Below are 123,205 nucleotides of genomic sequence, written 5' to 3' on the forward strand. Positions count from 1 at the left end.
GTTTTGAATTCCATACTTGGCCTGCAAAGTTATTTTGCAGGAGTTCAGTGGAAGTCATTTTTTTATAAAAATAAAGAAAAGTAATCTGGCTGTTTATAAAGAGAGAATGTTTGTGGGGCTATGTTCAGAAACATTGATGTTTCTGTTATGATTTGCATCTTAAGAAATGTGTTTCCTATTTGTCACCAATAGAAAACAAGTATTTTAGACAAATGTACTTTTGTGGGTTTTTTTTTTAGCCAGTTTTATAAGCAAAGTAAGGGAGAGCTTCAGTTATTACCAGAATAATTTTTTTTTTCCTCCTTTTATGTCAATTTGAGGAAAACATGCAAAGAAATAAAACCACCAAAAAGCTGTATTTCCTCCAGATAGAAATACTTATATTTAAAATGGTCACCATGAAAACAAAGTGCCTAATGCGAGTAGCAACTAAGTTGAAAAACCTAGAAGGTCCTGTAACACAGCCAGTCTCACTTAGAAATTTAACTTATTGTAATGGTATTGAAACTTGAGGCCATTATGTCAGAGAAGAGGCAGCACAAATGCTGTAAATTTTACTCATGACGAGGAAAGGCCAAGATGCTGCAGAAACCAGTCTTTTTTTTTTCTCTTGATATTTTTAACTTCAAGCAAGCAATAAATCTATTGTATCTTGCATGCCAAACTGAAGTCTTAATAAAAGAATTTGTTCTTGGTAAACATGACAGAATTAGGGCTATATTGAAAATGGAATCAGGATTAGTGGTATTGAAATGTGAGGAATTTAATTATTTTCCATTCTCCCCAAGGAACATGTTCTCAAATATTAGAAACAGCATTAGGGGACTAAGGAAGGACTTAAGTGCTGCAAGTTTGAATTCAAATTAGAGTTGTATTCTCTCCCATGGGACAACTAAGCTGAGAAAAGTTTTTGATTTTTGAGTATCCTACCTCAAAACACTGCTGACAAGCAATTCACGTGGTACCGTTGTCAAAAATGTAAGTTATTTTCATTTAATGACTCCTATATGTCAACTTTATTGCTTGCTCTGTTATGCTGAAAGGCTTCATGTGCAGGCGCGAGCCAGCTCCCTACATTCATTTAGTTGGTGATGATGACAGGAATTACCCTGACAGTGGAGACATTTTTTCACTATTCTCAAAGTCATCTGGAGTAACAGAGTTTGTTTTACCAACAGGAAATATCAGCCAAGACTTGAGGCATTTGCTTTCAGATGCTTACATCTGTACATGCATTGTAGCTTCAATTTCTGCTTCCTTTCTGTCCCTTTTGCACTGCTTTCCTTTAAGTTGTAGTAAGATCTTCACTTTCTCCTTGGGTAGCTACCAGGCATGAACAGCACTTCTCAGCTTTTCTTATCTGACATTCTGTTTGCCTGGGAATGGAGGCAGAAAGGAGATTGGGCTAACATTACAGTAGAAGGGATCATCAGAATGGGGGTCATCTTGTTCTCAGTATCTGCACTTTGTGTGAGGGAGCCTCCAGAGATGCCTGTAATACCATGGGGAAGCTGCATGGAAGGCTAGATTCTTGTATGTGCTTAATACAGCATACGTGGAACCTAAAGTGACAGTTCTTTCAGATGTGAATCTAACCCATGGATGCTTCAGTTCTGACTTCAAAGAACTGTTTGTCCAGACCAGTTCCTGCTTTCTAATTCTCTTCCTTTCTGTGACCCAAATTTTTATTGGGCTCTAGCACTTCAGTAAAGTTTTAGATAAGCTTCATTATATTTTTGTATTGTACTTCCAGAGGAAGTTCAGCGATTACTTTAAAAAGCATAGTTTGAAGTTTCAATATCAATACTCACTTTGATGAGACTTTTGGATCTGTATTTCATCCCTAGAGTGGTCTACACAATGAAGGAAGAAAAAGGATAAATGATAATACTCTTTAAGAACTCTAGTACTTCCCCAAACACTGTTTTTATTTTCCCCACTACGGGTAAGCAGTTTATGCATTGCCTCTTAATTCCGTCTTAAGAGGCAGTTACAGAACAAGAAACTTTAATTATAGTTCAGAATTACTCTGTTCAACTTCTTGTCCTTATTGCATTGTTTCTAGTGAGCTATGTACAATGCTGCATTGAAATATTTGTGACTCCTCAGAAAAAAATGCATACTTTTCCAAGAGCTGCATACACTTAGGACACCATCTTCCTCTCTGTCATCTGTCAACGCTGTGTTCATGTCCAAAAAAAGAGGAAAAAAAGTGGTGTTTCCAGCAAGCCAGAAACCCAAGTAACCAGAGTCTCCTGTCTCATCCTGCCTTTTTGACCACAAAATGTGGCTGTTTTGGAGAACGTGACCTCTGACACAGTGAGGAGAAATGCTTTGCTGGTTAACAAATGTCTCTGCTGAGATGCCACTCCACAGCTTTTCAATGTGGACAGGATGGGAGTGGTTTGGGTGTTTTTTGGAAGATTTTGTGCCCAGAAGAAACAGTCTCAGTCTTGGTTTTTTGGTGTTGGAAAAGGGAATTTTAAAGTGTCCAGGCTGTCCTTCCTTCCTGCTCTCTTTCCCAGTGGAAAGGCAGAGGAAGCCCAGGCCTGCTGCCCGTGTTTGTGTGCAACACCAACGTCCACTGTTTTGCATCATGCTAAAAATGTTTTCCTCCCCTTCCCTTTGCTTGCAGCGTTTCCTGCCAACCATCTCTTCTGTCTCCTCTTCACTGTTATCAGCCCTGGCACATACTGCTTTTCTTCTTTGGTTGATTCAGATATGGCTCTACTCTCTTAGCTTTTCTCTCCCCCCATTCCCCAGTTAGATGGAAAGTGCTGAGGCTGTGAAAATCTCCTCTCTGTGAGCAGAAAAGATACTAAATTAAAGAGCTTGTGATCAGACTCACTTATCAATTATGCCAGAGGTAACTTTTAAAGATATTTGTGTTGTATGAACATAACAGCCTTGTGGTGAGCTAATGAAAACAGTGGAGAGGAAGTATTGTTTTACGGCTAGTAAGTCGGTCAAAGTCTTTGGTCTAGCACTGAGGCAGTAGCAATGTGAGTTTATAGTGATTAATAAAACATAATCTGGCTGCTGTTCACTTAGCTCAATTGTCCAAAGTGGAACATTTCACTGACACTTTGCCCCTCCCCAAGAGACAAGAAAAGTATGTTGGCTTTTCTGTTACAAAAAATATCTTAGGCAGGTAAGTATTTATCCTTGATTTGACCTCTTTCTTTTTCAATGCGTCCTGTATATCAAGCTGTTAAGCTGCATAGTGGCATCTTGCGCTGTGCTGTTGCTATCTTCAGTTACACTTGTGTATAAAGCTGAAATGCAGACACAAATTGGCCTCTCCCAGGCTCAGTAGAGACATGGCAGTCCCTACCCTTCCCCTAGGAACTTCTGGATCTATTGGGCTGTTTTGGAGCGACCCAAAAACCCACTGTAGCTCTTGAGTTCCCGAAGTCGTGGCTGGGGAAGGTAATACTGGGCCCCAGTCGCATCTGTACAGGGATTGAGGAGGTGGCCAGGGTTCTTTCCATCACCATGCAATTGTTGGAGGGGTTTGCTCACAAATCATTGAGAATTTGAACCTGGAAAGGTACTGAATGTCCTGAACTCCTTTCGAGTCAATGGGAGTTCATAGCACTCTTGAAAAATTGGACCTTCTGGAAGTCGGGTGTATAAAATACTTGTGCTTTTACCTCACAAAGCCACAAAGCTCTTCAGAAAAGGGCATGGAGCATACTATAAATGAAGTATTCAGAGGGGAAAACAAAAATTTCCTGACTTATTCTTGGCACTAAATATTTAATCATGACATTTGGTCTAAGAAAATGTACAAACTCTCAATGTTGCCAATTTGTTTTACCCACAAACCGACAACAGACAAAGTTGTGCACACAAAGGTTATTTATTTTGAGCACAGCCAAGGAATGTTAGTATTCCAAATGCTTCCTTATATCTCCCCATGGGATCTCTTTAATAAGTTGCATAGTATTTTTCAGTATTAGAGGATAGATAATATAAGATAATGTAAGATAGACATGGTAGGTCTGTACTTAAATACACTAGGTATGTTTTCTTTTTTTCTTCTTTGAAGGAAGTGCAAGCAGAGAACAAATAGTTTGTGGACAGTGTTAAATTAAAAAGCAAAACCTTCAAAGGCCTTTCTAACAATTTATTCTAAAACTATCAGCCAAGAGATGGTGTTCCAAGCAAAATAACTAATTATGTGGGAGATTAGACAAGCATTGATTTAGTTTTGGGGGTTTTGGAGTGGTAGATAATTCTTTAATAGCAACAGAACCCATCTCTGGCCTTGAGTCCAGGTAGACCCTCTTCTGAGGACAAGTTTATACATAACCTGTAACAATATTCTTGGAAAATGTGAAAGCTATTTGCGTATTTTCTGTGGACCTTGGCTGACTCTAAAACGCTCCTCATTAGAGATTGAGAGCAAGGTTAAAGAAGGATAAGGGAGTGCCACAGTGAGAGTTCGTTAGTTCTTTCAAACTTACATTAATTTAAAATAGCATTGCTTTTAGAGAATGTAAGGGCATTTATCTGGAATATCAGGCAGTTTGACAGTGATCATGTTACTATGAAAAACCAGTGGGGCTTAGTGGGCCAAGCATCACTATTTTATATCATAGCACATGACAAAGTAAGACTCTAAACATAGAGCTTTAGCATTTAACATGTGGAGATGTGGAGATAAAAAATTCCTTTCTGCGCACTAAAGCACCAAACTCTTTCTCATTTTGGCAAGAGTGTTAGAAAAAGGGGAGTGCTCTTGTTACTTGTTTGCTGTTTCTTCAGTTCTGGTGTAACTTGTGATAATATTTCTCCTTAGACTGTTTTGTGTATTTGCTTGTGGCAAGTGATTGTGCCAATTCTAAATTGCTCTAGCTAAGCTGTGCTCTTGGCCCTCACTTATGCAAGGGGTGGTGTTGACTTTTGGCTGCAGGTTTCTAAGAATTCTTAAGACCAAGATGTTACCAGACAAGTACTTGCTGAGACATAAATTCTTCTTGGGGAAAAGTATCGGGACATTTGTTTTTTCTTCATCTATTATCTAGCAGTTATCACTGAACAAAAATTAAAGAAATCTTGAGGCTTTTGGTGAAGCTGGTTGGTTTTGAAGCAGTAGACTTGTAGGGTTTCTGTACCAGTCATTGTGATGTATATCATGAGAGTGCAAATATGTTATGTTTGTAACACTTATCTTAGATGCTACTACTGACTTTTTGTACCTGGTTGTCCACTTGCCATGTGTTGTATTTTTATATTAATAGTGGATATGCAGTTTGTGGGTTTAATTTGGTTATGCTGTACCTGCTTTAACATGACCTGTGTTTCTCTTTTCTAGGAATAACATGCTTGAAAGTACTTGGTAGTGCTGATTACCTGTACTCCAGCACAAGAGCTCCAGCCCAATCCTTTTCAAACACTTCTCTCAGAACATGGGGGAAAATGATGATGAAAAATACAGTCAAGCTGGCCAGATATTTGAAAACTTTGTACAAGCATCAACATGCAAAGGTACCATTCAGGCCTTTAATATTCTCACTCGCCAACTTGAATTAGATCCTTTGGACAATAGAAACTTTTACACCAAACTGAAGTCAAGAGTGACCACGTGGAAGGCCAAAGCTTTGTGGAACAAGCTTGATAAAAGAGCAAGTCACAAAGAATATAAACGTGGAAAATCTTGTATGAACACTAAGGTAAGTAGAGTTCGGTTTGGGATTTTGTAGTTTAGAGTCTTTCACACTTTTTTCCTGCAGAAGCAAGGTTCCTGTCATCACATGCAATGCATCCATTCATGTAACTCTCCCTTGAACATACTTTTTGAAATTATGGGTGATATCAACTGATTTTGACAAGTTTTCAGGTATTTTTGTTCTGCAAGTTTTATGAAAACACACGGTATGTAGGAGTGATCCTTAAAGCACCCTGCTTTACAATCTGCCTCAATCACGCAAAAAGCTTTTCTACCCTCTTTGGACATCAGTGTCAATAAGGCATAAGATGTAAACTCATGAGGCAGTAGATTTCATTCATTCCAGGCTCACAAGAACTACTGGCTTTATTAAACAGTGTTTTGAAAGGTCCAAATCATAGCATATTCAGCAGGCTTCTCAGTTTCCTGCTTTGTGGAAACTGTAGAATATCAGGGCTGGCCTGATGCTTTTCAGCAGCAGTTCTCAAACTGTTCTCTGGGAAGTGCAGCTTGGAGGTCTGGGGATCTGTCTTTGTCACCTAGCACTGATTCTAGTTGCTAAACAACAGCACAAGAAAATCCTGCACTATTTATGGATCTAAATACTTTCCTGTAACTGCTTTTTTGCAAGCAGAATGTGGATAATTGCTAGTGGTAGTTACTGAAGGAAATGGTTGGCTTGGTTGGTCGTGAAAAGGGCAGGGTATTATCTTCTCTTCAGTAGGGCATGCAATACCATATTTTGATACAGAGAGCCACTGAACATTGGTATAAATCTTGTTGACAGAGCTGTACAACATACTCTAGCTCATACCACTTGTTTCATGTAGTTATCACAGAATATTTTTGATAGCTTTCTCTTGGAGCAATTTACTGCTAAGTGATGGCTAAAAGTTGCCCCAAGAAGGTTAAGTTTAAAAAAGCTACTTGACTGTATTGAGCAGAGAGGGAGGGTAACTAGACACAAAAATGAAGAGGACTTTTTAATTGAAACTATCACTGAAGTGTTATGTTGGACTCAGTAGATAGGCAATGTTGACGGTCTCTTCCTGTTTGCATCATTGCATTGAGGCTTCTCAGGAGCACCAGGGAGAAGGACACCATGTTACCTTCAGTATATATATATAGAGGTCTCCAGTTTTATTTATTCATTTTGAATAAAGTCCCATAAAGTGATTATGAATATTTTCTAAGGTAACAGATGCCCTTACTACAGTTTTATTTAGTAAGTGAAGCGTGCCATTACAGCTATTTGCACTGTTTTCCTGACAGTCTCTGTTTTTATCTTTTCCTTTTATCTCCTTTTTTTTGACTCTTGCTTCCTTCCTGTCTTTTGTTCTTTTGAAAAGGCCTTGAACATATGTCATTGAGCATCTTCATGATGAAAACGTACAGGAAAGGGAAGGAATGAGAAAAGGTCTGATGGTTAACAAATTATAGGAGACATTCCACATGCACCTTGCCTTACATATACAGCCTCAGGCCCACATTTCATAGTTAATTTGAGGAAATATTTGCAACAAAAAAAGCAGTTTTAAGACACATGTGAAATATAAAAATGAAGTTCTCTCTCAAGTGTGACAGTAAAATGCCACGGCCTGGTTCTGCAAAGTTCCTGAGCAAAATGATTGATTTTTATGTATGGGAGAAGGCTCATGGCAATCAGTTGGTACATAAAATAAAGCCTGTTTAGTGCTTTACAAGGCTGCCAAGCTGGAGGCTAATCAACACCTTCCGCAGTGTTCGAAGTATGGTATTACTGCTCTTTGCAAGTAAAGGTTTATTTTTAGTGGCGTGGTGGAAGTATTTGCAGAAATTAATAGACGTATCTGATGCACATATGATCAAATTACAGTAGAGTTTAGAACGTCTGTATGTGAACAGTGTGTGTATAGATAATCTGTGAAATACTTGTAGATGTTCATTATGAGCCTGGACCATGCCCAGACCTGTACTTCACTGTGTCATCACGCATTTAACGAGAGAAACATGAATCTTCAGACTGCTGCAAAAAAGCAATAACCACAGTCTCTGTGGGGATATCTACCAAACATTCCTCACCCGTGAATCACACACAGCCTGCTGTGAAAGCCTATCTATGCAACATGAATGAGAGGAGACATGCTGGGAGAAGGCTGTGGACTCTCTGATCACTGCAGTGGTGTGCTCTGACAGAACCACTTACAGATAAGGAATTCTCAGAAATGCTGGCAGTCCAACCAAAATACCAGTGTAGAGAGATTAGGCTACAGTATGCGTGCCATGATTTTCCTTGAGTGCAACTGGTGATTTTAAGTTCGTCTGTCTTGCATGTTATGCCAGCTACCATTTTTAGTAGTGAAGCAGGCAAACAGGAGTTAGCAGGCTAAATCCTGACAACAGCTCACTTCTGTGCAGCTGCCTGGGGGCTTGTTGAAGTAGATCATCCCAGAGTAAAAAATCTTTCTTGTTAAAGCAGGATCACAAAATGAGCTAAGTGGATTTTTGCAATTGCAGTTCTGTAAACAGAGCCAAGGTTGCTAGTAGGCATCATTAAAAAAAAAAATGACTTGAAGGCTTTATATGAGCTCGTGGCCATGAGCTGTGCAGCTGAGTCTGCAGCTTCAGTTCTCAGATATGGCTCTGCAATCTGGCTTCTTGCAGTCTCTCCAGTCTTTGGAGGAGATAAAGGAAATTAAACACAATTGGCATCTAAATTACTCATGGTGGTTTTTTTTTTGGTGTGTTGTTTTTTAAAAACTGACAATCTACTGCCTTACCCCAAAACTGTTCATATTTTTTGCACTCTTATTTAAGAGGCGAATGTCGTACTTGTTGATTTTTGCATTTATAAACTCCTTAGCCACACTTAAGTTACTCATTACAATATACATAAGTTTTATACACACAGAACGTACCACTACCACTAAATAACAATAATCTTGTGTTTTAACTGCTCTTGAAGAACATTGCCAAATACAGCTTTCCAGGCTTCTACAATTACATGATTTTAAGCTGGATGAATAAAACCAGTTGAACAATTTTCAAGAAGTTCAAACCCACTGCTATTGCAGAGTTGCCTTATTATGGACATTATTTTCCCTTTTATTCTTTGTAGAAGAAAACAAAAAAACACCCCAAAATAAAACTGAAGTGCTATAGAAAGACATGCACAAAATTGGGGTGGGAATAAACTTTTTCTGAAGCTGTAGGAGTCCACCTGTATGTACGCTAAGTCTATATGAAACAGGTACTTCCTTCCGTCACCAACTTGTAAAATAAAAATGAATACTGTTCAGAATTGCTGTTTCTGAGAGCTGGCATTTGTTCACTACTACTAGAGAGAAATGGAAGTCTGTCCTAAGTAGGCAAAGCTCTAGAAACCTGTGATTTTTGCAAGTGCGTCTAGAAAAAGAGCACAGATTTATTATCCTGGCAAAGCTTCTCTCTCATTTTCATCTTTTGCTAATCAGTGCAGAGTAATGTGCTCAGAATCTGTAATGATTATTTATTTCTTCAGGGAATGAAGCATAGCTAGACAACTGAAGAAGATTAAAGTTTTAGCGTATGTTGTTCACTGCGCTAACAGTTTGAATGTCTCTAGTCTAAAGTTTGGAACATGCAAAACAAAATACAGTGATGAACAAGAATTCATCCAGCTAGTTGCAGTGTATTCAATAGCCTTTTTAAGACATGGGAGCATTCTTCAAACATTTATTTGAACCTCTGTGTATAGAGTAGATTCTTTACGTGCACTTGATTTACTGGCCATTTACCTGTGCAAATTATACAAATATATGCATGCTTGTATAAATGAGGCTCCTGCTGATGTTTGAGATGTGTATGTATATGTATCAGAGGACCTGGCTTGTGCTGTCCACCTGAAATTCTGACTCTCCTCATTCTTGAGAAGAGGAGAGGCCACTGCACATGAAAACATCCCAGACTTAATCTGAAGAGAAGTGTTGATTCTCTAAAGCAAATGTGGTGTTTTCTTCCCCTTCAAACATGTGTGCTGTTTTTTCAAACACATGCTTACATGAAGGAAATTCTAAAGTGCTACTATGTAGTTACCAGCTGCCATGGTAGACTGGTTTCAAGGCCTAACTGGACAAAATTAGCATAAAGCAAGTAAATAAAATCAAGCCAAGAAGTTTTGAGTGCTGTGTATGTAAATACACACATACATCCTCATTAGTAGATGTGTAGAAACATATACATTCCTGAAAAGCAAGTTAAATGATCTCGAGCTCTGTCTCTTGTTGGCCTGTCTAGTTTTCCTTGTTCCTGGATTTGGCCTTTCAAAGCTTGTTTCTCAGCAGATCAGGTTCCCTTCCAAAACCTCTTCTTGCAGAACTTTTTTCAAGAGAATGTCTCTAAAATTCTTTATGACCTTATTTCCATGGCTTATGTAAAAAACCACAGTGGCTCTGTTTGGTGGTGTCCTATGCTGTCCAGTCTTACATGGACTCAGTGGCATGTGCATCTCTGCTGTAGGGAAGGCTTTGCAGACTTCTCTGGCATGGTGCTGCTTTAGCAGAGAGCATGTGGCTTGAGGGGAGCCAGGTAGTTGGGGGCCAGGGTGTGAGCTGAGGAGCAGCCGTGGATCAGGAATGGTGCTGGAGGCTGGAGGTTCTACGCCTGACTCAGTGTTGGCTCAGAGCCTTGTCTCTGATACTAGCCACAGTGGTGTACCCATGAATGATAAACCAGGATGGTCTTTATCGGTCAAACCCCTTCTGAATCCTTTGGGAGTTAATAAAGCTTACTTTACCTGGTGCTCTCCTTCCATGGATTTGAGTAAGGGAGAGGTACCCCTGGGCCATGCTGGGTACTGCCATGTTACATAGCTGTAGGGTAGTCAGCAGGATGAGGAGTGGATACAAGGTCATGCTCCTTGTTATTAGGTAGAAGTTGGCTTCCTACCAGTCCTTGGTTGTTTACAAACATTCTATTCTGCAGTCTTGGCCCTCATGGTAAGTAAGGCAGGTTGGGCTCTGGATGTCTTCCTCTCTCCTGTCTCCACCTCTCTCTGTAGTGCTAAACAAATATTTGGCTCTTAATTAAGCAAATCATCCAGCATGTATAAACCTGTTGGTATTGTGGCTAAATTTCCTCCTGAATCACTGGCATTTGTTGATCCTTCAGAGTCAATTTGGATTTTCAGGCAGGTTTCTCCTTTGCTGTGTATATTGGTGCAGAAGACAGTGAGTCTGTGTGTTCAAGTGTTGCGACTGATTGTGTCCCATGAAACAAATACTGGTTCTTTTCTTAAGAAAGTAATTGAATTGTAAGATGAAAGAAGGGAATGCCAGTTGTGGCCAACTCAAAAATATCCTTCTTACAACAAAAACTTTAACCTGTTTATTCTATAAAGAGCGAATATCCAGATGGCATGTCCCTTCTGCTGGATTTACTGATTTCTACAAAATAAAGATTGAAATGGGGAGATTTCCGAACCTGATAATTGGTCTTTATAATGGAAATGCCAAACATATCTTAGATCTATTAGATAGCATTGCCAACCTGCTTATTATAATAAAAATGTGTTCCTGTGAAGGTCATAAAACTTGAAACTAGATGCTGAATGCCATATTTATAGGAAGTTTAGTGAATGAAAGGTTGTGACTTCTCACAAAAAGGCATTCAGCTGCTCTTTTGTTTGTTTCCTTTTAAAATCCAAACACGGTGTGCTTGGACAACAGAATCCAGAAGCTATTGAGGTGTTGGAGACATTAAAGGCCATGTACTCTACTTACTTTTTAAGTGTTACCTAGGTGTGTTTGGTATACTTGAAAGACAGTTTTTATTTTGGCATCTATGCTGCTTTGCTTTTGCCTTTTAGGACAGAGCACCTAAAGTCTTGCACTGCATTTTCATTGTAAATTCATTTTTTAGGAATTTTAATAAGTAACTTTTACAGAGTTATTTCAAAGTAGTAGAAAACATGGGATGAGAGGTAAGGAAAAGTTGCTTGAGATGCAGGGAGAACCAGCAAATCACCTATGAACATGCAGTGAAACCACAGTTGTAGAACACTGTGCATTCATTTCTCTAAGGATTTTTTGAGAGGGGATGGGGGCATTTCGGGTGATGACAGGACACAGAGCAGACAGGGTTCTTTGAAAACAAAACAAAGTGTTTGACTCTTTGAGCTGTGTTTTAAACAGATTGGGCCAAATTACGTCAGCAAAAGCAAATGTTTGGCATGTGATTTGGTAATGAAATCACTTTATTTTTATTATCCTACAGACATTTCCACAAACACACAATTTTTCAGCTTTATCAGTCATGAAAAGCAATGAACCCAGGCCAAAGCAATGTGATCAAACAGCCTAAATAAGAATTCTTCAGGCATTTGGGAATTTGAATTTTTTTTTGGCTGTCAAGATAACAGTAGCTTTACATCTGTGCTTTAACAGCACTGTGCTGTTTCTCTGTGCTTTGCTTAATGGCTTTGCAAGTAATCAACAGAAGGGAACTGTTCCACCCTGACCTGATTTCCTAGATATTTTACAGATTGCCACGGGGAGTGACACCCAGTCACTTTCACATAAAACACGACTATTGTCACCACAAGTGGCTTAACCTTTTGTTTCATTCAGACTTAATTACGACAGGGCGTGTTTCTCTAACTTTGGCTTTGTAGTGCTTTGGGGTTTAGCTGTATGAAGCAGCAGGGCTGGGTGTCCCTCCACCAGCCAGAGTGGTGTGTATGGGGTGAGGGATGCTCCTGTGTGGGCCGCAGTGCACAGCCTGTGCTGATGGTCTGCTCGGGTCAGGCCCTTCTCCTGGCTTCAGAGAGACCCTGTCGGTGCCAGATGTGGTTGTTAGGGGTTTGCTGTTTGCAACATTTCCAGCTTCACTCTGGTAATGTTTGTGTACTGATAAGTGAGGAAATACATAGCTTTTGCTACCAAGAAGTGATTAAACACTTGGCTGCTAAAACCCAGGTTTCAGACAATAAGGCAATTTCCTGTCTCCTTCAGTTCAGGTCCTTCCTGAGGTTCCCATGTCTGTCCTGAGAACTGGGGTTTTGGGGATGTGGTCACTCTTTCGTCTTTCTGCTGACAAATCTAGTTGTGCAGTATTTTCTGTTTCAGGCATCTGTGCAGACACTTTGGTAGAATTTAGAATCCCACAGTTCTAAGAGATTCTGTGTAAGAAGCGAAAATGCAAAATATCTTAATAGAAGCCAATTTTCTTAAGCAAACAAAATTTCTATTTGCTTTTTCTCTCTGAAAAGCCTTAATGTTGGAGTTTGTGGTGAAAAAAAGTTTAACTAGGATCTGTTGTAAAGACAAAGTAGAAATTCCCTGTTAATGCACTTGAAATTGGGTTAATTTACTTTCTCTGCTGCAGTGTTTAAAGGTGGATTATATTGTGTCAGTCAGTTCTCAAAATTCCCACATTCCCTAGTATGTCTGTACTTGCGCACAAAATCTGTTTCTGTCTGCGGGTAGCCGTGTTTCTGCCTGCAGGTAGCCGTGTTTCTGCAACCTAGACACCTGTTTGCCATTTCAGGTCTCTAGGATTTTGTACCTTGACCTGTATATCTGATGAAAGGTGCTAATTGAAAAATTATCTGAGTTTATGCCATAATCTGACATTATTACAGTTTTCTAATTCTTAAATCACTTAACCTTTTCCTCAGGTCAGGAATGTTTGCGTGAGTTTAAGCTGTATTTTGAAACGAACCTGGCAGGGGGGAGAGAACTAATTATTACTGTGGTGAAAAAGCCTTCACAAGGAGAGTCATTGTCCTGGCAGCTGGTCTCAGTGTGCTTCGTATCTTCCAGAAGCGTGAAAGTCTGACAGGTACCCAAGTGGGCCTTGGTCCCATTCTGGGTCCTGGGCGAAGGCAGAGAGAAGAACAAGCGTTACGTCATTTCAGCTAACAGACCAGCTGTACTTCAAGTCTAGAGAAGTTTTAAGTTAAAAATGCACAAGAGCTGTGGGCCTGTTGTACTGACCACCTGGGAGATGAGAGATGAGATGGGTAATGGTGACTTTTTGCATTGGCTGTGATTACTACAGCCAGGTGTAGGTGTCTTCTCCTTTACAAAGAAGTTGCCCCAGTGTGTCTGAGGGAAGTAAAAGTTGCAGTTCTGACCTGATCCTCATAGAGCCCTTGCTTTAACAAGAAAACTTGTGACTGTGGTTTAGGTTAAATTATATCACGCAGGCAGCTGAAGAACTATGCTTACAGTGGTACCAGTAAGTTTGCTCCAGACTAGTGAAACGCCTTCAGTGGGATTTCAGTTATTCCTGTTGTAGACTGGTATGTGTTGTGCTTATTAGAAGTGTGGGAGCTGGATTGAGGAAGGGCAGATGTGACCCAGCTGCAGTGACCTGCAAGTGCTTTAAAACACAGGGTTCAGAGTTTTAAAAAATGTTGAAAGCTAGAGGAGTAGTCCAAGATCAAGAGGATAAAATTTCCAGAAGCTACCAGAAAACTATGACTCTTCTAATAAAAGAGGACAAGAGGCAAGATTAGACTCAAACAAGCCCAGAGTTCCAGAGAGCATGGTCAGAATTTTAGAGAACATAACCTGTAGGAGAGGCTTAAATACCTTCACCTAATCTGTGGCAGAGAAGACCCAAAAAGGAACACTACACAGTTGTTCTATGGAGCTTGAACACAACCAGATCTGTTATTCTTTTCACCTTCACTCTGTAGTAGTCTGGCTGACACTGCTAGATCATACTCTGATTAGTTTTTCAGAGTTTGCATTTTGCCCTGGACATTCACTGCTCCTGTTTCAGCCCTGAAGAACAGCTTCTGTTTCCCAAGGCCATGCTTGTTTCTGCTTAAGAAACCAACCACAAGATACTTTCTTGCTTGTCTTGCATCACTCTGGATTTGTTCATTTGACTAAGATATGAACTTAGAAGGAACCACGTGGTTATGCCACAATTTGAATTAGACTTGTGTTGCTTACTCCCACTGCCCCTGTGAATGAGTTACAAGAGCAGCTTTGAAAGGACCTGTGCAACAGCAAATGCACGTCTCTGAGACTGATGTCCACCTCCCCATCCTGCCTGCACACTCTGCCATCCTCGCTGGATTTACAATTCAGATAAAACAACTGCCACAGGGAAGTTTGCAGCTCAGAGTAGAAAACATTGCAAGAGATGGTAGTGAGCTTCCTGCCAAGGACTACACACCCATATCACTAATAACAAGTTATGCTGATCAGCAACTGCTCAGTGGAAGGCAAAGGCATTTCTCTCTAATTCCACCCCCCCCATCTTTTCTCTTGTTTGTTTGTTTTTTAGCAAGGTAGGAAGCAGTTGCATGCAGTAGGAAGCCTTTCCTGATGGGTGAGGACTATTGTGACTGGTGGAGCTGCTGCTGGGGCTGCTCCCTGCCTGCCTGGCCACCAGGCTGTTGGGGCTTGGGTGGCTTACTCTGTCTTCTAATGGGCTGTAGGCATCTGGGGTAGGAAGTTCACTGCCTGGCAGCCCAGATACAGCCTTGATAGTGGCAGAACAAGCACAGCCAGTGCTGTTGAGTCAAGTGCCTCCATCTGAATTTCACCCTGTCTGGAATGTGAAAACAGAGTCATTAATATGGAGGTGTGTAAATAAACACTGATCTTCTATGTATGTTCATCTTCCTTTTATTGCATCGGAATATGGTGTAAAAGGGACTATCACACCTTGTGAAGTGCAGTTTGCTGTCAGATTTTACCTCCAACTCTCTGCCCCTCTCTTTGAAGCATGCTCTTTTTTTTTTTTTTTTTCCCTTTTTTTATATTTACTTCTATTTTCCAAGACTCTTACCTTCAGTAATAAGGCTGTTTTGTCCCTTCCTTCTTTGTTTTCAGCCAAAAAGGTTTTGGAAATAAGAACTAGAGGTGCTGAAATTTGATTTTCTCTGTGTGATATACTGCCAGCAGCCTGGTTAGTTGGTTCTGTGTGAGTGCTGTTAACATTGCCTGCTGTCAGAAGCACTAAAGGTACATTTTCTAATTTGAGTTATGTGAAGTGTTTGAATCTATCTTGCATGTTGATGCTACTTGATACCATATTTTGAAGAGGTGCTGGTTGGTCAGTTCTTATAGTTTTTAGGTTGTAAATAAAAATGTAAAAGCATTTTCTACCCGTGGTAGACTGGTATGTGCAAGTGACCAGTCAAACTGGAAAAAAATCGGTTTATCACTCTTTGGAGCTGTATTTGGCTTTACTAGTTAAGTGGCTGTGAATGCTAGCCCTGGAAAATGCGGTGCCTTCGAAGACTGCATGATGAGCCAGGAGAAAATAAACCCCAGGAGCCCAGAACTGTTGCTTTGTTGTCCAGTGTTGTATTTTGAGCTCATCTATAGCTGCCATGCACTATTGTACAGTCGTTCTGCTTGTCAAAATTAGAAATGATGGGGTTAAACGATTCAGCTCTTCAAAAATAAATAGATAAATGATTTTTAAATCTGGATTCTGATGGCTGGTTCTGTATGAGCTCGTTTACCCAGTACTGGCTTCTAAAAGCCAGGTCTTAATTTGTTGTTGGTTAATAATTCACCTAATATAAAAATGTATTTGCCAGTGTGTTTTAAAATATTCTGTGAAATGACCTTGGAATAACTTGACTCACCGCTTACTTTAAAAACCAGCTTCTGAATGGAAGCTTTACTCATTTATTAGATTGTCGTAATTGTTGTTCAGTTAACAATTTCAGGTTCAATTTAGTGTTTCATTTTGGTACCCACACCAGGCTGTAGCAACAGTGCTATTTTTGTGTTGTGGGTGGGATTTTTATTTTTTTTTCCCCAAGCATATTACCAGCTTCTTCCTGTAGCGATGCCATGGTTGTTGACCAGCCAACATACCTGCATGCTTTGGATGCTGTCAAGCATGAGAAATCCCTTCCTCTGCGCCTGTAGACAAGTCCTCCACTGGCTGGTCAGCCTCTGACCCTGAAACCATGTAGAGGATTAATTATTTCTTGCAATTGTGATCACGCAAGTGTCACTTCTTGCAAGGCTTCCAAGACTTGAGTCTTGGACACTGGCTAGTCTCTGCTGTGCTCACAAGTGAGGCTCTTGGTGCCTTTGTTTCTTCACCTCTGCTCACCAGTTTTCTGTTTCTGAACAGTTTGTTTCATGGTTTTGTCTTGGTTTTGGGTTGGTTTTTTGTTTGTTTTTTTTTTTTGCTAAGTGTTTAAGGGTAGCCTTAAAGCATTATCTCAGTATGACAGGCATAAGCCTACAAGTAAAAGACAAGGTACTCAAGTGCTGCCAACCTATTCATGACTGGGATAGTCAGGCAGCATTCTTTCTGCAAGGTTTATCTTGTTTTCATTTTGATTGTTTAAGCAACTGATGTAAAAAGAAAAAAAAAAGAAAATAAAGCGGTCTTTCCTGGTTTTTGGGTGTGCTTTTTTTCCCTGTTTTGATTACAATGAAAGACAGATAGGAAAACAGAAAATAGGCTCTTAATTGCAAATGATGTTAGAGGGTTTATTTTGTGCTTTGCACTTGCCTGATTTCTGCTGGATAATCTGTTTATTAAAAACAGTGTAACATTTGCTGTCAGGTTTTCTTCAGCTAGCTGTAATTGTGCTGCAGGACAACTTAAAGTTTCTGGAGATACTTTTCTATGTTATGTCTGCTAATTACAATTTTTATTTCGTTTTTCAGTAAATTATTATAAAAGCTCCGAGATCAAGCCGAATATATTTAAATATGTCCAATGCCACCTGAGTGAGCTCTTCAGAAAAGCTCCAAGTAACCAAGCCTTGACAGCGTTGGTGCGTGAATGAAGGAACTCTTGACCTTCTAGCACACTGAATGCATACAGCTTTTCTTTGTGTTGCACAGAAGACTATAAGTTTCAGATGTCTTTCATACCATTGTTTTAATTTCATGTAATGGAAAGATTTTTATATGCAGTTCTAATACTAGTACATATATCTGAGAGAGAGACAGGATGGATGGACAAGTGTGTCCAAATTAATCCAGGAAAAATGAAGGCACGTGTTTTTTTCCATGCAGAAGCTTATCTTCCAAAAAAGAGAAAAAAATCCCTGTAAAGATGAGCCAAATGAATGCAATAAATGTACTAATGTTTCACTTCTGGCATTAAAACAGGAGGGCAATAAAGATAGATCCTCTGATCCCTGGACTGTGCAATGTCCAGCTGTGAGCGTAGCAACTGCAGGGCACAGTGCTGGGGAAAGCTCTGTCCAAAATCAGCCTGGATTAGGTAGCCTCAAATCCTTGTTACAGTCTTTTAAGGAGAAAAATAGCAGTGTTTCCATTTTAGCCAGTTCCTGATATGGGCACTTTTGGCAGGAGATGACAAAACTGCATATTTTGGAGGTGCTCAGCTGAGGATATGAAGGGTAAACTACTGTTGGTAGTGAAAGCAGAAATGGAATTGTAGTGTTGCACCAAAATGGTTTTGTTGCTGTGGTTGGTGGCAATTAGGGGTGCATGAGTCTCACAGTTCCCAGCTGCCTTTGAACTTCCCCAGCAGCGGTATTTATGTGGTGTTCAGTCTCTAAAAAAGTCCATTCAGCAAGATCCAGCTAGTCATAATATTTTAAGGTAGATTTTGGAACTATCTGTAGTTCATTTAAATAGTGTTCATATAACCCTTTGGAGAGTTAAGACCTCTCATTAAAATACACTTAACTGAATATTATTTTTGTCAAATGAAACGTTTTTAACCTTACTAATTTTATAAGGAGCTCATGAAACATATTATAGTAGAGGAAAGTTCTCCTAAAGATTACTTCATTTTTGTAGGGCAAGTTTAATTAGCTCCTATACCTTCTCCTTTTGTTGGAAGAATCTGTAGTATAGATCTGTTAACCACAGAAGTTTGGGGTATATATTTTGGTATCTGGCCTCTTTCTAAAAACGAATGAAAGAATTCCTGGTTTAGGTCAGTGCTGTTCCCTTTCTATATGTATATCTAGTCAAATCGACACCTTCCAAATCATTCTTGTATTTAGCTGCAGTTATTATCATCAATGTTCTTGACAAGGTCATGTTCTGTTGCCTTTTAGTAAAAGCAGTTGTATATGCATGGCAGCATTCAGCAAGTCAGGCAACAGGCAACAAGGACAAGCATCCTATGCACTGCAGGGCATGTTACTGACAAAGCAGGTCTATACTAAGGTGCCTGTTAACCAAGGTATTTTATAGCAACACATCCTTTGTTGGCAATGGCTGGGCTGGCTTGTAGTGGTATGTAGTATGTAAGGGGATGGCAAGCACTTTGTACAGGGGTCTTCATCTGGAGAAGCAGTGAGTATCTGAACAGGACTGTGAAGGGGAGCAGGCATATATTGAGGTGCTTTGGTAGGCCAGGCCTGCAGCATGATTGGGCTAGCACCATAAATTGACAAAATGTGTCATGCCTATTGTGAGTGTAACCTTTTTTTCTTTTCCTTCTTTTTTTTTTTTAATAAAACTTTATCTCTTGACATTTTTGATATTGCCTCAAGTGGCACATAGAATTGTATTTTTCAGTGATTTCCATTATAGTTTTTCAAACTTCAAAAACTATATTGGCTTTTCAGTGGATTCAGGGTACATTTGACTGCACTGTTGTATCCAGTGGTTGTCAATGAATTCATGTGATAAAATCTGCGACTATAAATATGAGATGAACTGTGAGTCAGGAATGTCCTACTGAGCAGCCCTCTTTTTGCCAGAAACATTTTCGTGTCTAATAAGGGGGATGAAGTGAAAAGCAATGTGGTGGAGAGAGATTCCTGCTGTAGCTTCTGGTAGCTGTCTGCCTTAGCTGCTTACGCAGCTGTTTCTCTTTGGAGCCATTCCAGGGAAACAGTCAATGCTGATCCAGAAAATGTGTTGTTTCATTGTGTTTTTGTGTCTATCTCGTGTTGCATCACTTGCCTAAATCCATGTATGATGTGATCCCGTATAGTCAGTCAAATTAATCCTTGTGAACTCCTGTTGCTTTAGACGTTGCACAAAGGCCGAAGTCCCACATCTGGTGACTCTGGGAATGAACACACCCGAGTCCCAGAGTAAATGGTGGAAGAGTGTTTGCCATGGAAAGGCAAAATATTGTGTCTGTCTGCATCCTGCAGGCTGTCTGGGCATGGGTAGAGCCTCCTGTAACTGGGGAAACCTGCAGCACCAGGCAGGGACCTTGAGGCATGTGGGGAGTTGGTGTTCATTTCTAGCAGCATGATCCATTCCTATAGGTTTTGATTTCCAGTTAGTACTTTGGGCAAATATTACATATAAGCTGAAAGAAGTTAAATAATTTGGGTAGATGGTTTTCAGTATTTTTTTCACTAGTGTACGTGTGTGTATTTCCACTGAAGAGTAGAAATGGTGCTTCTGGCTAGGCATGCCTTTGGACGATAAAGGGTGTCTCTGCATCTATCCAGGTGCTGTTGAGCTGGAGTCTAAAATTAATCTCCTCTTTTTCACCTCTAAAGCAACTGAAAGGCAGAAATGAGAAAGTCTTGAACTCCTGGAGTGGTTGTAGCTCTTCATCCCCACCCCACAGGAAGTGGGTCATCATTGAACATATTTTGATTTTCCAGGACTAATTTAATGGTGAGGTACCTTGAGCAGGAGAGGAGTGAGGGATTTAAAGCTGGGTAATAACAATGTGATGCATTGAGCTACAATGGGATTTGTCTATTCTTAACCGTGCAAAGAGATGCAGTTTGGTTGCATCCCCCACCCACGTGCTACTACCAACTGGTGCATTCCTCAACTGTGAGCATGTAAATGTGGAGGACTAACAAATTTATATATATATATTTTTTTTTTTTTTTACATTTTTCAAGGTCAATGAGTAGATTCTGTCAGTTATTAAAGTGGATGAGAGATTTCTGTGACTAGGTCATTGTGGAGTGGGGTGGGTTTTTTTTTTAAGAGTAGTGTTAGTATTCATCTGCTCTCTCCCCTTTCTCTCAAAGCCTCAATTGTTTCTGTATTCTATATAAAGATTTACTTCAGTGTGTGAAAACCAATGGAAGAGTTCTACAAATTCTCAGCTGTTAAACTGCATATGGTTTTTCCAGAGTGGGATATAGGGGTCTGGATTCACAAGCTGCCGATTTAATAGTGGGGGACAGGAGGGGTTGCAAGAGGCTCCTACTTCCCATCCCTCTCTTCTTTCCTGTCCTTCTATTTTTAAGTCTCATGTTTGTACATTGTATAGAGGAGATCGTACCAAAAACCTGTGCCTGGCACAGAAGTCATTCTGCTTTTGGGGAGGTAACTTGTGCTGCCATTTATCTCAGCACTAAGTGCTCTTATTCAGTGTAGAAACATTTCCTGGAGATTTTCAAGGCACTGCCATTCTTAAACATACCAGTAGAGAGAAAGTAGGATCTCATAGAGTCAGATCAACCTTTGAGTAGAATCAAGCTTATGAGACTTACCAAATGCTGTGTATGTTTATATTATTACAAGTGAACACTTTCTGATATCTTTTAATTGCACTTGGGGAAAAAATACACAAAGTTTCTGCTCTATTTCAGTCTGAAGATAAATAATGCAACAAGAAGTGTGCTTAAGTGAGACAAGATTTATACAGAAACAAGTAATTATCTTTTAGGGAAAAGTATGGTGTTTTTTAACAGTACCATAAAACCATATTATTTACTCAGTGGTTTAAGTGACAACTTTTGTAAAATATGCAAAGCCTTATTAGTGTTTTATTTTGAAGTACAAAAATTTCCATGCTTTACCTAATGTTTATAATTGTAAGCTGAAATTGTCCTAAGTTTGTCACTAGGCAACTGTTACTGGCCTGTAAACTTGCCTTAATCCTCTTCAATGGGGATTTTGTAGCTGGTATTCAAAAAATGCCTTTGCAGAAGTCTAACTCAAACCAGCATGTCCATTTATTTATGATAATTTATATCGTAAGTGTAAAATTTTCCTTGTTGCATTTATTGCAAGCAGTAATTGGTATCATTCATATCCAGGATATTTGCAAGAAGAGTAGATGAACTTAGCTCACATAAAATCCTGATGAAAAGTACTCGTGGTGACTGTTGCTTGTAGGAGTTGGTGTTTATGGGCAGTCTCTTCAGTACTGCCAGTTACAGCATAGCTGGAGTTTGGAGCAGGAAATTTGATGTACATAACCTTACATGGTCCTGTTGCTGATGAGGTGATGGAGCACAGGCAGGTGTGCCCATGCTGTTCTTGGGGAGTGTATTAAATTTAATGAAGCTTCTGATTTAACAGGAAGTGTTTATGTATGTTTGCAGGCAGCCTCACCCTTTGTAGTATGAGGTTTTCGCTGAGAAATATGCCTTCTCTCAGTATTGCTATCTTGGACTAACGTGGTGTATATATGCAGTAAAACAGGATATAAACTCAACATGATACAGAATCTTCAGGTATGTTATGGAAGTCTAGTCATGATCTTATTCTTGAACAAGCTGCCCTGTATTCTGTACAAGTCTTTCTCCCTTCATTTGCAGCCTGAAAAGTAAATATGCAAAAGCTCCTTGTCAGTCCCCTTGAGAAACTGTTACTTTGAATAAGTTGCGGAAGATGCTTTTGAGTTACCCTTTACCTTTTTAGGAGGCGGTCTGGCACAATTGAAAGACAGTTGAGCTGTGAATGGTGATGTGGATGTCAAGAAACCCTTGGCATTTGTCCATCCATGTTTGTTACATTTCAGGATTGATTGCTTGAGACTTCCTTGCATGATGTCAGTTTTCATAATCGGTGTTAAATTGCAAGATGTTAATTTCAAAAGCAGGCCCTGATGAGCCAGGAGACTGAGGTAACAGGAGGTGAAAATGGGAAGCCATTCAAGGCTTGTTCTAGGCTGACTACAACAAGGTTTCTCCTGTGACTTTGCTAGCAGAGAGTTTGGGAGGGAGGGAAGGGACAGGCTAGTGGTATGCTCTCTTTCCTTACTTGATAAAGGTAGGAACACAAACACAGTAAGAATTACCTTTGCAAGGGTTTTATGTTGGTTTTGACCCCAGAAGTTTAAAAAGAAAAAAAAAAAAAAGACAAAGTGCCAAGAGTAAGCTCTACACCAGCAGGAAGTGTCCTTAATAAATCAAAGAACAAATAGTGCTGAGACACAGATAAATGTGTTTATGGAAGGTAACCATGGATGATGACAAATATACTACCATTTTTCATGGTGTCTCTAGGCAGTTACAAATACATTTTGCCAATGGTCACAGGAGGAGGGGAGGGGACAGAATCCTCCTCAGAATTGTAACATACTGTGTTGCAGAGCCCCCAGAGGAACTAAGAGTGTTTTCTGCTTGGGTTTTATTCCTTGGCAGGATCCACTATGGCTAAATCTCAAAGGCCGCTTTTTTAAAGAAAAAGTTGTGTGTATATAATACAGTTTGTTAGCCAAAACCCAGCCCCACATTGTCAAACCATGTATGGTCATTATTGTAAAATCTTTCTAACTGCTTGCTAAACATTACTGGAAAACTCTGTACCTGTGAAGGCAGTCACTTACTTGTTAGAATTCGCAGTTCCCATGTTAATCACAACATGCATGTGCAGTGAAGAGCTGACCCACCAGAGATCCTCTTCAGCTGGGGTAACATCTGCACTCTATTTTCTTCCTTTATATAATTACATCTGTTGCTAGTTTTTAATACTTAGCATGGAGTGAGGAGTGTTCTTCTGAAATTATGAATTAAATGTGTTCTTTTAAGAGGAAGAAAGCCAAATGGTTAATGCAACAACCTATCTTTAACTTATTTAATGTCTCTAGTTAAAAGAACACTTGCCTTAAGCAAAGCAAAAGCACCTCACAGGAACTCTTCTTTCAGTGGGAATTTACTCAGATTAATTATTAAATTAAAAAAATCCCTGGCACTTCTATGATTGGGTTGGACAAAAGTCATGGACTAAAGTCAGCACTGGGTAATTTTTTGCTTAAGTTATTAAATTTGAAAACAAATGTTGAACGAACCAAAATAAACAAATGACTCTATTTTATGAAATTGAAATGTAATGGGAACCAGACTTGTATCCAACAAGCCTCCAAATACAGTCCATGCTTGCTTTGAAGCTTCAATCACTGTCTGGCTATGTGTGCAGGATGCACAGGAGCATGTCTGGTGTGTGAGATAATGGGTTTGGGGTGCAATGCAGCACAGCTCAGCCTCTCTCCATTAAGGCTCACCTTGTCTCTCCCTGTCCGAACCTGGTGCTTGAACTGGTGGCATAGAGTTTGTGAAGTCCATGAGTGTTTTTGGGTGTTTTCGGGGAGGTAGGGTGAATTTTGGGGGAGATGTGGAACAGCAGTGATGAGACTTTCTAATCAGTTTTTAGTAATCAGTCAGGAAAACATAAGCATTAAATATGTTAAGTCTTAATTAGTTTGCTTCCTGGAAATCCTTTGCTTGTTAGGCTGTGAAAACTTACAGCTGTCAACTAAAATTTGGGCAAGAATTCTCTGTAGTGATTTCTGAAGCAGTTCTTCTGAGGATGCCCAAATTTAGACTTAAGCTCCTAAAATGTGATTGTGCTGACAGTGAGGATGTTGACCAGTGGGTGAAATGGAATAGGGCAGGTCAAGTTCCTTGGCTCTGGTAGGGAGTACAAGTCTGCTGACTGTTCTTAACATGCACTACTTTATGACAGTAGGTGAAATAGGTTGTCATATTCAGGATACATCATCACTTGAAAGAGTAACTAGTACCGTAAGATTACTGGCTTATCATAGATTTGTTTAACAAGTCTAACAAATGTCCACCTATTTCCTCTTCAAAACAAGACCACTTATTTCCTTTCCTCTCTTTTTTATGTAGCTGTAATCCTGTTTACTGCAAGCAGTTTTGAAACACTAAATGTGAGTTAGAAATGTACAAGCAGGTGCTCAAAACTGTTTAGCTTTTTTCTGTTTCTTGTTATATCGTTTTATCAGATGTTTCTACATCTGCATGAAGCACAGCTTATCCTCTTGTATAAATTGACTGAATGCCACACGAGCAGAATTTGAATGTTTATTGGTTTAAATAGATGACTTGCATCCATTCTCAGTAGTGTATATCTGGTTGAATATCAATTTGTAACAGAGGAGTGTGTGGAAGTCAATACAAAACCCTGTGTAAGACTCCTTCTTTTCTGTGCTAGTGTTTAATTATTGGAGGTGGCCCATGTGGCTTGCGGACTGCCATAGAACTTGCCTTTCTGGGAGCCAAAGTTGTCGTTGTGGAGAAGCGGGACACCTTTTCAAGAAATAATGTGTTGCATCTCTGGCCATTTACAATCCATGATCTCCGGGGACTGGGAGCAAAGAAATTCTATGGAAAATTCTGTGCAGGATCTATTGATCACATCAGTAAGTATCCAAGGGCATGGGCACAGTTCAGATAACAGGTGTACTGAAATCAGATGATTACCAGAGACTTCTTGATTTGGCAGAAAGTTCGTCTGCCTTAAACATGCTCAAGTGCATGCTTGCACACACACACACACAGAGGAAAAGAAATGGTCTCATTTAAACAAAATGGCAGTTGAACATTTGACAGTCTTACAGAGTAGATTTTTTTATTAGTCTGGATTTGTTAAACTATTTTTTTTTAACTGTGAAGTATGAAGACTATTGACATTCATTCTAGTATGTTGAAGATAGACACAACCCTTAATCTAATGAAAAAATATGTGAAAGTGAGGTATTTTACAGGTAAATATGCTGTATAATATTCTGTTCTAAAATGGTCAACATACTGGTTAGCAGATCCTTTAAATGTCATTAAAAAGGAAAGTTCTATATAAGTATTGCTAGAAACTCACTGAAGTGAGTCTTATTACCTACAGATTTTGCTGCCAGAGGAAAATGAGACAGAAGAGAGCAACAGGCTGTGGCGGTTGCTACATTTGCATTCAGCACAGTATGGGAAATAATAACGCTGCATGCTTGTGTTAACAATATCAGTTGGGTTGCATGCTTGTAGCAGCTGTAATTACTTACGTATTAAATACTTCTTCATTACTCACTGTCTACAGGTATTCGACAGCTTCAACTTATCCTCTTCAAAGTTGCACTTATACTAGGAGTTGAAATCCATGTGAATCTAGAATTTGTGAAAGTCCTGGAACCTCCTGAAGATCAAGAAAACCAAAGTATTATTTGTCATAATGTAGTTTTGTTCACAGTACCTTCTTTTTGGCAGGCATTATGTGCGATCGTTCAAGGTGAATTCTGTCTAAAGAAATGTGAAGTTTTTGCCCTTCTTATTCAGCAAGGTTTGCTGTACACGGTTGTGATCATGATTTGTGTCATTGTGGCAGAGCACTGATAATTCTTAAAATACAGCCCAGTCGGAGAAGATGAGGTTTTGGACTATGCCTTCTGGCATGCATTTGAGGCTTTGTAGGGAGTCTGGTGTGGCTTTTTGGTATCTTCTTGCAAAAACAATTTTTGATTGATAATATAAATATTGAGGATGGATTAAGCTCCCTGGGCCTCATTTTGCTTTCACATTTGATGTAACTCCCACTGGTGCACAGAGTCTTATCAGGCATGTTATGCAAGTTTTTTAAACAAAATAGAGAATGATCCCTCATTCTTTTTTCCATTTTTTTAATAAGATTATTATGTAGGGTGTAGTTGCAATAGAGTATTTTAAAATTTTGCTTTCATTAAAAATACTATGCTGTCTCTTTTTAAAGGATCTTATAGTGACAGTAGAATAAATATATTTTATATAAATAAAATATAGAAATAGATATTTTATATTTATTCCTATAAAATATATAAATGTCTAAGGTAGTTAAATCATATATAATTTTTAAATATGGACAATGCAAACATTTTTGCATAATCAGCTTTGTGTTAACATAAAGGTTAAATTTTGGTTTGTGAGCATGCTCACATTTAATTTCTATTTAGAAGGTAATAAAAAGTATTGATGATGGAATGCTATATTTCTTCTTTTAATACCCAGTCTTTCATTGTGATACGGGTCTGAGAAGAAGTTTAGTGCATTAGGCGATTCAAATGAAGCCTTCTGTTCTTTTTTTTCTTATTGTCAGTTTACGAGCTTGACAACTTGCTAACACAGCCTGAGCATAGCTTTGACTGCAACAGAGCTTCCCTCCATCAGACCAGGGCAAAATTCAGCTCTGTTTGAATGAGAAATGGATAATTTATCCTAATGCCCTTTCTTCAGACTCTGAATCGCTTCTCCTTTGTATACTGAAGAATGAATAAGTATTATTCCTTGTGTTTTTAGAGATAGGTTGGAGGGCTGAATTTCTCCCCATGGATCACCCTTTGTCAGAGTATGAATTTGATGTTATTATTGGTGCAGATGGCCGCAGGAACACATTAGAAGGTAGGTGAATATGTGCTTAGGAGAGCACAAAACAACAGACTTTTCAATCCACTAAAGTCTGTGAAACTATTTTTTATGTGGTATCTTCTGCTTCTGTTGTTAAGTTGTAGCTCAAAATAAAGACATTTAATGTCATTACCAATTCTCAGCTCTGTGTATCTGCATTGCCTACAAAATTCATCATGACGCCATTGGGCTTGCTTCAAGCTTCAGCAATTATATGATTTTACTTCAAGGATGCTGACTAGATACATGGCAGGAATTGTCTAGTCTTTGCTATTGTGCCTTAAACTTGTACTGTATGTTTCAACTAATGACCAAAACATGACTGTCAGGTATTTAATGAAGGCATCAGAGATATTGCTGTCTTACAGAGATGATTTAACTTCAAAAGCAAATACTTTGGAAATGATACCAAAAGATAATAACTCTAAGCAAGGAGGGCAAAAGAGGGGGGAAATGCTTCATTATCTGGAGCCACTTCTGAGAATTCAGACCATCTGAGCTGTCTGTTTTAACGAGACACTAGTTAAGCTGCTCCTGTATCACATGAACAAACCTGTTACTTAATTATATATTTGCCTTGTAGCTTTAATTATATCCATGTTAGTTTCAGTTCACTAAGTACACTATTTCCTTCTTTATTAGCTTCATAGTTTGCTTATTCTTATATCTGCCAACCACAATATGTTTAGAGTTAATGCTCGATTAGAAATTACCCCACAGTATTGTCTAGCTATCCTCTCTAACAGACTGTTTAAATAATAAGGTATCAGCAAAATGAAATTATTCTTACCTCAGCTGCAGACTCTATTGAGAAGTTAATGTGGTTATCGTAGTACCAGGATCTAAGGGAAAAATTAGTGCACTGAAGGTTGTTTACATACAGAGGCTGGTATTGTCAAATCAATCCCAGTGAAATAATGAGACCATATCAAGAAGCACAGAGACAAAAATTTATAGCTAATTTATTTCTTCTTAAAAACTACATGTATTCTCTGCAAAGTCATCTGCAATTGGCCTTAAAAATAAGGACCCTCTGTCCTACTTCAGAATTTACTTACAGGTAAAGGGGAATATCCAGACGGAAAAACTTCAATGTGTAATTGCAAGATAGTGGCTTAGTGGCCTTTTTTTTTTTTTTTTTTGTGAAAAGAGGAAGCTAGGATGGAGCAAGACAGCGAGTGACTTTGCAGTCAATCTCACCTTGGGAATATGACAGATAAGCCACTGAATATTTTTCATCCCCTAATATCTTTGGAAAACCTCACTAGCTGGGAGTATGTGCATCTAAGCACTGTTCTAGAGGTTTCTGTTTTTCAGATCGTTCTTTGCTGCTTTTGACTGCTGATCCCCTTGCATGTTTTTTCTTAAGCAGTTTACCATCTATGTAACAAAAATCTTATTTAATATTTTACATGTTAATAATGTTTTCCTCCATTAAATTTTATCTATTTCCAATCTGTTGTTCTTTAGTTATCATTTGTTCTTAACTTCTTCCCATATTGCACTTCTTCCCATGGTTCCCCTCCAGGTTTTTTTTTTTTATCTTATTGAGACTTTATCTTGAATGCAGTGCAGCTTCAGTTTTGCACTGAAGTGGGGAGAAAAGACTCCTTCATTCAAGGGAATTTTGGAGAAGTGATGGAAGCTGCTTCTGGTGTGTTGTTTGATATGTAGGGCTAGACACAGAAAAGAGACCAAGCTGCCTTGCGCAGCTCCTTCCTGGAAGTCCAATGTGAAATTTTCAGTGTCTTTAATTTTTTCTTTGCTTACCAGGTTTCAGGAGGAAGGAGTTCCGTGGAAAGCTGGCCATAGCTATCACTGCCAATTTTATAAATAGAAATACAACTGCAGAAGCCAAGGTAGAAGAAATTAGTGGTGTTGCTTTCATCTTCAATCAGAAGTTCTTCCAGGATCTTAAAGAGGAAACGGGTGGGTGCATCCTCTTTTTCTTATTTCCACAACCAAATACAAGAGAGAATAGAGGAACTCTTCATGTGCCAGGCCACCCTCCTATTCACATCAATTTAAATACAGTGTATAAAAAAAACTGCCTAAAATGCCATTGATGTCAGAGCCTTGCAGATGGAGGTGTCCATTTATGGTGCAGTGGGATTTATTTATTTATATTTTTTAGCTTGGGCGTTGCTACCTCATAGCTTGTTTTACTGTTTAAATTTTTCTCAACTGTAAAAATGTCTGCTATCTTGAACAAATTTAGAAGAGCATTTGCAGTGCCCAGAGATTTCCCTTAAGACATAGCTTGTTTTGTTTGTATCTGTTCACATACTGAACAGCTTAAACCCTGTGAAAAAGGCTCTGCCCTTCTGGGAGGAGTTTAATCTTCGGTTTTGATGTGCAGATCTGATAAACTGAAAAGAATTACACAGGAATCTGCCATAAATACTTAAAATATAAACTATGAAACATCTTCATGAAAAGGGGTTTCAGAGGAGTTGCGCTGTCAGTACAAGCAATTCCATTCTTGATGTACAGCTAATTTCATTTATTAAAAATTACTACAATAGAAACCCAAACTGCTGGTTAGACCCAATGCCAGAGCCCCAGCAACCTAAAAAGCACTTTACTGGCTTATTTCCCTTTTTGATTTTGGTTGGTTTTGTGGGTTGGTTGGGTTTTTTGGTTTTTGGTTGGTTGGTTTTTGGGTTTTTGGGGTTTGTGTTTGTTTGTTTGATTGTGGGGTTTGTGTGTGTGTGTGTGTGGTTTGTTTGTTTTTTGTTTGTCTGTTGGGGTTGGGGTTTTTTTTAATAGTATCTTGTCCACTAATGCTTTATCCCAGCTGCTAAGGTATCCCAAGAAGGAAAGGCATCTGTGAGGCTCTGTCACATGTTGTTAGTAAAGTACACAGGCAGTGCTTGATAACAAATGTATTATCTCTTTTCAGGAATTGACCTGGAGAATATTGTTTACTATAAAGATAGTACTCATTATTTTGTGATGACAGCAAAAAAGCAGAGTCTTCTGGACAAAGGAGTGATTATTAATGTATGTAAAAATGCTGGCTAAAACCTAATTTTATTTACTTGGCACAGAATAAGTGTGAACATCTGCATAAATGTTGATGCATGTTATAGAGGGTATTTATGGACTTACTACATCATTCCATGAAAGCTCAGATCTCTTAGATCTTACTGTGGCTTTTTTTGTTAATATTCTTTTTCCCTCCAGTCAGCACCAAGTTTCTGTAGAGAACTGAAAACAATATGTCCTAAATTTATCAGTTCTGAAACTGGCTGAAATGGGATCTTGACTCACCTTGGAAATATGTAGTGTGGTCATCACACTAGAAAATAAAATCCTCATTATTTAAAGGTGAACTTAACACAGCTATGTCCAGTTTTATCAGACAAATAAGGAAGACCTACCCCAGGCTAAATTGCAAATTCTCTAATGTGCATAGAACATGATATAAGTAGGCTATAAGCACAATGTCCCAAGTACCTCTGAAAGTTCAGGCCTTTGAGGCCTTTTTTCTTTTTTTTTTTTTTTTGTTCTTCTCTAAGATGTACGGGTTTATTTTCTTTTGTTTCTAGAGAGTGTTTTGGCATCATTTAAATTTGTCTTCCTGGAAACTCAAGAGAGGTCAATTTTTCTTAAAGTAAGACAGTGCCAAAATGAGTCGAGTATAATTTCCCGAAGGAAGTACTTGTGGGGAGCTATCAGAAAGCTGCTTGGCTTCCTGATGGGACCACTTAGCTTGGTACCATGAACTCCTGCCCTTTCAGAGGATGGTCCCAGAGCAGAGCAGCTGGCCTTGACCAGCCAGGATGGGAGAGGGGAAGGGCATCAGCCCCCCTGCAGTGCAGGGTGGACAGAACTGGACATAGGTCCTGGGGTTGAGGGGCTGATGTTTGTAGGTGAGGGCAGTCCTGGGAGGTCTGTGGGTAGTTTGAAGAAGAGGAGCAGAAGCTGTGGCTGTCAGAGCTCTTCTAAGCTGCTCAGGTCTGAGTAGGAGAGAAACCAAAACAGTCTCTCTAAAACAACTGGGCTAATAGGGGTTCTGTGGTATCATCCCTACGATTAGGGGTCTCATCTGCGATTAAGCTGTAAATAGAAACTGCCTTATTAATAATCACTGGCTTTAAGTAGGGTGACCTGCAAAGGTGGGGGCCTTTACCACACTGGCCAAAGAAAACCCAGCCCAAAACAGCACAACAGAAAAGTTTCCACAGTGTAAGTTTGAATGTATTGTTACCGAGGTGTTAAGTCAAGCCTTGAGGCTGAGACCTGCATGTTATATCATCAGTATGTTGGTATTTCTGCTCTCGTGTGGTTTCAGATGTGGGGTGCACACATGCAAGAAAGCATTGCAGTGATGATGGTAACATCTTTTGATGTTTTGATGTTTTGTATTAACTTCTTGGAGGAGATCACAAACCTGACGTGGTTCTTTATGCTGTGAGATGTGTGATTGCTACTCATGCTATGACACTGCAATGTTCCAATCCAGTGAGTATAGTTGGAGTATCTAATCTACATGCTTCTCTCCCTGCAGGACTATATTGATACTGAGTTGCTCCTCTGTGGCGAGAATGTGAACCAGAGCAATTTGCTCTCCTATGCTAGAGAAGCTGCTGACTTTGCAACCAACTACCAGCTGCCTTCCTTGGATTTTGCAATTAATCACTATGGTCAACCAGATGTGGCAATGTTTGATTTTACTTCTATGTATGCATCTGAAAATGCTGCGCTAGTGAGACAGAGACACAGACATCAGCTCCTGGTGGCTCTTGTTGGAGATAGTTTGCTTGAGGTATATCTTTATTTTTTTCCCCTTAACCGAGCCATTCAATCTACCCTCCAAAACAAACTGTACTCTCTTATGTGTACTTTCTTTGGAATAGATTTTTTTTTTCCTTTTTTTTTATGCCATAGTTATGTCATAACTAATGCTTGGCTCACACCCTGTAGCTGAGATCCTATTTTGCTTTATGCAAGGTTTTTTTTCTGTCTGAAAACTGAGCTGTGTGTCCTCAGCTTGGGTGCATGGCATAATTTTCCTGACTTTCATCATAGAGAAAACTTGGTCCAAATTTGAATTGTAGTCTCTTTGCCTTAATATGTTCTCTTTTTCTGAAGTGAAAAGTGTATTTCACAACTAATTTTTTTATTTTTTTTTTAAATTCATGCTGACAGCCTGAAGTGTCTGAAAAGATCAGTTCAAAGCAAAATTAGGAGATGGGAAGAAAGGCATTTTTTTTCCTTTTTTTTTTTTTCCTAGAGTAATTCTTGAGTATTGAGTCTTTTTTCTTTTATTTTTTCCTTGTTTTCCTGTCAGCCTGTACCTTTAGAGGTTAAGAAATCTGTTTTTAAATATAGAAGCTAAAAAAAGAAAATGTGAAAGCAGTTTTTTTCATTACCTAAGATGTGGAGGAGAGAAATGTCTAAAAATTGCAAGTTGTTGCATTTTAACTCTTTCAGGGCTACTTTTCTGTTACAGTATGAAACCCTAGACTCCAAAATCACATTGCAGGTTACTTTTGTAATAAGACATTAATACAAGGAATTAAAATGTAATTGCTTCTTACAGCCCTTCTGGCCAATGGGTACTGGCTGTGCAAGAGGCTTCTTAGCTGCTTTTGATACTGCATGGATGGTGCGGAGCTGGGCTCAAGGAAAGCCCCCATTAGAAATTCTTGCTGAACGGTAAGTGCTGCTTTTGTCTTCTCCACCATTCCCAGTATTTGAAGGAGTTGCAGCACTGGTAGAAGGCAGTGAAGTTCAGAATGCCACTAGGAAAAATATTCTTCACTGCAATGGCATTGGGTTGAGATTATCTATTAGCTCAGGTTACTAAACAGTTTACAATAGCAGTAGGCCATTGTGCTGTACACTTCTGCACACTAATACAGAGATCCAGCAATGTGTATAACATGGGTTTACAGCATTAATTCAAGTCGCTAATGACTAGGAGTAAGTGAGATCCTTAAGGAAGTAAACCGGAGTTACTTTGGTTGTGTCAAAAGACTAACTTTCCAGCCATAAGTACACCAGCAATCCTGGTGTTGCCATGGTCTGATGGTTCAAGTTGCTGATTCTGGTCCGGATGGCAACTTCCCTGCTCTGCTACAGCTGCCCAGGTGTTTCTGGGGCAGATACACAATAGAAATAGTCATGGTTGTAGTAATGCAAGTAGAAGCATTACTAAGAACAGTGCTTTGAGAAGTTTTAAGATAGAAGCCTGTGGGATGACTCAAACACAGCCTAGTCCCAAATGGAAAATTGAACAGCATAATAAAAAGGCTGTGGTGGTTATAGGCATTGCAGAATGACAGGATTTAGTGCTGTTATGTGGTAAATAAGTTACTCCTTGTGTGGATGTTAAAGCAAAACCAGATGACTGAATGATGTAACCTTTTTTTTTTTTTTTTTCCTCCCTCCTCTTCTTTTTCTTGCTCACTTCCTGCCTCAGGAAAATATGGGCATAAGTTCTGAGAGTCTGTCTTTTTACTGTCCTTTTTGTCTGGCATTTTTCTGTTGTTCTGCTGAGTGGGGATAGGAAATAGGATGGATGCATTATGCAGTTAGTGCATAACACTTGTCCTAGCAGAATCAAAATAAGGTGCAGGTAGCTGCAAAAAATAAATACACTTTATGTAATAAATATTTATTTTAATCAATATATCTTGCATCTTTTTTTCTCTACCAGAGAGAGCATTTATCGACTCTTGCCTCAGACTACCCCTGAAAATATTAACAAGAACTTTGACCAGTATACCATTGACCCTGGAACAAGATACCCAAATTTGAACTCAAGCTGTGTTCGACCTCATCAGGTTAGTTCTTAAAAGGTTGCTTGTGAAATCAGGGCTGTAAATAGTGCATGACCAAATCTTCAGGAGATTCCTTAATTTAGAGCCAACTGTTAATAAAGTTTTCTTTCTAGGGTAACTCTTGTTTTTCTCTCTAAGCGATTCTCACATTGTGCTGCTAATTGCTTTTACTTGTAGGTGAGACAATTATATGTTACCACTGAGTTACAACAATGTCCTCTTGAAAGAGTGAGCTCCATTAGAAGATCAGTGAATCTCGCAAGACACGGTATGTGACATCTCATGTTTCCTGCAGCGCTTAGTATTTAGAGCATTCTGAGCATACAAAAATTGATTGAAACATTTGCTCTCCACTGTAACTGCAGAGTCAGATATTCGACCTAACAAGCTTTTGACCTGGTGTCAGAAGCAGACAGAAGGGTACCGTAATGTTAACATCACAGACCTGACTACCTCCTGGAAAAGTGGCCTTGCACTGTGTGCTATTATCCATCGCTTCAGACCTGACCTCATGTAAGTGGCATCTGTAGATCTTGTTAAGTGTAGGCATGTTAAGCATTTACTAAAGTATAGGGTAAAACCAATGAGAACAACACTGATACTCCAGAGTCCTCTTTTATTTCTGGTCTTTGCAAGGAGATGCACACCATTGCCAGGTTTGGGGGATGGAGAGGGTGGGGTAGTTTTTGCTTTGGTTTTTTTTTTGTATGTCTTTGCACACCATTTAAAATGAAGTATATATGCTTTCAAAGAGCTAGGAAGGCTTTGAACCTTATGATTTATGGTCATGTTTGTCACATGGCTATTTAAAACGAAAATTGCAGTGCTTGGAGAATGTGAGAGTTGCATTCCCAGGTCTCTAGAGACAGCTTTTTAGTGTATGTTTGAAACCACAACGTCACTGTCATGAGTTACAGAAATACCAGAGTGAGCCTTAAATGGACCATCCTCAGTATATTGTAGCGGTTACTGTGACAGTCATGTAGGGAAATGGTGGGCCATGTTGGTGCACAGGAGATGGTGGTTTTGCATAACTCTTTGTCCAGAAGAGCACAGTTCCCTTGCACGTGGGCTGTGTAACAAGGGCTGGCCCTTGAAAATTAACTGCTTTAGGGATTGAATGTAAGCCAGCATTCCACTTTTGACAGTGTTTCTGGGGTCCTAACTCTATAATACATACATTCTTATGTATAAATGTTTTGTAAGGTTCCTCTGTTAGATACCACGGGGTCGGTGTTTAATAGGTGTCAGGAAATGGCAATTGCTGGTGCTGGGTTACTGTGCCTGCCTGCTGCAGTCTGTGGTGGGGTGACTCTTTTGTCCTCTCACCAGTCTCCAGAATTCAGTGGATGCATTCTCTTGTCTACCTACACAGACTTAGGAGTCACGAATGAATTATTGTCAGCCACCCATTACTGTGGATAAATGAAAGAAATGATTGAGCTCTTTTATGAGGTGTGATAATTTGGAAAAAACAGGAATGATATCAAGGATGCTTGTTTGTACAGCTTTGCCAGAGGAAGAGCTAGGATTTTAAAAATTAGATTTTTTGGGTTTGGTTTGTTTTTTCCCTTTTATTCATTTAAAAGAATTATGGATGGTTTTGTGGAGAGGACAGTGTAGAAAGCAAAGTAATCTTTTCTGTCTGTGGAAAGCATGTCTCTTAAGCCCTGCTCTCTCTAGAAAGCTGATAGATTTCCTGAGCTAACAGACTTCCTGCTATTTAATTAACATTGTGTTCAGATATTGTTGGCTTTTTGTAATAAATGGGACTGCTGAAGGACTTGGCCAGATCAAAGCTGGGCAGGCAGCAGTCAGCTGCCTGTGGATTGCAGGCAGGGCTGGGGTGGAGGGCTGCCTGCAGCCCCCTGGCTCCAGGAATAGACAGTTTGTGTGGGGAGAGAGAGAAGTTCTTTGGGGATTCAAAACCTCACATTCCTTATGAGGAGAAGCTACCCTGCCCTGAGCTTTGTAATTTATTCACATGTTTATTTTAATCATGAATTTTGGAGGCTGTTCAAGAGATCAGAGTCTTAGAATAGGTCCCATAGAAAATGGATTAGAGAATGGATAAACACAGTTCCAGATGTGTGATATACTTATTTAGTGTGCTGCTAAATTCAGTTATGACATGGACAGTAGGTCCTCATTTGAACTGTGTGTGGAACACCTTAAAAAGAAAGGTAGCGCCTGTGCATGTGTGTGTGTGTACACCTAACGTTTGTTTCATAAAACATGAGCCTAAATTTTTCTACTCCTGACTTTGATGTTTTGTAGAACTAATCAAAACTAAAAAGTCAGTTGCTAACAGGTGAACTCTGTAGAAGTACAGCTGTATTTGGAGAGGATAAAATTTTCTTAGCACTTCTAAGGAGGAATTGCAGTTGTTCACAAATAAGCTAATCCTTTTCATGGGACTGCATCAAAATCCATTTCAGTGAAATAGCTTCTAAATTACAGTTTTGCAAAGCCAGGATTTGTAATAATGGGATTTCTTACCTTTGGCATATCTGTCGCTTTGACCCAGTGAAATGCCTGTGTGCACATTCGTGGTGCTGTTCTGCACCTATGTGATGGACATGAGCACTGCATGTTTCTGTGGGAATCAGAGAGGAAACTGCCACTAATACTAGTGTGTTGCCCCACAGTGACTTTGATGCTCTGAATGAAGAGGATGTTGTCAAAAACAACCAGCTGGCATTCGATGTTGCTGAGCAGGAGTTTGGGATCCCCCCTGTGACCACGGGGAAGGAGGTGGGGTCGGCTGGGGAGCCCGACAAGCTCAGCATGGTCATGTACCTCTCCAAGTTCTATGAACTGTTCAGGGGCACACCGCTGCGGGCAGTAGGTAAGCCAAACCCAGGCCACTCCTAATTCTTGCAAGTTTAGGGGACGGAAGCACTTCATCCAGGCTGCTTATGAGCACTGCTCTTGAGCCAAGAGTCTTTTCCCAGCTGAGCTGTTCTGGAATGCAAGAGTGCCTGCTTCTGTCTGCAATAGCTACCTTGTGCTTTAAAAATGAAAGGGGGAAAAACTTGATTGAAGACCAAGGTTTTGTGGGTCCTTGGTGGTTTCAGAGAACAGAAGCAGCTGAATAACTGCTGCTTGACATCATAAAGTTCATGTATCGGGCCGTTAGAATGATTCTCTGGTAAGAATGACTGCATATAGCTTGTCCATTCCTGGGTGCTTCTCTTCCTTTTTTAAAAAGTCACCCTATATTGTATGTGTTTATTTTATTGGCTTGGGTTTCTTATGTATCATTGCTACCAGCACTCAACTGGAAAATTTTGCCTGGGACAAAACATTTAAAAAAGAAATTTGAGTAAATATCCTAAGCAGTTGTTTTTTGAACAGATGCTGGTGAGAAGCAAAATGGAGAACATAACGATCTTTGTTCAGCAAAATCATCCAATTTCATCTTTAATAATTACATCAATTTAACTTTTCCAAGAAAACGAGTACCAAAGGTAAGAATGGCCCTATAAACCTTTCTCTGTTGAGAAGATGAAAATAAGCTGTCAGGTTTAGAAATAAAGGTTTTATATGTATCCTACTATTAAAAGAGCTGTAGAAGGAGATTTTTGAGCATATTAAAGAAGAAAAATAAGATTTCACAGTAAACAAAGCTAACACACACATGCACAGTCAGTTCTTATGATGTTTGTAAGGATAATACTGAAGCATTTGTCAGTGTCAAATTGCTGAAGCATTAATAATAGTCCCAGTTAAGCATTCTCTGTAACTGCAAAATTTCAAATCACAGTGAGAATTTAGGTGTACTTGGGGAGAATTAATATCTATTGTCCACTGATATCTTCTTCAGTGAAGGTGAAAATAAGAGGAGAAGGTTGTTTTATTTGTTGTGTTTACAAATTAACATTTTCAACTTGAAATATTTGAGATCTTGGCTCTTTATGTGTATTGTCTTTTATGTTTTATTTCTTGAAAAAAAGATTTTCCAAAATAATTTTTAGGAGGTTTTGTGCAATGCTAAATACTAAGGATTATTTTATTTGGGGGGGGCTTTGGGCTTGAGTTTGTTTTTTTTTTTTTGAGACGGGAAAGTCTGGTGGAATTTTTCTAGGTTATTCCTACCCTTAAGAAAAAATAGTACTGTAGTTCTGTATTCCTAGAGTTAAATATGCAGCCATATTATTATATTTCAGTTCAAATAGTCACTGGTATGCTAGAAGGCTTATTGATTGGGAGTGAGTGCTGTTTTTTCACAAAGCAGTGTTTTGAACAGGTGTGGTTGCTGTCATGGTTCTGGAGGGAAGCTTTCGAATACTTAAGATGTATAAAGCCTGAAACGGTAACAAACAGTGGGCAGGCTGACTGGCATGACTCTGAGATGATGCTCTCTTACTCATATACATATATTCTTCTCTTGGTCACTTATTAGTGAAGACTTATTGAAATGCCCTTTTTATGCCCCTTTATAAAACATATCCATGCCCATACATGTTGTGATTCAACACTCTGGGGCCTTGAAAGGTTATGAAGACCTGAGTTAATATTGTGTGGCATAGGACTGTGTGCAGTAAGAGTATTATGTTTCTGAATGGATTAAAACTTCAAAAGTTTTCTATGATTTAATTTAGAGGTTACTCTAATGAAATTATTCAGTAATAAACTGTTTCACCTTCTGCCTATTCATTAACCTGGTCCTCTTTTGCAAGGAGACCTTGAGGAGGGACTGTGCGTCCACAGCCAAGCCTACCTTCATTCTAATTTCAGTTTACATGGGGAATGTCTGCAAAGCCTGGCTCAGAGGCACCAGTGTCTCAAATCCAGCTGCTGCAGATTAACCAGCACAAGTTAGACAGCAGCATGTACTCCACCAAAATGAATTTAACTTCTGTATTTTCTGAAACAAAGCTTAATGCAAAATTGTTCCAGGCTTTGACTTTCCTGGGCTGGTCAGAAACTGTGTATTTACTGCTGCAGTTCTCAAGCCCTTGCTTTGTTGGGTTCTGGTTGTTTTTTTTTTTCTTTTTATTTCTTCCTTTTCTTTTTTTTCCTTTTTAATAGACCTCATTCATGCTTAACTGTATTGCTTCATTTACACCTATGCAGAGACTCTTTAAGTTTTGCCTTCAAAACTACACATTTCCAAATTCTTTGGAATTCAGTGTCCTTCAGAAAAGTTCAGGTGTACATGTATGTACTGCATTCTCTGTAGTTTAATGTGTTGCTTTTTAAATTTGTTGCCAACTTACCTTCTCAGTTTTCATGGAAATGTGGGATTTTTTGTTTGCTCGTTTTCTACCTGAAGGTAGAATTTCTACCTGAAGGTAGAATTTCTAGTGATTTCCTAGATGATGTCTCAGATATTTTCTATAAGGAAACACATTTTTGAAACCTGTGGACAACACAGTAACCTCATATATCCTTGTTAGGAAATAACTTTTCCCTGCCACCCACATATACACAAAACCAAGTGATATTTCCCAGCTAACCAACCAGTGGGAAATCAAATAGGCAAAATAAACATTGCTTTTTCTTGTGGGTGACTTCTTCAGAAGAAAAATCTTCTTCATGACCACAGTGTTGTTGGTTTTCCCTGAGTTATTTGTGGAAGTAAATAGACTTTTTAGTAATGGGGAGAGCTTTCCATTACTAAGCTGTGCAGCCCTTCTGACTAACCTCCCATCATGAAATAAGCCTTCTGTCATAACAGGAGGTATAGTTCTTGGCACTACATGAAAGCATGAGGTTATTTGCTTGATGGGCCCCTTTGGTTTCACACTGCAGTGGTTTGTTTGAAATGAGAAGCGAAGGTGGTATTTTCCAAATTAGCTTGGGGAGTGGGACTGTGAAGACCTTATTTTGTATAGGGCTTTGCCGCCCTGTCATGGCTGGGGTGTGAAAGTAAGCAAGGAACATGGTACTCGGGTTAGAACAGAGCCTTTTGGGTGCCAGAACCAGCTGAAACTAGCTGGGAAATGAAACTCTTTGGAAAGCAACTGCTTGAGTTAAGAGTTTGGCTTCAGATTTATGTCTCTTTCCCCTGCAAAACGTGCTGCTGAGCATTATCCAGGTATTACTGTAAGAGAGCACTCACATATCATAGACTCAGAAACCAGCCAGGGTAACAGTGTTGCTTACAAAACTTTCCATACCATCTAGTTTGTCCTTTTATTTGGCTGGAAGAGGGATCCTTATCTGGGCTCAGATTAGGAGAGACCAGGAAGCGGGACCCTGGAGCTGGTGTGGCCAGCTGTTCTGGCAGGGTGTGTTGGGCTGGGTAATGTTTTCCATTCTCCAACAGTGTCGGCAGGGCTGGAGAGGAACTGAGATTTCCTGTGCTCCAGACTAATAAATGAATAGAGGTGTTTACACAATAAAGGGCACAGTCCTTTTTCTTGCAGTTTTGCTAGGTAATTAAATTGCTTTGTCTTTCATTTCTTTGTAAAATATCTTAATTAAAGTCCTTTGTGTAAGACTTTTCGAAAGGCATCATCTTGTTTGCTCCATTCACTTAGGCGAATTCTGCTTTTATGTGGTACAGATTATTATGCAGAATACATTGTGCTGTTACGTTGTTCAATTTTCCTTGGTAGACTAATGACTATAGGCAGTGTTAAGCTAGGTTACTGAGAGCTAGTGCTTGAAAGACAATGTACCAAAGCATACAAGTAATCAAAATACTGTCACCTGATTCTTTTGGTGTTTGCCCAGAAGTTGTTTGGGATTACTTCTATTCACTGCATAATGATTTATTACAGTGTATCTATAAAAAGGAATCCTGTATTCTTTGATCTCTCTTCATTCTTTTTTTCTTTTTTTTTAATTGGCTGAGCAATCACTAAGATGCAGCATGGGCAGATGCAAATAAGTGGAGTCTATTGTTCATAAAGTGTAACCCAACATGACATCTATCAGACAAAAAAAAAATTTCCATTGTACCAAGTCTTCAAAATTGAATTTAATAAGAACTGTTACAAATTTTTAAGCATTGACTATTTTGCAAGTTCATCCAGACTGAGTATGAAGTAGTATTTGTTGTGTCATCCCTAATTCAGTAGAGTAATTAAACATGTGCGTAGCTTGAGCACAAAATAGGCAATTTGGTTGCTTAAGTATTGTAATGTAAAGCCATAGTCAGGGAGATGAACCTTACAAGGGCGACAGACTTTAAGGTAGACAATAATTGCTTCCCAAAAAGAGGTATGTCTGCGCTATAAACACATGATCTGCATGCAGATATCTAATTAAAAGATGTGAAAGAGTAAGGGGTTTCTGGATTTTATTACTTACCTGTAAACCAGTGTAGTCTAGACTAAAATTCACAGAATAAGTGATGCTGTAATGCCTTTTCCTTCAAGGATGTGTCAGTAATTTATGAATTACAAACTCTTCAACACTGAAAGAGGACAAGATAAACACCAACAATGTAGGGCCTGTGTTCAACAGGGTGTAGAAGCATGTATTTTCACCCATCAGAGTCCAGTGAGAGCTCCCAGTCAGGGGTTACAGGGCAGTTTTGATATATGTGATAACTCCCATGAGGGCCACCAGCCTCCTCATGTGAGGGTTTGATGAGGCACGCCAGTGCCATGAGGATCCCCGCATGCTGGCACTGCTCACCTGGGTTTGCCTTATTTAACACAGGCCAGACCACACTGCCTGGTTATGAAAGTTAATATCCTGGGAGGAACTGTGTGGGTAAATCTGGTAACTGCTGCAGTAATCCATAAACTTGTTTTGACTTTACCATTCCAGGTTGAAGGGAAAACAGAAGAAAATGAGTCTAATAAAAGACGTCGAAAAGGTCTTTTTGGTGTCTTCGAGGAGGTTGGTGTTCAGTGGTGTTCAGCCAGTTCCTTGATGAGCACCAGAGCTGAGGAAGAAGTGGAGTTGGGGGGCTGGGGCTTGGCCCTTTTTGTGCTTGGCAGGAAAGAAAAAGCCAGCCTCTCTCCTTAAAACCTTGAATTTACCATGGTGTGCACTAAAGAAGAGCTAAATTTATTTAAATCAGTTGTCAGGGAGGAGAGCATCACCTAAATTGCACTAGTTTTCTTTGAGATCCAAGAATGCTTAAGGTGTTGGTGACTCTGTTTTATCACTAACACCAGTTAATATTCCCTTTTTTGCTGTACTCTGGGACCAAAGAGAGTACTTGTTGGTGACTTTGGCATGCTAAACAGCCTCATCTTTAAAATATTATATAGATGTATTTTCTATTGCCCTTTGCTGATAAGGATGTTACATCTCTCTTTTTATCTCTCCGTGAGTGTTGTAGGCAAACTCAGGAAAACCATAGTTTGTTGTTTCCTTGCAGACTTCAGGCTTTTCAAGCCAAGGGATAAATGGAAAAGAACAGAGTGATGGCAGAGAAGGAACAAACCAGAATAAAGTTAAATCAATGGCAACTCAACTGTTGGCAAAGTTTGAAGAGAATGCTCCAAATACAATTTTTCGGAGGCAGGTATGTCATAGGTGAATGCAAAAGTAATCTCTGAAATTAAACTGTAGTCACTCCTTGCGAACGTGATGCTGTATGCAAATTAAAGGTATTCCTTTCAATAGTTAATGAACAAATCTGACTAATATAGGTTGACTAATGCATATTTATATAATGTATTAATTTATATTTTAATAATAAAGTTTGGTGGAATTGCAATGTCTAGAAATCTCTTGTAAGCCAGTCTGTAGAATTTTTGCTTTGTGTGGAAGTCACAGCTGACTGCATATGGTATTGCAGAAGGACTTTTTTTTTTCCCTATATTCTATGACTAAAGGACTCTACACATCCAGTGGAATCTTTCTTTGTGGAAAATTTAGAAAGCATAGAAGGTAATCTAACCTTTTGTAAGATGTGTCTGGCTGCATTTCCATTTGTAAAGTAGACATAATGGAATATATTTGTACGTTCAGTGGCATTTTCATGGTTTAAAGATAATCCAGTGCTGTCAAGGTAGTGATCATAAACTCAAAATCACACTTTAGCTAGTGAGATGGTTTGAGTCAGCTGAGTTTGGATCTGTCACATGAAATATTTGAAGGAAGGATGAACAAGGTGTTGAGGTTCCACAGAAGGAGGTGGTTTTCTTAATTCTTTGTGCTTGTATCCATTTTTTTCTTTTACATATTTAAGTCCTCCAGAAACGTAGGCTGTAGATGTCAAGTGACTTCTGCAGTGTGTGAACTGCTGTTCTTTGCGCTCTACCTGGCTACTTGTCAATGCCCTGAGTTTTCTGCATGTGCTATGTGTGCAGAGGTTTGCTTGACCTTGTTGAAGGAATGCTTGATGCTTTTTTTTTTTTACCTTTTGATCATAACCTTTCTAAAAGAATCCTGAATGCGCTGAATTTTAAGTATATCTTTGATGGTAGAAGGGGTTAATAAAATTGGTCAGTGACAAAAGTCTACAAAGCATGTTGTTAAGCTCCATAGTAACGTGTCTTTAAAACCAGCTTTTATTTCTTTCTGCCTCAAAAGACCTTTGAATCCTATTTACTGTCTTCCTTTTTTTTTTTTCCCCTCTTCTCTGTCTTTGTAATTTTAAAAATGCTTTACAAGGAGCTAATAGATAGACGAGGCCTGCTTTCTTCTGACCCTCCTGTTAATCCTCGCTTTGCTAAGCCTAAGGATGCAAGTCTTCTTCCTCCTCAACCAAAAAGGCAGGTAGGAACTCATATTGGTAACACCAGACAATCACACTTTTTCTCTCATTGCTGAGAACTCAGTCTTATTGTGTAACTATAGAATATATAAAACAACATGTGGATGTAATCTGCAAAGTTAACAGATATATTTAGCTCAGAATTGTGAAAACCACATTAAAGTTTAAGGCTATTTTATACCTGCTTGACCAGATGAGAAAACTATTTGAAAGAATTAATAACTGTGGGGGGAAATAAAACCAAACCAAAACAAACCTAAAAACATAGGTGTTGATTTCTGTGTTATCACATCTAGAGTCCAAACTGTATAATTACATAGCTACATTTAACATGTGAGAAAACTACAGCAGTATCTGAAAATTTGTCTGTGCATGTACTTGATGTTTTGGGCTATTGTAAAGATAATGCAAAAGGAGTTTTCCGTCCCAAGAAACCTGGCAAAAATATTTGAGATAAAAGCTTGAGCATTGAAAAGCTGATATTGATGCCCAGAGGTTTTATTTCTTTAAGCAAAACTTGTGATAAGAATTTCTGCTGAAAACTCTTTTGCTGCATCATATACATGGGGCAAAATGTTTGAATACATTGTCTAAATTTTTCTCTTGATACTTCCAATGAAAGCAGTCTTATATCAAATAGTATTGACATTCACTTTACAATAGAATGTTAAATTGAAGTAAATACCATGTAGGGGCATTGCAAGAGTAGTCTTCAGTGAAATGGGATCTGCATTGCATATGGAAATCTGCCAATCAGCTTGATGAAAAATGCAGATTCATAAACTAGTTGAGAATTGCTGTTTCAAAGGCAGATCTGCTATTCTGAAACATCAGAAGCACACTGCAAGTTGATTGGCATTAGGTTTTTATATTTTAATTCTGAGAAATTTGGAAAGTTTATGTATTTAATTGAATTGGACAGATAGGATGAAGTAGAAAACTCTCATGAAAAGACCCAACTGGAAGGTAAGACTGAGTTTGATAAAGCTGAACTGATTCAAATGTTTTATTTACTTCAAAAGCTATTCTATGTAAAGACTCAAATTCAGAGACCTATTCTGAAATCCTCAATGAACTCCTTAAAATTGTTTAAATCTTAAATACTTTATAGCTTAACTTGGGTTAGACTAGATCTAGAATTACACTGAGAACTACTGTTGATATCCTTACAAGTTGATTGTAAGTTTAGTTTCAAGCAGATGTAATACTAAAACAAACAAGCAAGCAAAATCCTTGCTAAAAAACCTGGAAGGAGATGCAGTGTCGTGTTCTTCTGCACTGATGCTAACTGGGGTTATTCATAAAAACTGACACAGACCTAGAGAAGGATGTCAAGACCTGCGTAAGTTATGCAGGACCGATTTATTTCAGTGCATGGATGCAAGCATCAGAGATGCAGTAGATAGTTTGCAAAGAGTGATGTGAGAACATTTTGATTCTAGTTATGTGCATGACTGTGCTGTGCTTTCAGAAGCATTCTTAAAAGCTGCATATACTGCATGGTAGTGCAGAAAGCAGATTTTTTTCACTTCAAGTGTTTCCCAGTTTCAGGTGCTAGCTAGGAGTGAACACGAGGTCAGGGAACCCAAACAGTCTTTAGATGGTTCTGATCATATGGCCAGGAAAGCAAAGACTGTACAAAAAACAGATACCCAACCCAGTCTGTCAGAAACCTCTGAAAATCTCGCATCTGCCTGTTCTGCTGCATTTGTACTTTCTGGAGTGCTTGAGCGTCTTCAGCACCTGGAGGAAAAAATGAAACAGGTGACAAGCAATTTCTTTTCCTTTCTGTCTCTTAACTGCATATGTTAATCTGTATCCTGTATTGTCCCTAGATATGTGCTGGCTTTTTCTCTGTTGACTATAGGCTATATTAAGACAATAAAAAGTCTTTCTACAAACTTGATATATTCTCATGATGTATGTGACATTAACAGAGATCTCTCTCTCTCTCTCCTTTCTTGGCATTCCTTCCCTGGCTCTTATTGCAGAAAAGAGCTCAGACCGTAGCAAACAGGGAATTCCATAAAAAGAACATTAAAGAGAAAGCAGCACATCTTGCCTCAATGTTTGGATACATGGAGCTTCCAAAGGTGAATATTAGGTTTTATACCTGAAAAAGTGCTGAGTTAGAAGACATACGAGAAATCAGGGGGAGGGAAATTTCAGTAGTTTTGTTTCTAACTTTCCTTTCACCTTGGGTGGATCTGAAAAACAATGTGGATTCTGCTGTAACTGGCAAAAGGCTATGTATTATTCATAATTTGAGGCAAAACACAATCTAAATCATAGAGCTAATCAGAGTACGTTAGCATGAGAGAAATGTTAGTATAAACCATGTCTTGTGCTTACATATACACTGGTAGCTCACAGTTTCTAATGAATTTGTAGTTCTTGGTGGAATCTGGCATTTCTTATGCTTTGTTATGCTTTCTCACAGCACTATCTTACCTAACTGTCCACTGTAAATATTTTTAAAAGAAAACAGTACAGTAATATAATTTGCCATGAAGGTTTTACCTTGATAATTTCTGTGGCTCCTCCCTGTGCAGAAATAGAGGAAAAAGAACAGAATTAGAGGAAGTTGGGTCTGTTCAGCCTGGAGAAGGGAAGGCTATGTGGAGACCTCATAGCAGCCTTCCAGTATCTGAAGGGGGCCTATAGGGATGCTGGAGAGGGATTCTTCATTAGAGACTGTAGTGATAGGACAAGGGGTAACGGGTTAAAACTTAAACAGGGGAAGTTTAGGTTGGATATAAGAAGGAAATTCTTTCCTGTTAGGGTGGTGAGGCACTGGAATAGGTTGCCCAGGGAGGTTGTGAATTCTCCATCGGTGGCAGTGTTCAAGGCCAGGTTGGACGAGGCCTTGGGTGATATGATTTAGCGTAAGGTGTCCCTACCCACGGCAGGGAGGTTGGAACTAGATGATCTTAAGGTCCTTTCCAACCCTAAAGATTCTATGATTCTATGACTATCCTATCTTTTTCATGCATGACTTTGAAATTACTCTCTTAACCTCTGCTAATGTCACTGTCTCTTGGATAACTCTCCTATTTCTGCTTTACACAGAATAAACTATCTACTAAAGGCTTATCCTATTCTCAGCCCCCAACTCCTTCTTGCCCTCCACCTCATGACTCGGCTGCTGCCTCTTCTCCATCATCTGTCGATTCAGCTTCCCCTGCTGCTCCTTCTAGACAGGTACTCTATTAACAGCTTTTTCCTGTTAAATCCAAACGTGTTGCTAAAGCTAAAGCTACTTAAGAAACTGCTTGGATGGAAGGTGCTGCCAGCAGATCTGTTGTATAGGTTGCATTTCACACTGGAATAAAATTTTATTTTATTCACTGTTGTTAATTCTGCATGTTTGTAGGAGGAAAGTCGTTAAAAACTGTTCAGGTATCAAGTTGAAGAACAAAGCAAATAGCTAATAAAATTTTTACTTCAGTTCTGAAAATTTTGCATTGCTGCTTATCTGAAATGTTCTGTTGTTGGACAGTACTACAGACATGCCTAGCAAAGAAAGAGCTTCACATTTTATAGCTAACTGGATGTTATGGGATCAGTTAGATGTTCTTGGATGGCATTTGTGTTTGGTTGGTTTTTGTTTTCATAAGAACATCTGTCTGGGCTATAGGGGGGAACCTGCACAATAATGTTGGTTTTAACTAGAAATAGTATGAACACTTGTAGATACAGACCAATTTAATTGTTTTGTTTGTTTATTTATTTGTACTTGCTAGAATTTTTTGCTAGAATAGTTTTTGTAACAGCAAACTTTTACAGAGAGGAAACATGCATACTCTGAGTGAAAGCGGTTATGTAACACTTGAATCAGATATTCGGCTCTTACTACTTATGCTGATGTTAGAAGGGGGTTTGCTTTTATCTGTGGAAGTTAGGATGAGATTGACTTCTAACTCCCTTTGTTTTAGAAGGATTTTAATTGAAGAAAGTTTCTTTTTCAGCTTTTCAGGGCAGGTACAGGCCTGGGTTCCCAGTATTGAATTGGGTGGGTGAAGAAATGAAGGTGGACACTTCATTTTTTCTAGGGGTATTGATGGCAATTGCTGTGACTCTGCACATGCTGGTGGTTCTGCTGCCTGACACATGAAAGAAGTGCTATTCAGCAAAATCTGGTACTGTCTGCATTTACTGGGAGGAGAAGCAAAGCATTCTGCTTTTGTTGTATTCAAATAACAGTAGTTTTATGAATTACTCATGACTGTTGCTCAACTTCAGGCAAGCCATGGGTGAAGGTAATTTCCCATCTGGTGGGCAGAATCATTTAGTGGAATGGTCTAGGTATTTTAAGGTTATTTTGCACCATATTGTTAGTGCTGGTTGGAAATTGGGCTCACAGCCCCAGCAGTAACCAAGAAGCTAGGTACTGAGCTGACTTGCAGTTTGCAAAGCCATGTCCCTCAGTTGAAATGGATCTGTGTTGAAAAGACTCCCTCTCATTCTCTGGGAAAATATAGGCTAAAGAGTCCTTCAAGGACACTGCAAGCCCAGCAGGTGCCTTACTGCAGTAATCCCCTAATTCTCTTCAGCTTCAAAGTAAATCCTTTGCCTGGATTTACCTCTTACTTTCTATGACCTAGGAGGTATAGCATGTGATGGGTTTTAAGCTAAGTAATGGTTTCCAAAATGTAGGGGCCTGTTGCTCATTTTATTTGGAGAACCATTGTGACACTGCAATGAGAATAAAGAAAAAAACCCAAACTATATGAACAACCCTTTAACATATGAGAACTAAGTTCTTAATCATACAGAAACTCTGTACAGAGCCATAATTTTACTGGGTTTTAAAGTTTTTTTCATAGAGAGCGTTTGGCCTGAGCAGTCATTTTTGAATGTTTTAATCTAACTGTGTTTTGTTTGAACTACACTTACAGTCTTTTATTAGCTTGCCATTGTATTTGAATGATGTAGCAATATTTTGTTATGACTTGATTTCAGTCAGGCTGAGTTTACGTCAATTGAAAAATGCTCTCCATTCTGCCATTACTCCAGAGGTGATGGCAGAATGCAGCACAGCTGCTGAGCCAAGAAAATCTTATTCTGTCACCAGTACAGAAAGTATACATTCATCTCATTTGGTAAATATTTGGCTGGTTAGGTAGGACTACATGTATTCTTTGGCAGATCTACATGTATGAACATCTTGATGCCTACTATGCTGCTCCATAGGGTTACATAGGCTCAGGTCTTCTTGTACACTGTATGCATTACATATGTCTAAATATGGTGCATTTGGCACAGCATATTTGGGAATTTTTAAATAGCAGGTCTGATAATGAACAGGCAAGCTTTAACTTTCCTCCCCTTTGAGGTAGATGCTACAGGGGTAACTTAAAGCAAGCGGAGGGGTTAGACAGGGTCAGTCAGCCATGGTGTCTCAAAGCTGTTGCAGAGAAGGGGAGGGTACCTGTCCTCCATGCTCAGTTTTGGCACAGTAAGTGGACAGTCACTATGGAAACAGAGATTCAGGTGAGGCTTGGGGATGGGGATAGGAGACCCCTGAATAGTAAGTAGCAGGGTGCTGGAGGAGGCCTGCAGTCTGCAGCAGGTTATGTTTGGAGCAGGTTATGCCAATGTGCACTTTACACAAGTAAAATGGATCTGTCCTGAGGACAGAAGATGAACTAAATGGCTCTGTGGACCTATGTCTAGGCCCCTTACTTGCATTGATGATGTGGTGGTGAGGTGTTAATGGATGTGCAAGACTTTTGTTCTCCATACTATTTATTCATGTGCTGTGAGGTTGGTTTAGTCCTGTGATACCCATTACTTTAGCTTTACCTCTCTTTGGCAACTTAATTTCTGTTTCTCTTTAAGTTACACAGGCCATGTTCTGGCTTATCTTCTGTTATTTCTCAAGCAAAATTTTTCCAGAAGCAGGTTTCTTACTGCTGTTTTACTGTGAGAGTATCAGTTTTTCAGAGAACACCTGCTGAACCTGGATTTCATAACAAGCAATCTGTCTGTGCCCTTTCATGGTTAACTTCTTGTCCCTGGGTTTTGTCTTAAGATTGCACACTTAGAATCATAGAATCATAGAATAGTTAGGGTTGGAAAGGACCTTAAGATCATCTAGTTCCAACCCCCCTGCCATGGGCAGGGACACCTCACACTAAGCCATCTCACCCAAGGCTTCGTCCAACCTGATCTTGAATGCTGCCAGGGATGGAGCATTCACAACCTCCCTGGGCAACCCATTCCAGTGCCTCACCACTTTTTGTAACATGAAAATTTTATCCTACTCTAAAACACTGGCTAAATGTGCAGCACTATAAAATAAAATCAGATCATATTTCAGGTGCGCAGTGCACATTTTCAAGTGCTATGCATGATAATTTAACAGTATGTTTGGACTTCTCTGCTCTGAGTATGCACTGGTAATTAATTGCCTGTGTTTGTGTTATCTTGCGGTTGGGGTTATAGGACTTAGAATTTCTATTTCTGGTCCCTGTTCTGAGAGATACCACGAGATAAGCCTAGACTTCAGTGAGAAAAAGGGCTTCAGGATTGGTAAGTCAGCAGAACAAGCTTCTTCATGTCGCTCTCAGTGTTTCTGCATTTTCCCAGCAGAAGATAATGGAAGTCTTCTGAGTTTTGTAAGATTTCATGAGAGATGGCCTATAAATATCAGTACCCTCCCATTCTTTAAGTAGTTAGAACCGTCACTTTAATTTCAAGTGAGTACTGAGATTGTTATGAGACACAATGATCCTTTGCAACTGTTGAATTTTCACTAGAGTGGTATTAGTTATGGTACCGTATTTATTGAAAATGGTGGCTAAGAAATCATACTGTCTTATTACAGAAACCTGTTAAGCCTCAGTCCTGAAAGGAGCACTTGAAAGGAAAGCTATGGAAGCATATTGTTTCTTCTAAAGGCATACAGTCATTACAATTTATTAAGAACTTCCTACTACATGAAAGTATATGCAAGTTGCCAGTAATAATCAAAGCTACCTTCTAGCTTTAATCAGCTGTCAAAATTCACATAGGTAGAATTATGAAGGAACAAATATTATATTACAGGCTGGGCTTTGGTTATTCCTGTTGTCTGTTTAAAGTTGGATTTGATCTTCAGAAAACTGTGTTCATCTGAGCTTTGCATGCGTGACTCCACACCATATGTCATAAGAACTATGATGTTGCAATCAGTAGGCTTTGCTGCCTGCGGTGTTTGGACCAACTGCTTCCCTTCAGTGAGGTGACTAATTACCAGCAGGGCTTGGGTGTTTTCTACACACAGTAACTTATTACTCACATGTTGTTTATCTCAGAGGTAAAACATATGTAGCAGGTGGTACCAAAGTAAATAAATACCTCTCAAAGCTAAATAAGACCAGGAAAATCATTAAGGATATGAAACAACAAAGGGGAAGCATTGTATGCTTTGGAGGCAGAGAGTACATTTCCTTTGTTTTATGAAAATACTACCAGGCATAGTTGTTGGTTGGCTGTGGTGTTACAAACAATAACATGGGGAAACACAGAAGGCAGCTTTCGCTTCCCACTAATAACCACTCTGATCAACCTGCTGAAAAGCTTTGGTAACATGTCATTGACAGGTCAACAGTCTTCACAAATCACACACACGTGGTGGATTTTTAAGTGTTTTCTTTGCAGATTTTTTCTGAAATTCACTGTGTAAGGTAACTCTAAGATTCCTTTCCAACACAGGGTTTAAAGCTAATAGTATAAACCTGCTTGAATTGTGAGAAGTAACCTGCTATTTATTGATAGTGGCCGCGGCACTACAGAATTGCAGGGTTGTGTGGCACTTCAAGTACACCAGTAGCCTCAAAGGTAGTAAGTGCATGAGCAAAATATAAAACCTATTATGTGTATAGTGAATTTCTAGGGTACATGAGTAGCATCAGGCTGGCAGAGATCTGTGTGCTATCAACCAAAGCTAACCCATGTAAGAGCTGACAGGTTCTCTGCAGGAAAGTCTGTAGATTTTGGGGTCAGACCATCTCTCCTGCAACTGGAATTTATTACACTTACATGATTACATGGTGAGGATGTTACTGAAGTCCTTGTCCATAACTAGGTGAGTTTTAGAGAAGACAAGGTTACTCAGTGGTTGTACTGTTGTCATATTAGGGCAGAAGTCCCTAGCCTGGTGGGCTAGAACCCGTCCCTCCCATTCTCTGCAGGTTTCTGCAAGTGCTCATGAGGTGGTCTGGTGGCTTCTTATCTTTCCTTGATGTTTCTATTTTGTAATTTAATTTCTTTTGAATAGAAAACAATAGAATATTTTGGTTGTAAGGGATGTACCATGATCATCTAGTCCAACTGCCTGACCAATTCAGGGCTGACCAAAAGCTAAAGCATGAAACTAAGGACATTGTCCAAATGCCTCTTAATCACTGACAGGCGTGGGGCATCAACCAGCTCTCTGGGAAGCCTGTTCCAGTGTTTGACCACTGTTTTGGTGAAGGAGTGCTTCCTAATGTCCAGTCTGAACCTCTCCTGATGCAGCTTTGAACCATTCCCAAGCATCCTATCACTAGGTACAGGAAGAAGAGATCAGCACCTCCTCTCCAGTTTCCCTCCTCAGGAAGCTGTAGAAAGCAATGAGGTCACCCCTTAGCTTCCTTCTCTCCGAACTAGACAAGCCCACAGTCCTTAGCTGCCCCTCACAAGACTTGCCTTCCAGTGCTCCCACCAGCTTTGTTGCCCTCCTCCAGACACATTTAAGGAACTTCACATCCTTTTCCAGCTGTGGGGCCCAGAGCTGCACACAGTACTCAATGTGAGGCTGCACCAATGCTGAATACAGTGGGATAGTCCCCTCTTTTGAACTGGTTGCTGGGGCTGTGTTTGATGCCCTCCATTATGGGGTTTACCCTCTTGGCTGCCAGGGCACACTGCTGGCTCATACTGAGCCTGCTGCCAACCAGCAATCCCTGATCCCATTCTGCAGGGCTGCTCTCCAGCCACCCCTCTCCCAGTTTATACTTGCACCTGGCATTACTCTATCCTGAGTGCAGAACTCAGCATTTGGACTTGGTAAATTTTATCCCCTTAATCATTGCCCAATGCTCCAATCTATCTAGGCCCCTCTGCACATCACCTGGAAGGTGTGGTGCCAAGGTTGTAGCAAATCGATCTCCTCTTGTCTACCCACATTCCTGATTCAGTAAGGAGAACCAATAGAGATCTTTCCCCAGTAATGTGGCCTTATTAAACAATTTGTATAAAGTGAGATCTAATCAGTCCTCAAGTCCACTTGCCTCCTGCCCTTCCCACTGGTGAGCAGCAACAATGCGTGTGTTGATGGTGGTTGTAGGAGACAAGAGTAGTCAGCAGTCTTTCGGTTACTAGATTAAATTGAAATCCCACTTGCTTTTACACAGAATGTGAGTTCCCTTTCATTACAATAACATTTCCTTTTAATAACATTTCCTTTTAATAACATTTTTTAAGTATGTACAGATGTGCAGTTTTCTTGTTTTGACTGCTTTAATGTTGAGGTAGATTGCTCCAATGGGTGGAGAACAGAAATCGACCAACCTGATGAATTTCAAGGTGTAGTTCAGGCTTAAGGATGCTTTTCCTGAAATTCACCTACTTGCATTCTAGGCACAGCCTTATTGTTCAAGTGATTGCTCCAGCATTTAACTAGTTCAAGGTAAACTTTTTGCTTCAATTAACTTCAGAAGCTTTCTTTTACCTAGGAGCTCATAGGTAATAAGTTGTATGTGGCCTAAAAGCCACTCAGCGTATTCTGAGGGGCAGAATTTGGGGAGGAAAATTTTGTCTTCTGTGATTTTAAACAATACAAAGGAGCATAGTTTTCCTGTAGTAGCAAGTAGCACTTCTGTTGGCTAATAATCTAGTGTACCACTTGGGACAGCACTGTGGTGTGTAATTAACAGTTTACTTTGCTGTTGTTACCCTGCAAGTTCTGCAGATATTGAACAACATTTTAAAGTCTTTTTATAATAAGCAAAACCAAACAGGACATAAATTTATTCCTTGAATGGCCTTTGTTGTCTTAACCTGCATATTTTGTACCTACCTGGATATTAAGCTAATTACAGGATAACTCTCAAAAGATAAGGGAAGCTGTAAGGAGCTGGACATACTCCTCTGGATTATATTTTTTTTTATTAGCAAGAATATTTTTATCTGTCATAATTTTTGAAAATGCACCCACAATGCATCATAGTTGTTTTAAACTTGATAGAAAATGTTTCAAAATTATTTTAAAGTAGCATAAATACCATTGCCTTTATATTTTTCTCTTTTCTTCTTGGTAGCTTTCTGATATTTTAAAACCTTTCCATTAGCAAGACTTGGTGTAGTGGCAGTAAAAAATTGTATCGCTGACAAGTGTAAGACTTTAATATTTGGACTCTTTGGGAGGCAAATGAAGCATGATATATGAGACAGTGGATCCTCTAGGAAATAAAAAGAATGTTCTGACTTCAGAAGCAGAATACCAGATCCCTGGCCTTACCAGGATTGTTCTTGCTGCCTTTGCTACCAGAGAGGTCGTGGGATCTTATGTTGACTATAAAACTAAAATGAAAGTCACTACAGCAAATTTGGTTTAGGGTGGAAAATATTTCTATAGCTCTATGAAGTCTTCACAGTCTTTTTTTCCAGGAGCAGGGAATTAGAATACCTACCTGCCTGCCACACACACCCCCCCTTTCTACTGTTCCACTGCCCAGGCATGTGTTTTGGCAAGGAAGCCTGGACCATGCAGTCAGTGATCTGGTAGTGGTGCGTTTGGAGCCACAGCCTAAAGAAGTGCAGTCTCCTTGCAGGCCTGTCTATTTGATAAATTTGGTTAGAAAGAGCCTAACATTTGTGGCTGCTATAGTGTGATGAAGCAGATTAAAGGAGATGGCTTCCTTTCATGAACATGGTTTATCCAGTTTTCTCTGGCATTGAGTCAATGGGGAAGAGGGAGAATGATTGCTTTGTGAGAATCAACAAAATGTTTGTACGTGGGATTTCTACTACATTTTCATAGGCTGTTTCCTGAAATGCCACATTCTGTAGTCTGGTAATGTAAAGTTTAGTCCCCACTTCTGTGAAATACAACAACAAAGTTCCAAGAAGTCAAAGTGAACAGGGTTTGTTTTTTTCAGTCTATCAGAACAGCCCAACCCTGATAGGCAGTAGCTCCCAGCTCAGCCTTTCATAGGCATGGCAGGAGGACTGTGCTGTGGGAGTGTTTGCTCCCAGCAGTTGTTTCTCCATCATTTCACAGAGAAGTGTGGGAACTGCACACACTTCTGTGGCCACCAGCTGGACCATGCTGCTAACAAATGAACATGCTTGTGTTCTGCTAGACTTTGGCTCTGCTCTTTCTCGTAGCCTCTCTTTATCGTTGTTTGCATGTTTTCAAATCATCCCTGTCCTTTTCTCGTAAAATCCTTTTTCAAGAAAAACTAAAGCTCTTCCTTCTATTCTTCATCTTCTCTTTTCTGGTTAGATGACTGTAGGAAAGGTATCATGTGCAATTGGAGCTGTGGCTGAAGTTCTTGTCAATCTGTATGTGAATGATCACAGACCCAAGCCACAGCTTAACCCCCTTGAACTGGTAAGACCAAACCCAAAAAGAAGCAATAACTCGATTTTAAAGAGTGGTGTTTCCGGAACTAACATCCTAATTTAAGATTTTGGCTGTGGAGCACTTCAAGCATTATGAAAGATCTTAGTCTAACATTTATTAAGGAATCAAGTACATACTGGCAAAACATGCTGATGTGTGGATGTGCTGGAAATGTTGTTCACGGTGTCTTCTATTTAGATTTTTATTATTTGCATGAATTAAAACTTCAGGAGGGTTTTATTAAACGTAATTACTGGTACAGTTAGTAAGAGAAGGCAATTATTAATCAGGGCAGCTTCTAAAGAAAGTTTTGTTATAGTATATGTTTATGCAGTTATTTTTAACACACAAATGCTGAATCACTGTGCCTCATTTTGGAGAGCTGTTTTTAAACTCTGACACTGTTCTGTGTTGAATTCAGAAGCAGTCTCTGGACAGAGCTACAGGTTCTTGCCCCATTCCTCATTCTCCATCTTCTGCCTCTACTGCTCAGAGCTGTCAGGTATTGGGAAATGAAGTAAGATGTTGTGTTGTGGTGATGACACTTATCTATTAGCCAGCACAAACTCAGTTGCTTGTACTTCACTGTAACTATCTGTTCTTTTTTCAAAAACATGTATATACATGGGTAACCATTTGCATGGTTATTCATTTGGGAAATTTCATGCTCTGAAATGATCCATCACAGCAAAACGGATTATTGATGGCAGATTTGGTCCTTAACTTTTAAGCACAAGACAATGTGATGATTAAAATTGTGACTTGAACTTAACATTATGAAGCTGTTACAAGGCTACTTTTTGGCAGCAAACTAAAGATGAGTTGTGTGGACTATGTGCTGTTGTCTGAATGTGCCTGGACTCTGCCAAGCCTATGCCTCCTCTGTCCCATGCATAGAACATCTCCCGTGGCAGTGGGGATGGTGGAAAGGAAGGGAGATGGTGATGGCTGTGGTAGAGAAAGGTTGCTCGTCTGTACTGACTTATAACTAATACAAAGTAACATCTTCATATCTACCTCTAATAAGAAAAGGGAAGTCCAGTGGCATCTAATTAATTTCTAATTTATTTTTCTGTACCTTTTTATTTTTTCTGTACCTTTTGCATGTATATCCAGAGAGGGTAAGATGTATGGCAATTAAAGAATGATGATTGACAGCCCAAATTCAACAAAAACCTTCACAATAGATTCCAGTTGTAAATATGGATCGTATTTTAAAGTCCAATGAGTTAAAAATATTCTGCATGTCTGTGGAAGGAGAGAAAGTGATTTTTTTTTTTTTTTTTTAAAGCAAATCAAGCCCCAGCTTGGGCTGTAGTCTTGGGAGGAACATGTCTGAGAGGGGAAGCATGTCTGCAGTGATAAAAACAGTTCAGACACCAGCATTAAAGACTGTCAGGTTTTCTTCCTGGACATTAAAATGCAAGCCTACATTTTCCTCCAGAGTGTGTATGAGCGAGTGTATATTGAAAGTTTCAGGATGTCTGTTTTCCTAGCTCTGCATGCCTGTTATTTGAGGCTAGCAAGGTCTGCCTTTGCCCTCTTCTGAGAAGCACCGATGCCCTCAGACTGTGAGATGCAAGTGCCTGAGCCAGCGCAGTGCAGGGTGATGAAAGAGCATCTGGGACTGATGCTGCTCTTGTACCTGAGTAAACACAAAATGTCAGTGAACTCCCAGAGGGAAGCTGGATACAAGTCCAGCTGAAAATCACCCCTTAAAGTCCTTGTGATGTCTGATTTATGAATTGCAGCATAAACCTACAGGATTGTAGCAAATGAGTAATAAAAAAGCTGACATTTTAATTGTGTGTGGAGGGTGCTGTGTAAAAATTCAAGCAGATAAAGAAGCTTCCCAGTTAAGAATTTGGGTGTAGTGCAACAGCTTTATGTGCATTTCTATTTTTGTCATTTAACAGGCATCTCTGCGAAAAGAATTCCCTCAGTCTGTCGGGGGGAGTGACATTTGTTACTTCTGCAAAAAACGGGTATACGTTATGGAGCGGCTGAGCGCAGAAGGCCACTTCTTTCATAGGGAGTGCTTCAAGTGTGAAGTATGTTCTACAACACTCCGCTTAGGAATTTACGCCTTTGATGTTGAGGAAGGTAATAGAGGAGCTATTTAAGAATATTTAAAATATTGATTGTTTAAGTATTGATGTTTTTAAAGGAACCAGGGAAAAAGACCTGGCCAAGTAATTCAGTAAAGAGGAGGTCTGCCAAATATGTTGTTTGTGTCCATACTGATCTTCAAGTCCTTGTACTTGCAGTTCTAGTCTTTCAAAATAATCCAGTTATGACAGACCTGAGCTTTAAATAAGAATTCCTCAGTGGAAAATAACTTGAGTGATCAAAATGCAATTTGTCCAAGCACAGGACAGAGGGAGGGAGAGGGGAAAGGTGATTTTTTTTTTTTTTTTTTTTTTTTCTCTCCAACAGTACAGAATTATTCTCATCTCTCATTTACAACTGGCCATTAAATAACATGATCTACAAGGGTAAGACACAATAGTGGCAGATTTACATGGATCAAGGGAATATAGGTTATCTCTTTCAAGATGTTACGGCTCAGGAATTGAAAGCAGTAGTACTGGCCGAGCAGTGGTGTAATTTATTCCAGTCTACTGTAGAACAGGAGATTCAGATCTTGGGCACTCAATCCCACCTACACCCCCATTTTGGTTTGTTTGCTTGTTTTTTGTTTAGAGGGAAATTATTAAACTGAATTGAAATTCCCTTGCCGCTTCCAAATGGTTTGAGTAGATTGGAATATTAACCTGATCTCTTTCTGCAAAGAAAAAATTAGACTCAAGGCTAAAAGTGGCTCTTTTGAAGTCCAGAGAATGCTTTGCAAAGACTTTTTTTTTAACTGATTATTTGAGTTTTTGCTGCTTGATGTCTTGTTTTGGTTTGTGACATTGTATTTATTGAATTTTGGGTTTCTGCTATTAATTAATCTTAAACCTGTGTGGTAGATAAATGACCTTGCCTTATTTAAAAAACATGCAAATCTGTGTACTGTAAAAGAAACCCATTCAGAGCTGTGAGCTATTCAGCTGGTGGCAAGTTTCCCATTCCTTTTGCTGCCCAACCATTGATTATCCTGATTTTATCTTTTTATGGATGCAGCAGTGGGGTTTCAGTCCATATATATATAGATGAAAAATCTTTTTTTTTTTTTTCTCTTGTAGGTAAATTTTACTGCAAACCTCATTTTACACACTGCAAAATCAGTACTAAGCAGAGAAAGAGAAGAGCAACCTTACAGATCCAAGGAAAGGTACATATTGTTTATATTAATAATGCAGGGAATGTTGAGGCAGCTTTATTTCAAGCAGGGTGCAATACTTGCAATTGTATGTGTGTGTGAGAGATGTTTCCTAGCTAATATCCAGAAGCACTTAAATCAATACTAAAACATAACCTCCTGGTTCTGTTTGACATATTTATAGTCTGGTTCTGAATGGAATTGAGTTTTCTCTATACAAAATAAATGTGAACTTAGGAGAAATTGGAAGTGAATATATATATAAAGACCTGAAAACAGTAACAGAAATTGAACGTGCCATATTTTAGAAGTGTATATATAACATTTTTTTTTAACGCTTTATGTAAGGAGACAGCAGAAGCATGGAAGAAAGAGGAACCCAAACCCACAGAGACCACCACAGAAAGCACTTTGTCTACTGCTAGCAGTCCAGAGGACAGGTCCCCAGGTATCCTGACTTCCTTCTTTAGGGGCACACTAAGCTGGCCCCTTCGGGTGACAAGGGATCTGCTTGACATTCCCAGACGCCTGTCTAACTGGATGCATGGTTTTCTGCACGCTACCAATCTTCATTTCAGGGACAATGCATATAACTATACCTACTTGTATGAACTCTTGAGCCTTGGTGTGCCATTCCTCTGTGCTCTTCTAGAGGTACTTACTCATATGTACCGGGAAGCAGAGCTATCACTTGAAAATGTGCTTGAATGGGTGAAAAAAATTCTGTAGGGTTTAAATTCTTCTGTGTCTTGCTCAATTTTGCCTTTCAGATTTTCAAAATTAACAGCCTCACTATTTTCTTGAGGGTTTTTTGTTTGTTTCTTTGGGGGTTTTGTTGGTTTTTTGTTTGTTTGCTTTTTTACTTTTCATACAATTTAATGTGTGACTTGAATGGTGGATTCCTTCTGATATATATGAGGTGTGCAATCAAAAATTTCAATATGAAATGTACTGTATGTTAGAGCATGAAGGGCAATGTCCAGACACATTTCCAAAACATGGCAATGGATGAAGGATGTTTGTAGATTTATCTTTTTCACTTGTTTTATCCTGTGATCAGACCATGGGGCATATTGTATATTTAAAAACCATGCTCCCTCCCCTGCCCTCCTCCTTTTTCTTTTTTTCATTAGACCAAGAAAGAATGTGTCTTCTTTCAGATGTTTGGGGAATATTTGTGATAAATGACTGGGTTTTGAAACCTGAAGATGGCGCATACCTTTTTTTTTCCTTGCTTTCATCTTTGCTCTGCGTTATGAGGTTTATAATTTGCATGAATATGTTAAAAAGAAAAAAAAAAAAGAATTAATCATGTACTTAATTGCCATTGCTCCTAGTCATGCCTTTTTTCATTTCTTATATGTGATAGATACCCTTTGATGATAGTGGGTATAATCTGTACTACTAATTTATTTAAAGTTTTGAAATAAATTTGAAGAGCAAATCTTAGTTGAGTGAAGGCTTGATTGCAACTAGGTCAAAGGAACTGATAGTGTAATTAGATCTGACTTATTTCTCAAATCGAGGCTTCCTCATTAGGTGGCTGATTCAAGGAATATCAGTTTATGGAGCACTCATCTGTAAGTGAAATCACTGCTGTGTTTCCTCTGGGTAGGCAATGCTCCTATTGTCTTTTGGATTTTTTATTTTTTTTTTTTAATACAAGTTTAGAGCAAACAAGAAAAACCTAAAAATGTATTCCAAGGAGATTAATTCTTAGTTGGGTATTTCATTCATTTCAATGTGTAATGGCAGAAAGGTGAAATTCTGTCTGGAGCAGCTGTTAAGTAACTTTCTTTCAGATGTCTCTCAACAAAGTCTACCTTAATCAGAAGGTGTTGGGGCAGGTTAAGTAAGCTATTTAGTGGCAAGGAGACACCAACATCCCAAATCCTGATTACTTTCAGCCTAGTTAGCCAGCAAGGTAAGCATGCTCCCTGCCTCTCAAATACTTGAGTGTTTAAATTCAGAAGTTAACCAGGAAATAGGTAAATACATAAACATGGTAGTATGTATAGCCTAAAATTAAAAGCTTCTGTAGCATTCATTTCTAGCCAACAGAATATGGCTTAAATAATAGGAAATAATGTTGCATTCAGTTAGAACCAAAGTTGAGCATCCAGTGGTCTTCCAGTGGTCTTAAATGGCTGTGCTGCTTATGGACTGGCAGTTTTTTCTTAGGTATAAAGAGGAAATTATCTTCTGTTTAAAGGAAATGGCAAACTGGATTTTTCTTCTAGATAGTCTGACTTCCTTTAAACTATGAGGATAAAGCTTTTCACAGTTTAAAATGATTATGTATTTGGGGGGAAAAAGATTGTTAGTATATGCACAGAACTTGAAAAAGTGATTGAAGAAAATTGTTTAGGTGTAAGGCAGCATTCATTTGAAATAAATTGCCATTAATGCTCAAACATGTATTAGCAAAACTTTGCTAGAATATTGACTGGACACAGCAACAATTATAGTAACATGGTGGGCATCTGTATATATGTAACAAAACGTATCTGTATCTTTTTTTTAATAGCATGTAAAAAAACCCCAAACCTACTTTGGAACATTGTATACTTTTTAATTATTTGCTAATTATAGTTTCACTTTAAAAAGGAAAAAATCTGTGCTGTGATTGAGCATGTTACTCCTGCAACACAGCAAACTGCTAAGTAGTAAAGTTTTAAAACTTGGCTTGCGATCAGTTCTCTGTCAGTTTGTCAACAGCACAGTCCTTAGGAACACTGTTTCCTGAAATCTTCTACTGTTTACTACAGGGAATTTTCTGCTTTTCAGCAGAGTGAGCGTAATGGTAAACATACCATTGGTATGGAAAATGGTGATATAGTAAGAAATCTATAAATCTCTGATGTCCAATTAATGTAAAGTAGATGAATCTTACTAGGAGAAAGTTTAAAATTCAACCTAAAAAAAATAAAAAGATGGCATTGACGCTTATAGATTTATATAATGAGGAATAAAATCCCTACATTCCCACAACAGAAATCAGGAATCTGCAGAATGAAAACATTTTCCTGAGGAATCTTAATTGCACTGCATATCCCACTGGGATTTTGCAGGTGAATCTGTTGGCAAGGTTTTTTTATTGATATCAATCTAATTGGTAGATTTTTTTATTTCTGTTTTTTTAATCTTAATATTCTGTTAGTAAGATTCATACTTAATTGTCCTCATTCATGATTTAATGAAGAAAGGCAGTTTCCTTTTGGCCTATTCTTCTCTGTGCCTACATAATCTTTCTGATGCTTTTCTGTATAACCAAGTTAAGGTCTGTGTTTTGTTTTTTTTTCCTGGCTGTCTTCTTTGTCAATCTCCCTCGGTGCTTTTAGTCCATTTCATCATTCCAGTGCTGCACCCACTCACTGGCTGAAGCCTTTCTGCTCTCAGGTGATTTTTTTTCTGCTTGCCAGTTCCAAAATTGTGTGACTAACACTGTTGTTTGACAGCATTTCAATGGCATTTTTTTCAAGACTTTTGGAGCAAACTGTGTGTGTCTGGTATATTAATGGATGCAAGCTTTGGCATGATCATTTAACCTGATGCTGAGTTCACAGTTCTAGAAAAAGCAAAGTCTGTGCTCTCTGTAGAGAATGTTTTTCTGTCTGTCTGTGCATGTACACTTCCTTGTGCCTTCAAGGTAAGTTAGGTAAGTAAGTTGCTTCTCGAAAGAACTAATTAAAGTTTCTTTCAAAAACTAATTAAATTTCTTTCAAAGTATTGAAGGAAAGATTTGAAATAAGGTCAGGACAAGATTAGCCAGCTGATTCTCCTGGTTAGCGTGACCACCTATTTCCATTGAGCTCCAATAAGCAGTGAACAAGCAATGTTTGAGCACTGTGGTGCTTCCTAAGCACTTTCTTGCTTTCATACTGTAAGAGTACAATATAAAAGGATTCTGTTAAAAAATTAGCCAAGTAGGTGCAAATTCTAGTCTTGCACCCCAAGAAACATGGTAGGCTGGCCTAACAGTAATATATAAGCATGCTATTTTTAGTCTGTAATATCAGAATGCCAAGTTTATATAACGAGAGTGTTTTGGTTTGAATTGTTTTGTTAACTAATTAACTAGGCCCTATTTGCCACTGTGATGAATGGATTTGTCTTGCTGCATGAGACCTTGCCATGCTCTCCATAACAAAGTTGTGCTATTATTTTGTATTTTTTACATAAGTTCCAGTATGTGTAATCAATCACACGTTGATAATCTAGAAGGGGAAATGAATCCAAACAAGAACCAAGGGCTCATTCTGACAATCATGTGCACTAAAGCTTTGTTTGACATGGTCATGACCCAGCCTTCCCTCCTGAGATCCTCTTCTAAAGGGAAGGGTCTTCGGGAATTGATCTAAGTGGCAGTTTTCAGGAGAGGCCACACATCCTCTGCCACTTGCCTCATTTCACACACCTCAGCCAGGAATGCTGAAGTGCTGCAGGGTCAGAGCTCTACACTCCTTATCTTGCTGACCTGTACATTTGTGTAGCTTAAGCAATAGTATTTATTTGTGTGGGTATGCCAGAATGTCTTGATGGCTTTGAAAGTCCCCGCTCTGTGCCCACACAGAAACCTTCTCTGTATTTTAAGCGTCACTTCCTGCACAAATGGTTAGGACGTGACTTCCTATGTATTTCAGGGCTATGGTGTTTTGTTACAGAGCTCAGCATGCTTTCAGGTGAAGGTCATGACATAAAGGCCTGCCATTTCAAACCACTCCACTGCTGTGTTTTTTACCCTCTGTTGCAGAGTCTTCCTAGCTCTTCCTGGCCAGTGAGGATTCTGTCCTTCTCCTCCTCAATCTTCTGTCTTCATTTTACTTTATAATCTTAACTGAATATTTTTATTAAATAGTTTTTAATGCTGTATTTAAATTTTCACATGGAAATTCTGTATTTTGCACACAGTGAAAATTGTTTTAGCTTTATTTATGATATCTGCTGTAAACAAAAATAAATGTAGTTCTTTGTAAGTCTTCTTGTTTCATCTCTTCCTTTTAAAAATGTTTCCTAAGGACAGAGACTTAATAGTGACTTCACAGTGGTTCTGCACATTCCTCTTCTGGTGGATGCTGTTGCGTTATCTTTGTGGCCTGACCCAAAGGCCAGAGAGTTTCACTGTGGTGGCATAACTGCATGTGTCCCTTTTGAAACAGATAAATGTCAGGGTCCTTGGCAAGTTATCCCACCCAGTGCTGATCAGGAGGTGGCTGGTGTTGGGATTTCTCCTTCCTGGGAATGATAAATTGGTGTTGGTGAGAATGGGAGCTGCTTGTATTGCATACAAAAATGGCACTTGCCCACTTCCCTCTCACTTCTCTTACCTTTCTTTATGATTTTAATTTGCATATTTACAAACATCATAAAGGTCACGCTGAGTTAATGTGTTTGGGATTTTATACTGTGTACAGGAAAAGCAGGTAATAACTGGGTAAAGCTTTACTTTTGCTACTAGCTCTTGAGTGCTGTTTGCAAGCTCCCTGTGTCTTCCGGATGCTGGGAAGCTTCAACTAGTGGTGACCTATTATATGCTAACAGTGGCCTTGTTTATGTATTTATTCATTTCTTTAGCCTTCCTTTGCTCTGTCATGGCTATTTATTTTTTTTCCCTTAATTTTAATTTGTTGTTAAAGGTGGTGTTTGTGGTTCTTTTTAAGCAGTGGGGTCTCCAAAAAAGCTTTCCTAAGTCTTCCTCCCCTTCATCTTCTTTTCTTTTTTTTTTTGCTTGCACTTCAATTCTTAAACTGTAATCTCTTCCTTTGTATTTCAAGAAAAAAAAAACAACAAACAAATCCCAGAAAGAATAATCCCAGTAATTTAATGGAAAGATTGTGTGATGTGTTTTTTAAAGTTAGTTCAAAATGAGCCTCAGAAGGGTTGTTTGAGTGACAGAATTTTTTTTTACAGTGCTGCTAAAGACAACATTGCTAAAGAACAACAAATGTTATTCCCAATGAACTATTCCATCTTCCCTGCCAAAGAAAAAGCCACCATGTACAGTAGAAAGTTTATTGTCTGGGGGGGAGATGATTTGCATAATGAAAACATAGGGCAACAAATACTATTTAAGACAATACTTGGCACCTTCTTAATTGTAATGGACAAAACAATCTGGGTAAGACTCCATTTACTCTTTGTGCAACTAACAGATTCAGAGCAGCCTTATTTCTGCCATCTTGATCATTTTAGGCAGAGGCAGTGACATGGAAACATTAGAAGAGGTTGTTTTTTTTTCTGCAGAAGGTGATGATTTGTTTGGCACTGAAGCTTTGAGAGGCATCAGATGTTCATGCTGTTCTCATAAGTTTTCACTTACAATAACTTGGAATTGGGGTAATGTTAGATTTGTTATAGTTTTGTTTCTTGTGGTGGCACAGAGGTCCAAAAAGTCAAATCACTACCAAATCATGTCACTGGAGGGATATACCTAGCGGTGAACAGTCCATGTGCTTGAATGCTAGTGGACAAAACAAAACACCATGTTTGGAAAGGAAATAAAGAAGACAAAATGAGCAGCATGAGGGGAACAAGTTTGTGCTAGTTCCCTTGCTCTGAATCAAAACCATTACACAATAAAACTGAATATTCCTTGTTTTGCTTCTAGTACTGCTGATGAAGGAGCAGACTAGTGGGTTAAGTTCTCTACAAATTTAATGAGCCTGATTTGGCCACATGTGCAGAGCTCCCTGTGGGTAGAAGACCTGAATCCTCCTCCTGCTGTTGTGCTGAGCTCTCTCCAAAAGCTCGAGTGCTCTCAGTCTCTGGCAGCATGTGCTGTTAAAAATGCACCCTGAAGCAGTGATGCTTTGTCCTTTCACATAGCTGAAATTATCAGTGGTGCTTGTTTGAAAGGCAACCAGGCTGCTGCTCTGGTCACAAGCTGGCACTGGACTGGTTGCCTTCTAAAAACCGTGGTTTCAGAGCAGAAGACACTAATGGCTCTTGATATAGCTAATGCTTTCTAAGACTTGAAAGTTGCTTGATGCTATAGATGCCATTATAGCAGTAGAAATGCAGAGGTGACATTTGCTTTGTCTGGCAGGCTCAGGAGATGCTTTGTCTTTCCTCCTCTTTATACTGGTTCAAATGGGTTCTGAACTTGTCTGTTGCCACAGGGGTCGTTTGGATTGGAAATAAGTACACAGGTGTGCTTTTTTGAAGAGCCAGGCCCATCTTAAAGCAAGGCAGCCTTACCTGCCTACATGTCTGGTAATGAAAATCAAACATGCTGAGATTCTGTAAAGGTAACCTGCCTTTATTATGATAATGCTAATGCTTGATAATGAAAAAGAACTTTGGAAAAAAGAACACAGACAAAACTTCTTAAAATTGCTTAAATTAAAACATCAGCCTTTCATTAGTTCTGCAAGAAGAGTAATTTCTATTCCTCTCGCTTTCATCTAGGTTGCTACAGCTATAAAATGCCATTGAAAGTGGTTTCTGTATGTATTCCGACCTCAAGCAAGGGCTGTGATCTGGGTTCTCCCACAATATTATGGCAATTAGTTACTATAATTGGCTTTAATTCACTTCTGGCTCACTCGTTCCTCCCATTCCAATCAAAACAATGAGTTCTGAAATGCACTGAATTCTGTGTTTTTGAAGGCATGACATGGTTGCAGATGATGCGATTTTTTTTTTTTGCATTAGAGATCATATCACTGAAGCAGAAGACAGTGTGTATTAATGCTTGATCCAGGTGTACATATTAGTCATGTAAATGCTTCCCCAAGTCTCTCCTTTTCTCCCTGAACTGTGTTAACATAAAAATAAGGGATTCTTTGATCTCATCTCTTCAGGTGGTGGGCTCCAAACCTGTTTGAAATGGATGCAATTTCTGATATGTTTTTATGAAATATGAAATTACAAAGGAATTTATATATTGCTATAATCTTGAATTTGCTCTTTCAGCATTTATTCTGCAGGCATTCATTCGCGTCTTTGTTTTAAGGTGTTTGATGCTTTGAGTCTATGTCTGAAGATACTATTTTGACAGACACTGATCACTCTGGAGACTGAAACAGTTGTCCCTGCACTCCGAATTCATCATTACTACATGCATTAATATACCAGACTAGCACAGATTGCTCTGATAAAATATATATTTACTCTAAAATTACAGACACTGTGTGTTACCACAGCAGGTTTTTTTTGAGAAGCAATTTTCGATAAAGATGCACCTTCACTTTGTCTAGTAGGCTTTCACTAAAGTGTTTTTTCCTTTATTAATTTTTGCTCAGTTTGTATTAGAATGTTAATGTGCACCATCCCGGATGCATTCGAAAGTCGTGTGCATTGGGCTCTGTCTTGCTTTGCCAGCTTCGCATTCATGTTTCATGCTTGAATTCAGAGGTGTCTGTTTAGCAAGTAAGTAATGGGTACTTTGAAAAAGTCTTTTGCTGCTGATGAACTTGTGTAGGTGCTGGTGTGGGCCCATGGGGGTATGGGAGAAGGTGGGCTCCTGGCGTGGGGACAGGAGGAGGGGCTCTTCAGGAGCCCATTGCAGGGCCATGGGTGGAGAAGGAGCAGCAGGAAAGCGTTTGTTGGGTGCTGGTGGTTGGAAGCCAGGCAGGTGATCAGGCCTCACTGCCACAGGGAGCAGTGTGCCACCCTATGGCTAACAGGAGAGCTCGTTGCCCTTATTCTTCACCATCTGTTAGCCACTATAACATGGAAATTACTCCTGTAGGACCATGAAGCAAGTATGAGGGAAAAGGAGAAACGTGGCAAGAGTTGACATCTGTGGAATGTCAGACATATCTTTTACAGGTGTCCTTTTTGAAGGACAAGAACCTGCCTGGTGCTTTTTCAGGTGTGATGAAAAGTCAAATTTTGGACAGGACATCAGTTTGGGAATGCTGCTAGAACTCCTACAGCTTCCTCAGATAGCGATCTGTGAAGTACCTTAGTGGGATGACTTCAGTTTCAAAATCTGACACAGGCAATGTTCCCATTGCAGCCTTATATGTTTTGACATTCCTGTTACAGGGCACAGCTGAAGCTATAACAGGTTTGAGCTCAGTTTTCGCTCCAGTGTGGGCTGGTAACCAGTGCATTGCATCAACACCAAGGTGTAACCAAGCTAAAGATGTCACAGTTACCCCATCCCCTCTCACAGTCCCATGTGGGCTGTGCTTCCCTGGAGAGTGCTTTGTGTTCTGTAGCTCATCCCTGAGCTCGCTGGGTTCATTTCAGCCTGCTTCCACAGCACAGGTATGAGGATGCCTTCCTTCTGCCCCACAGCTTTCTTAAAGCACTGCTGTGTTATAAGCAGGACTCATGAATATTTTTTTATTTATTACACAGTAAGAAGTCAGAGAGCAGCAAAGTGTGCTGGGTGTGCTGCAAATCAATCTGTGGCCCGCTGACTGAATGTCTTAACGTCGGGTTTCGATGCCAAATGGTGTTCATTTTCACCATCAGAGCTGCCTACATGTATGAGTAACTCCACTTTAAAACTGTTCACTCCTGTCGTTGCCTTAGTCAGCAGCTCCATACAAGGCCAGGCAGAGTCCACTCATCCTGTGAATGAGTTATAGGGTGACACAGTTTAATGGCAGGCCAAGAGCCTCAGGATTGTCAGCTGGGAAAGCAGGACACAAGCTAGGTTGGGGTCTTTATGGGGGTTGTGCTGGGCCAGCTGCACAGCAGGGGAAGTGAGCCCTGTGCTACCCCTGGGTGCCTGGGCACCCACCTCCTCTTGGTGAGAGCAGCACTTGGGATCACAGTGGTGCTTTTCGCCTGAGGACCTGAAAGCCCTCTGCCAGTCTCACACGGCTGGGGCAGCTTTGGGTAAGTACTGCTGCTTCCCAGCCAGGAGGGGGTCACAAGAACGCGAGGTGTCAGAGGTGCCAAAACGTCACATCCCAAGTGCGCGTTGTGACCCCGAGTTCCTGTAGGTTTCCTTTTTCCTCCCCGAACATGGCCTGCACTCAAGTGTGCAATGTAGGCACGGCTGTAAGAACTTGGTCACTTCTTTGTCTGCCTTTCCTGAGCCACAGAGCGGGTGCGAGCTGCCTGCCCTTGAGGCAGGGCAGTTATGGCAGGGTCCCCTTTCCCTGCCAGCAGCAGGTATGAACAATTTCTTATCCCCTCTAAGGGGCCAGCCAGGGGTTCTCCATCTGATCAGCCACCAGACCTTGTGTTTTCTGGGGGACCCCAAGCTGGATGTATCAGGGTGCCCTCAGGGGAGTTTTCTGGACCAGCCTCCCTGCAGAGTCTGTTCCTGACTACCAGTACACTGGGTGTGTTGTGTCCCAAGGCAGAAAAGTGGATGCCACTTTAAAATTTGTTGTTTCCTGGCTCTGTCTCTGGTTTTCATCTGCCTTCAGGGGTGTTCTCTGGGTTTCTATTAGCTTAAGTTTTCATACTTTGGTTAGCTCAACAAGGTTCACTCCCCCTTTCTGCTTGTGTGGGGCTCCCACTTGGTCTGATTCACCTTAGTCAAGAAATACTGCAGGAGCTCTCACTGTACCTTGCTTAACAATGAGTCCCCCTCTTGTGACTTAAAACCAGCTAAAGGGGAAGAGGAAGGACAAACGTGAACACTTGTGGCTGCTTATGGCATGGTGGTGCTGACTTGACAGGGAGGCCGCTGCAGCTGGTGGGGATTTTTCATTGGAGCATCTTTGACCATTTTTGTCCAAGACGGGCAGCAGCAGGCACAGAGCAGCCGCTCCTGAGCACTGCTGATAAATCACAGCTGCCTGAGCCAGCTGGTGTCCGAGGCGCTTGGCCCGGCCCTCCCATGGTGGGGGGGATGTTGTTGGCAGAGCTCAGGCTTTGTGACTCTGTGGGCAGTGCAGGGAAACCACTGACCCGGTCTGGCTGCCCCAGCGGGGGCCTGGCTCTGCCCAAACTTGGCTGTGTCCCGAGCCCTTGTCATCTCCTTGCCAGGTCACAGTAGTGTGATTTGCCTGATGCTGGTTTGGCAGTGACTCGGGAGCAGCAGCAGCTCATACAGAAAGTCAGGCTGCCTTGTCAACTGGGACCAGCCAGTGTGAATAGTATCTCCTGCTTACATCTGTTCATTGGCCCTGGTGTTACTGGTGGGGGCACTCAGATACTGGAGCCTTATTTATCAGCTCCTTATTAATGGTAATCATAGAAGATGCCAAGAGCCATCTGTGAAGCCCCAGGTGGGTGGACAGTAAGCTCCTTTGGAAAGGGCCTCTCCTTAGCCACATGTACAGTGGCACTCTGCTCCTAGGCAGGTTCCTGAAGGAGACTCTCACTGGACCCTGGTGTTTTCATCAGCTAAACAAGCCCATTGCAATTGCACTGCCAAACATAGCATAACATGGAAATAGGTTTCAGTGCTTCTCTGTGCCGCTGTGAAATGCCACAGTGTGTGTGAGACACCAGTGTGTAACTCAGCACCTTTCTCTCGTTAAATCGGGCTGGTGTGTTGGCAGAGCCTCAGGGACCAGGAAGACGGATGTGATGATGCATTTATCTGTTGTGTGGTAGCAGAGGGAGCTTGCCTGCTGGTAGGCTGCATTTTGCAGTTTGTTAGTCACGGAGGGGCAGTAAACAGCTCTGGGGGCTGAGCTTTCCAAAACCTGAGCTTCAGCTTTTTGGCTGAGCAATGTAGTGGAACTGGCATTGGCCCAGCCACACCGTGCAGAGCACAGCATCAGTCCTGGATTTGGGTCTGCACTACTCAGAGCTCCATGCACACCCTCCCTCAGCCTTTGGGATGTGATGTTGGGAGAGGTTTGATCTCTCCCAGGCAATGCCGATGGGCCCATTCAGCCATGCTGCTCCTGTTTATCTTGAGCAAAACCAGCACAGGTGCCTGATAACTGTGGGGGAGACCACATTTCCATGGGTATAAATTGCCCTAAAATCATTGTAGGAGAAAATGACTAACAAAGCTAATTGCAAGTTTTCAGGGCTTTAAGAACATTCACGTAGCTCATGTCTGTAATATGCAGCATGTTACAGACAGGAAAGACCTCTTCACTGCTATTCTTGGCTGTCAGCTTTGCCCTTGTACCTGAGGGAGGAAAGTGAACCAAGGTATTCACAGAAGCACTTGAGATCCCTGAGTCCCTGATCCCACATGCTGAGAGATTTCTCCATCCTTGTTTCTGGGCTTCTGGATGATTTGCTGCCATTCTCCCTCCTTGGCCATTCCTGCTGGGCATAGAGCCTTCGAAGGAAAGCAGTGCTGCTTGAAGGCCTTGTTAGATGCTGAAATGCATCCAGACCACTGAGGATGCTGATACAAAAAGTTATTTAAAGTGGGGAGAGGGGGGCAAGAATGCCTTTTAGGTTGTGGAGGATCATCACCAGGTGTTATTCTGCAAGTGTGTGAATTTTACAAGTCTGCCATTGAGAAAATCACAGCTGTGATGATCTTCCAATGAGCAGAACCACCATACTGAATTTGCATGCTTTTTGCTTGTAGGAAGCTGCCTTCAGCCCGTGTGCTTTCTGCAGGGCTCAGCTGGTCTCCAGAGAGACTGAAGGGAAAAGTCTCTTAAAAACTATTGCGGGGAGGCTGCTGCTGGACTTGTATATACAGGGACTTCCAAATACCATCATTATATTCCTACTTAAGGCTGCTACTTGGCAGAGCCATAAACAAACTACAGTTTGTTTCTCAGATTTGATAATCAGCTTGAAACAGGTCCCTGCCAAGGTACCAGCCCTGCCCGGCTCCTGCTCAGTGGCTGTGCTGAGATGGGAGCATCTTTGTACAGCCCGTCCGCCCCTGAAGTGGGGTGGAGGATTCTGGAGGTGTTGAGGCTCTGGATGCAGGCTGTCAGTCCAGGGTGCGACCTTGCTGCATTGTCCCAAAGGCCTGGATTACTTTGTTGCCTTCTCTCCTCCGTGGTACAAGCTTCACTGAGTGGTTCAGTCCACTCAGCTGCACTCTCTGCTGAGTCTGGTAGGTGAATTCCTGCAAGTCTAGCCAGAAGTCACGAGATGGCTCAAGACAGTCCCAGATGTTCTTGCTAATTTACCTTTAGTGACTAAAGCCCTGTATATACAAGCTGTGGTATTTGGATTATTGGTGCTAGGAAAAAATGAGGATTTGTGCTCCTTGACCATATCTGAGTATCTGCAGTAAGGCCCACCTCCAATTTTCGTCAACCATCCTGGCATTGCAGAGCTCTTTGAATGTCTTTGTCCCTCAGTGGCTGCATCTGTGACTCATTTGAGATTTGGCTCAAAAATTGCAGTCTCAAATGCAAGGCTGAGCTGGCACAACATTGACTTGAGAAAACTCAGCATGACACTTAATGGAGAATAAGCGTGTTTTACTGGAAAGAGGTTTGCATCTGCCTGTGGGGTCTGCAGGGGCTGTTTGGCCAAGCCTGTACACTGGAGTGTGTTTTGACCAGCCCTGATCTCCGAGTGAGTGCTGATCTGCATGCGAGCCCTGCAGATGAAGCTTTAGGAATACATCTCAGTTACCACATGGTTAGCTAAATCCTTACCCTGTAAGGAAAAAAGTTGTTTCTCTCCGTGTGTGAGGAGGATGAGGTGGGTTTGGAAACACAGACAAAGCAGAAATTGTTTATCCAAATTGTTTGTGGTGTTCAAGTGGGAGGGCCAGATGAATACAGGATTGTACTGTTGAAATCACTGGCTGTACTGCTGCTGTTTGAGTGACTGAAGGCAGCTAAGCTCCACTGCTCGCATAACAAAAAAACCCAAACAAAACCCACTCTTTGTTATCAGTGCCAGTCAGTCAGGGACTCTGATCAGGAGAGCTCTGACAGAGGAGAGACACTTGCACTGAAGAGATGGGCAGTAGAGCTTGTGTGTGGAGGTGCTGCTGCCAGTCTGGTACTGGAGTGGACAAACTCACTCCAGGCCTCAGCTGGGCAGGCAGTGTGTTCTCCAAAGGCCAGTTGCCGGCAGCATGCCATGGTGCAGCTTGCCCTTTGTCCACGTGTTCAGTGCCCTTGGGCTGGTGAGGGTGAGAACAGCCTCACCTCCCTCTATGCACACTGTGCCCAGCAACAAAGTGCAGCCCCTGGCCTGTGTGCTCCAGCCCAGGCTGACTCCTCTCTCGATTTGGGAGCAGTGTTTTTGTCGTGTGGCTTAGGCAGAGGAAGTGAGAGGCTGGTTTTGTGGTACCGCAGAGCTGTTCTTGTTGCTTTGATGAGCAGAGCCCCTCCAAGCCCTCACCTTGGGCCAGGTCCACCTGCTGTGGAGCCAGCAACATGTCCCTGGCCCCAGCAACTGCCCAGAGCCAGCCTGCAGCTGGGTGATGGCTGCTGAGGTCTGGAGCTGGGAGAGAAGGGAAGGGAGCACCCAGAGCCATGGTAGTAGGGACATCACCCTAAGAAGGGCTGCTGGGGAAAGGCAGCCAGGAGGTAGGGAGTCAGTTAGGGAAGGCACAGGGTGCTTGGCAGAGGAGAATCAGGAGACCAATGAGAAAGGTAATGGTGTGGCCAAAACAAAGCACTGTGGCAGCACTATGGATCAGGAAGGATCATCATATGCTCGGTCATACTTACTAGTTGAGGAAACATCAGCACCCAAAGAAGCTCCACAGGTCAGTTGTCAGGAGGTTTCACTTTAACTGGCCAGCAGTGTGCTGCAACATACTCGTGGCGTGTGCTGCCTGTCCCTGCAGCCGTATTCGCGTGACAGATTGCTGGCTGTGACCAAAGATTAACACCTTCCCATGTATGCCTTGTCCATGCCACCCCATGTAAAGGATGCGAACATTTTAGCAAAGGAGTAGTAGGGACTCCGACCCAAACTGTGCTACAGAGCAGGAGTACTCACTGCTGGAGGTCTTTGGCATTCTGAGACAGACAGTAGGAAATGTGAAGTGAGCACGATGGAAATCAAATAAGATCTTGCGCAAATGCTATTTTGAGTGACTGTTTCCTGAGGACTGGGCTCGCCTCTGATAATGTCTGGTGCTGCCACACGGAGGTCAGTGGCACAGCACCAGTTTGCATCGGCAGGAAATGGGGCTGTGCCCTTTTCTGTCCTACACACTGGATGTCTCTCCAGCTTTTCCATTGTGTGTGTTTATCTTACAAAATTCAATTCTTCTGACTCAGTCTCTTAGCTTCTATTAGAAAAATCTCCTGTCCTGGGCAGGAACCCTGATGCGGAATGAGAGTGCTGGCTGGCCACAGAGCTGCCTGCAGCACCACAGGCTGCCTCAGGGATCCAGCCTTAGGGGTCCACTCTTGTGCCACTTCCCCTTCAGGAGTAGCAGTTTGGCCATTTTTGTGTCTTCTGATGAGGAAATGGATAATGTGGTAAGTACAGCCAGGCACAGGCTTATGAAAGGCTCAAGCAGGAGCTTACATGAGAATTGCCACCTTGGATTTAGCAGCTGAATGGCCACCTCAGTACTTCTGCCAGAGCTTGAGTTTCCCCAGAGAGCATGTGGCTGCTGTATGTGCCCAGAAGTGCCAAACAACTTGCGCTTACCCCCCAGCACAGCTCAGCCTCCAGCCAGGACCCATCTGCACCTCCACGAGGGCTGGTTTACCAGCAGCTCAGTGCATGACCAGTTAATTGCAATGGTCACTAGAGGTACCAGTCTGAGGTGTTCAACCGTCAGTCTGCAGTGTGATGGGAATCAGGGCGCTGAGGTTTAGAGCCTGGTTTCCACCCTGGAGTCAGATTGCCAAAAAATCGGTATGCTCCTGCTCAGCCTCACTGTGCTGATGTCTCACGGAGGCCCTGACTGCTGGTGCTGTGAGGCTGTCCAGGATTCAAGAGGGAGCTGCAAAGCTCCCAGCTGAAATGGGAAGGTAAAAGGGCTGCTGCTTATTTAGCCTAGCCATCTGTTCAGGAGCATAAATGTATGCCTCACTTTTGTGTAAGTACTCAGCCTTTGGGTTCCTCGTCTAAATCATGTTTCTCCTTTTGATACTCCGTTAAAATAGATGGCAGCAATGGCTAGTGGTGGAGTCGCATCTGATGGCTGATCAGATTTATTTGCATTGCTGTGGAGAGGCAGGTAATAATTCCCAGGGGCACTCCAGGCCTGCAGAGCCTCCAGGCTTTTGTTTGAAATGGCCATGCTCTTCTTCCGCAGTGTTTACACAAAGCCAGCAGCAGCTTGTCCCTGCTCTCTCTATTTGGTCTGTACCCCTCTTGTTCTTGGGGCTTGGAATCTCTGTCTTGCAGGAGCCTAAAGTGCTCTTCTGAGCTGTGTTTCGCCATGCAGTGCATGCCTGTGGGACTGGGGTTCAGTCTGGTGCTGCAGGAAGGGCTGCTTTCAGGAGAGACCAGTCAAGTTGTGTAACGTCATCAGAGCCTACAAAACCCCGACACTTGGGTGTCTGGGACACCTTTGCTCTTTGTTTGAGCCTGTTACCCAAGGTGCAGCCCTGCAATGAGAAGCAGCAGCATTAAATTTAATCTTTTTAAATGTCCTGTGGAGTGTGTAACCCCATGTATGAGTGCACATCCCACACACTGAAACACCCAGGCACCCCAGTCTCTGCTTCTATGGAGTTGAGTGCAACATAGTTTATTCAACTTCATATATCACAGTACAAATATTGATTAAATATGTTAGTGAGGAGTGGGGTTGCTTTCTAATCCTAGAGTGGCTTGGGCTAGAAAGGGACCTGTAAAGATCTGTTCCAACCCACCTGCCATGGGCAGGGATCTGCTGGATTGAAGTGGGTGCTGGTGCCGGTTGCTGATCTTAAACCTGATTGATATTGCTGTGAATGCAAGCTTATCTTGCTCAGGGAGGACTCGGCTGTCTAATAGATTCCTGACGGGGGCAGCTTCTAGGTGCTGAATTCAATTGATACCAGAATATAAAAAAATGAAAGAAAGAGAGGGGAAAAAAAAAGGAGCACAGAAATGTAAATATGTAACTCTTCAGAGAGGTGATGGTGCCATCCATCACCTCATCTAGTGTCCTGGAAGACATCCTGAGGGCCCTTCACTGGCTCTAACTATTACATCTATCATGATTGAAAACTGGATGTGTAATGGGCTATTGCAGAGGGATTTGGCTGGAAATCTGTTCACATTCAGGAACCATGCTGGGAATCGTTTTAGGTAGTCTGTCTGTGGGTTTCAATGCTCTCCAGCTGTGTGTCTGTTAGTCATAAACATGTTTTCTCCTCTTTCCTGCTAGCGAGGTGAGGAAGGAGTACGTACTGAGCATGCAGCAAATGGCGGAACTGACTTTCTTTAACAGCCACTTGCAGCAACCTTGGGCAGTGCTTATTGCCAGCATGGGTACAAAGTTTATAGACAAAGCTGGCAAACTTTTGTTCAGCTTTGCTTGCTCTGATTTTCATATAAAATGCAGCTTTTTCTAAGGAGAAAGACAAGTTGAAGGACTTGGGTTTTACAAATTGGCTCAAGATACCCCTTTCTGCTTTGCTTCTGGAGAGTAGAAATGGCACGTTGTGGTCCAGCCCAGCTCTGGGGGAAGAAAGGGGCTGTTCCTAGGAGGGTTTCCCATGCTGCCAGGCTTGCTGTGCACTGCTGTGGGCAGCTTTGGGGTGGGTGGTCTGGCTGGGACAAAGTAGAAGTCAAACACAAGTCAGAGAGGGATGAGTTTTCTCCATCTCCCAAAGGAAATGAAATATCTGTGGTCAAGAAACACGTGGCTGCTGTGGTGCTAGTGAGCTGGATGTAGAGCCTGAGCACATGTTTTCACATGGGAGCATCTTGCTCTGAAGAAGCAGCAAGCCACTCCTCCATCCTCCTTGGCTTCTTGTACATGGAAGTATTTAAGAAAACACCACAAAACCACACAAAACTCTTGTGAGAGGTGGAGTTGTGAGGAGTTTTCAAGCCAAGAAAATACACTGACTTCTCTGAAGGGTGAAAAAACAGAGATCCCTTCTGCCCTTCGGAAAGTGTGTAGGTCTGTGTCACTTGGGAAAGACCGAATCGGTAAAACTATAAAAAAAAAAAGGACTCAAAGCCATGTTAGTCAGTCTGTGAGCACAAATAAGAGAGCTTCACCAAGCCAGCATAAGAGCTGTACCTGTAAAGCAGTCATCCCTGCCACCAGCAGCTGGGCTTTCCTCTGTGGTGCTTGTTTTCAGACACAGAGAGGGGATGGACAATAACTGGGAGTGGTGCAGAAGCTCGGGACACCAGTTTTCTTTTTCTGGGGGAGGCCAGGAGCTACATGAATCATGCAAAATAAAGGCACAGCTCTGCTGTTGCAACCTTGTTTCAGAGCTCTATAGGAATGGTACCAGAGAGGGGACAGTGACAGATGGACCAAGTGATCTGAGATGGGGTTAGAGCTTGGTGTGGTGTGGGTTGTGCAGCTGCAGTACCTGCAGGTGGGAAATTGCTGCTCTGTAGGGTCCCATGGGCTCGTACTCTGTCTTCTGTGGTGTATATAATCCTCCTGATGGTCTGGGATTTGCCTGTAGCATTGCTGTTCCCTGTGGGTTTGTTTTCTGCATTCAACCATGCATACATTTGATGTTTGAGTTAAAAGCCTTTGTGAGGTAAAGGATGGGGGAGGGAAATACACTCCTGCAATAAATGGAGGAACTCAAAGTTAAAGAGGAGTTTAATTGATGTTTACTAGATAGGTTTCTCTAATAAATGAGAAAGTAAGCCTTGTCCCAGGTCCGGGTTGGGTTTTCTTCCACCTATACAGTGGTAAATTAGAAGCAGCAGTGTTGAATTAAATCCGGCAAAAGCACCACGCATGGGAGGTAAACTGAGCAAAGCCACTCTCTGGGAGCTTGTCATTTGTCCCTTCTGCACCAAGGCCCAGGGGAACTTGTGCAGCTGTATGTTTGTATTTGCCTGGGCAGGAGGTTGTGGATAGGTGAGGTTGCTCCAAAACTAAGGATTTCACAGGGAGGGATGATCTGTCTGTGGCTCTGTTTGTATTACCTGAGGTGAGCAAAGGAAACTTGTCTTTATTCTTCATTCCTCCTGCCTGAATGTGAAGTTCGGGGATGGTGCTGTTTAGCTGCTGTGATGATGCTTCTTCTCCCAAATCAGTGTCTGATTGTGCTGTACACACTCAAAAATAAGAGCCTGTTTTTACTTTCTTGCTCCTGCTGTCCTAAATTGACCTAAACTTCCAATGAAAGGCTGAAGCCTTAGCCCCCCAGGCAAGATTGGTCCATGTGCTTCCTGCCACACATAAATGTGAATCAGGGACCTGAAAAGGGACCATAAATCCCTACTTGTGTGGCTGGCACATGTTGTACTGCTGCCACCAGGCATCCAGCCTGGTGACTGTCCCATGGAGCAGAGCGAGGATTCATAGCTGCAAAAGCTGAGGCTGCCCCTGAAGTCTGCTTCTCTCTGCATCTGAGCTGATGAACCCCAGCAGGGCTGTACTGGGTTGAAGGGATGTTCTTGCTGTGCCAGGCTGTCAGTGCACACACCTTGCCTGTGCCTGTGGGAACAGACAGGGCCTCACACAGAAACCACCAGTGATGGCCAAGGACCACTTGAACATGGGGGCGAGGTTCCTCCCATGGACTCTGTCCTCTCCTAATACCTTGCTGTCACCTTTGTGCTTTCCCAGATCACTGCCTGCCCACAGCTGATGAGCCCACTTCCCCAAAGAAGGCAAAGAGCATCTCTGAGTGCCGTGACTTGGAAAGCTGGTTCTCACCTCCTTCCCCTGAGTGGGCCACCGTGAGGGTCATCCCCGAGGAGGAGATGACGGAGCACAACCTTCTCGCTATCCGAGTCATGGTCACCAGTGACACAAGCAGGTACTTTAAAATACAAGTAAGCCTATAAAATAACCTGTAAGAGCTGCTTGGTTTTCTCTGGAACACTAAGGAAAAATATAGCAAAATACAGTACAGAATGTATGTACAACTCGGGGGGGGGGGAGGGAGGGAGGAAGGAAGGAAAAGACAAACCTCTCAGAATAACAACTGTTCTTTACCGCAGCCATAAATCCCCAAGACACATGAGTCACTCTGCAACAAATCTTCAAACATTTGCATCCCACACAGGGGCCTGAATCAGAGGGAAAAACATTGTCCTGATCAGCCCGGGTTCAGCTCTTTGTGCACTGAAATACGTCGGATCAGGGATTAGGGCAGCGGGTGTGCCTATGGCAAAAGGTGCATCCTGTTGTGTGGCTGCCTCCCACCTCAGGCATCATCCTGCAGCTCCACACCACAGGCCTCTCCCAGCTCCTGCCCACCCCTAAGAAATCTGAAATTTGATGACCCCTGGGGAGCTGTCAGAGGAAGCCCGATTTCTGTGTGCAAATTAGAATGTATTGGCTTTCTGGGCAGGATGCTGTAGGAGTTCATTCCGTCTAAGGATTAGATGGATATCTAGGGACTAAAGCAGTTCTCCTTGCTGAGAACTAAAATAGAAGAGGGAGAGCAGGGTGGGGGAAAGGCAAAAAACAAATCAGGGTGAACCCAAAGCCAACTGTTGCAAACACTAAGCTATTGCTCTGTAAGGATGCTCATTCAAATTCTTGATGTCCTTTAAACACCTATCTGTGATGCTGTGTGTGGTTTGTGGAGAGTCACACTTTCAGAAATGCAACTTTCTATTCCCTACAGTGGTTTTAAATGGCTTTTGTGCTCTGCTGCCTGGGTCTGGAGAAGGAGGAACCTCTCCAGAATTCCTCTCCCACAGGACACAGGGTTTCCTACCTGCTTGACAGACCCTCTGCAGAGCTTGTGCTTGTATCCCTCACCAATACCCTCTGGCTTGTGGTGTCCGCTCCGCCCAGGCAGCAGTGAGAGTCAGCTAATCCCTCTGATCTGAGGGATCAGCTCCCTTCACTTTCATAGCCCTTGTGGCCAGGTAGCAGGGCCCCTGGTTTCCTGCCAGGGGTGACACCACAGCTATCACCCCTGAGGTCAGCCCCCCACTGCTGTGGTGCTCTCCAGAGGCCAGCCCCTGCTGAAAAATGGAGCACGAGAGAAATAGTGACAAATAGCACTGCTGAGCTGGCTGTGGGGCACTTAGTGGGATGGGGAAAACCACCAGCTCAGTGACGTGGTTCTGCAGCTCAGGCTTAAGGTACTTGTGGATAATGACCACCTAGCAAGCAGAGATCGGAGGAGAAGCTGTAGCTCGCACTATAGCACTTACCTCCTTGCCAGCCAAGGAAAATAAACATTTTGCTCTTTAAAACAGAAATATATCAATCAATGTTAATGGCAGGTCTTTTTCTTTTGTGTGGCGCTCTGCCCAATCTCAGTGTGGTATCTCTCCATCCACACAGGATCTCAACTATCAAAGACTTCATATATTCGTATTTTTAACTATATCTCTCTCTATGCTCGACACAGCTTGAAAGACATCTTAAAAGTGCATGTTAGTGCTGAAACTTAAGGCCATGCTGATTCAGCCTACTGAGAGAGCAACGCACCTGGAGCTGTGCTCCCATCCTTGCCTCCCAGCACTGCTCGTTTGAACTGGGCAAAGCCAGGATGGTGGGCGCTACCCATCTGGCATTTACCCTGGCTTTATACAGACTGCAGCCTTTTCTTTAACTCTTATTTCTCCTGTCTCCTGGGCTGTGCCTTGGGCTGTTACAGTCAATCTTTACTTTCTACAAGGTCGTGCTGTATAAACACCAAACAGCTTTCTCCTGCCATGCCAGCAGGACTACTCATGGCATAAGCTCTTCTTTTTTAAGGTAGAGCTATTAGTAGTCATGATAAATATATGAATTAGGTTAGCAGTATTGTTTGCATTAGAAACATGCAGAGTGGGATGGTGGGATGTGACTGGGAACATGGTCACATCAGAAGGCCTCAAAGTGCCTGTTGCCAAGGTGAGCAGCTCCAGTGAGGCCACGAGGCAAACAGCTCCCAGGAGCCTGTTCCTGCCGGAGCAGTGTCACGAGGCAGCTGCGGAGGTACTGGCACCACCACTGCTTGCCAGGTGATGTGTGCTCAGCTGCCACCAGAGAGGGGAGCTGAGCACCCACATGGGCAATGAGGCCAGGTTCAGCAATAACTGTATTTAATTTGAGGGTGAAGCCCACCTCACAGTCAGAGCAAGCTGCTCTGATCGATCAGGACTTGGCCTCCAGTGAGTTCTTTCTCTATGGTATACCTCCGATTTCCAAAAAATCTAAGGGGGGAAAAGGTAAAAATGTAGTGTTTTGTCCCTTGTGCCTTGTTTCTAGGCCAATTACAGTATTGCAAATGCTGTTTACCTCTCTTCATCCTGGTGTACAGCCTTGCAGGCAGAAGGACCCATCCCTGCTAACCAAGAAGTGGTATTTCACCAAAGTTTGTCTTGGTAGCAGTTTGATTTCAGGTGCTGAAAGTAAAGGTTGTGGGCATGAATCCAGGCAGCAGAAGTCTGATGGGAATAGGTGTAGCTCAGCTGTGTTGCACCTAGAGCAAATTACAGGCCTGTAATAATAGCAGTGAAAAAGAGCAAAATGAGGATGCTGACTCTGGCTGCAAAAACACCTATTTCTCTGTGGCCTGCATTGCTGTCAATGCTTGCTGCACTGAAGGGGAATGAATACCTCCATGCCATGCATCTTCTGAAATGTCCTGCTTTCTTTCCATCTTGCCCTGTTACCCTGTAGCTCCGAGCTGGAGGAGTCTGATTTTAACGGCGACTCATCAAATTCGGAAGTGAACGGAGGACAGACCTTGCTGCTGGAGCTCCCCACCTGCCCGAGCCCCGTCCAGAGGTGGGCATCGCTCACCAGGAGCTCTGTGGCAGTGGAGGAAAGCCCCAAAACATCCAAAGTTGCTGATGGTAAGCAACGTCCTGACCTGAGGATGCTCCAGCAGCCTCTCCTGAGGGATGAAGTCAGGGATGGGGGGAGTGGAGACTGTTGCCTGCAGTGTAGCCAGGTTGAACCTGTTAAAGATGTCTTCGTTTGGGGGTTTCTACCTTTCGGGCGCTGTAACTGAAACACCATTTCCAAGATGCAGTGTAACCCAGAGTACTTGTGCCTCACCCTTAGATTGCAGGGTGGGAAGAATGTTTTCCTACTGGTAAAAATTTGGGATGTTATTGGCAGTATCCACAGTGTTGCCTAAGGAAGGGCGATGTTGGGAAGCAATAGAGAGTTCTGCTTGGCTAAATTAGTATTTCTACCAGTAGCTGCTTAAAAATTTTGTGTCAGGTGAAAGCACAAAGGATGTAGCTAGCAGAGAGGTGGGGAGAGGTTTGGGAACAGTCTGCTTCCAAATAGAAACTCATTTCTGGAGCTGCGGAAGGTCAGAACTAAAAGATGTGCTAAAAACAGCCGAAGAAATTGTTTTGCAGAAAATAAAAGGCCATCGGCATTCATTTCTTCCCATGTCCCACCACCCCCACATCCATATATGCATTTTTAATACAAACAGAAAAGAGGGGATTTCATACAGCAATTTAAATTGACTCTTCAATAATGGAGCACTTGTTTAGGGCACGAGAAAAAAAGGACAGCAGCAAACCCTAAAGTGTGCCCAGCAGTGTGTGGTGCCATGCAGCCACTGAAGGATTTTATCCTTTTTCTTCCGCAATTCCATGTTCTCCTCCACACCCAGCTGCTGACACCTTCCTCCCTGCAGTCGCTTCCTTCCCACCATACCAGCCGGGTTATCTAGATCTTCACGAGCAGCTTGGCTCTCAGAAGGATCTACGTGAGCTCCTTCCCTCCGAGCCTGTCCCTGCCTCCCGCAGCGGGGCCGGTGGCGGGTGCGCGCTGCCCCCTCCCGGCCGCCGCGGCTGGGAGAGGGCTCGGGAAATCACGGCTCGGGTTTGGAGGTTTTGTTGTCGCCGTTGTCCGCGTGCCCCTCCTCCCCTTTTTCCCTCCTCTGTTTTTGCTGTGCTATCTGACCAAGTGTTTTTCCTGTTTCTGTTCAGCACTGCAGAGAGCCAACAGTTTTCACTCAACCGCGTTAAATAAGTATCAGAATTGGAGGAGAAAACTCCAAACGAGTGAGTGAAGCCCGAGAAGCAACTGTGTCTTGAATTTGTGCTGTCTTCTCTGTTCTGTCTCTTAAATATGCTTCTCCTCCTTTCCTTTGGAAGTTTTGTAATTTTGAGTCACTACACAAGAAAATAGAGATCTAAAATGCACCAAGTACTTCTTTTCCCTTCTGTAATCCTCAGAAAAATCAAATTCCCCGTGTGGCTGTTCCCTATATTATTACATGCATCAGCAAGTGGTGTCTGCTCTAATTCTCCAAGAAAATGCACCCCTATCCCAGAGCCATGTATTCTCTGTCTAGCCCTACCTGCACTGATTGCTTTTGCTCGGGTGTAACATTGGCTCTAACATCATGAGTATCACTTATTAGGGATGCTCCTGGAGGTGCCTATTTACACTCAACTACAGGTGCTCTATCAATTCTTTTTTGTTGGAAAAAAGAAACAGGTGATGTTTCTAGGTTACAAAAAGGGAGGGATTACTAACAGCCATCCCAAGAGGTGACTTGGTGAACATAAGTGTTACTAGTTCTTGTCCTCTAGCAGTTTGACTTGGTTTGGGCTGACCCATCTCTGCCCATGCACAGGAATGCAGAGATTTCGACAACAATTGGGTCTGCCACTGCCAAAACACAGTGCAGTCACCCCTAGCAGCTGAGGCTCCATCAAGGTAAACTTTCTCCTGGGCTGCAGTCCCAAAACAGGCTATCCATCCTTGGTCACACCTCTGCTGCTCATAACAGGGCTGCCTGCCTGCCGTGGCACAGCCCCTCTGCAAGCACACACAGTGCCTGCCCAGTCCCCGCTAAGGACTCACAGGTACCTGCCAGGATTGATTATACCAGTATGGGAGCTGGGTGAGCTTACCAGGATCCCAGATCCTCCCAAAAGCTTTCCTGTCCTTGCTAAGGACTCACAGATACCTTCCAGGACTGATCATACCAGTATGAAAGCTGGATGAGCTTACCAGTATCCCAAATCCTCTCCAGACTTCATTAGAAATGCAGTCATAGCTGTTAGACTGGGGTGTTGACAGCCTTAAGTATGAAACACGAATGTACAGCAGTGGAAGGAAGGGATATGAGGACGTGACTGAGTGCCACAGTTTCTGGGCATGGAGACAGTGGCTTTTGGGCAATGGTGGTGACAGCAGCTCTTTAATCCTGCCCTCTGCAATGAGGGGGTTTTCTGCTGCTGCTCAGAGTACCAGTTGTCTTTAGAGAAGTTAAGACTCTGCTCCCAAAACAAGTAGGAATCCTGTGTGTGTTACAGGACTCAGAATTCAAGCAGAGGCATTTGGGCTTGCTTGATTTGAATGTACACCAGGCTTTAAGATTATATGCAAGTACCCACTATGGGATGAATTTTTATACCTCAAAAGAGGAGACAAGCTGCATCTCTCCTTCCTGGCACAGGACTCGCCTCAGTCAAATGCCTGCAGGTACATGCGAGCACTGTCACCACCCACCCTTGGAGGCTCCCAATGCCAGGCATCTCGGATTACTCTGCAAATCTCGGTAGGGAATAAACAGGGCTATTTCACAGTCCTGAAAGGGTGCTCTCACCAAGCTTACCTTCAGCAGACCATCCCCTTTGATGGGCTGTTACCAGAGAGGCAGCAGTCACAGACAGATAAATGGGTCTTGATGGGGCTCTGTTTCCTAGGATTCACAGTACCTCTGAGTCCTGGGGACTTGCTGTGCTCTGAGAGGCCTCTCTGGAACAGCAAATGGAGTCACGGAATCATAGAATAGTTAGGGTTGGAAAGGACCTTAAGATCACCCAGTTCCAACCCCCATGCCATGGGGAGGGACACCTCACACTAAACCATGTCACCCAAGGCTTTGTCCAAACTGGCCTTGAACACTGCCAGGGATGAAGCATTCACAGCTTCCATGGGCAACCCATTCCAGTGCCTCATCACCCTCACAGTAAGGAACTTCTTCCTTATATCCAATCTAAACTTCCCCTGTTTAAATTTGAACCCATTACCCCTTGTCCTGTCAATACAGTCTCTAATGAAGAGCCCCTCCCCAGCATCCTTATAGGCCCTCTTCAGATACTGGAAGGCTGCTATGAGGTCTCCAAGCAGCCTTCTCTTCTCCAGGCCGAACAGCCCCAACTTTCTCAGCCTGTCTTCATACAGGAGGTGCTCCAGTCCCCTGATCATCCTCGTGGCCCTCCTCTGGGCTTGTTCCAACAGTTCCATGTCCTTTTTATGCTGAGGACACCAGAACTGCACACAATACTCCAGGTGAGGTCTCACAAGAGCAGAGTAGAGGGGCAGGATCACCTCCTTCGACCTGCTGGTCCTGCTCCTTTTGATGCAGCCCAGGATACGGTTGGCTTTCTGGGCTGCGAGCGCACACTGAAGCCGGCTCATGTTCATTTTCTCATCGCCCAAGACCCCCAAGTCCTTCTCTGTGGGCCTGCTCTGAATCTCTTCTCTGCCCAACCTGTAGCTGTGCCTGGGATTTCTCCGACCCAGGTGTAGGACCTTGCACTTGTCATGGTTAAACTTCATAAGGTTGGCATCAGCCCACCTCACAAGCGTGTCAAGGTCCCTCTGGATGGCATTCCTTCCCTCCAGCGTATCAACCGAACCACACAGCTTGGTGTCATCAGCAAACTTGCTGAGGGCGCACTCAATCCCACCGTCCATGTCAGCGACAAAGATGTTGAACAAGACCGGTCCCAACACCGATCCCTGAGGGACACCACTCGTTACTGGTCTCCAGCCGGACATTGAGCCATTGACCACAACTCTTTGTGTGCGACCATCCACCCAGTTCTTTATCCACTGAGTGGTCCATCCATCAAATTGATGTCGCTCCAATTTAGAGACAAGGATGTCTTGTGGGACAGTGTCGAATGCTTTGCACAAGTCCAGGTAGATGACATCAACTGCTCTACCCCTGTCCATCAGTTCCGTAGCCCCATCATAGAAGGCCACCAAATTGGTCAGGCAGGATTTCCCCTTAGTGAAGCCATGCTGGCTGTCACTAAGCACCTTGTTGATTTTCATGTGCCTTAGCATGCCTTCCAGGAGAATCTGCTCCAAGATTTTGCCAGGCACAGAGGTGAGACTGACTGGTCTGTAATTCCCCGGGTCATCCATTTTCCCCTTCTTGAACATGGGGGTTATATTTCCCTTTTTCCAGCCATTGGGAACTTCACCTGACTGCCATGATTTTTCAAATATGATGGACAGTGGCTTTGCAACTTCATTCATCAGCTCCTTCAGGACCCGCGGGTGGATTTCATCAGGTCCCATGGACTTGTGCACGTTCAGGTTCTTAAGATTGTCTCGAACCAGATCTCTCCTTCAGTGGGAAGGCTGATCCATGCCCAGGATGGGGAGGGAGAAAAGTCTCATGGCATCTTTGTCAATTATACTTATTACAGGTTTGATGGGAGGAAAAAAGAATCATTGAGAGGAAAGAAGAGAAGACTGTGGGTCACTCTTAATTTCAACTCATTTCCGGCTTGTTCTTAGCAAGGACATTACCTAATCGTTTCCTAATTCATTTTCCCATCATTTTATTAAAATCTTCCATGTGCCTAAAGGGCTCTAGAGGGAGCTACAAGCCTTTGAGAGGGAAGCAATGCACTGCGTGAATTTGAAACTTCAAGTATGCTGTTAAAGCGCATGTAAAGCACATTCAGTGTATACTGGGAACAGAATAAACGCTTTTTTTTACTCTCTGGAGGATCACTAAGTCTTAGTTTTTATATTTAATCCACTTAATGTTTGGTTATAAGAATTCATATGATCATCAGTCCCATGAAAGAAAAAATCCGTCTTCTTTTCGGACTTATTTCCCAAAACACGTATGTTTCATAAACAGCACAAGGTACGTGGCCAAGGAAAGGAAATCGGTATCATAGTTATATTGGCTGAAAGGCTCAGAGCAGGATATTACCTTTCAAGATCTTTAATCCCTATCCCATGGCCACAGGGAATACTGTGTTCCTAATTTATCTTGGTGACTTGGAGCAGCTTTTGGGTCAAACAGATCATGATGGTGCCCTAGGGAGCTGCTTTTTTTTTTTATTTTAGATCCTGTTTTGAATGTGAAGCTGCAAATTCAGCGTCTTGGTGGGAATAAATCCAGCACTGGAATAGGTTGCCTGGTGATGGAGTCTCCTTCCCTGGAGATATTTGAAGCTGTCTGGACACAATCCTGAGCAGTGTAGGTGACCCTGCTTGAGCAGGGAGGTTGGACTAGATGACGCTCGGCGGTCCCTACCAGCCTCAACCGTTCTCTGAGTCTGTGAAAGCCAGCAAGCTATGGCTTTGCATGGAGCAGTGCTCCTGCATGTGCAGGTCCTGTCTGTGTAAGCACATGCACACCCACAGGAGCTGTTGTAGGGAACAGTTGTTCCCATGGGCATGTGCCGCTTCCCCGCTGACCCCTGGCTGTGGGATTTATGCCCTTGTTGGTGTTATGGCTGTTGCTGCTGCAGCGGTTGTATTTCCCCTGCTATGCTGAGTTATAACATTTGCCTGTGTCAGGGTTTTAGTGGATCAGGCTAAACCTGTTTGGCTCATTTATGCAGGTGATGGTGGGATTTTTTGTCCTAATTCTTGATTTTCCTGTTTTCCCATGACTTAATTCACTTTACAGAACATAAAGGTCATCCCCTGGTTGCTAGTCCCTGCAGGAGTTCCTTAACGAACTCCAGTTCATCATTTCCCTCTGCTCTTGACAAAACATGACAGATTTAATCAAGATTGGGAGCAAATAGTTGAGACACTGAGAGGAAAGGAAAGTTGGGCCTCTCTTCCTGGCTTGTCTCTTCTAAAGTCTGCTGTCTACTTTCTCTGGTGTGTTGCTTGTGTCCTTACGCATATTTAAATTCCTATGTAGAAGATTCAAAGTTTGCTTTTGGAACCTTTGTGGGTTTCAGAACTAATAATTGGGAGTTAATAATTCACCTATAAATATACTTGTCATCGTTTGTTACAGCTTGACATGGTAATATCTTGGCTCACGGATAGTTTTGTTCTGTCCAAAGATTATTTATTATGTAAAGTTCCCACAGGCACAAATATTAGAGAGCCCCCCTGACTCCCTACTTTTTCTTCCAGCAGGTCTATCGGTGCTAGTTTTGGTTCAAGGCCTCTAGCAATTAGTTCCCTTGTCTGCTCCTAGGAGAGCTCCCAGCATGCTGTTCTGTTTGCCTGGCTTGGGAGACCACAGGATTATTTCTATCCTTACTGCCTGCAGGTGGTTGCATGTCCCATTCTCTCCCATTCTGACAGACAGCCTTCTTGGAAGTCATCCATTTTCTTCATTTCTCGGAACTGCCCAAAGCTTCCAGAGTTGCTGGTTGTTTTGACTGCCTCTGCTTTTAAGGCTGGTTTTCCAGAAAGTTTCCCGGAACTCTAAAGCCGTTTTACTAGGTCCAGCCAAAAAGTGGATGCAGTTCAGGACCACTGCTAAAAATACCAATGTGTGTTTGGCACAGCATGCCCACACATGTGAGTGAGGCCATAAACTTCATTACTGAAAGGTCAGCTCTTCAGGTACAACTGTGTCCAGATGACTGTTTAACTTTCTGTTCTTGTTCTTTAATTTCAAACTTCATTTAAGACAAAACCAGTATCAATGTGATGGAAAAAATGTGTGTCTTTGGCAGGCTTCCCTCTACTGTGCAGCAAGAAACCTGGGCCACATGGGAAGGACAGCTCAGCCAGCTGTCAAAATGGTCCTGGAGAGAATCCCTCCCAAACACAGGTACAAAGGAGAATTGCGTAGAGCAAAACACATGTAGCTACTGTTGGGTATCTCTGCTCTCAGCAGGCTGTCTGAGCATCCTCTGCTCTTTCAAATGGTTTTGATCCTCACACTAACCACTGAAGTTGGAGTTATGCCTGTGCTGCACAGAGGGAAGAGACTTTGATGCTCTGATGGATTAGCCATTCCCAAATCATGCACTGAAGTCACATTTTGCTGTGGGACTCAGACCTTGATCGCACTGGGAGTTAGTCACTAATCTGTTGCATCAGTCAACATATAGGCACCACCAGCCTGCCCTGGGATTTTCTTTGTGCCACAGTTTCTGCCCAAAGGAGAGGAAATCCCCCAAACCTCTGTTCCCTGGTGCTCCCAAGCTGCCTGTTGGTCTGTGTGCTCGTAGGGTTGGATGGAAATGTGGCATGCTGGCAACGTGGTGGGGTGCAAGGGTATCACTTGGTTGCTGTATATCACTGGGCGAAAGACAAGTGCCATCACCAGCCTTAGGGAGTAAATACAGGAGTCAAGCTAAGGGCTCGCATAATGACAACTGTAGGAAACCTGGTATAAGAGTCTGGGGTATTTCAGGCTGTTACAGCCCCTAGAAGTAGGTGTTCCTGTGTCTGATGTTTATTCTTTGTGTCTGGTGGGCAACAGCCTTTCTTAATTTGCAGCATGCCCTTGGCTCCACACCTCCCACAGCTCAAGAACATCCTCAGCTTCCTTCAGGACCTAGGTTTTCCATTGCATTTTCTGAGGTTTTAAATTTATGGGGTGTTTTAGGCTCGAGGTATGGTGGGGCTGCTCTTTGTGCAGTGCTGCAGCAGGAGTCGTGACCTGCTGCATCCCAGGCAAAGGGCAGCACGTCCCCTGGACTTGGAGCTGGGTGGAGTGGGAACCAGCTAATGTCCTCCTCGTGCTAGCCAGTTGTCCTCACCCTTGGGTTAAACATGATTAAAATTGCTTGACCTCAGGGTCTGCATTAGAAAATAATAAAGTCTCCCACGTCCATGGTGGTATTTGAAATGCGGTCCAGGACAATAGGGCCAGGAAGGGACTGTCCCATGGGAACAGAGCTGCACAATGCTGCTTCACCACGCTGCGCACGAGGAGAGGTGACTCTGCAGCTCCCACTCCAGAAGCAGTGCTTAGCAGCCTTAATCCTCTCTCTCTTTAGAATAGAAATAAGAGGGTGCTCATTTATTTATTAGTGTTTCGCATGTTTTTCTGTCTGAAATACTGGCCAATATTAACTTTGGTCAACAAATACAACTGTGAAACAGGGTAATCATTATTTCCTTACTTCCCATGTTTCTGGGAAACAAGAAGTCAGATGGATTAGCGGCTTCACCCATGTAGATTTGGGAATCTGGCACATAAATAGAAACAGGAATTGAATCTTTGCACCATCCATTATCACATAGCATTGAGGTTAAAACACCTCCATTTTTAGAAAGACAGAAACCCCCAACCCTCTAGTTTTGATGTGCTGGCTAGATAATGTGGTCATTTCTCCTTGTTACTATCTCCAGCAGAAGATTTCAATGGCTAGGGTAATGAATTAAAACTTTAATTAAAGGAAAAGTAGTCATAAGAGAGAACTAATTGAATTGTTTAAAATTACTGTCTTACATTTAATGATCTTTTCTGGGTCAGGGTCACTTCGTACTTATGCTATGTAAACATGCAATATTATAGAAGCAGTTGGAAAGATGGCTGATGGTCTCTTGGGCTTGCTGGAAACACTAAGGTAATGCAACTGGAATGTACACAGGAGGAAAGAGCAGATCTGTTCTTGTTTGTTTTCCTATAGATATAGGACTATTTCTTTCTGAGGAAAACACTGAAGGCACTTCGTAAAGATATGACAGGTTCTTAATGTGAATGTTATTTTTAGACTATTAATATTTCCAGTAAGATTAGATCTCCACTCCTAGGGAAATATTAGCCATTTAGGGAGAAAAACTTTTCTTACTGTATTGTCATCTAAATAAGTATATACATTATGCATATATATATTAGATATATATACATGCATATATATGAGTATATACATTAACTAGTATTATGTTAAGATTAAAATTTATGAAAATATTACATGAAATAAAAGATAAACTAAACTATCTTTTTCTATCCCTAAAATATTCTTTTTCATGCACTTCACAGTTGGCTCATAAGAAACCACCGGAAATCACAAGAAGACATTTCAAACCCTACAGCCCAGTATTTCAAAGAAAAGAAAAAGCCAGAGAGATGCATGAAGACATCCATGTCTATGTGCCCCATTGTTCTCCTTTTCAGAGCAGTACCAGAGGTTCCCCATGGACCCCTCCTGGGAATGGGACACTGGCTGATTTTTCTGAGGCTGAAGATACAGATAGTGACAATGGGACATACAAAGCCCAGGGCTGGAAGGAAGAAACCCAGAAATATACTTCTGAACCAGAAGATATTATTAGGAAGACAAAAGTGCTGTCATCTCTGGATTTGCAGGAGAAAGATGGCAAAAATACAAGGCACCCAGAAGAAAAGCTTGAGCAAGAACTAAAGGAGGCAAAAAAGAGGCCGGTGCTATGTGCTCAACAGCTGCCCTTGTCATATGATTCTAACAGGACAGACTTAGGCAGAACTAGCTCAGGGTATCAAAACAAAGGAGTGCTGTGGACTTCACAGGAGAACAATGCTGACTGGGCAAAAGTTGTGTTCAAACAGTCTGGTTGTCCTGTGCCTCTCTTATTTGCTGATGATGCTCCATCAGCTTTGCCAGTTAACACAAAAGATGCTCTGAGGAGTCCAGATGTAGTTGCCAGGGAGCTTGCAGCTGGCCCACCAAAGTCACCACTGAAGCTCATAGCCAATGCTATCAAAAGGTCCGTTTTTGAGCCTCTGACCTCATCTTCAGAGGGACCAAAGCAAGACTCAAACAGCAAAGTCAGAGTCTCCTCAGAAAAAGGTTTCTTCAGCCTCCCCAGTACTCCTGGCTATTCCCTAAGCCAAAGGAACAGTAACAATAGCTGGGGAAATAACACTCAGCCACCAGAGCTTAAAGCAGGGGAGTGGGCAGGAGAATATTTAGGAAATGGGAGCAATTTCTCAAATTCATGTAATTTTTCTGTTGTCTCTGAAGAGAGATCTCCAAGGGGTTACAACAAGGAGGTATCCTTCCCAGTTTACAGTTCTCACACCAGGTCTTCCCAGACAGCCAGTATACCTCAGAAATCAACTTGCACTAGGATGGAGGATGTTCCAGGACTCCTAGAAAAGTTTACCTTCAAAGATACTCTTCCAGGGGCTCCCATGGATGACATGTTTATCTGTAATGAAAAGTACCTCCTTCTTTCATCTCCAGAGCCCAAGAACACCCCCAAGGACAATCTGAATGACTCTGCACAGAAGAGTAGTCTTGGGTCCCTCTTTGATAGACTGAGAAGTAAAGTTCATGACAGAGAAGGGAATTCCTTTGTGTCATTTCTGCCTTTTGTGAGGGACCATTCTCCAGAAACCAGGCTCTGTTATCCTTCCACAGGTGAGGCCCCAGTTGAATTATTATTGTTATGATGATGATTTAATAGCAGCTAACATTTAAAATATCTCTGTGCGATCACGCAAACACCTATCTGTTGTATGCTATGTTTAATTTGTAGTTACTTTCTACACATGAAGACTTATTAAATCTATTTTTTTGGTTAAGGTTTAGGACCTGCTTCTGGTTTAAAGGAGCAGAATGGATTTGCAAGCAGCACACAGCTTGCTGGCCCCAAGTTTGGTCTGCTGCTTGATGCTGTTCAAATATGTTTAGGTCAGACAAATGTGCTGGTCAAGGTGGAAGGAGTGGTTTGGCAGCGGGGTAACTGCTGCTGTGACCCTGGGTGTGTGGTGGTAGGGGGACTGCAGCAGACAAGCAGAAGGACAAGCACTGAAAACTCAAGTGCAGTGCAGAGTACATTTGCTACTCTTTCCATGAGGAGCTCAGAGGCTGAAGCAGTATGTTTGCAACAGCAAGCAGCTGTGCTTTGTGTATGTGCTTCCTCAGCAGGTGTCTCTTCAGCTCTGTCTACTGTTGTGTGACCAAACTGTAGAACTGCTTTAGGGACCCTGTGGTTTCATTAATATGCCCTTGTTCTTTTATGTGAGAGGAGATATAGCTCCTTACTGACCTACTCTGGCCTACTTGTGAGTCTGGGCAGCGATTAAAAGGCATCAATTTTCATGTTTGCTTGGAAGAGCAAAGTTAGTACTAAAATTGCAGTCCAAGCTCAGAAATATTGATGTCAGAGACAAAGAAGAGTCCAAGTAATCTGAGCATAGGCTCAAAAAGAATTAAGTGCAGTACAGTTTCAGGTCTGAAATATAAGGTATGAGAGCCTTACCACTGTGATCCATCTTTCCACTACTCCATTGGAGAAAGTCAGTTATTTAACTATAACCTATTGAATTTTGACTTACCTGTTTGTTTCTTACTTTATTAAATTACAACCCAAACTGTAACCCCAAAATTGCTGCTGTATTGCAGCATTAAAATAACAATCTGTATATAAAATGTGAAGTCACTGAAGTTCCCAGTAAGCAGCCAGAGCCTTTTTGCATCTTTTTTGCTTCAGAACTACTGCATACTGAAAGAGACTTGATAATTAATATTGATTAAATATCATTGAAATTGATACAATAACTCCTGTTCTTATTCCTGAATGTTTGGATTGGATTCTTGGGGGCATCCTTTACCTAACAACTCACAAAACTAGGCATCCCCATTGTGCCAGAGTATGCTAAGGACTGCACTGAACCCACAGAGAGTTGCTGGTGTTCTCACTAGTCATGCTGTGGTCTTAAATGGGGAGCTTTTTCTGAGTCTATGAGTAGTCATTATCTATCAACTAAGTCAAGCTGACTTGCTTTTAACAAAATGTATTACAATAATTGGTATGTGGTGTTCCTATGAAAATGGGAAAAGCTCTTGTTAGGTTTGAATATTGCTTTGCTTTATTTATGTTTTAAATATTTTGGAAAACATGCTGGTTTAATACGTGTTGCTTTCCTCTGCTGTGCAAGCCAAAACAGGAATGATTAAATTATTATAATTATTGAATATAAGCATTGCAAAGTCTGTTCAGAGGAAAAAATGCAGCTTTGATCTAGCCATTTGTCCAGGAATCTGTCATCCTCAGTGTTTCAACATTGAACCTCTCTGAACTTTTTCAAACCTTAATATTTGAGTAAATTAAACTCATAAAAGAGCCAAGTCCTGCTTGACTCTCTCAAATGGCATTTCTGTCTCCTACTGGCACTTGTCTGAGGCTCAGGCTTGGCAAACTTCATGAACTGATGGTGAGCTTTAGCCCACATTACGTCATTATTTTTCTCTCTTGAAATTTACCATGAATCTCAGAAAATTTCTTTTCTTTAAAGAGAAAAAAATACTCCCAGCATCTGGCAGAAACCAGTTTAATGAGGCTCTTTCTCATACTCCTCCTGGCTCTTTCCAGTAGGGCTTTTCTATCCTATTTGAGGCCAGACTCATTCTGTGCAAGTATGGTGGGTCTCACATTACACTGGTGTTTTCTCCCTCAATAGGCTGCTGGCTTGTGGAGCCAAAGAATGAGCTGGGTGATTAAAGTGCAGGGCTTGAGATGAGACTGGCTGAGCTCACTGGGGAGTAACCAAATGCTTAGAAACCACTTCCAATTTAAAAAGCTCCTGAATTGAAAAATGCTTGGAGGCTGGGTGAGTGTCACAGGAGGAATCATGTATGACTCCCTGGTGTCTATAGTGTTCCTTTAGACATCCACTGCTGGGCAGCCTGGAAGGACCATCAGTCTCGCTCTACCCATCTACTTCTGTTATGTTGCTCATCTTTTCTTACACCTTATCTTAGTTACGTTACCTGCAAATACACATCACAATGTCTATCCTGTGCTTATGACTTCTGCATTACAGACCCAGGTGTCTGTTCAAACTAAAACTGTATTCTGTCCTTCTGTCACTTCCTGCCAAGTGTCCAGCCACCAGGACAGCATGAGGGTCAGCATGAGGAAGCAGAGATCTTAATTGCTCAGAAGCAGATTACCTGTAGCTCAAACTTATGCCTGCATTACACCTTCCATATGGGTCTTTCCAGCTTCTGATATCCAGACCTGGTCTAAAAGCTTTCAGGCTAACACTTCGTAAGAGCCATTCCTCAGAGCCACTTGGCAATTTTGGACTGTGTAGAGGTCCGGCTGCACAGGCTACCTGTGCGGGACATAGACAAATCTTACTGAAGTAATGGGGGTTCATGTGCTGTTTTCAGTGAAAGAATGAGTTTTTTAAAAAGTAAAACCCTGTCCAAGTTTGCCAGTAGAATATACAAACGTCTCCAAATGACCACACTGGAGTTTCCAGGTGCAATGCCGGACTTCTGATTTACTGCACAAACATCTTTGAGGCTTTTATCTGTTGACTCATCCTTTGTGTTCCAACCTGTGGTTGAAAAAACCCAGACTTGATCCATAAAATTGATCAATCAGGTTGTTAACTGTTTTCTCGTACTTTTGACTGTCAGACTTTCAGAGGACCAGACCATGAAGGTGGTTGGTTACTGGTAGATGTTTGTGACTCCAGGGTTGCTTCTTTGTAGTAGTGGAGATGGGAGGAATATTTCTGTCCCTGACTGAGCGGGGATCATGTGGAAACATGCATTCCGAGAACTGTCCCTTAGCTGGGAGTTGTTATAACTCAGTTTGTGGCTGTGTGTTGTTTACATGGCTCACTTCATTAAGCAGGACAACCAGTTCTGCTGATCAGAAAATTAGATGTGTTATGAACTCACTTTGCTGGTTTTGTGCACTTCCAGATTGAAAAGGCATTTCTTGCAAGTATTTCAGGTTCACACATGGTTCCTATTACTGCATCTTTGAATCACTGAAATTCTGTGTGTTGGTAATGTTACTGGCAGCTAGGACACTGTTATCTTGGTGATTTTGTGTTTTAGAAGAGGACTGAGGCACTACAGGATTAAATTTCAGGCCTAAGACCATATGAGAAATCTATGGAGAAGCAGAGATGTGAAGCCCACTCTTGATTTCTACTGGCCTTTTCATCTCCTGCCTCTTGCCAATTCCTGTCTGGTTTGGGACACCAGTGCCAAAGAGATGTGTGTGGCTTTGCCTCTCTTTTGTAAAACACTGAAGTACTTAAAGTGGTCATGATTAACACCAATAACTTTACAAAAATATGGAATCTTGGACAGTTACACAGGAAGCCAACAGATTAAAATAACACAATGCTATCAAAACAGTTCCTGCTCCAAGACTTTCTATGTATTTAGATTGCAGTTACTACCATGACACAGAAACACCCCACGAAAGGGAGGTGAGCTGTGACATGCAGAATGACAGAAGTGGTGGTTTTCCCCATTAATCTCTAGGGCAGTCAGCAGTGCTTGCCCATCTAATAGAAGGTATCACCCTCGTAACATCTTCGTATGACGGGTCCCTCTTTGTTCAGAGGACCTTAAGTATGTTAGGAAAACCAGTACCTTAGATTTATATGGGGGAGGTGTTTCAAAAGCACTGGACTTAGGTCCAGTAGATCACTCTGAATGCAGTTAGGGTTTTGCTGCTGGTGGCATTCAGTGGCAGTGCACTTTAAGTGGAAGCAAAGTGTCTTTGAGACACACCCTTGGATTACCAAGCTCTAACGAACTGGCATAGGACCAGATTTTAATTTTATGGATGTAATTTTTCTTATCTCTTGTGACATACACAAGTGAAGATACCAAGTCCTAATATCAAGAACTGGAGGTTTCCTCCAACTTTGTAGTGTATTCCGTGACACTGTCAGATTGAATAACAATTAATAATAATATTAAATAATCTGCAGTTTCCTGTGATTTAACAGTTGTAAATCAGATATGCTGGAAAGGTGTCTTGACCAAACTCCTAGTAGCTACTGTGAGGTAGAAATCAAGAACAGAGATATTTATTCCTTTCCTCCTTCTAATTAAGAACTAAAACTATGGCTGACCATTCCTAGTGATCCAAAGTCATGTTAGCTGGGGAGGTAAAGCTCCCCAGTTAATTTGGAAGTTGTGAGATGCTAGAGTACTTAAGAAATAAAGTAATTAAGTAATAAATAACTCCCTAGAAGGAATAAGATGGCCAGAAAGAGAAAGCCCAAATCTAGAAGAATTGAATTAAGATTTGGAAAAAAACATATTATTTTTGAGATTTTTTTTTGTAGCTATCAGGCTTTAAGGCTTGACATACTTGGAGTGGACAAATTCTTATTATTATCTAACTTTACTATTACAATTCTAAGTTTCAAATCTAAATGAGCCCGTAAGTGTAAAAGTCCATAAACTGAGCATCTTTATATGTGAACTCCTTGTCCATATCCTCACAGCTGGCAGCTAAATTCTGCTTATTCCAGCCCTTAGGAGGTGGGAAAGTTTAATGCTCAGTCATCTAGAATAGAACATATAGATGCTGTGATAAGGAAGAGTGGTTTGGGTTTTTTGGTTGGATTTTTTTTTTTTTTTTGTTAATTTGGTTGGAAATAGCCAAAGAAAAATAGTTGAGCAGACCAGTCGGTGGGTGCCCTTTTAATGTTGAAAGAAATGCATTGTCCCACTCTTTCTGTACCCCTACAATATGGCAAGACCACATATCTGGGAGCCAAAGCCTGTGGGGAGTGAAGGTGATAAGATTTGCATGAAAAAGAGTTTGGGAATGAGCTCTGAGGCCTTGGCGCTTGACAAGCCCTGGGGCGATGAGTTGAAACATTGAAGGGCAGGGAAGGTAAACAAGCAAGCCTCGGGAGGATGGGTCAGGATGTAGCTGTGGCAGGAATCTCAGCTGTAGGCCAGAGGATGTGGGGGTTGTGAGAGGGCCTGCAACACTGTGATTGGACTATTTACCTGGAGAGTTTTACAGGGACCAATGAGATTGAATGTCTCATGTATGTGCAGGTTGGGAAAGTACCTAACAAGGGGATAAAAAGGGCTTGGTGGTAATAAACGAGGGTTTGAGTCTCCGCATCAACTTCAGTCTGTGTCATGAAATGCCGCAAACACCCTGTATTCTCATCCCAATTCTGTCACTATTTGTGTGTTTCCAGACACCTTCTTTTTCCTGTGACTTCGATTATCCACATTAAATTAGTAGAGAACATCAGTGCCATGAAATATATGGGGTTCAAACTTAAATAGGGGAAGTTTAGATTGGATATAAGGAGGAAGTTCTTTCCTGTTAGGGTGGTGAGGCACTGGAATGGGTTGCCCAGGGAGGTTGTGAATGCTCCATCCCTGGCAGTGTTCAAGGCCAGGTTGGCCAGAGCCTTGGGTGATATGGTTTAGTCTGAGGTGTCCCTGCCCACGGCAGGGGGGTTAGAACTAGATGATCTTAAGGTCCTTTCCAGCCCTAACGATTCTATGATTCTATATATGCAATAAATGTGACAGAGACTGTAACTGTCAATGTGTGCAGGTAGGTTCCTCAGATGCCTCATCACTGAGCAGATTCATGTGGTCCTCCATCAATCCTGTAGGATGCTCAGGTGGAGACAATGAAGGAGATTGCTGATCTCAGTTAGGTGGCTACTGTCTTACAGGTCTTTGGGTACTGTGTCGCTTTAAAGGCTGAGCTGCTTTGGAGCAATCAAAATGGCTCTTCTCTGCAAAGCAAGGTGCAAATACCTGGCTGTCCATAGTAGACTGTCACAGGGAGGACTGTGGATGTTATGAAAGTATTCTGTGTGCAGACATGGGCTTCCTGTGCTCATGAGGTTGTTCTTGGAAGTCCCTGGGGAAGCCATTGACTGTGTCTAAAAGGTGAGGAGCTCCCGAGTCCCAGCCCTGAGGAGGAGGCGGGTGCCCTTGTGTTACAGCATGCTGGTTTTCCTGGAGACCTTGTAACGCTTTTTGAATTATTGGTACCACTCAAAAGGGAAGACATAGGCAAGCAGTCACTTATTCTCACAGCTGAGAGAAGAAAGGGAGTGTGTAGTTGCCATGCTGGGCTGTAAATTTTGCCCTTTGCATATTAGGGAATTTGATTTCCCCATGGGCATGACTGAAGGGTAGTTACTGCAATCTTTTAGTTGCACAGGGAAAAGCAAGGTACGTAACTTTACTACCCAGAAGAAGTAGTGGCTGATACTCCCCATGTCTTCCTCCATCTCATGCATTGGGAAGGGCTTTATGCCTGACTGTCATTGCTGGGGGCAGAGACGGGGCGAGGCTGGATTTGCACTCTGGTCTGCAGAGCATGGGGCAGTGTGTGGCACTGGTGTGACCTCAGCAATCCTGAGCCATCGGAGAGTCCCTGGCAGGTCAGCAAGCAGGACAGTGTCCCTGCCTCCAAGTGGCAGCCTTGGGCAATCCTGGAGCAGGGGAATTGCCTGGGAGTTGGAGACCCACCTGGAGAGCTATTGCACCTTCTTGCTTTCAACTGCAGGTGTCTCCTGCCCAAGGACTGGTCCTGCAAAAAGGATGGCAGGACCCAAACCTGCTCTACTGGACCCTCTGAGGTTGCAGCTTCATTTAGCAAAAGGACTGGGTTCTTCCAATGTTGAGATTGCACAGAAAAATCAGAATCTCTGCCTCAAATTACTTGGATCTGCTTGTATTGCTTTACTGTCTGGGATGAATCTGTTTCATGGATCCTGATTTTAAATTAGGGCTTGAGATGGAATTCCTACTTCAGGACTGGGATCCAGGACAAAGCAGAGAAGAAACATTTACACTAGGAGAATGGGAAGTGATTTTAATCTGGATACAACTTGCACACAGGCAGCCAGTTACCTGGAAGATACAAAGGAAAATGGCACTGTTAGCTTTAAATAATGTACATTTCCAAGATGTTGCCCAGCTGTTAATCATTAACCCCGTAGCAGGTTGAAGTGTAGGGACAGATGTTCCAAAAATGGTTTTATTTTCTGAAATAAAGAGAATGAAGCTATGAATTAGACAAATTAAGAATAAATTCAAATATTTACACCCAGTTGAAACAAGATGCTGGAAAAACAGGCATGGTAAAATTGCTGCAATTAAATGTAATTTAATTTATAAATCTGAAAGCATGCTTCCTCCAGCGGCAGCCTTGGAGATTTCCTTATGGAGTGCATTGTTGTGATGTATGGATTTTCCTGACTTATTATGGCATTTTAATCAACAGTTCAATGATGTGATAATATTCCTAAAGCAGAAAAATAAGTGACATTTGTTTAGACATAATTAATGAAATATTTATGTTGCATGCGGCTGTGTGATAAAGCCTTGTTCTCTTAGTCCATTTGCTTCTGATTACATTTGTGATTTTTTTATATGACCAGACATTCTGACGCCAACTATTTTACACTGAGCAGATGTCATGTAGTAAAAATGGGTGCCAGATGCTACAAGCCACATAAGGGTAATTTGTTTAAGAGCTGGTTCAGACTTTTTGCATTCAATTACACTGTATAGTGAGCCTTATACAATCATTTGGGTAATATGGCTAACTTCAGATATACATTTTAATGAATGCTGAGTGCATTCAGAGCAGCGTGCTGCACGCAGGGTGCTCAAGGAATTAATTTATTTGTACGTAATACCTGAAAAAATCAAATATATCCAGATAGAGTTTTTGAAAGGCATCAAGAATCTAATTAATGCCATCAGCCAAATTTCCACATTGCTCTAGGTGCTGCTGATTAGAACTCGGGGCAGGTGCAAAGTGTCTATATAAGTTAGAGAACAGTATTTTTTTGCTTCACTAACTATTTTGTTCCTGCATTTTAGGATGTGAACACCTAACTGTTAGAAAACAAGCTACTGAGTATTCCACTTCTTCCTCTGATGATGAATTTGAATGCAAGCCTTCATTAACACACAAGGTAATCTTGACTTGGAAACAGAAAGATATTTCCTCAGTTGGACTGTAGCTAAGATTCGTCATATGATTTTGATCTAAAACACACAGCAATTTCTCAAAGTGGGGTTTGGAATATTTTATCAGTGGAGGTTATGTGCAATGGAGAAAAAACACATTAAAACTCTTTAAGGAACATGAACATTAAAATTCCTTTTTCCTCTTTGAATCTTTAATTCCCCCAGGTTGCACCAGTGTTGACAGAGGAGGTCTTAATTTGACAGACAGAGATGTTTCACTGAATCCACTTTGAGGCTGCACTCTTAAATGGCCTTAATGCATAGCCCAACAACCAAACTATTGAAAAAAATAAAGCAAACAGATGCAGATTTCCTATGGGAAAATACAACTTCATTTGAGAAGCGCTGCAGGCAGGTTGTTTGGAAACCTCTGTTTATCCTAATCAGTGGCACTGCATGAGCCACCAAGTTGCACCCAGAGCCTACACGCTGAAAGGGCTGGCTGCACAGCGGGGTCTCTGAGCCCTAATCTGTTTCCTGTGGCTAGGATGAGGTTAAAGCACCAATGAACTCTTGATGCCTAGCTCTGATGTGAAGAAACAGAGCTTTTATTGCCTGAATAGCTCATCAGAAATGTGTTTACCTCTTTCCTGTGGAGAATATCAGTAAGTGGAGTTAATAGTACAAAGTGGCCTTTTGATTTGTTGCCTTTGAGGTAGGATGGAAACAGGGAAAGCAAAGCAAGAGGCTGCCCACTACGCTGGAAAAACAGCCAAGCTGAAACTTAAGTGGGGCTATAAATGGAAACCCAGTTGCACAGCTCCAGAAGAACAGAAGTGCCCGGAGGCAGAAGTGCAGCAGTGTGTGGTGGCACATCCCGCCAGTGGCTCTATTTCAGGGTGTGCCGAGATGTCAGAATCCATCATTCATCTTTCCCGTTACAGGAAAGGCAGTCTATAGTAAGATGATACAACGGTGAATTAAATAAAGTCTAAACAAAATAGAGAAAAGAAGGGAGGTATAGGAGAAAACTGGATAGGAGCAACACCAAATAGTTAAGGCAGGCACAGGAACAGGCAGGGTCAGGCAGCGGGGAAGGCAGCACTGCCAGGCAGTGCCAGAACCAGTGTGAATGAGCAGCTGTCACACATGGGCATTAGTAGTGATTCAGTTTTGATGCACGTTCTCCACTCAGCTTGTTTCTCTCAGCTACCACCTAGCACTTCTTTGCATGCCAGTTCTGCCTGCTATTTTGCCACTCTCTGTGTCTCTGGAAAAACTCAGTGGGAAAATTTTAGCAAGCAGCGTCATCACTTGATAGTTTTTTTGTCTTATCTATGGTGCTCATATATTCTGTCTCCTCCAAAATGGGAAACCCACAGCTTTAAAGCACTTCCAGATCACTTGGGTCAAGGGCAGTATGGAGCAAGCACAGGTGATTCCCTCAGGCAGCCCTGTAGCTGCCCTGCTTTCCCAGCAGCAGTGACAGGTATGCCGGGAAAAGGGAAAAAAAAACCTCTAATGCTGTAGAGAACTGGCACTGGGGAATATTTCATAGGGCTGCAGATAGTGTCCTATGATGGCTGTTTCTAATAAAGGGATGTATCCTTTTTACTGTGTTATAAGCGATCCAAAGTGAATTTTACTACTTATCAGCTACAGCAGTAGAAACAGGTTGAGTTTCCTTAAACCAGCGCTTCCTCCTCCCTGTGCCTGGCTTTTTCTCTGGTCATGGTGATGTCTGCAGAAGCAACTTTGCCATTCAGACTTTTCTTTTATTGATAGACACAGTTCACACTCACTGAGGGTTGCAATAAGAGCTTGTAATGATTTAAAGTCATGTAGGCAAATGCATGAAAATATTCCTACATGCATATTTTCATTTCAGTTAGGTTGCCCCAAGCACCCTGCAGCAGTGCACCTTATTTTGAGCAGGGGATTCAAGTTAGATGAGATCCAGAGGTCTCTCCCATGCCCTTAATGTTCTGCGATTCTGGGAGGTTTGAGGAAACCTGTAATAGCATGCTTATGCTCTGATTGCCTTTCTTTATTCCTCTCTCTCTTTGTAGGCAAAATGGTCTATCAGAAGGAGAAGGAAGCTGGAGAGGGAGACAAAGCAATTGATTAAACAAGAGGAACTGAAGAGGCTTCACAAAGCACAGGTGAAAATGTAACTCACAGGTGTCACTATAGGAAGACAAATGGGACTAGTGAGTATGGGGGTACCCAGTATGGGGTTTGCGCTTCCTCTCACTTCTCATTATGGCCTTCTGTGTTGAAGCCCTGTCAAACTATCAGTCAGGAGCAAGAAGGTGTATGTGGCAGGGCCTTGCAGCTCTGTTTGTGACAAATCCACATGTGCCCCAGGAGACCTTCATAATTTTGTAACTGTATGAAGAACAAGAGGGAATAGTGACTGGCAATAAGAGAAGAATACACTGAAGAGGGAAGGAGATAGAAAGGGGAAGTAATATCAGTCCCTGAGAATGTAAGAAACTCCACTATTAGCCCTATGTATTACAGGAGGGTATGAAAATACAGTGATGGGTTTTGTTCTCTCTCTGCCGTAACAAAGAAAGTGAATCATTTTCTCTCTTAATGATGCAAGGTCAATTTGCTATATGCAGGCCCTGCATTTTGGAAGATGCTGGATAAGCTTTGGACTCTGCTAATGTTTATTATTTTCAATTACAGTTCAAAGATTTTGCGATGCACTTGTGCACAACTTGATCTCAGACTATGTTCTCTCAGGTGTCAAAATTTTTGGGTTTATCTATTTCACTTACCATACATACATATTCATATGCATATGTGTATGTGTATATACATACATATATATATATATACACACAAAAAAAAACCCCAACCCTTAATGGCTTATGTGGCCATTAGCAATTTTTGTGTGTGTACGTACAGTAGCACAGGGCAGAGAAACCTGAACTAGATTTAATCTCATTAATTCAGGCTGTAATGGTAATCAAGATATGGTAGTGAAAAGAGCAGAAGTTGTCATTATCTTGTGTTGTATTCAGCAGGTGGGGAGTTTTGAGTGGAGCTTCCACTGGCTACTTCTTTACCAATATTAAATTAAAAAAGGGAACTACTAAATTGTTTTTCAGATATGAATCTGAAATCTCTGGTTTTGCAGACATCACTGCCTTTGTAAAATGCACTGCTGAAAAGGAGAGAATTTTTGTGTTTGAACCAGTGGATTTTAGAAAATGCTTATATCTAGCTGTTGCTATAAAATCTGTGACAGAATAAAACCCATGGGGAACAAAACCCAGCGTCTTATTTAATCTAAAGTAAGAGCAACTGTATTATTTTTCAGCTAAGAATTGTAAATTATCTCAAGCTAAAAAATAGGTACATAAACACCTTGTCTTATTTTACCCCTTTCTGGAAATAATGAAGTCCAAACTTGTTGAATTATCTTTCATATTCATCAGGCTGTTGCTGAGGGCTTGGCTTAGTATGCCGTAACACATCCTGAAATGAGAACTGCTGAGCATCTACCTTTGACATGTTTCATGCCTATAATCCACATGGCACCTCTGAAAATCTTGTTTAAAAGGGGATGGACCAGTGAACGTAGAAGTCCTTCCTAAAGTGCCACTTCTTAGGTATTAGACTCTTTCCTTCATGTGTCAAAAGCCTGGCAATATGAAAGCAAAAGAAAGAAACAACAAAATCCCATAGACAACAAAATAGTTAGCAAAGCTTTCTAGCTGTAAACCTTCAATACTATATGACCTTTATTCAGGTAGCATCTCAGAATATATGCCTCTGAATGTGTAAGTTGTTGACTTTGACACCTCGAAAGACAGAAATGTTATGATCTCTGTTTTACAACAGGAGAGCTGGAGTTCAGAAAAAAACCTAGGTTTTTCTAGTGACTACAATACCTACCCACACAAACCATAGCCATACCTGCTGGATTTCGGTACCTAGTGGGATTATTAAATTGCTTAGGCACCTAATGTACTCAATGAGTTTGCAAATCCCATGACTCCTCTGAGACCCTTTCAAGCTGTTTCTCTAACCACTGAGACTATCTTTTTGTCTCTGAATTTTTAAGCTATGCCTGTAGCTTTTATATCATTACAATTTTGCAGGCAGTCCAGCGACAGCTAGAAGAGTTGGAGGAAAGACAAAGAGCTCTGGAGATTTTTGGTGTCAAACTGGAGAGAGAACTAAGAGGAGAATCAGGTAAATGAAGCAGTGTGTGTTTGGTGGTGGGTTTTGTTTGGTCAGGGTTTTTTTTCTTTAAAATCACATTTTTCAAAGTAGAGAGGTTTTGGTGACTGTCATAGAAATACAGTTTAGTGCAAAATCTCAAATGGAACAGTAACTAGAAGGACAAAATACTGTTTGCCTTTTTTCCAAACTCTCTTAGCTCAAGCACCTTTACGCTGAATGCTAGAAATCTACTGCTGGTTGTCACAGATTTGGAATTATTTGCCTGTTGAACCTGAATCTACATCCTCCCCAACCCCTTCTCCCCTTCCCCTTTTTTCAAAAACCTATCCTGAGCTGAATTTCATCCTCTGGAGGGAACCCATGAGGTTTCCAGGAGCTGTATCTGTTATCTCAGTTACCAAGCCAGCAGCAGCCTGTGCCTAGTAACAGTCCTTAATGACTCCTCTGGAGTGTGAGATGCCATTAATACAATTAGAGTCAGTGGCCATGCTATAGCAACGGCAGTATCGGGCACACAGACCCAAACCACACAGCTTTTCCCCCAATGCGTAGAAGATAACGGGGACATTGTCCTGGCCCCTCCAGGTTGGAGGCAAGGTTTTGCCTCACCTGAACTGACAGTCCCAAACACCCAGGACCGTGTCATCCTCCCACCAAGCCAGCCTTGCCAGTGCTCCCCAACACACATGGAGTGAAGCTGTGGAGACCTCCCACAGAGGGACGGGACATTTGGGAGCTCCTGCCAGGCTCAAAATGGGGATGGGACTGTGAACCATGTGTGTAAAAGACTTCAGAGGGGGCTGTAGTTCTGTGCTGAAAGGACTCTGTGGAGCCTGATTGCAAATGTGTGTTTATTTACCTCTGTTTTAGAAAGCTGAATATGGTGCTTTCATGACAAGCAGTTGCACAACGCTGAAAACCTAGATATGTTTTGGCACCTGATCTTTTTGTTGTCTTAGGTGGGCAACCTAGCACAATATCTACATGCTGGCTTTTTTAAATGCCATGTTTCTTAGCAGTTGTTGCCCCTATTCTAACACTGAAGTAATCAATTCAGCAAGACAGCATTTGCCCAGCCTTTTATATTTATTAACTGATTTTCTATATTTGATAGTGCCAACCTATTTCAACTGTTATTTAAAGGCTAGCATCTTTTTCCTTAAATGAAAGAATAGCCTTTTATGAAATGGTACCCACTTTACCACCTGTGAGAAAGTCTTCAAAAAAGACTTTGAGGATTTGTTTGGATTAGCTTTTTTTTTTACTGCTGAGCTGTGTAAGGGTGGTTGGCTTTTTGGAAACCTCAAAAAACAGAGAGGGACAAGAGGCTTCTATCTCTTGGGATAGACGCCAAATACCAAGATAAATGGCCTACAGCCACCTCTTGTTTTTGGTGTTTTGACAATCGCATTTCCTAAAGAAGGCTGTCTGCCAAGAGATTGATGCTTCTCATTCTCTTCCCATCTTTAGTAATTGGATTGCCCTCATTAAGGTGAAAGTACTATTTTTTTCTCCCTGTTGATTGTGTGTAGGTGGCCAGTTACAAATAGGGCAGATACTGAAGAGTAGGATGTTACTGTGTCTCAGTAACTCTTCTGGTGTGAAAGCATGAAGCTGCAAGTTTCCCAAACAAAATGTAAATGCTTTGTTGCTTGTAATAACACGCTTGTAATGATGCAGGAATTGGTGAGTTTAATATTCTCTTCAACTTTCCTAAAAATAATGTGCATTATTGTTTAATGAATGACCAGTATTTATTAGGTTAAGTTGTATTTAAGCAGGTCTGCGCTTACGCAATTCAAGTGATTTAATAGGTATTATTAAGGTAATTAGAAAACGATCACAGTTCAGCAATAATATTGAGCTGCAAAGGTTGTGAATAACCAAATTTAGAGACAGGCCTGCAAACACTAGTCTTCCGTGACATTTACGCAACTCTCCTCTAATAATTCTGTAAGCCTGGGATGAATGGCCCTTTTGTTAGGAGGAGTTATTCATTAGCTCCTCAACTGAATTAGAAGAGAACATGCGTGGGTGCAAAACAACTGCCATGAAGACTGATGAGCAAAATGAGGCTTTGATGATCTTCTAATTGTAGTGACAACAATTCATGCATTTAAAAAAAAAAAAGAAAAGGAATCGTATCAGTCCTATGAATAATTTTTGAAGCCCATTATTTGCTTTATTCTGGTTCAAAATACCAAATAATAAATCATTGATGTACTGTCGCTTTGTTTTCCACTGACATTTGTGGAGGCTTATGGAGATCTTCTGCCTACCAGAAAATACAGAAATAAAAATCTCAAAACACATTTTCCACTGAAATTAGCATAACTGATCAGTGACTAAACAAATCATGAAAAAAGAAAATCTGTGTTGAGAGAACTTCAAGAAACCTCTCCATTTTTTGGAAGGGGAACAAATATCTGCACACATTGCCGTTCGTTTTTATTTCATAAGGAGCATATTCAACGTTTCTCAGAACTTTCAAGAGAGTCAAAAGAAATCAGTTTAAACCTGTAAGAATGAAGAATATGAAGTTTAGCTGTTTCTAAAAGCGTGCAAACTGGCCAAGGCCCCTTTACTGTGTGACTGCTCTATGGAGGGACAGTGTAGCATCACTCTGGAGAACAGAAGGTTGATGTTTTGAGAACTGTGTTCAGTAAATACTCCTATGCAGCCTGTCATTCCCTAGAAGTATTGAAAACAGAAATAGCTACGATGTGATTAGAAGAGTATCTGACTTTCAAACAGTATCAAAGTTAAAGGAGACTTGGGTAAACCAGGAGGCAAGTTTTGCTTTAGCAGTGCTGTAAGAGAAAGCCAATATGGCTCACAAAACAAACTCACAAATTGTTTTCCTCTAACCTTTAAAAAGATCTGTCATACTGCATAATGCAAAATACTTCATTGGTTTGTTCCGCCCTCGGAAGGCATAAAATGCTCTATCAGACTTAAATAACTATTACCATTATAAGTAAAAACATTTGAAAAGCTCAGGAAAAAAATGTCCCTGGGGACACCTGGGGGGCATTCTATGGGATGGAGAATGAGGTAAAACAAGGGCTACTTTTACTCTGGCTTGCACTGAGGATTTTACTAAAATGAGTGGCATTTTTACAAAGTGCATTACTCTTTGCTTACCTCAGTCAACCTACATATGCAGTCTTTTATTAGAGGTACGCAGATTTTGAAGTGTAAAGAGGAAACATAAAGAAAAAAAAATTTAAAAATGCCTTATCAAGAAAACAGGAAAAAGGGAGCAGTAATTCTCTGTGTGTGTATGGGACATACACATACCTACAATTGTGATGTTTTTACTGTCGGTAAATTAGATCAAATTTTGATGATAACTTCTGATGGTGGCATATGAAGACCCCAGGTACTAATGCTGCATCCCTGCACTGGGTGTGGGAGAAGCCACAGCTGGCATGTCACAGTTAGAACTGCTCCAGCAGTCACTTTGCGATCAGATTTTTTTCATCACCGCTCACTGACCTGGAAGATCCCATGGGAGCACATCAATTATTGACAAGTTTTAATGGAATCAGGCAGAAATCAGACCAAGATTGCTCTGCCCTCTCCTGCTGTTTAGCTTCCCATTTCACGGTAAATTCAGATTGAGGTCAAATCCTAGTAAGAAGTTGCAGAACTGCACCAAAACGAGCACGACTCTTGCCCTCAGTATGAGGGCCCATGCAATTCCTCCAACACTGGCAGGAGGATGACTGTGCCTGGTGAAGGCACAGAAATGGGCTGGTGAACATCTAACATTTCCCTTCTGCTCAGGAGGATTGCTAAAGGGCTGCATTGAGCAAAGTCATTGATCGCCTAAAGGACATGGGCTTTAAACTGCTGTTCTTGAGTGGAGTCAGCTCCTGGCTTTCGTGTTAAAGTGACGGACAGCTGAAGCAGTAGAGGCAAGAGGGTAATTTCTGGGGCTGACAAAAAAAAAGAGCATTTCAAAATGACAACAGAAAGGCATCCGAAACACTGCTGAGCTGTCCAAGGCTCTGCCTCTTTTACCACTTGCTGACCTACTTTTGTAGCTGTCATCACTGGAGCTTGAACCTGAGACCTTTGGGCTTATATCTCAGCACCCTCAGTGCAGTCCATCCACAGAAGGTGCAGTCCATTCACAGAAGTCTCCATCCACAGAAAACAGCCAAGCTTATTTATGGGTGGGTTATGCTTGGTTATCTAGCAGTGTGATATAAGGCTGGAGGAGCAGAGAGCTGTGTTCTCCTGCCTGCTGGCAGTGCCTTGTTTTGCTTTGTCCCAGGTCCAGCTGGCCCTGCCTCCAACACACAGTGGTGGAGTGTGCAACTACCATGTCCTGAGGCAGAAGCACAGGCTGGCTGTTGATTTTATGCTTCTGAAGGGGCCAGCGTGTCACTTGAATTGTTGCCTCAACCTGGAGCAGTGTAAGATATTTGCTTCCTACAAGTGATCACTATTTTGTGGCAACAGATGGCAGAGGGGCAGAGCAGACATTGTGGGAGGTGTGTTTGCAGTGCTATCACTGCTGTAATTCTGCATCAAGGGGTGCTGGGGTGGGTTTGTTTTGTGAAGAAAATTAATGGAAAATGTGAAGTGATGAGCATATTAAAAAGGGCAGCAAGGAAAATAAACACATATGTACTCTGATTTGCGACTTGAAAACACATAGGGTTTCTTCATTGCCAAAGATTTTTGTACAGACAGCATTTTAGGAGCTTTAAAGGCCCTCACCTGGTGAAAGAAATCCCTCCTTCTCTTCAGCAAGGCAGAGTTAAGCTGTGAGATCTTTGGGAAACAGACCATCTGTCCTGGGTTCAGCGGTAGCAGACATTTTTCTCCTTCTTAGTAGCTGGTGCAGTGCTGTGTTTCTGACTTTCAGCCTGGGAACAGCACTGATAACACCGATGTTTTTAGTTGGTGCTCAGTAATGTTTACTCTGACCAAGGAGTCTCATGTTCTGCCAGGGAGGAGGGGAAGCTGGGAGTAAGCAGAGGCAGGACGCCTGACCCAAACTAACCAAAGAGGTATTCCATACCACAGCACATCATGACCAGTATATAAACTGTGGGGAGTTACCCGGAAGCCCCAGATCACTGTTTGGGTCGGGTTGGGTATCGGTCAGTGGGTGGTGAGTGGTTGTATTCTCTTCCTTTGTTATTTCCCTTATCATTATCATTATTGGTGGCAGCAGTAGTGGTTTGTGTTATACCTTAGTTACTGGACTGTTCTTATCTCAACCCACGGGAGTTACATTCTTTCGATTCTCCTCCCCATCCCTCTGGGAACAGGGGGAAGAAGAAGGTGGGGAGTGAGCAAGCGGCTGCATGGTTCTGAGTTACCGGCTGGACTTGAACCATGACAGTTCTTTGTGGCACCCAGTGTGGGGCACTAAGGGTTGAGTTAATGACAGATCTGACCAGAGTGTGTATGATCATATTTGTGATAAGCATTCATTGTTTTGGATTAATAGTCACACATCACGATGCTGATTTATTGGCTCTCGGAGTTGTTGCTCTTGATCTCACAGTTTCAGCATGTTGTACCTTATTTACAGCCGGTATTTGCTGTGTTAGTGTTTATTGGCTGGGGAGCCTGGGTTAAGGCTCTTGTTTCACTGTACTTTATGGTAATGATTTGTAATACAATAGAATCATTGATCATAAAACTGGTCTGGCTTGCGTTCCCAGTGTGGTTACCACCTCTATACTTCGGGAGGTATATAATGGAAGTGTTTAGCAATTACACATCTTTTTTTCCCTCCTTGGGTGGTCAACCTATGAAGGAGACATTTCTTTACATCCCAGCTCCCCCACCGGACTATTTAGAGCATCATTTGAGAGTTCTGATAGTTTTGAATGGCCTTAGAGTACCCTTGAGACCTGCCTGCTGATTGTGATGGGGATCACCATGTTGGCACCCGCACAGAGTGTGTTTTACCCATGGCCATTTCATCTGATCTCAAAAGTTAAGCAGAATCGGGTTTGGGTCTTGTCTAGGGTTAGATGAAGATACAGGAGGACCAAGAGATTTTCCCTGAGGCTGGACAGTCATGAGTGGCAGGGTGTGTGGGATAGTATGGGCAAGTATCTAGGCCAGTAGGCCCCTCCAGTATTTTGGAATTTCACTATCGAACAACTGCAAAGTCCAGAAGAATTAGTAAAACGCTTAAATAAGGTGTGTGGTCATTCTGGATGTACCAGAGAGGGACAAATCATGGCAACGTGCTCATGTATTTAGCCTACGCTTACAGAGCCCTGTTCAACACTGTCCAACATCTTCAAAGGGAAAAAGATGTTTCTGTATCTGTTGCAAAGCAACAGACAATGCAGCTACTGCAACTCCAAGTACAACAGCTACACCAACCCTACTGACAAGTACAGCAGCTACTCAAACTCTGCCTGCAACAGACAATGCAGCTACTCCAAGTACAGCAACTACACCAACCCCAGCGACAAGTACAGCAGACTCCGACAATGCAGCTGCTGGTGATACTCAACCCCCAAGCACAGCGGCTGCACCAACCCCAACAACAGACACTGCAGCCACTCCAACCACAGTGATAGTCACTGCAGCTAAACCAAAGGACCAATTCATGCCAATATCAGTTGCCCCTGTACACAAGGGGAAAAGCAAACAAGAGGCACAAAGAGCAACCCATACAGTGAAGATAAAGAACCAGTGCACTTATTTCATGGGACAGCATCTGAACAAAAGTAATTATGTGAATCAGAGGAAGAGGAAGAAGTGACTTCTCGACCCCAGATCTCACCTGAGATACGGAATATGCAAAAAGATTTCACCCATCATCCAGGGGAGCACATCATCACCTGGTTGCTCTGATGCTGGGACAACAGGGCCGATGGTCATGAACTAGAAGGTGGGGAAGCCAAGCGGCTGGGATCACTTGCTAGGGAAGGGGGAATTAACAAAGCAATTGCAAGAGAGAAACAGTCCCTCAGCCTCTGGAGGCGGCTCTTGGCAGGTGTGAGGGAAAGGTTTCCCTACAAGAATGATGTTATGAGTCGTTCGGCCAACTGGATCATGATAGAGAAAGGCATCCAATCTCTGAGGAAATCAGCCATTCTAGAGATGATCTATTGTAGGCTGGATGCTGGGAATACATCCATAGATCCAAATGAAGTTGAATGTACATGACCCATGTGGCAGAAATTTACATGGAGTGCACCACCATTATATGCACATTCATTGGCATCAATAACCTGGTATGACGTAGCACCACCAACAGTGGATGAACTGATTCATCAACTCCAAGAGTTCGAAGACAATCTCACCCCTTCCGTCATTTCAACTGTGGAAAAACTGTCCCAGGAGTTAAAACAATTGAGAGGTGATCTATTTGATCTGTCCAGTTCCTTATGTGTACCAGCCCCTGTCTCAGCTATAAACTAAAGGCACCCTACTGCTCAAGAGAGAAGATATAGGAGGTACAGGCCACAGGCCACCCTATGGTTTTACCTGCTGGATCACGGAGAAGACATGAGAAAGCGGGCTGGAAAACCTACCTCAGCTGCGGAGGTATGCGTGAGTGAATTGAAGAGGAGAGCAAAGGTCAAGGATGATCATCCCATGAAAGCTGCAGCTTCAGTCTCTGGTGAGCAGGTTCCCAGATGGAGTGGAAGAGTTGATTTTACTCCAGATCCTGTGACAAAGAATCCTAATCCCTGTCTACAAGATGTAAGTGACCAATATTGTGATTGCTATTCGAGGGGCCCTGCCTCCAGCCAGGTGGAGGTAGGGAACAATTGGATTTACTGGACTGTGTGGATCAGATGGCCTGGCACATCAGTCCCACAGGAGTGTAAGGCTCTAGTAGATACTGGTGCACAGTGTACCCTGATGCCATCAAGCTATCAAGGGGTGGAACCCATTTATATTTCTGGAGTGACAGGAGGACCCCAAGAGTTGACTGTACTGAAGGCTGAAATCAGCCTGACTGGGAAGGAGTGGCAAAAGCACCCTAATGTGACTGGTCCAGAGGATCCATGCATCCTTGGCATAGACTACCTCAGGAGCAGGAGAGGGTACTTCAAAGACCCAAAAGGGTACTGATAGGCTTTTGGTGTTGCTGCTTTGAAGACAGAGGAAATTAAGAAGCTGTCCACCTTGCCTGGTCTCTCAGAGGATCCTTCTGTTGTGGGGTTGCCAAAGGTCAAAGAACAACAAGTGCCAATCGTGAACACAACAGTGCATGGGTGGCAATATCGCACCAACCGAGACTCCCTGATTCCCATCCATAAGGTGATCAGCAAGGAGTGATCAGCAGGACCTGCTCACCCTTCAGTAGCCCCATATGGCCAGTGCAAAAGTCTGACAGAGAGAGTGACATGCTAGAGTGGTATGACAATAGTACTTCTGCCCCAGGGGTGGAAACACAGCCCTACCATTTGCCATGGGCCTGAATGAAGTCACACCACCATTGGGGAATAAAATGCTGGACGTAGACAGATCCCACAGATGTGATCAACAAGATAACAGCAATGTCTCCACCAACTAATAAGAAAGAAACGCAGCTTCCTTGGGTGCTGTGGGGCTCTGGAGAAGACATCCCAAATTACAGTATGAACTAGAGTCAAAGGCAGCCAAGTGGTATGCCACGACTGATATTGCCAATGCATTTTTCTCAATTCCTTTGGCCAGAGGGCAAAGATTTCGGAATGTCACCAAAGGAGGAGGTGGTGCGTGCTGAAGAGGCCCCACCATATAATAAACTGTCAGAAAGTGAAAAGCAGTATGCCTTGTTTACTGATGGGTCTTGCCGTATTGTGGGAAAGCATCGGACATGGAAGGCAGCTGTATGGAGTCCTGGACGACAAGTTGCAGAAACTGCTGAAGGAGAGGGTGAATCTCTGATCCAAACTAGCCAAAGAGATATTCCATACCACAGCACGTCATACCCAGTAAATAAATGGGGCAGTTACCCGGAAGCCCCAGATCATTGTTCGGGTTGGGCTGGGTATTGATCAGAAGGTGGTGAGCGGTTGTATTCTCTTCCCTTGTTATTTTCTTTATCATTATTATTATTGGTGGCAGCAGTAGTGGTTTGTGTTATACCTTAGTTACTGAACTGTTCTTATCTCAACCCACGGGAGTTATATTCTTTCAGTTCTCCTCCCCATCCCTCTGGGAGCAGGGGAAGGTAGAAGGAGGGCAATGAGTGAGCAGCTGCATGGTTCTGAGTTACCAGCTGGGCTTCAACCACGATACCATCTCATGTTTCACGTCTGTATAGTGCCTAACAGTGATGCACTGGCCCAAAGTGTTACAAAACCATGAAGTAATAGAAGAGTTACCCTGTCCCACAGCCTTTCCTGTCATTCAAAGCAGATGCAGATTTAGAGGCCAGTTGGAAAATGATCAGAAACTTGTGGATTTGATTGTGTGTCTGATGCCCACTCACTGGAAACAGGGACTAAGTTGATACTTGCCAGGATGTACATCCTGAAGTCCGGTTGCATTAATGGGATTACCTATTTATACATATAGTTCAGCTGCTGGAGTCCAGTATCAGCAGAGGAACTATGTTGTCAAAGGCAGAAGTAAGAAAAAGAAAAAGTGCCCATTAAGAAAAGAAAGTCTTGAAAGGAAAATCTTAACTGCCTGAACAGAAGTGGTTTTAAGTCTAATGCATCTTTAACTACAACATATGCAATAAACTACATCATTCAAGCAAAGGTAGACAAGAATGTTATACCTGTTATACCCAGACTTTACTGATGTAAGTTACACACAGCAAAAAAAATCTACATTTGAACTCACGTAGGCTTACCAATGGGGACTATTTAACATGAACTTAAGTGGTGAGTGCGTTGGAAAGAAAGCTGGTAATGCACACTTAAGCCTTTTATTTTAAACAGATTCAGGCACAAAGGATGAAACTCAGATGCTGCATGAATGGTTTGAGCTGGTCCTGGAGAAGAATAAATTAATGCGCTATGAGTCTGAGCTCCTGATTATGTAAGTGAGGACAAGCATTAGTACTAAAGATGGGGAGGGGAGAGAGGAAGAGTGTACTGAAAATACACCTGAACACCCTGTTGTGTGCTGCAGTTTGAGACTGTTGTGGAATAAATGTACCCAGAGTAGCTACAATCTGTTTTGAACACAGATTTTTAGTTGAGCCTTCCTTGTCCTTCCCTCTCACAGGGGTTCGTTTATTTCAATCTTATAACATGCTTTGAAACAATATAGCATGTAGACGCTCTGCATTTACATAATGTGCGTCTAATGAACTTTCTTCTGTGAAAGAAAAGCAGTCTGACAAATTTATCTCAGGTTTCATTGGACATAGGGGAAAAGATCTAGGAATTCACTACAGCAATGAAGCAAGCAGATGCCCCAAGCAAATAAAAACTGCCTCAGATGCTCACTGTAGTTGATGGAAACAATATAGGCTGTAGCTCTGTTGCCTCACCTCGCCTCCTTGGAAACGTGCTCAACAGATAAGTGGAGGTGACTCTCAGCTATTTTCTCCAGGATTTCTGGACCATGTGGGAAGGCGATGAGAGTTATTACTCACCCCTGGATTTCACACCAGTGCAGGCTGCTTGTTGCCATTTATCATTTCCATATCACTCAGCACCCAGTGCTGTGGGCAGTAATGCAGACCAACCATTAGTTCCAGCTGCACCCCAATTTCTCCCCAGCTGATGCTGTTGGGGCCAAACCTCCTCTTTCCTGTTCAGTTGTCATTGTGTGTTGCAGTAGTAATGCTTCCTGCTCACACCGTCTGGAAAAGCAGTTACAAAAGCAAAAGCAGGCTGCTTTTGTCACTGCAGAACGCAAAATGTTGTCTGGATGCGTTCACATGTGTTAATTCCCTTCCTTCAGGACCCATTCCTGTGCAGAGAGCCTGCCAGGGCCCTTCATGTCGGGGGGATCATTCAGTCCTATCCAGAATTACGTTGTGGGTGCCACCAAAAAGCACAGCTGGCTAAAGCATGAAGTGTTGCAGTGTATGAGAGAGCTTAATCTGATATATAATGCAAAAGGTGGTAGTGGTACATCTGGCATTGCTGTGGCAATGTAGGCATGGGCAAACTTTTTAGCCTTGATTGCCCAAGAGGAGAAAACACTGGAAAACAGAACACGGAATCTCTTGGTTGAAATAATATTAACGTTTATGTCTTTATTGGAAAAAAGCTCTTTTAATGTACTTTTTGTTGTACCTAGAGCCCAAGAGCTAGAATTGGAAGACCACCAAAGCAGGTTGGAACAAAAACTGAGAGAGAAGATGGCCATTGATGGTAAGTCAAAGGGAAGTATATGTTCCAGGCCACAGTGAGAGGCCATGCCCGTACATACCTGTTTGCTTCCAGAGGAACAGAGTTGCTAAGGCTCTTCCTCCACTTCTCTTCTGCAAGGGCAGTTCAGCCAGAAAAATGCAACATGAGAGGTCTTCTCAACTGACTTCTAGTGAAGACAGCTAAGCTAACCTGCCCAGTTTTACACTGAACTGGATCAGAAGCACTCGCACATGTAATTGCACTAATTGTGTGTGCAGGCAGCAACAATGATAAGGGAAAATCCAAGTTTGTGTGTAGCAGGCGCCCGTCTCTGCTTCCTCACATCCCTGGCAGAGCAATGATGGGAAGCAGTGGAAAGTAATTGTTTCAACCACTTAAACACGAAAGAGGTTATCTGGTTTTGTGCCAGCTGTAGCATTACTGGTTACCACAGTATTTTGGAATTGCTTTCAGATACTTTGGGTTACAGTTTAGGCTTGCCCTTTCATTTGATATTAGAAAAGAGAACATGGGGAGGAGGAATGGAGGAAGAAGGGGAGTTAAATAGCACTTGAATACCCAAAAATAGCCTGTCATGTTCAAAGCATGCAGTTTATAAGCCATGGCAGTTTTCAATGCATTTTCTGAAAAACACTTTTCATTTTCTTACAGGTACTACATTTCATGGTTGGGCTTTTTATCTTATAAATTAAACTCCAGTTTTTGTAAATAAGTTGTGCTCTTCCTATGCATTCCAGTCAAAGCTTTGCTAAAAGACCTACCCTAGCCTTTAGGAGCCTTAATGGTCAACCTTAAATGTCCCAAATGCTGGAGAAATTTTCCCTGGACTGTAACATAAAAACCATTAACTGCTATTGACTTAATTTCTCATTGACTATAATATTAATTCAAGCTGCACGCCAACAGTTAAAATGTAAAGTGTAACAAGTGTGTTATCTGGATTTTGACCTCTTGTTTTGTGATCTTTCAGACAGCCTTAAAGACGAAATGGATCTGAATGAGGAGGTTGAAATTTTTACTGAGATGATGAAAGTGGTTGAAGAAAGGGATAAACTTGTGTCTACCTTAGAGGAGCAGAGAGTGAAAGAAAAAGCAGAAGACCAGGACTTTGAAAGCGTTATATTATCTAGAGGCCATCAGCAGAGCAGGATTTAGACAGCCACATGCAAATAAACATGATTTCAGCAATATTCATAATCGTGGAGATACAGTATTATGAAAAATGGAGAAATTCAAATTGAAAATCAGTTTATTTGGGAAACATGTTGCTTTCTTATCAAAAGTGCTTAAGCAGTTCTTTTGCATATACCAGAGTGAGTCATTTCACTATCAGCTTAAAGGATCACTGGAATACAGAATAGGACTGAATTTACCTCTCTGATGGGCATCAGAGTCTGTGAAAGGGAAATCAGAGCTCTGTTGTTTTCTTGGAATTTTATTTTAATGCTGAGAATAGAGTTTCTGAGAAGCATGGTGACATAATTTAGTATTTTTGAGACAACGTTACTTTCCATGTGTTTATCTGAATCTGTATGTGGTTTTGTTAATATTTTGGCACAGCCAAGCCATGGTGAACTATTTAAAGGTCAGAAAGCAAGCATCACATAAAAACAAGGTTAGTCTGTATTTCTGGTGGAGGAAGTGTCATTTGATTAATAACTACATATAAGCACTCATTAAAACTACTGTAAATGCAGTATCAGAAATTAATTTTCCAGGTATTTGCAAGTTTTAGTGCACTGTGTATTTTTGAACAAGTTAAAGCAATATTAAATCCCTACATTTTGTACAATGGTAAGGGATTATCAAAGGGGTTACTACCCTTAAAACTGTTAAATGCTCAAAAAAGCTTTTGTATGTCACAGATTAAGGTCTTTAAAATATGCTAAATGATAGTTTAAAACTAATAATCCAAACCCAATTAGTATTTGTAGGGTAGGCTTTACAATGGCTTGATAAAATACATTGCACGTAGTATCATAGGGTGTGATGAGTTAAAAATCTCCCTGAGAATAATTCCTCAAAAGGATTGCAAAAACAAGTGTTGATTTTTTTTTAATGTCAACATCTGACAGAAAATATTGTGGGTATATTTACACTACATCTATCTTGCTGCTTAAGAACACACGCATATTTTTTGCTTAAAGGAAATATCTCCTGTCTTCTCTGTATATGTGTTTGTAGATATTGGCAAAGCGTATGTGCAGGTTCTCTTTAGTATTCTGTGTAATTCAAGTACTTTATTAAATCTGAGATAATTCTGCAATTTAAGATTGGTAGTAGGTCCAACTGTATGTATGATGCACTAGATTTTCAAAGTGGAAAAAACAAGGAGAAACTTAGACTTTCTTTTTGAATATCACTTTACCTCATGCACAGAGAAGATTTGATATTCTCATTCTTTCATGAATGGTACTTATTCGCAGCAGTTGCCCAGGGTACAGGCAAAGCTAGAAGCATTCCTGTTACAAAAGCTTTAAGCTAAAAAACCTCTTGGTAAGTATTTGTAGAGTAACAGACACACTGGATCCTGTCACAACAATTTATGAATTATCTTAAGTTTTTGCTGTATTGTAAGAAATTTACCCTTTCTAAAGATATAAGCAAGATTTTACTATTGACCACAGAAAAATAATATACCTCTATTAGTGCAAGGAATATATGACTGTTCCTCAATATTTATGTATTTATATTTATTTATTAGACTGTTTAAAGAGGATAAGAGTGTCTGGTTACATTTTACAGTTTGGATGTTGTCTCTGATTTTGATACGTAGATGTGTATTTCTAACAGCTATGTATAGGTAATGGTGTGCATTGTAGAGTAGATAGCTTTATCGATTCGGTAAATAATTAGTAAAAAAATATGAATTAAGATTTTAAAAATATGTTCTCAGTTACCATAACTTGAAGGGATACCCTTAAAGCATACCATGTAGGGCTTTAATAGTAAAATTTGTCTTTCAGCACAGTGGGAAGACAAAGCAGAATCCTTAAATGTGTTCCAAAATTACCATCAGACTTTTTTTTTTTCCTCTGTCATTCATAAGCTAAGCATACCTGATCTTCAGGTTACATTTTTATTGAGATGGATTGCAGCAATTGATTTTTAAATTAACTCTATTACTTAAGATTGACACAAAGTAGGAGCAGGCAGAGCAGTAATAAGTATTTTAATTTTCTCTGTTGAGGTCTGCTTGTATTTCCAGTTTTGTGGAGAAAATTTATGGATTTTATCACTGTTCCCAGAAGCCTCATGTAATCATGTAGAGCAAGACTGTCTGGAACATTGTCAGTTCACTGTAGAAGATGGAGAGCCATAATGCTTTCAAGGTATTTAGTAAAAGAAAAAAAGCAAGCAAACTTCTTGATGCTTTGCACGGAAGGGGAATTCAGCAGAAACCTCCAGCTATATCAGTCAAAGATTGGTTTTCTTCACCTTGCTTTTACAAACTAAAAATTCCATTCACCTTAGTGCTGCTGCCATGAAAAGAGGAAGAGGAAGGGAATAATTAGAGAAACATGATTGCTCTCCTCTACCAAAGTCCAGCCTGGTCACTCCAGGGAGGTACACATGCTGCAATCAGTAAGGTTCAGGTTGCTCTGCATTGTATTTAAGCCCTGAGATTTCAGTTTACAGCAGATACTTGTTTGGCTATAAGACCAAATACAAAAAAATGCTTTCCTTTTAGCTCCAAAGATTTGAGTTCTTGGGAGTATTAGAGTCAACAGAAGCTGAGGGCCATCAGCATTTTGTGGACCTCAAGTATATTCTTTGCTAAAAAGATTATTTTCTGGATGCCATGGAGTCATAACACGTGTCACCCAAAACTGTGTCCACTCTTTGGTGGAATAAACCTGTCAGGCAACTGTTACCTGCCTGATAGGAAGTACTTCACAAGATTAGATCCAGAAATAAACCATTCAAGTGATTTAAAAAAAAATAAGCTCTTAAGTCCTTTAAAGCAGGTCTTCATATAGTATAAGAGTAGAGAAGCAGGTTAAAAAAGAGAAGCTATGTGCACTGTTCACAGGTCAATTTAATATGGTTGGCTTGTATTAGAAATGTATTTAAACATTGGTTTGGTTATGAGTCTTCTTGCTGCTCAATCTTTTCTGTAAATTGACTTGTTACCCTGTAATAGATTTGTTCATTTTTAAGTCCTTAGAGCTGTCATTTTTTGGTATAGTGTGATGTGCTGGAATGTATTGAGTATGTGTAAATGGACTAGATGTGAACAATTTTCTATTTGAAAAAATAAAATTATCTCACTCTCTGAAGTCCCTGAATCATTTCCATAGCAATTTTTCTCCACCAATACCTACAATGTAATAGTGTGTGTCTAGGAAAGATCCATAGGTAAGAAATAATATCAGATTCTTAATCCCTGTACTGGTAAGTAGATCATACCATCTTGCAATTCACAGATTCATGTTATAGTTTAGGAATAATGACACCCTGAAGGTAGACAGCATTCAACTCCACCTTTAGCACAAGAGGTTACAAGCTCCATAAGGTCAACAACTTCCACACATTCTTACGCAGGGATTCACAACTTAATTTCCTTAGGCGTGACATGCAAATTAAAACAGCTCCTTGAAGACCTGAAGGAAGTGTCATTGTGTGGATCACTAAGAGTTGGTGATCAAAACCTTAACTGCCAGTTTATATCTTCCGTTGACTTTACCTCTGTCAGGTCACCTCATTTTCTTGCTTTCTACCAGAGCAAAACAATATGCTGCTTGAGAGGAGGGAAGTGGATAAGCAAGAATTAGGGCTTATGTTAGTGCCTGTACCACTGTCCCCTGCTCAGTGACTCTGAATTTACCCTCATTTTCATATTCAGAGGACAGATGGACGGCTGCTTCTCTTCAGAGTTCGAAGTAACTTTTGGTGTATTTAAACGGAGGTTTCTCTTCTACTGTCTTGTCCTTTTGCTTCCATCTTGTGTGTCCCAGAGGCAGATGTGGTGGTGACTCATCTGATAATACCACACATAAGTTTTAGGACTGTACAGGAATTACCTGCCTTCTGGGTTCATTAGAAGTAATATGTAGAGCTTTAACCCATGTTCAAAACCTTGCAGCCATGTTGATTTCTCAACCAGCTGATCAATAGCTGGAGAACTTGAATGGCCCTGGAGTAGGATGTGGGTAGAAATGCCACCACAGGAATTTACTAAGGCTCCCTTCCTATCCCCCCCCCCCCCCCCCCCCCTTTCTTCAAAAGATCATAGGTCTAAAAATCAATTGGACAAGAAGTTCAGGAAAAAAAATCTGTAAGCCATTATTTTGACTAAATTATGTTTTCCTATGTTTGTTTTAAAGAACTACAAAAAGAGACCTGGTGGCCCTGTGTCCCAGCAGAGTGCTTGCTAATATATATGTTCATGTAAAAATTGATGTACAAACTTGCAGGCACAAGTGAAAACCCCACTTTCTTTCCCTTGAAACTTCCCAAATAACATACTGCATATAGTCACAGAGATTCAGTACCTTTTGTCTTTCAGCCATGTGAAGAGGAGCATGCCTTCCTAGTGAAATTCAAAATCACTGTCCTTCGGGACAGGACTGGAGGTAGCTCACACTTCCCAGCCTCCTGGGGTGCCAGCACTGGCCACAGCCTTGCCTCACCTGAGGGAGCAGGTGCCTGGCATGTCTTGCTCATGGACAATTGCAGGAGCACTAGGTCCTGCCAGAGCTCTTATCTCCAGGTATTTCGGGGCACTCTCAGGAAAATCCCAAGCAAGAAACATCCTCAAAGCAACCTGTATGTAAATGCTTTCTTTTCTAAGTGGGCTCCTTTAATGTCCTGTTAGCTATTACTCAAGGTGCGTGGGGCAAGCACATTCAGCAGTTAACCACCCAGAATTGGCAGGTCAGTAAAAGGCTGACTGCAAACACTTAGAAAAATAAAAAGAGTATACTTTGGTCTAGTTCTCTTCTTCCTGAGCCCAGTGAAGAGTGTTTCTGTATCGACCACAGCAACAGCAGTAGGTCCATAGAGCATTTTTGAAAATACTGCTGCCATTCTTTAAATGACCAAGTGGTTAAAAGCTACAGCAGAGGTACACCTAGGAAAAAGGTTAGGAGAAAACTCTAAGGAAAATGAATAATTTCTTGTTCAGCCTTAATCAGCATGGCTTCTGCACTGCACTTTCTTACTAGCCTAGCCTACGGTTAGTATATGTACCCTGCCTCTTCTGTCTAATTTGAACAGTTTGTGATCATTCTGAGTCCTGTATTACCAGAAATAAAAACCAGGTGTGCATAGAGAGATGTGCAGGTGAATAAGATGTGGATTTAGTCTTCTTTTTATAGCCTGGCAAGAGTGATCAGGATACAATTAATTTGAACTACTGCTTGGCTCATCTGTAAGAACAAGGCACTGACAGAGAGCACAGTGAGAGCTCTCATGGTCTGCTCCAGACTTCTATATGTCAGATGCAGTGAGGCCAGCCTGAACAGCAGCCTGCTGACTACTGCGTCCTGTGTGTGGAATCACAGAGCATCATCAGGAAAGTGTTCAATTATAAAATATAAAGCAGGGCAAAAAACATTCCTGTATGTGCATGTGCCATAAGATAGAAATTGTGCATATCTATGAGCCCTTTTGCACTGAATGCAATACTAATTTAAAGGTCATAGGTCTATATATATTCCCAGATCAAAAGAAAAAGGTGTAGCACATGTAGTTCTAGATTTAAGAGATGGGAGGAAAAAATGTTGTAACTATCCTTGAAAAGAACATTCTAAGTGAAAAACACTACAATAATGTTATACCCAAAGAACTGCAAAAAAAATTCTGAAAAAAAACAAACATAAAAAAAACCATCGGTAAATTTAAGTGTCTGTTACTTTATCATTATTACGTAAAACACACAGTATTTGCATATCCAGATCTGACAAAGTTGATTTTAAACACTTTAATTTAAAAATTACTTTCTCCTTGTGATGTGAAACACCCTAACTCATGAGGCTATTAAATAAGTTATATCGCATTTGTTATTTATTTACACATGCTGAATTTAGTGAAATAGGAAAGAAAGATTCTGGGTCTTTTTGGCTGTATCATGTGAGTCTCAGTAAATGCATGATGAATCCTGACTTTCCCGTAATGTACAACCCAGCATCCATTACTGTTTGTGAAGTATGTGGCTTGTTCTTTCTGTCTTAAACACAACCATACTGGTACAAAGGCAAGCGCACTTGCCAAAATGCTGTCTCTTCTGCTGCGCCCACAAAATCCTATATTGACATCTGTGTATTGTCATTTGGATCCAAATGGAGATTTAGTGGGGTCATTGCTCTGTTTGTAAATGCCACAGATTCACACACATGCAAAAAAGGGCTTGATGTGTTTATTTCTCCTTCTTTTGAAATAATATTTTATTATGTTCTTAAAAATGTTCCAAAACAGTTCATCTCCTAATCCATATGCTGTGTGAGTAGCACTTCCGTAAAAAGAGAATAATGTGTGAAATTTGGACTGTTCTGTAGACAAACAGCTCTGAGACACAATTGGCGCTAGGAGCCAGAGAGCAAACCTAAGTAAAGGAGAGATTGTGCTAAAGGCTTGGGCTCATTCCTGCTTTTAACTGATGGCAGTATGGATGAATAACATTTTTCTCCAGGGCATATTCTAACTGCATACAACAAATACGCATTGAATTCTACCCCTCATCAGCTAACCAATGTTACCAGCTTGTAAAAACACAACAATTATTAGCTGATTTAGAAATATCCTCATGGTAATTTCATTTCACTTATTATGCCTAATGGATAGCTAGATATTTGCATGAAGTGTGTGTGGCTTTTTGCCTGAATTGTTAATCAAGTGATTAAGTGGTAAGTTAAAGTAGTGTATCCAGATGACATTAATGCTGTTCCAGTCCTGCACGCCTCCTGAACCAGTCACAGCAAATTATCTATATCTTAAACATACTTCTCTCCTAAGCTACTCATCTGCAAATCAAAGCAGCATTGGTATAGGCAATCTATCATGCTAGGCACCTTTCTTTACCACTGGCTTTTATACTGGTCTGATTACAACAGCTGGTTTCTTTTGTAGAAGTGGATGCAACGATGCCCACCGTCTATGACCACAGATACAG

General features: G+C 41.5%; 1 protein-coding gene and 1 long non-coding RNA gene across 2 annotated transcripts; both read left to right on the forward strand.

Moving 5' to 3' along the window:
* Positions 1–1,729: 1,729 nt before the first annotated feature.
* Positions 1,730–119,372, forward strand: MICAL2 (microtubule associated monooxygenase, calponin and LIM domain containing 2). Its single transcript, XM_057418220.1, has 37 exons — positions 1,730–3,151; positions 5,321–5,678; positions 24,727–24,934; positions 25,603–25,719; positions 26,832–26,933; positions 28,713–28,868; positions 29,842–29,942; positions 31,453–31,710; positions 32,488–32,603; positions 33,607–33,733; positions 33,908–33,998; positions 34,096–34,243; positions 36,379–36,578; positions 37,088–37,200; positions 41,459–41,530; positions 42,018–42,164; positions 43,259–43,363; positions 44,907–45,125; positions 45,353–45,454; positions 46,431–46,562; positions 54,835–54,942; positions 56,871–57,057; positions 58,143–58,231; positions 58,568–58,947; positions 75,312–75,415; positions 77,697–77,905; positions 80,289–80,404; positions 80,703–80,878; positions 81,977–82,051; positions 87,686–87,783; positions 89,950–91,309; positions 99,539–99,633; positions 101,698–101,790; positions 103,744–103,837; positions 113,704–113,803; positions 115,019–115,092; positions 116,063–119,372. The coding sequence occupies exons 2-37, from the start codon at positions 5,415–5,417 to the stop codon at positions 116,245–116,247; spliced, it is 6,321 nt and encodes a 2,106-aa protein (XP_057274203.1). The 5' UTR covers positions 1,730–3,151; positions 5,321–5,414; the 3' UTR covers positions 116,248–119,372.
* LOC130604052 (uncharacterized) lies at positions 61,346–63,195 on the forward strand. The gene is made up of 2 exons (XR_008973359.1): positions 61,346–61,618; positions 62,884–63,195. It is a non-coding gene; the product is annotated as an uncharacterized LOC130604052 (long non-coding RNA).
* Positions 119,373–123,205: the final 3,833 nt, after the last annotated feature.

Source organism: Pezoporus wallicus, unplaced genomic scaffold (assembly GCF_028554395.1).
Source record: "Pezoporus wallicus isolate ANWC-B61680 ecotype Strahan unplaced genomic scaffold, APGP_CSIRO_Pwel_v1 contig_2025, whole genome shotgun sequence".
NCBI lineage: Eukaryota > Metazoa > Chordata > Aves > Psittaciformes > Psittacidae > Pezoporus > Pezoporus wallicus.

Excerpts from the sequence above, each read along its gene's own strand:
- MICAL2 (XM_057418220.1), top strand. The coding sequence starts at position 5,415 with ATGGGGGAAAATGATGATGAAAAATACAGTCAAGCTGGCCAGATATTT. Across the intron at positions 57,058-58,142 it reads CGCCTTTGATGTTGAGGAAG|GTAAATTTTACTGCAAACCT; the intron begins GTAATAGAGGAG and ends TTTCTCTTGTAG. Across the intron at positions 115,093-116,062 it reads AGAGAAGATGGCCATTGATG|ACAGCCTTAAAGACGAAATG; the intron begins GTAAGTCAAAGG and ends GTGATCTTTCAG.